A 121,896-nucleotide genomic window follows, 5' to 3' on the forward strand; every position below is an offset into this window, starting at 1 on the left:
ATCTGAGGTCATCTCAGCAGGGATGACTATGGAAATGCAAATTTACACTGCTGCTGAGTCCTTGCAGATTTTACACTGTGTGTCAAAAATTCACTTAAGGATCTTGGAATGGTTTGCTTGCTTTCTTAACGTTTAGCAAGTCAAACATTCTGCTCTCCAAATTAGATAAAATTATTTAAATCATAATGGTCTTTTCAACATCTGCTCTGGGCCTCTTCTCACTTACTGCAGGAGGTTCCAGGTTTCCTCATTTCTCCTTTGTGCATGAGTATGAGTATGCCCATCACTTCATCTAAAATATAGAGGGGACTTTGTGGCAACGGTCTTTCAAAAAATGACAAAATGTTCATTATTCATATAATTTTTTGTTTTACCAAAACAAGAGTCAACACAGGTTACAATATTTCTGTTCACGCAAAATCCTACAGCTATTCTGCCATCTATTGTTTTTACAAAGCTTGCTTCAAAATCACTGCAAGCTATGCCAATGTAATGACTGATGAAGCATTCTCTGAATGGAGGTGTTAGATATTTTGTTAGACTGACTGACAGAGTTGTTAAAAGATAGCCAAGTTTTTGCCTGTACAAGCTGTTTTCACCTTGTCTCACAGGGACTATCACAGCCAGATTGACTCCAATTCTGTAACTATCCCAAACTGGCAAACTACTAATTGCATTAATCTTTGTACTAAAGAAGCAGCAGCAAAAAACTAAGACTGGTTTGCTAAAAGTTGGGGAAAAAAATCTAATCTCCTACTAATATTGTCTTGCTTTCTATTAGAAAAATCCAGTTTTTCTGTAAGCATCAAAGGGAAGGAAACTTACTCTCCTATGAATTTCTTTGGTGATTGACTTCACAGCTTAAGTTGCAAGGTCTTGCTCAAGCCTTACCAACAGTGGGTTGTTCAGAGAAGTTTTGGATATTGCAGACCTTCTGGTATCTAATAAACACTGCACCTTTTTTCCTCATGGGAGGCACTGATAGCCTGACTCTACCCAGCCTTCATGAAACTGCTAGGAGCTTAATGTCTCTGAGACTGCCATCACTCTGCCATGCTTGCTTAAGCATATTATTGCGAACTGGATGGACAGATAGGCGCGGCACTTAACAAGTCACATGAGGGTAGGTACCTTGCTAACAAGGGTAGAAAACAGTGTTGCTTGTAGCTAGGCTAGTCAAACTCACATTTCAGGACATACCTGATTTTCAGGGGATTGTTAACTTTCTTCCAGTTTACTGTAAGACTGATACATGCCTCTCCATCTGCCAAAATTCAACTGCAGAACAAATTTAGGGATATTTTAAAAAAATCACTCATTCTGAAAAGTAAACTGCACTTGGCTGAATTTTCTTAGTATAAAATGGTCTTCCTGTTATCTCTGCTCTTTAACATTCTTTCTGAGGGCAAAGATTTTTGGCAATCACAGTGAAAGGGATAGCACATTTGTGGCAGTGCTGGAGGTGCTTTTAGCTTGAAACTAGTGGTACTCCTTGAAATGAGATACTCGTGGGAAATGTGCTTGGAAGCCTGACCGACTGAAGCATGCTGCTCTGGGCTCCATTAGCTGTGGTTGTGTTTTGTCGTAGGTCAAAGAACAAGAGGAAGTCTAGTACAACGGAATTTCTAGCCATCCCAAGAATAGAATGGGTTGGATGTTCTCCAGTCAAACCAATTTTTTCTGTCAGAGAATCGTGACTCATCACATCTGGAATGATTTGTGGAACTCTGTCAATTTTAGCAAACTGACAGCGAACCGTAAGGAGGTTTTCATCATTTCACGCTTGTTTGCCTGGCAGGAGGTTGTAGACCCCAGCAACAGTCTCTTCTTTAGTACCATGGGACTTCTATGGGTTTTTATAGCTGCTGGGAGCTCTCTCAGGCATTTGGAGGCCAGAAGCCCAAGGAGCCTTTGGTCCACTTGGAGTTTGGCCCACTGTTGTACAGCTGAGAGCTCATGCTGGGGGCCTCTCTCAGGGCTTTCATGTAGACACTGTTGAAATTTTCCAGATATAAACTGCCTTTTTTTCTTTTTTTTCCTGAAAAAAAAAGCTATTTATATCCATACAAGTAATTTACAGATACTTTGAGTGAAAAAGAGATTCAATTCATTTCTTTCTTAAATTGACCTAAATTTAAAGTTAAAAAAAAGAAGGAAAAAAAACACAAATTCTCAAACTCCAACATTTCATTCTGCCCAGAACAGTCTTCCTTCCATATATGGGAGAAAGAAAGAAAGGGTGAGATGTTGTTCTCTGTTTTTTGATGGTGGCTCCTGTGGAAAGCAGGACTTAAATAAGTCAACCAAAAAGCCTGCTCTGTGTAAAAACCCTACTCTGGACACCTTTGCCAGTGAGCTGGAACACTGATTCCCACACTCCCAGTCTGCTGCCTCACCCATGGACTCTCCAGGCTTTGCTGTTTCTGACTCCCTGTTGTTACTCTAGGAGCTGGGCATTAAGCAAGAGTCTGTCGTAGTCTCCGGTTTCAATTTCTTCAACACTCTTGAAAAAACAGTAATTTTAACTATTTGGAAACAAAATGTTTGGAAACTTTTCATTTTCATGGGAAACTCTTGAAATTTCTATTCTGTATTCCAAAGAAGGAAGAAAAGAAGTCTAGAATTTCCTACAGAGAAGAAATGTCAACTTTTAATGCGGTGTTCTCAGGAATATCCTTGCTAGAGGCCACAGCATTGCAGCCTTAGGAACAATGGGAGCTGGATGGAATAGCTGGAGGCAATATGAAGTGTCCATTTTCTGTGATGTCATTTTACTTTTATCTGGGAACAGCAGAGTGCTAATGCCGTGACAGCCAAAATCACAGTAAGCTCTACCTGTAATGAATGTAGGGATGCAGACTTGCCTGCAAATCATAAGAGGTGTGAGTTTTGGATGCAGTCATCTGTACTGCCAAATTTTGCCCACATGTTGTGCTGTTCTCACATTGGGATTTTTCAACTGTTAGGTCTATTAAGAAATAGCATCGCTCTTGGAAATTAGAGAAAAGAATTTTAGGAAAAAGCAGAGCATTTTTGAAATCTCATCTCTGCCACCCCCTCCCCAACAGCCTGTTGTCACCTTTTCTTTCTGTAAATAACTTGTAATAATTAGAGCTTTTTAACAAATCTGAAATTATCTGTTTATCAGTGAGTGACACTATAGCTCTTCAATAGCGTTTGTCAGCAGGGGGATGTTGATTAGCCAATCACCCACAGTTTCTTTCCTTTCTCGATCTTGGGAAATGATCCCGGTGAGATTAATACAGCATCGAATATGCTGTTTTCTAAAGAACAGCCTTTAGGTTCCATGGAAGAAGAGTTGCCTCTTTCACTGTGCTGCCAAAGCTTTTCCTCTACACTTTCCAATTAGTACGAGTCATTTTTGCAGAGAGCTGAGTATTTGTCTGCTAGTGACGCTGGAGGTGTCGGGTGTTATTCCCAAAGGCCTCTTCACATTCTGTGCTTGCTGTTGTGTACGCCCAGCCCTGCTCCTGCCTTTTTGCTTGCTAGATTGAAACATGCATTCAATTCTTGCTAGGCCTTTGTTGCAGGGAAGCATTGATCCTGGTCTTGTTTAGTAACCTCAGACACTAAAGGTGTCTGCATGTTCTCTTTGAAGCAACTATAAGCTTGAAGGGAGAGGGAATAGCTGCATTAGACCAGCTGAAACACTTGGAGAACAGAAACAAGTCTTCACACATGCAAACTTTTCTTCTGGTCTGAGGGAGAAGCAGCAGGCAGGATCACACTAACTAATATTGCTCAGCCATCATGGCTACAAAAACACCGCTACTATTGTATTGTAATGCTTTCTGTAAAAATGCCAGAGAAACAGAAAATAGAAAGCTGGGGGGAAGTGTGTACTTTAAATTTTTAGTATTCTGCACAAGAAACAGTTCCTCAAACTGAAATGATTTTGTCTGGCGCTTTTTCCTAGATTTTTACTTGCACAAGTCTGACTCCAGAGCGAATATGATCGCTTAACAGGGTCACAAAACTATTTATCAGCAGGCATCTTTAAGGTTGCCTTCCTTTCTTTTACCTTGTTTCAATTGCCAGGCCATATTCCCTCAGCCCTGCAGAGCTTCATTTCCCTTCCAGCCTGAAAGCTGGTTCTCTGGTGTCTATTCATATCCATAACAATGCCTTTACATTTACAAAATATTAAGGACCAAGCATGAGACCTTGCAGTTTGTAAATAAAAGCAAAATCTATTAGGCAAGCAAGGAAGCAAGAATTCATCATTTAAATTCCAGATTAGAAACAGTGGGTGTAAAAAGCTGCTTGAAAGTGTTTCCTGCATTAAAAGGAAAATAGAGCCTGTCATTTACTCACTGGAATTTACTTTTTTTCCTCTCATGCAAGAAGTGGGCTTCAATACATGGGTCATATTAATTATATCTTGACTTCAGCCATCTTAAGGCTTGCCCCTTAATCTACATGAATTATCTTAGTTCAGTCTGTAGACAGAGGAACAGAGGCAGACAGCTCCTGAGAGTAATTCAACCCACCGTTCTTAAGAGAGGATGAATAGTCCTATGTGACTGTCTTGGATCACCTTTCTTTAAGATAGCTGAAGCTAGGTGAGATGAGCCCTTTCTCCCAAAGTGAAACCCTAGATTTTTCCCTGTCCCCCCTTCCTATTAATTGATCTGTTTTTCTCAGAAGCACTAAAGGGAAAAAAAGTGGATATAGAATCAGTTGGCATGATCCTTGCAGAATGATGCCTCTCTTCTTATCATACATATATTTAAAAAAAAAAAAATCTGCACTGATATTGTACAATCTGTAAAGAGTTGTCTACATTTGGCGGAAATAAAATGCAAAGCATTTATCCCTATATTGCAAAGGGCCCTAGAGCTGCCATAATCAACAGTTTATACAGCCAAAGCGGGATTCTAGGAGACATGGTGTAAAGCAGAGCCAGACTCAGTGGCTATAGAATCCTGTGTCTGTAGTAACTTTGATAAAGAGGGGAAAGCGGGGATCATTGTTCCACAAGGAGGTTTGGATAGGTTAATCCTGGGAATCCTAGTGGTAAAGGCAATATGGCTGGAGCGATTTATATTTGTTTTAAAGCCTGGAAGAGCATTCTCCATGCTGACAGAACCCAAGGGGCATAGGGAGGCTTGTATTTTGCCGGATCAGTCCCTTATCTATAGTTCTAGTTTATAAAGGAAATGGTATGAGATAAACTTCCTTTTTAAGGCCAGCAAAATATGACCAGAACAGCCCACTTTGAGGGGGGTCTTTAAGTTCCAAAAATATTTACCATGGTGTGGCCTGATCCTAAGGTGAGCTGGGGAGCAGTGGCTCTTCAGACTGTGTGGTGACCCCCTGTGTAGAGTTCCTGTATGGGGTGCTCTCTCCAATGCAGATCTCATTGCCACCTAGCCATGGGACTCTGCAAAAATGTCTCCAGTCAATACACAGTGACAACCTTTGCTGGGGAAGAATGCAGTCTTGCAAATCCCATCAAAAGACCCTTTCCTTCAGCCTTTATCAGAACTGGGGAGTAACTTATTTCAGTATTGAAGTAGAGCCTACTCTGCACCTCACAGGCACCTAACCACTTTCTAGGAGCCTCAAAACCCACAGAAGTAATTTCTGGGTAAGCCTTAATCTGGGTATTTTGAAACAGATAGTTTTCCCCAAAATAAAAGTGCCACTTCTCATTGGTTATTCTGCTCTACCACTCTACCTTTGTATTTCTCTTTTCCTTAGAAAAGTCTGTAACTGCAATAATGAAACCAATGCTTTTAAGAATAAATTTACCTGGAGCCACTACTACAAATACGAAGTCATTAGACTTTGGCCTTTGCTTCAGATTTTGCCAGGAAGCCACTTCTCCTTACAGTCATCTCCATTCAGCCAAAAAGAAAACTGTCATACAGAAGTACTATGCAGCTGGATGGAGTGATTGGACCATTCGTGAGTTTTGGGCCAAATCTCATCTTCAGTGATTACCTCATGGCACTCTGTTCACTCTAATGGATTTGATGTGAAAAGAGATGGAGCTGATAAAAGCTCAACCTATGCTTTCAAGCCAAGACTACAGGCAACAAATCCAAAGCATGCTGATTTAATGTATACTGATAAAGCCAATGTCTTGGCAGAAAAATTCAGTAGTGTGCTTAAGTGAGCAAGACTAGTAGGCTAACGTATGCATGGTTCAGTACAAACAATTGCACCTTATACTGGCAAGGTGTGATTACTAGGAATAAGAAATCCAAATTCTGGTAAATTAACAGTAATGTTTGTTATACCCAGTAGTTGTGCAGCAACAGAAATGGAAGAAAAATGTTATCCCCTGAGATATCCCCTGTTATCCCCTGCTCAAAACTACTCTTGTTAAATTTCAAGCACTCTAATCCCATGCAACATGCAAATAAACCCAGCTGCAAGCATCTGAGTAGTCACATGGAATTATTAGTTCCATTGCTTTTTCTTCAAATGGATAATCAAGTCTAAACTCGCAGGTTCTTTACTGGCTGACACTTTGCACCTGACTACAGTTTTGTGTGCCTCTGTGTGCAGAGGTGGTCAAGGCCTTCTAGAAGGCCATTCACTGAATACAGGTGGTGAATACGCTCCTAATTCTGGGCCCTTGCTGAAATGCCTGGATTTGGATGGAAATATTGCCAACCATAGTCTTTTCAGGAGGATATCAAAAGCTGATTACATGTAGTCAAGGGGCAAATCTCATGGTGCCCAAAAGAAGTGTGGAAAGCACAATGAGTTATCATCAGTGTATGTGACAGGCCCTTGAAATTTCTCATCCAGAAACACGATCTGTTTCTGAAGAGGGGAATAGTGCTGGGAAGCAAGGCTGCAAAACTACATGGCTAAAGGAAGCATTTAAATTGCTGTGTGGCCTGAAAGGCATTTGGGAAAGAATGAAATGGAAAGGCACCACTCAGGGATGGCCTAGTGTTAAGTTTGAAGTTTTACAATTGCAAAAGGAAGGAAAATAGACTCTGTAAATCTCTTCACTATGATGGGAACACATGTAAGAGGAGGTCAGTTTTCTGGAAGCTGGTCATTTGAAAGTCATTCCAATCTGCGTTTTCTCATTTGAACTTTACTTCCCCTTTGCTTCCTGAATGCATGAAGTTAGTTTCCTGAATAGAAGATGGATTAAAAGGTCCAAAAAGCTGATAACTCTTGATGCTTTTCACTGGTAGATCTATTGTTACGTATCATCATAGGAACACAGAAAAAATTAATTGGGAAGGGACCCTTGGAAGTCAACTGATTTAACTACTGCTCAAAGACAGCTACCAAAAAAGTTCAGAATTTCTAACTTCAAAATCTTTGCTGGCAGTGGCATAAACGGTGTTCTTTGATTTCAGTCACTGTGGTTAGTGGAAAGACGGGGGAAAGAGAGAGAGATTTTAAACCACCTCTTTGATTTTCCTGTATTTTTGTGCTCTTAGGTCTGCCTGGCTCCCACTGTAAATTGAGACCTCTCTAAAGTATGTTTTGTTAATGGGCCGTGAGAAAGAAAATACAGTTTTAGCATTCCCTACTCTGCCTGTGTCTTTTGTTCCCGTTTTAGAGGAGTGCCATTACAGTGGGAGCTGAGAGAAGAGCTGGAATAGGGTCATTCCCACAACCTGGGCTGTTGGGGGGGGACTCCTTCTCCTAGTCCTACAGTACCTTTCATGCTGAATGATCAAATGTAAACCTTTCTTACGTCTTTTGCTGTACTCAAAAAGATAGTACAAAGGACCCATACATTTAGGTTTCAAATAACCGTGTTTGGTAGTACACAGGGCTCAGCTTCATACAAACCTCTGCTATCTGGAGAGAGTTGGAATCAATCCACATCTGCTGGATTTCAAATTGGCACTTTATGTATCTCTCAGAAAACCAATAAGAGGCATGTAAAGAAACGAGATACATTTTCCAGTTCAGAATTTCCCTGTAATTAGAAATATTTCAAGTCCTCTTTTTCTATTTCAGTAATCTAAAATGGAAAAACTCATCATAAGCAAAAGGCAAGTGATTTTCAATCTGCATGTGAGACATCATTTATTATTAGGAGCTATGAGAGCATGACCATTAATTTTTTCTCAGGTCTTTCATATCTTGTATTTTTTAACTCACTTTTGTATTACGTTTTTGAATGATAAAGTGTTCAATTCACTGCTTAGGGATTGTTCCCAAATTCTTTAATATAAACCACATCCATACAATATTGAAGGATCTGACTTAAATTAAATCTACAGAAGAAGGGATATTCAAAGTTCTCTATTTTTATGAGTGTATCATTCATCTTCATCTGTCACATTAGTGTCTCTCTGTACTGTAAGACTGTGCACTTGTCCACTGTAAATTGCCTAGATATCCTTGAAAAGCCAGAAAAAAAATCAGAAGCAGTGAGCATTTTGTTATCAACTTCACAGAGCCCAGAATGCAGCTTTTAATGCAAGGAGTGCTACTTATATGGAAGTCTCTGCTCAGTCACTAAAGAAAATTAAGTGTCAGGTGTGAGAGACTATGGAGATAGTGCTCGCCTTAGTTACACAAGTGTTAATCAAAACTAAGCTTCTTGGATTTAAATGGAGGTGTGGCAAGGTCGATCAGCTGCCAGACAAGAACCAGGTTCATTAAGTGCTAAGGGAGTGACTTCCACCAATTTTCCAGACGTTGCATTTTCCCGTATCATTGCAGGGTGAATGGGAAGCTATAAGCAGCAGTAAATAACAGAAGAGGATATGATAAAGGGCGGGGGGGAGCATTAACTGTAACCTTCCCGTGAGTTGTCTTCCTGCCATACATTGCTTTTCCCTGCAGTCGGTTTGCCAGCCCACAGAATGTCAAGCTGTTGCAAGACACACTGTTTTAGCACATCTGTCAATTTTCCAACCAATGTTTACTTGATGCACTGTATACATGCAACCTGGCTTCCACGTGCCATCTAAGACAGCACGTATATATGCATATGAACCTGAAATGTTGTTCACGGAGACTTTCGGCAGTCTGGCACCTTTGGAAACACAGTAAATTATCTGATATCTGTGCACCAAATTGTGTAGGAATTTGTTCCTGAAAATAGTTTTGGTACCAGAGTTTCAGTTCTAAAATTTGTCTGTGATCAGAAGTGGGCTTGTACAGTGTCTGCTTCTTACGAGTAGTTGCGCAGTGTATACGCTCTAGAGAACATTTACATGCTTTTGATGCAGTTTAGAAACAGATTGTCAGAACAAAATATAAGCCAGTGTAACTCATCACTAGCGATGGGGATAATTTTTAGAGCTTAAATACTTCTTGCATTTCTTAAAGTGCAAAGTCTTGACTCACTTCAGAACGCCTTCTCTCGTGGAGAAATGCTGTCATGCAGAGGTTGTACTACCTCAGCTCACAGTTAGGGGAGCATGCATAGATATACATCAACAGTAGGTATCTTTAAAAAATTGGTGTCTCTTATGAGCCCTTTTGAATGACTTTATTGCTATTTATTATAGGGACTGTATTTATTAAGACATTTTATCGAGCGTTTTGGACTTTCTAGTTAAATAAAAAGATAGGATTTTCTTCTTATTTGTGCTGCTGTAACTCCATTGCTTTTAGTGTTCCAGCAGCTGGTGCAATTCAGAGGACAATGTGACTTTTTTTATTTCTGTTCATAATGAAGTTAATATGAAATTTCATTTCCATTTCCCTTATTCCCAGATGAGCTGTCATGGGAAAGTAAGTTCAGGGCAATACCATTTGGTCATGGCATATCTAAGAAATCCAAAAACTTGGATTTCAGAGGAAAAAAAATCAGTAATCAGAGGTGATTTTTGTTTACTGCTACCTACTATGTCACTGTCCTGGAGAGGACATCTGTGTTTTTTTAACATTCTGGTCTGGACACCTGCAGTTCCTCTCTCTGTTAACAGCTTTCAAGACTCCAAACCTCCAGCAAGCAGAAATGTCTGATTGCAGAGCTGTGTCTTTGCTGCCCAGCTGGGGAAAGCTCTGCTTGACTGCCTCCCCCCAGCGCTTCTAAGAACTCCGTGCAGTGGGGTGACTAACGGGTGAAACGCTCTTCTGGGAAGAGTTAGCGCAAAATACAAGGAACCTGAAAAGAATGAACTCACTGTGTGATTGGGAGGGGGAGTGTGCATGAAATTCAAACCAAATGTCTTACAGAATTAAGACTGGTTTGCAGAGAGACCTCCTGTGTTAAGACTGTAAGCTGATCATGTTCTGCAAACAGAAAGAGATGAAAAATGAATGCTGTGGACCCCGCAGATCTGTAGTCACCTGGGAACTTGGGCACATGTGAAGCTTCCGACACATAAGCAGCCGTGCTGAAGTCAGTGCCCGCGATTAAGCCTCTTCTTGAATCGGGACCTGGTTGTGAATTATTGGCTTAGTTCTAATTCTTGCCACATGGGACTGCTTTTAAATCTAAGATCGTTCATTAATGTTTATAAGGCGCACTGAGATCTTCCAACGTGTGTGACTACTGAAATGTAAAGTGTCGTTATAACTCATGCTTGCAAAAGCAGCTGAAGGTGGATTTACTTTACGTGGCAGACGGTAATGGCTTGCTTGGAACAGTTACATATTCTATTGGGTAAATAACAGGAGTGTTATAAATTGTAGCAGTGATATATTTACATAATAGACGGTAACCACTCCAGAAGAGCCATAACAGTCAGCTTAATAATATGCATATTGAAAATGATGTAAATATATGTATATGTGAGGAATCAAAATGGCTGTAGGAGGTAGAGAACTGACAGTTCCTGGTAAATACTGCATGTTTGCAATACTGTATTTTAATGTTTTTATGCAAACATGTCCATCCAGTGCCTTAACATGACAGCAGAGCAGAAAAGAGGTTGTATTCCAGGGGCTGCCACTAATGTATACACCAATGCTATTAGGTGCACTATAGATGGGCTATACAGTGGGCTGCTGAGTTTGCAAGTCAGGCAGCGCTGCTAAAAGCTTTCAGAAATGTTTGTTCCCCAGGACAACTCCCTCCATCTTCTCATCCCCCTTTTGGCTGTGTACCTTCACATAAGCTTCCTCCCACACTTTAAAAAATGCAACCACTTCATTTCTGCCAAGCACATTGCCTGTCCTCCATCTGCACAAGTGCGTCAGGAAAAAACGTCCTCCCAGCTTTGTCCTCTGGCTCTGTAGCATTCACTTGGCTGTTTCTACCTTATCTTGCCTTAATTTTTAATATTCTGGGCAGTGAAGTTCTGGCAAGGAATGCTGCTCTATGAAACAGGATGAAACTACACCTTCCATATACCATAACCACAGTGTTAATGGTTGTACTCACTATGTGTGAGGGGAACTAATGCGGTAGCATTAACTGTAAGAGTGAAACCAAATTCTTGACTGGAGCTATTCTGCAGGTGTTTGTGAAACATTTTTTCAACAAAAGCAAAAATGCCTTTTTGACCAAAGGAATTTTTTTCATGGGAAAAGTATATTTTGATCAAAATCATTCATTTTGGAAAGGAAAAGGCAGGGGGAGCATACAAAAAAGGCATCGCTTTAACTTCAAAAAAAAAAAAATTAGAAGGAAAATCATGATACAACTTTGTTTTCAAAATATCCTGTCAAAAATGGTCATAGCTATCTACTTTATTCCATAACTGTGTTGATACACCTACTGTTACATAGTTCATATAAGAGCTTTCCCCATAATTCTTCCTCCATTTTAAGAAAAAAATACCTGGACTGTTTCACTCTTTGGTTTCCTCGTCTGTTTTTAAAAAAAAAAAAATTACTCAAATAACCTTTTAAGTGTTAAGGATAAGCTAAGAACACTTTAAAACTTATTTTTAGGACTGAAACTATTTTTAGTACCCTAAAATAACAAGCCTAAAGACAGGAAAATTTGTCAACAAGGAGCAATGTTAACCCCTGTGCTGTGGTGGCCGTATGACAGACCAGGAGAACTGTATTCTTACAGCTTTTGTAGAGTAAAAATCATACTGCTCTTTCCATATTTATCTGGTTTCTGTTTCTCTCTAAGTCTGTGTAACCTGGGCCCCCATGACAGAAAAGGTTTTCTGTGGGCAAGTCACATGGGAGTACAGAAATCAAGCTGCATTTTCAAATCTGAGCAACACTGCAGGGACGCAGCCTGGTCCTGTGGCTGCTGAGCCACGCGGGTCCCTTGGTGTGTTCCAACCCTTCAGTGGAGCCCATGCTGTGGGGGCACAGCAGAAAGCTCTGTTGCCTGTGGAGGAGTCCTGTGGTCCTCCTTACCCTGACTGGCACAGAAAATGTGATTCCTCCCCTTGGGTCATCTGGGGTGACACATGAGGAGAAGGAAGTCTGGTGGAACTGGAGAAAGGAGCTTTGGAGGTGTAGTCCATGGACAAACTGGGATCAGTTTGTCAATTATGGCTAGCAGTAAAAAAATTGAAAAATTTTGTTGGGGGGCTGGGACTGGGGGAGCGCTCCACTCCCTCAAAGCTCATGTGCATCCAATTTATTCATTAGGCATCTCCCTTTGCCAGAGGATGAACCTGGACTGCAGCTTTAATCCCCCCTTACAGCTTAGTCCCAGTGCATGCTCCTTGCCCCCTCCCCTCTGCTGTGCAGCTCTCGAGTCTTTTCCTCTACATCTATAGCAGGAAGCCGAGCAAAAGTCAGGAACAGAAAGGTCTGGGCATGAGTCCCGTGTCAAAGCTGAGAGAAAGGAACAGCTTTGCAGATGATACAGCTTTCCATGTTCCTAATAAGGATTGTTTAGAGTTAGAATAAAACTTACTGTAGGGTTTTGATTTGTTTTTTAACTTATGGGCCTTCAATAGTGTCTAGGAGTTAAATAGATTTCTACTATTACCTATTTCAAATGCCTGTTTTAGAATCTGTTATAATACTTTGATCCAGATTTATCCATGGTTTTATAAAGTTTTTGCTTCCTTGAGGATTCTCTTCCCAAACTACAAGTAGTATCTCAGTGTTAGAGTATACAGCAGATCTAGAGGTTTACAGTCAATTAGATGAAGCCTAGGGGAGGCGGGGAGATTGGATTTCATTCTTATCTGTGTGTGCAGCAACTGGGTTAGGATGAGGACAGGCTCAAAAGATTGATTTTCCTTTCCTGTAAATACAATAGAGGGATGAGTCTTTTCAACTACAGAAAAACCACACCCTGCCATAACAGGATCCCCACCCTGTCTCTGCTCAATCCTTTTGATAAAAGACCCATGCTGTGGGCAATACAATTAGTTTTAGATGAAGCAAACTGGAGAGGTAAGGATGGGGATATCTCTGACTTACAATGCTGTCCATTCTAGTTATCTAGGAAGACGTCTAGGGATCACACCTACTCTTACCCCAGCAATTGCTAAGAGCTCTGTGTCTCACCAGTGTTCAGTCCAGCTGTGGGTCTGAGACAGTTTCACTTTTCATATGAAATGGTCTTAGCTCTTCCCAGGCAAGTGATTTTAACCAAAATGTGGTATTTACAGTATATCCTTTTCTCATTTATTTTGCAACATCAACTGTCATTAAAAAAAACTTACAGGAAGTATTACGGGGAAAGACAAAAGTACAAGAGTTTCCACCAGCAAGACACTGGGAAAGTGAGAGACACACAGACCAAAAAGAAAAAAAGAAATTACCAAGCAAACCCAGCTGACATGGGTTGACATCCTTCCCAAAACCAAAATGTCATGGCAGCAGCGAGGAGTGAGATGTATAGCATGATATTTTCACTGGGCTGATTCATGGTAGACTCACAAGAGTTGCAGAGAGACAACCCCAGTGACAATTAAATTTTATTCAAGATGCAGGTCTTTCTCTTTCCCCCTTTGTCCTAAAGACATATCACTAGCCCAAAGAGTGACTTTTGCTTTCTTTTTCTTACTCAAGCAGTAAGAGAAGTTGGATGGGAGAAAAGAGCTAATCCATAAAGTAGGCCAAGTTCGTAAAATTTGGATTTTGGATAACATATTTGGGAGTGTTAATTGGGGGACAAACCGTTAAGATTTTTTTCCTGCAAGTCCTTCAAGGTCCAGCCCAGTAACTCCAGTTAAATTGTTCTAAAGAACAGTTCATCATGACCAGAGTCCCTGTCTCAGTATCCAGCGAGGAGTGGGATTGACTCATGCACATTATATCTAAACACTTCATCTGAATGACAAAAAAACTATTTCTCTCTCCTTTCTTCCTAATACCCATTTTGTGATGATGACTTGATTGTAGCCCATATTTTGTTTGTGGTATTTTTAGTTGGGAGTTTCAAAATGCCTAGGCAAGTCTGATACTTCCTGCCACTGAAATGCAGGGTTAACTGGGAATCGTAACTACTTTTTATTAGGTTCAGAAATCTGGTCTTTTATTTTTCCATCTGTTACTAACTTTTTTAACATATTTCATTTTTTGAGGTGTGAAAAAGACAAACAGATTTTATTGGTTTTTTTCACCTGCAGAACCTTGATTAAAAAACATCTTTCTGCACAGAATACACTGAGCCTTTGACACTGTGGGTGGGGAACTCTTCCAAATCCTCACGTAACAAGAGATAGATTTAACACATAATTCACACTTTAGTATGTAACTTATATTTCTTTCCACGCTGTAGCATTTTATAATAATTTTGTTGACAGCATTTTTCATCAAAAGAAATATATGCAGTACTCATGTACCTATGTATACATATATGTATATGCATGTAATTCTAGTGTGAGAGAGAGGATGGTGCTTTACGGAGGTAATAGACTATATATGCTATCTGAAGGTACTGATGTCTGCAATGTAAAAGCTGGAAAGAAAGTAACTATTGTGACACTGAGGGAGAGTTGGCAGCTGAATAACTAAGTACTTCCTTGCATGCCAACCTGTACAAGAGCAGCAGGGCTGGTGTGCTGCGAGACTGAGTAGGACCCTGTGGTGGTGCTGCTTAGTTCCTAAGGCATCCTCACCTCTCATTCCCTTTCCTTGAGTAAGATAGTTTCAAGTTTAAATATTTTGTCATCTTCCTTTCAGTTTTTAGAGGCATTTAAATAACTCCCTTTTGAAGAAGTTCTTTGGCCTGGCTGCAGGGATTGTTCCTTAGAGGAAGGCAGCCAGCAAAATACCCTAGAAACAAAAGAAGAAAATGAGAAAAACAGCCCCAATGGGAATGATTTACAGGCAATCTCAGTGAGATTAGCAAATGGAATAAAAGCCAAGTCTACAAAAGGAGGCAATGCAGAAACGAGATACTGATCTCTCTGCAAGAGACACAGTCCCAGAATTTGGGATCAGCTCAACTGAGCAGCAATAAACAAACAAACAAAAACCAACAAAGCTTACAATAGTTGGGATCGTAAAAAACTTAAAAACATTCTGAAAGCCAGATTAATACAAAGCCAACAGGAGAAACAACAAAACTTCTGAGTAATCTACAGTATACTGCACCTCATAAGAAAATTTCTCTCCCCTTCCCCCTCCCAATATCTAACATGAATATACATTATGTTACAAGAACTCCTTAGCACTGGCTGACCATATCTTGGTATTTTGCAAAGCACGTTACATGCTGGGCCTTGTTTCTGTTCAGCTATTTCTAATAGTCAATGCCTGTATTTGCTCTCCATCCTCATCCCTTCCTGAGAAACGTGGCTCTCAAATCCACACACTCCAGTCAGCTCTCGGAAGGTGGTTTGGAATCTTCCACTGATTTATTTTTCTTTTTTTTTTTTTTCTTCTTGGTCAAAAAAATACTGAAACTAACATTTTTAAGGATAATGTATCACTTATGACAAAATATTAATTGGAAAATGTTTTTAAGTTCCAGGAATTTGTGGTCTGAGTGTGAGAGTAACAAATTGTTTCAGTCTAGGTTTTAGAATCTCCTATCTGGAAGAGATCACAGTTTTTTCCAGATTTAAGGCATGGTATCTGTTTGGGTTTCCTGATCTGTTAAAAGAACCTGAACATGGATTAGGACTAACAGAAAACTTACTCTAGGCTTCTTGGTGTGAAGTGTGAACATGAATGAATTTATATTAGCAAAACGCAGTCAAGCCATCCAAAGCAATATTTGGTGCAGCACCATGGTGGATATTTCTGAGCTACCTTATGCTGTTCTAGCTCCGGCCCCCCCTGCACTGCATTCTGTTGTACAGCAAAGATATGACAAATTCAGGCTTTGAAGGTTTAGCTGAGTTTCACATCAATTATGTTCCAGATCAGGTTTCTTTTCACATTAATAGTCACTGCCCTCTGGTTACTGCTGGAGCCCATTCTTGTGTAGTTCTAGTGATTTGTCCAGTCCCTATTCATAATCATGTAGCCAACTCCTTAGTTCAGTAAAAATAAAATAAAAACAGATCCACAATTTATGATCAGCACATCCATTTTGTATTTTAAGAACAGATTGTTCAGCCCAGCGAAGTGCTATTAATGATGCACTGAGGCATTTCCCACACTACAAACTGGGATCATTTAACTAGACTCAAGGGATTGTTATTCCCTGGCCTGCTTTTCTAGCTCAAGGACATGGTGGAAAGAAGTTCAGCCCAAGAAGCCCATGTGGCATCTCACATTTGTTGGCAGCTTTGAAAGTCTCACCTTCGAGGCCCAAACCTGCACTGTCCTAGAGTCAGTCCTGACCTCTCAGCTGAGATGTTGTCTGCATGCTAGAGCTGGCTCACAGAGAGTTAGGATGTAAGGCATAAAGGCACTCAAAATCCAGCTTGTTCTGCTTTGCTACTGGACACATAGTGGGGCAGCTAAGAGCAGTCACCTGGGGAGCTAAGATGGAGAAATCACTGCTTCCTAGGCTCATTCCCAACCCACTGCACCCCATGACAGCCTGAGGAACAGCATCAGGAAAACTTGCTGCAGTACAGCCAGAACTCAACGTTTGCTACAGAAAAATGCCTTTGGTCTGTAGTTCTGCCCCAAGCCAGCAAGCATTACATTCACTTCAAAAGTGTTTAAATAATTTTTTTAAGAAAGAGAGTGCTGTGAGTAAGGGGGTGCAGAAAAGCGGCAAAAAAAACCCCAAATGCATGAAAGTTAATTAAAAATTATTTTCTGCATGAAGCAGTTATGTAATATGCACCTAAAATATAACATTGGTAAGAAATCAAAACATGGATTTCTTTTATATTCAGAATTAAACTTTTCACTACAGTATCCAGTAGCTGGAATCACTAAATACCTGTGAATCCATGTTGGAAGTGGTTTTGAGGTTATTTTAACAAAGGGAAAAGAATAAAAATCAACGAAATACAATGGTTTGGAAAGACTTTTCCTGGAAAAGGGATATACCTTTTAGGGTATTTGTGATCCAGTGGGACAAGTAGTCCTTCTACTGCTTTGATAAATGACCTTTTTTGCTTCTTCAGAGGCAAAGGGAGAGCCACTTTCCAGAGTGAATGGAGCTGGGCAAATCACATGGTCTATGGCAAACTCTGGAGTGCTTAGCAAATGAAGTCATCCAGACAGGATTAAACAGAGTTATGTCTCTGTAGCAGAGTCTTGTTTATGGAAAATGAGTTTGGGCGATTGGCTTAGCCTAAGCACATACTGTTCTTTTTTACCTAGGCACATACTGCTTTCTTCAATGAAGTAGTGCTGTCCCAGGCAGCAAATGTTCCTGGTTTTAGTTCATAGAGGTGGAGCTTGGGGGAAGGAGGCTGGCCTATCTGTTCCTCTGATTTCCCATGGCCTTGGCAAGCTCCTCAATATATACAGCAGTCTGTGCTGCTTTTTTTTTCTAATGAAATCCTACACTTTTTGAGGTCCCTGTGTCTTTTCCAAATGAAGCCGCCAAGAAACACATGAAGCATATATCAGCTGCAATTAGAAAATGGTGGTTTAAAATTATGTTGGTATTTTAAAGCATAAATATTCCTATTCATATGCATCAAAAATGCATAAATGCACCAGCTGTGAGGTTTTTCCTTTACTTCAGCTTATGAAAAATTCTGGGAGATCAGGAAATTTAGAGCACAAGAATGGTTTATTTTTATACCTATTTCCCTTGTCATTTCCTTTTCCCATTCCAGTCCCTCTGAGAAGAACCTATTAACTTGAGACATTTTCCACATTCATTAGTATCTTCATTAAAAAAAAAGGCAGAATTGTTTCAAGACTGCTATTTTATGCCCAGTAAACTGTGATAATGTTGCCTGTCGGAGTGCAGGAAGGATGTAAAATCTGTGAATACATAAAACTGTTAAATTTTGCATCTGCACCTGTATCAGAATGGAACAGACGCCATTACAAAACAGCAGGTTGCTAAATAAAATGTACTTTAAGAAAGCAGGTTAGTGGCCATAAATGAAAAGGTGATTGTCGATGCTGTTGGAGCTAGTTGCTGGAAAAGAACCTGATTAGCACTTTTCAATAGAAGAACAAACTGTTGTGACTTCAGCAAAACTCTTTAACACTATCAGGCATGTAAGGAGTCACCAAAATATCACCTGGGCTGCATGCCACAATGCGAGAGACAGGAGTGCCCCGTCTGGATGCCATCCAGGGAATCCTGGACCCACAGGGCATCTGCTGCTGGTACTGCTGCATGCTCTTCTTCTCCCTCTCCCTCTTTCCCTCTCTCCTCCTGCCATTTAGAGATGCCACAGCCACCCTGCCATGAGCATAAGCAGTAGCAGATGGGGAGGAGCATGGTACATGGAGGGGGTGAGAGCTGGTCCCTTCACCTGTATGGTCTTCTCACCTGATTTGGCTGGCTGGGGATATTGCTCTAGTCCCAGAATGCTCCTTAGATGTCTGCTTGGGTTTGGGCTTGATGCTTTGCTGCTTTGCGTCTTGGCCTTAGTAGAAAAACACTAGGTCAGTAATGGTGTAGGAGAGAGTTAATTTTGCTGTCTACATACAGTTCCCTGCTGTTTATCACTGTATTTCTGTGGGCTATATTACATACCATTTTTTCATTATTATTATTATTATTATTATTATTATTATTATTATTATTATTATTCCTAGTGAAAAACACTACCAGGTTCTTTTCCACTGCTGTTTTTCTTTTTTACTACTGAGGGGGCTGGAATTGGCTCAAGCTGTCCAGCCAAAATTGTGTATAATATCCAGAAGTCCTCAGATGGCATAAGACCAAGGTAGCTGGTTCTTACACCTGCTCATCTTAATTCTTTGCTATGGAGATGTGAAGTCCAGTGCAGATTTTTCCTGTCCTTCAAAGATCTGTCAAATGATATAGGGTGAATATTAGACACCAACCAATAGTGTACATTGGAGCAAGTCCAACAAATTTTTGGTTTAGGATTAGAAAAGCCTGTGCATCAGCAATATGTCACACTTCCTCACGATACTCTCTGTATTCTTTCCTTCTTGCCATGCTGAGCAAGTTGTCGTAGAGCTACCAGTTCTCACTAGACTGGCAGCAACCCTGCTCTGACCAATTTACCCCAAAGGGCTCTACAGTCTCTTGCAGTGACATTTGCCCAGCACAGACAGGTCTGACACTATTTTTTGGTGAAGTTCCAGCAACTTGGTCTGTAATTCCTAGCTAAATCTGTTTTTTCCTATTATTAGGGTTTATAAATTGCCGAGCTCAGCCAGCATTTCAGACTTAGGGTTTGTGGCTAAAGTCAGGTACAGTCAATTCTGAAAGCAACTAGGGGCTAGCTGCTCCTTAAACAAAGTCGCTGGATCTTTAGTAGCTCCATCTCAACTATTAAAGGTAGGGAAAGAAAGAAGAGGGAAGGAAAATAAAAGTATTTGTGATGGAGCAAAACTGTCACCCCAGAAATAAAGTGGAGGAACCTTTCGTAGTTCTTAAACTGGTCTCCCCAAACATCTGGTAAGGTTAGAGAGGCTTTTTGGTTAGATGCCTTTAGTTCCCAAGCTCCTCTTTCTTCAAAACCCTGCTCAGAAAATTCAGTGTGCTGTTATGTGAAAGATTAAAGTTTTCCTGACTAAATTATCAAGAAAGATTACAACTACCTTCAATCACTGCTTGCAAAATATTGTTCCTCTGGGGAAAAAAAAAGGCCCCATTTTTAAGGAAACGGCTTTGCATATGACTGCAACACAGTTGTTCAGGTTCAGACACAGAAAAGAGAATTTTAAATGCAAAATTTAATATGAGAAACATAATAGGTTTTTGAGTTCTTGATAGGCACAATATGAATGGTGACTTTCTGATCTTCATTGCAAACACAACTGAAGACAGCCTCCACCTTTCAGTCATATTTGCTGAAGTAATTTAGTATCTGTTATCATGTTGCCTAAAAGGTTTAGATACACATAGAAGACAAATCTGAGCCAAGTATCTCAAGTATCTTTCAGAGTTTGTAAGCACAATACCTTATAACAGAAAGCATTTCAATTGTCAGAGTGCTGCAAAAATCTCATGCCTAAGAATGTTATGTATAGGACAGTTCACCTCAGAAATTATGTTTAGCTTTTCAAAATAACAGTTTTCCGATTTTAATCAGCTTAATTCTTCAATCTTCTATACTTAAAAATACAGGAAACAAGAATTAGACAATGGATAAAAGAGCTCATAATAAATAAAACAAAATTTCCTCCCATGAAGTCAGAGATCTGAACGTTGCAGGAATATCAAAGTACTGCATATATTTTCTGTGCACTAAACTAAATATTTTAAAATACCATAGAGGCTTTTAAAAATAAATACCTTACTGAGAGCACCATTTCTCCTAAAAATATTTATAAGAAACACAATTGTGGTTTTGGTTTCTATATTGTTCAAAAGAAGAAAAGAAAGTCTGATGAAGCAGAAGCCAGAAAACAGAGCAAATGCTGTAGCATTCCTGTAGAAAAGTAGACAAACAAACAAACAAAAAAATCCACTATGGGGGGAGATGTACTGAGCTATCCAGGGCAAGATTGTAATGCAAGTGAAGGGAATCCCATATGCCACATTAGGAAAGGGAAACCACATGTAAAGTTAAGTCAATCCCACTACATAGAATAAAAAAGATAATCCAAGCATACTCATGCATTCTGTTGGCTTTACTTGTCCCTGCCGCACATTTATGGATTTCAGTGGTTGATTAAGGACTTGGGAGGTTTTTACATTTTCATGGGTCTGCTGGTTTCTTGGGGATATAAACTCTCCCCCTGACAAAATACTGCATATGAAAGATGAATGCTTGCAAAAAGAAATGCCAAACATCCTCAAGCCAAGCTTAAAGCTCTGCATTGCAGTGGTGTCCATGGAGCTGGTTCTACAATACTCATCCTGCTCTAATAGTTAGTGATATCTATGCCTGTGCAACAAGGCAGATAGATAGAGTGGTAGATCCATAGCACCTTACGTGAAGAAAAGATGTCTGTTATTAGTGAATGTTTTCTAAATTGTTGAATAACAGCTGACACTCTGTTCTGATGGCGCAGGTGCCTTTGCAGTGGAAAGATCAGCAATAAATGTTACCCAAAACAATATTTGATTAGCACAGAAATACCTGCAGCTAAATTTTGTGAGTCTTTTGTCTCATGAATTATGTCTTCAGGTTTGATCCAGCTCCTACCAAAGTCAACAAGAGTCTTTCCACTGCCATTCAAGAGAAGCTGGATATAGATAGACCTACAAAGCCAGTAGTCTTTGGGCAAAACTCTTTTGGCTTCAGCTGGAGAAAAAGCAGCCCAAAAAGACTGTAAATATTTTGGGATGGAGTTATATACTTGTGCTGACACAGCAGACAGTTTCTTTTTATCTGCACAGAAAGAGCTTTTCAGCCAACTTCTGGATTTTAGCTGATTAGAGAAGAGTTTTAAAATTCACAAAATACCGCATTACAAGTAGCAGATGTATCCCTCACTACTGTGGGCCAATGAAACAGTGGGAAAGTAAAACAGCTTGAGAGAACTTGCTATGTGCCATGTTGATGAGCATTCACTGAATGGCTGCATGTTCTTGAGGGTTAACTGCAACTTTGGATTTGAGCATTTTGGCACATCCATGGGTCAGCAGAACGCTAATGCAGCCTTTCTTGGAGTTATTGCATGACTGGACTTCTGTAGAGTGAATGATTGATTCACAGAGGCTGAGCCTCCTCCCTGTGCCTGAGAGGAACCTTTAGGGAGCCATTTTCCATGTTTGCTCAAGTTTCCTGCAGAGATTAAATTTGTGGAGTGAGGCTATTACTAGAACTAGCAAAAAGTTGGGGGGAGAACCTCACAGATCTTTATACCCAGAAAATTGCTATGGGATTCAAGTTCTCCAGCACAAGGATGTGTTAGGTGTGGGCCAAGAACAAAGGCGTGAACAGATGTATGAAATCCTCAAAGGGACCAGATGGGTTTTAAGTAAATGGACACTGAGCTACCCATGTCTGGAAATAAACACACCCTATGGAGAAATTGAAGTATGTGCATGGTGGGGATGGCAGGAAATTCAGTTTCCCCATTAGAAGATCTGGCATGTGTCGTGCGTTGACTGATGTTAATGAAGCAGACTATTATTTTCATCATTGCCCAGTAACTCTGGCCCTGCCAGTGTATTTGTGCATGCTAAGTCTGTGTGTGTAAAACGGACATTTTTCTTCACCTTCTCTTCCCTTCAGTGGACAAATCTGGCAGGTGGTTGCTGCCTTTACCTCTGCTTCTGCATGACCTCTCCTGAGAACAAACACTGTATGTGAAAGCTTTCTCCTCCAAATTTTTATAGTTCTACTAAAAATATTGCACACACACACTTAAAAAGATGTCTTATCAGCATAAAATAATTTGGAAGCCCTTTTAGAGTAAATTACTGTAGGAAAAAACATATCCTTCCTTTCCTCACACAACATCAACACATACCATTATTACGTATGTGTTCCTGTCTGGAGTCCAACCACGTGCACTGCTACATATTGAAATGTCTGTACATTAGACAGTTACTTACTTTGAGCAGCTTCAAAAATTACAAGGAAATTTTTAAGCACATTCTGTGCTTCATCCTTATGGCCCAGTTCCTGTTATCCATCAAGTCTGTTTCAAAATAGGACGCGTTTTTGGTACTGCAAAGTCAACAGTGCTGGAAAGTTGGCAGGTATGCTTGTTTAAACAACATTCCCAAGTAGTCTCCTGGCAGGTGTTTCCAGAGTACTTTGAGCACAATTCTTTGGATGGGATATCTGCCAAAGTACATAGCAACAGGGAAAAAAGTGTTTTCCTTTTACTGCAGTTGGGACAGTGCAGTGTTTTGGATGCTGCACTGTGCATCCATTTCAGGAGCTTATTTTGGCACAGAGTCAGAGCCTATACAATGGTAAAATACACAGCATCTTCCTGCCTGTTTAATACAAGTGAGTTCAAGAATACCAACTGGTGGGTTATCTTCCTGGCAATGGGCCAGCCTCTGACATGCCTCTTGCACTCATCTAGTCCTTCAGCTACATAGAAACCCTTCACCTTAGGACTCCTTACCATAGACCATCATGCTGCAAGGGTTTCTGCAAGTTCAGAACAAATGTTCATTTCATAGCTGGCAAAAAGAACAAAATGGGAAGGGTGGGTGAGGCGGGAGAGGGATCAGAGAAGCCTTGTCTACCTGGCACTGATTTCTGTTACAGCTGAACCTAGCTTTGCTTAATTGAAACCTGTCCTTCAGATTTGAAAAACACACAACTGGTTTTATAATCCTTCTGGCAGCCCGTCCACCTCTCTGTATGTGTTCTAGACCTAAAATTACCCTCTGTATTATCCATGCAGAAGTATTTTCTTAGATATGTATATTCTTAGATACATACAAACACTCTCTGACCTAAAATAGAAACAGGTATGTGGAACAGTAAACAGACATCAAAGGCTAAAGGAAACATTAACTGAGGGATATACTGTTTTGAAATTTAAACTTTAATGCTATGCTGAAATAAGCCCTGTTCAAAGTCATGGTCACAGCATGTTTGGCTGTTAAACGAGTACTTAGTCTAATACCAGAGCTGCAGCTGCAGGTGACCTGCACGCATGCAGCCTTGGCACAGGTTATGGAGTGTGCTCTATGACACAAAACTGGTTTTGGGGCTTTCATCTCAAATCCGATTCTAACTCTTGGTTATAAAGAAAAAAAACTGGGCCAAACCAAAGCACTTGCATTTTCCTGAGTGTGTAGACAGGCTAGCACAAAAGTTTCAAATGTGACTTACTCCAATCACTTCAGAAGCTTTCACCATTGAAGCAACTGTGTAAGCATCTATGCTGCCGGTTCTTTCACTTGAGCTGTTTCTGTACATGTCACGCATCTCCATACTGCCTTCTTACTCACCCCCTTACTCACCTGCCCCACCAGCTATATACTGAGCTACCAATACCTTCACCTCTCTCATTTGTAACTTCTGCAAGTTGGCATAGGTGCAGAAACCTGTAGCCCTGTGTAAGGTGTGAATGACAATATCATGTGGTAAATACTGCAGGAAGACAAGCAGTGTGGGTGGTTACTTTTCTCTGTTTCATTTTGTGAAAACCTCCATTTCTCTTTTGAAATTGTCTGACACAGAATTTTCAGGTTCCTGGAGCAGGCTGCTGTCAAAACCAGCTGGCCTGGCTACAAAATGTGTGGAGCGGCAAGGACCATCCATTGTCCTTTGTAACCGCCAACCTTCCTGTTTCACTGAGCCTGTCCTGTTTCCCACCCAAAAATCACCTTGGCCTGAGCTAGAGGCAGGCTCTTCCCTAGGGGCTAGGCTTCTCTAGGGAGTTGTGACTCCTCCTGTGTTCAAAACTAACTTCAAAGCTCTCCTGTCGTGAATATTTTATAGGTGACCTTTTCCATTACTCTTCTTTGCCTTTTATGTGTAAGTAGAAGGGGGAGCTTGTTTTTATTATTGTATCTTACATAAATTAGAGAGCCTATGGGGTACGCATATGGACAGGGACACTGTGGGACTAGGCACTGTGCGAACCCAACACAAACACAGGCAGCCTGGCATCAGACACCTCCTTGTCTAGGTATAAGGGGTGGATGAGCAGGAGAGCACGAGGACACAACTAAACACTACAGGATGGCATGGTAGGTCTGAGCAGCCCTGCTCTTACTACACGGTGCCATTATGGGCGTTGCAGCAAAGAAAGTTTTCAGCAGGCTTCAGAAGAAAAACTGACTGTCCAAAACAAAGCACAAGTCATCACTTCAGGGGAGCCCAGCCCAGATAAGATATTTAAATACTATTATTTTGGGGTTGAGTCTACAACAGTACATTTTTTTCCTAAGAAGTCCTTAATAAATTGTTTGATATTACTTTGAGTAATAACTGTTTTAAAGAGCGAGACAAAGAAACATGAAACAAAGAAAATGTGCAATGGATCCAGGGGAATCAGATATTCAATTCCTAGTTTTGGTGTTTGACTTACAAAAATCACTTCTCAGTGGTACACATAGATACTTGAGTATTACTGGGGCATTATAGCCGCAATAGCTAAGCATCATTTTCTCTTGCTTTGTAGACATAACCTAGTTAACAATCATTTAATATTCTCAGAGGGTGACATTCATTCTGATGCTGTCTCTGTCCCCAGGGAAGAAAGTAACCCAAGAAAATAAATAGAAATGCTTTAAGTCTGAGTGAAGCAAAATTTGAGTGAGTATCTCCAGAAATGTTTATAGTATTTGCCAGTCCATGTTGCTCAGATTAACAATAGAGTGAAGAATGCTAGTACTAGCACTGATCATAAAAAAAGCTATATTCTGAGTCGTTATTGGAATCCTAAGCATTTCCAGGTGTTGTGCATGGTTTACAATAGTAAGGATGAAAATTTTCCCAGCCTCCTTTTCCTTTTTGTTTTGACGACTTCTACACTTGTGAAGGATACTAGACTGACTAGCCTAGAGAATACTCATTTGTCTTGCCACAGGTCATATACACTCCGGATGTTTGGGCTTTTCCACTCTGACCTACTATCGTATTTCTTGTTTGACTTGATTTCTTTATGTTGGAGCTGTCTGCCTTCTCCAGATAATGGAGTAAGACCATCACCATTTTCCACAAAAAAACCCTTATTCCATTCAAGTTGCATAAACCCGCCATGTACATCAATGTTAACACAATGACTTTCAGTGATAATAATGCTTTCTAGTCATTACCAAAGTAGGCCAGATAAAGGGTAGTGACCTAAAAACCTCAGAATTACTTTATTAATCCTGTAAATATCTGGATTCCTCAACCAGAACGTCAGGCTGATGGACATTACTGTTAATTTCTGGGGTTTCCTGAAAACTATTACTTCTGAAGAAGCTTCTTTTAGCTAGTTCTGCTCCTTTTGGGGAGAGTGCATTACCTGGTATAGTTTTTCTCAAGGAAAATCTTTAAACATATGTGAACTCACAGATTTGCACCAGTCAGACAGGGCCTTGGAGATAGAGCTTTGGAAACTGCAACAGAAATTTTGGAAGAAGGCATTTCAGAAGTTTTCCAAACCTTAGGTGATACTGATTGCCATTCTTACAGATATTTTTTGAAAGAATGTTCCTGAATATTTTACTACCCTTGCAGTTCTGGATGTAACTTTACCCCAGTGCTGGCTTAGCTTTCTCTGGAGTGGGCAAAGGTCTTGCAACCAATATGGAATTTCTGTGAGTGTGGTTACAACGTGCTTCCTCCAGAGAACCTGACAAGGAAAACAGGGAAGAATGTGCTGAGCAATCAGTGTGAGGGCTTTTTTTCCAAGCATGCTAATGCCTGTCATCCTCTTTGAACAATCACTTTTGAAATTTGTGGGAGTTTATCAGTAGCACTGCCAAATTACCAACAAGGATTCAGTATTAAGTAACTGTTCAGACTGCAAAGAAATCACCACATCTTTGCCTCTGTTGAGTGCAAGGTGCATAATAATAGTTCAGTGGACATTTTCCTGTAGAAAATAGAAAACACTAAAAGCATCAGAACAAAATGTTTTCTAAGCCTAGCTGAATGGTCACCAGGTTGCTGAGTTGGAGCCAGCTTTCAGATCCCTGTCTGTTTGGAGCTGTGTCTAGGCACAGCTTCTAAATCAGCTTACCAGCATGCCTCCATGGAACAGATCCTCTGTCTAGTAGCTCTCATCAGCATGTGCTGCAGTAGCATTCCGCTGCCAGAGAACCAAGTATTAGCTCTGACACATCCCATTTCCTTTACTCATCTCACTAACTGAAATACGTCCAGAGGTCTGCCCTTTGTATTCTGTGACCAATTAATATAGGGGATAGAGAATATCAGCTGGCTGAGTAGTCTGTTCCATTGCAAGGAACACAGACTTGGAAATCCCAGCCCATGGAGGATAGAAATATGGAATAACAAAATTTAAACATAGAAAGGACAAGAAAGAAGTAATACATTAGAACTGCCTATTGGAAGGCAACTCACTTTCTAGCAAGACATGAGGACAAGGATAGGAAGGCAAAAGAGATTCCAGGTTCTTTGGAAGGGTGCTGTGACCAGGACTCTGAGGAAAGGATTCTCAGTGAAGACACTAAGAGAAGACCATGTATGTAGTGTAGACTGTTTTCTTACGGGCTGTTGTCTCCTGAGCTTTGTCAGTATGGCATCTCATTTGAACCGTTGTTACAATTATGTTCTGTTCTGTGACATCACCTAGTTCTAACTATTCCAGCCTTGTTTTAAAAATAACTGCAGGACCCAAGAATTTGTTTCCCAAGTCAAAATCTGAAATTATCTTCAGACTTCTATATGCAAGCAAGAATTGCTAGGCTTGAAATGACTGCTCCCTCGTAACATCTTAAATACCAGAGACAGCCAAATGATTGTCCACATTTTCTTTGAGAAGAAATTTAATGATTATAAGGCAATAATGATTCAACATTTCCCTTTGTTTTGTAAAACTGTTACTAGTTCAGTGTTAATTCTCAGCTTCTAACTTACTAAACAGAAGTAGTGAATGTATTTCCAATATATTATTCTTCTTTACATATTTTTTCAGAAATATTGTAGCAAATAAATTCACTAATAGCTTTCTTAGAAACTATGAATTTTAAGTGCATGTTAGGGTTCATCTGCAGAAGATAAATTTTCGACTCATGAAACCTGATTTTTAGACAAGATAATCTCAAGCAATCATGTTTCAGCATCTTAAATAATTCCATCTCAGCTCAAAATTATTGCCATGCAACTGAGTTATTGTAACAGACCATCGCCGTGCTTTTAAACCAGTGCTGAGCAGAGTCAAATGAGTTACTGCAAATAACCGCTAGATGTTATTCTGCCACAGAACAGGAAAAATACTCTGTGGTCAATGTATCCAAGCCAGACTAACCCACAGTCTTTGAATTTTAAGTATTGAATATCCTTACCCAGCTGTCTGCAAACGATGCAGTAACTCAACTTTGAAAAGCATATGCATTGGAGGAAAATTGGAAGGTGTTCACAGATTTTTTTCAAAAACTTTTATTTCAATGAAGTATATGATTTTTTGCAAATTATTTACCAGTACCACTAATGAGAGAGAGAGAGAAGAAAAGAAAAGTTGTACAACAGCTTCAAAATAGAAAATGGAAGTAGCTTTGAATGTCTTAGCCTACAGTGTAAGGAAGAGATTTGTGCACACAGGTCAGGCTTCAACTGGTGCAGCAAACCATGTAAGATGGAATTCATATCGTATCACTTCAGTCATCTGGAAAGTAGGTGTTTAATTTAGTAGCAGTCTCAGTTCACTCTATAGCCAGTGGCGAGTAGGCACCTCCTGAGAAAAGTCATCCACTTCAGATGGGTTGAATACTCCTCCACACTGATTGCAGAGGAAGCCTCAGTAACGAGCTCAATAGCTCAGACAACTATCTTTCAGTAGGTTAATGTTAGGTGAGACAAATCCTAGTTACAGGAGGGCCTAACTTCAGTCAGAGCCAAAATTACAGGTCAGAGTTTATCATGTGCAGTGAACACATTTACATTATGCAAACAGTCCTTTGTCGCAAGGCCCTCCAGCTGGTGAGGGCCAAACGCATTCGTGACATGGTTGTCCTGTCTCTGGAGCGGCTCTTGCTCTGCAAAGCACGACAGCCCTGGGGCTGGCAGCACTGGGAAAGAGTGGCTCAAGGAACAATGGGCTCGTAGCTGAGCCGCGCACAAATGAGGAAAGGAAGCCATTTATCATCTCTAGGCCATAATGGAAAGCCACTTCCTATTAATTAGAGAAACACAGAAATTGAAAAAAGAAAACAAGAAACTTATGTAATATGATCTCAGAGCTGGCTGATTTGCTAATGTAAAACACAGGGTGGAAAAAAAAAGGCTGATAATGTGGAACAGTAGGGCATGACTGCTGATCTCATAGAAAAAACATGCGGAAAATACTACTCAAAACACTGGCAAAATGACTTCATGCGAAAAGCGGATTTCTTCTCTTCCAGTGGGCAGAATGTTCCAAAGGAACCTGCATGCATCTGCCTTTGTGCTCTTTCCATTAGCAGGCGTGCAAATGGCTTGGGTATTGCAGGGCCAAATGGCAGGGTTTGGGTCACATAATGTGTGTATCTTTGTCCTAGGTTACAAACCTGTTAGATTGCATCTAAGATATTTTTCCCACTTGAGCCCTGGCTGTAAGGCTAGGAGCGTTTTCTGTGGTTTTGAGGGTTTGGGGAGCAAAAGAAAGAGTCTTATCAAATGCAATCACTCACCCCTAGCTCTGTAGAGCCAAATGGTAACAGAAGCAGAATTAGCAGCAGATGTCCAGTCCCTGTTTTTTAAAACTGGAGTCTGGAGCATGGACAAATGACCCAAGGGCACTCCCTAGTACTTCCATTTAGTAACCATGTACACTTTTTATTGTTTTTGTAGGCGTTATGAATGACTAAAGGCATTAGTTCAGGTAGATTTTAAAAAAACTCATGATAGTGTAAAAAAAATGACAATTTACAAGACAAAACACCCCTTCTCTTTCATGTATTACAAAGAAGGTTTAACAGTGATACCTTTAGGAAGAGATAGTGTGTTGCACTAAAAGAGATGTCCAGTATTTTGCATGGAAGGTGATGTTCAAAATCTTTAGTAGCTCCTAAAAGTTTAGGAGGAATTTCTCCATGTGCATATGAATTCTGGCTCCCACTACTACACACACAAGCACTACACTCTTTTGCTATTATTGGCAGGAAAATGAGTTTGACAGGGGCTGATCAGAGGCTTGAGAAACAAAACTGTTGGCCTCTGTTTCTCATGCTGTTTTTCCTGCCCTCACAAAATCTATAATAAGCCTGGGCATTGAATGAGATTCCACACATGCTGAGAAATGAACAGCTAACAGAAAGGGACCCCAGATGTCCCTTTGGAGGTGAACAGGGTCCTCTTCTGAACAGGCATCTCTCCATCACTTGACCGGAGGTAAATGTGCCACATCAGCACTAATCGTGTGACCACAGTCTCTGTCACCTCCTTCCTTCCTAGCAAACCTATGCTTCCTATCCATGTATTTTTGGAAACATCAGAGTGAAGACAAAACTGGAGTTTTAACCCTTGCCCAATACAAAAAAGCTGTGGAGTCCCTTTACCCTGGGTACTTGGTGCTTGTTTGAGCATTGGTGTATTATTTTGTCTTTAGTTGCCAGCTTCTCTGACACCTGGTGTTATGACACAGAGGCACCTTCTAATTCTTTGACAACCCCAGTGGCTAAATGAATTATTTTATTGCTCATAACTGTCACATGCACCATCTTGCCTTGGTAGTGTTATCATCTGGCTTAAACTAGTACGCTTCATGTAAAAGCAAGTAGGAGCGCCCAGTTTCAGGCAACGGTATTTTTGTTAGGTCAGGCACTGAGCTGACTCAGATGCAGCTTACATTGGCTTTTGGTTCTTTTTAAAGAGCTGTGCAGATGCCATGGCAACTGACCCAGGCTAAGAGAGGCAGTCTGGACATTACTAAATGAGGCTTTGAGCTTTTTAGTGCAGTTCACTGGAGAATAACCTGACCTCCATATATGTGGCATTCAATCAGGCTTTTAAAGTTGGGGGTTTTTTTCATTAAGAAAATGTTTTTGTATAATTTCTGGCCTGAGGCAAAACAGCCTCGGCATTTGCAAAGGCTCTAAAGGTTGTTAATATCTGACTAGTCCCTATCACTTCAGCAAACAGAGCATAGGAATAGCATAAGGGATACAGAGTGTATCAGGAGTTTGTCTTTTTCTGATATTCATCTAGGAAACATACAGTGCATAGTAAAACTTTATTCTGAGTCATTGCAATTACCAAGAATAGATCTAAGAGCTGCTGCAATAGTTCACAAGAGAGATCAGCAAGAAAGGCAGGAAAGGCAAAGATGGCACACAGGCATTTTTTCATGCTATGTGGTCTAGAGCTAGGAGCAACATCGTAAAAGAGAGATCTGTAAAAGGCAACACCTCCTGCTTCTGTTTAAATCTAAATTGTCCATAAACAATTGTCTCATAAACAATTGAGATGCCATCAGTAAAACTTTCTCTCTTGGAGGTGCAACATGTCCTGGATTCTGGTTTACTAGGCAGGTTTTAATCTCTATTTTGGGGGAAGAAAATTACATCCTGATGCAACCCTTTCAGATAGGTTGCTGCCTCCTGACATAGAGCACTGGCCAAAATACATATTGCCTAGATAAGGAGGTTTTTGTAGTGTAAATTTTGCCCCATATTTTCATGTAAGAAAGTTTTCCTCACTCTCTCTCTCTTTGATTTTTTAAACAGCTGAAAATATGTCATGTACCTTAATATACAGTTGAAATCTTAATCCCAGTTTTATGAGGTCTATGAAACTGATATGTATTGTGCAATGTGGGAATTAATCCCAGGTGACAGCTAAGCAAGCCTGGTGTCTCTAGTTATCAAGTGCTAGTCTCCTACAAGTACACGTGTGATCTGTGTGTTTTCCAGTGTGTACAGTGTATTCTGTGTTACAGTTTAATGAGATAAAGACAAGTGGAATGTGCACACTTAATCAGTTCAAATGGTAGTATTTCCTAAACCACACCACCAAGAAAAGCTCACAGCTGTTCAGGCTCATTCCAGTGAATAATAGCTTTCAAAGAAAAATGAGCCATAAAAAATAGTAGAAATCAAAATGTAATTAGAGGCAACTGGTAATCTTTCTGTCTTAATTATAGCACTGCAGTTGTCCTTACTTTGGAGAGAAAACTCCTGCGAGAATTTTGCCCACTGGATTGCTCAGGAAAAAAAATGAAAAACCTAGAATTTTTTTGTCCATTTCCCTCTTGTGTGCTTTCTTCCTTTATCCTAAAGACCGTCAGGTTCACGTCCTTTTAATTTCATTGCCTGGGAACATCTTAGCTGTGGTATGGAAATGACAAAGTGAAATTGAGGGTTTCTGAAATCTTATGGAAGAATTAGGAGAAGTTTTAAGAGAGCATTCTCTGCATGGCTGTAGAAATTAGTGATTCATCATTTTCAAGGGAAATTGTTTAGAAAGTACTTGAAACTAGTTTTATGGAGCAGGATGTATTACTTCATCTGTTTTGAACTTGGTGGATTGTACATGTTTCTCCAAATTAGATCTACCCTCTCTCTTTGCTCCTCGCCCTTCATATCCCCTTTCCAGGACATGTTTCTCTAGTGCCTGTTATTGCCCTTTGCTAGATTGTCCATATTCTGAACAAAGTTCTTCATCTCTTTTTTCCCCTCTTCATCTTCTCCACTGTTATCTTGTCTTTCCTTTCCTATAATATGCTGTTTAATCCTGTGGGTTTTCTAGAAGAGACTTGTGAGTATACTCTGGCCATCCTCTGTAAGGCTTGTCCTAGAGTAACTATGAAGCTTGGCACTACTTCAAATAAATAGGGCTTTGAAAATGGTGGCAACAGCCTAATTCTGAGCCCACTAATATCTTGAGAAACCCCAATGAATTCAGTATAATTCATTCACTAATTTGGCTGCTCTTTTTCTTTTTTTTCAGGGTAAATATTTGACCTTAAATGCCAGGTTATGAAACAAATTACAGAAAATATGATATTTTTCTAAGAAATAAATCCAATGTAACCATAGACTGTGCCTTGTCAGTCTGGACTCTCTCACCCTGGGATTTTCTTATATGTGCAACTATTACTGGAAGGAGTCAAAAGAAGTGACCCTTGGGAGGCCTTTCTTATGGGAAACAAAAGCCAGGCAACACCATTTTTCTGAGAGGATCGAACGGTGCTTCTTAAAGACATTCTTAAGTGAGGTGGGAAAGCATCTGTCTGAAAATCAGTCCTTTTGCCAAATTTTATATCTCCGCTTCAATATCTTTGTAAAGGCAGGCTGGGAAATCTGGGGGCAGTTGTTACCAGCAGTAGTTTTGCCTAATTTCCTCTCCAAAAATCCTATCCGTTTTAGCCTAGTTTCCTGCCTTCAGACACAGCCAACATTTTGAGATATAAGTTAAGATAATGAACATTGCTGTTCACTTAGTCAGGTATATAATGTTGTTCTTGTACTTGTGTGTGCAACAGGATTCCCTCTTGATCTCTCCAACCATTAGCTTGTGCCCTGAAGACTTACTATGAAGAGAAGCAACATTTTTAGATCATAGCCTGATCTTGTGGGGCAGTATCACAAGATGGTAGAAAACAAATACTTGGCTGTGGAGACAAGTAGTCAGGCTTCTTTCTAGGTTTCTTTTGTGTGTGTGTGTGTGTGTGTAATTGTGAAGGTTTAATCACTGTTTCATCAAGCATTGTCAAGGCCTATGATACACATCTGTGCCAGAGGGTCTGGGAGCTTGGCTCTTTTAACTTGTGCTAACACAGGGCAAGCATGAGAAAGTAGATCTTTTTTTAACGTAACAGCCTACTGATTACAAAACAAGAAGTGTTAAAAAAAAAAAAAAAGAAGAACTTTGAACAAAAAAAGAGTTAGCAAGAGTTCTGGTGTCCTCTCACAGCAACACGGGGAGCTGAAGTGAGCCTGCCTCTGCCCCCCGCCACGCTGCAGACCATGGGCCTTATTTGGCAGCTCAGCAGCCACTCACCACCACTGAGCATGTCCCCAGTTTAGCAGGTGGCCAGCAGTCAGTCAGCCCTGTCTGAGGAATGGCTGAACTGCATCTCTTTGCAGGGTTTGATAACTGAGACATTTTGCAAAAGAAGCCAGAACCGTCAGGGGAAGCGTTTATAAAGCAACTGTAACCGTTTCTCTGTAGTACTTTCCCAGACTTTTCCTGCTTTGCAGCTCTCCTAGATCGCTTTTACCTCTCCTCCATCTTCATTTTCTCAGATACTTTGGTAGTCACCCTAGAGTCTATTGTTCAAAAAAATTCTTCCTGATTTGCAGGGGTTTTATCCCTGCACATAGTACAGGGCCAGAAATCAGTCTTCACTGAAGGAGAAAGACTCCCCCTTAACTGCCTTTTAACCCTTTCCTTAACTAGGGCTTTAAAGCATAGAGGAGATAGGAAGAACCAGGTTCAAAGCTCTTAGAAGAATAAAGAATGCAACTTTGCTGGGGAAAAGCATCCTAAATACCTCAGTGCCAAATACAATGATTAAGAATCAACAATATTTTTTTATCCACTTTAATGCCAGAGTTAAGCAATAACATTCAGCAGGAACTTCTACGTCATTGATTGTTGAGTCAAAATATTTTCTATGACAGGTCGCAAAATGGTTTTGCAGCATTTCCACACAGCTGGAGAAATAATCATACAAGCCAAAGGGCAGCAGCTGTGAGATTTCAAAGTCTTACCAGGAAAGGAATTCTGGAAATGTAACAGACATTTTAAAGTCCCCATCATCTGTCCAGTCCCCCCATCTCTCTCCCTTTCTTGCCTACATATGTCTTAAACACCAAGTAAAAGAAATTACTGATATGGTATAGTTCTGGTTTCCAATATATATTATCTGATACATGAAAAAAAAAATCAATAAATAAAAGTAAAGCTCCTTATCTTAGGGGTTGGATGTCTCATCTTTAAGTATTAAACTGTTCTTTAAGAACCCATAAAGTATGGGTACCCATTTGAATCCAGTAATTCCAGGCAGTGTTGTGAAACAAAGACAGAAAGTAAATCTCCAAAACTGGAAATGCACAGCAGCCTTTGACTGATTTTCAGCCCACCAAGGCATACTCCTAAGTCTCACACAGAATACTGCTTATGTGCACTGTGGAATGAGCAGTTTCTTGAGCAGCAAACACTGATTATCCTGGGTCTGCAAGTTTGAAGAATATGGATGAACTACAGGAAGACAAAATGAAGTAGTAGGCAAGTGCAATCAGAATAGTGATTTTAGGGGCAAATTTTTCAGGGACTTGCTCTCTGTCTTTGGGAATAGTTTGAGTTTGTGTGGATTTTCTTGAACCATTCCGATCTAGATCATTTTTTCTCACACAAAAGGGACACTCTGTTCAGTTTGCAAATCTTTAGCTAAAGCAAAAGAAGAGTTTATTTATCACTCATGAATGCTATTTTATGTATTTCACATACATCCTCTCAGCAATATTATAATGCAGAGAAATACTGACCAGCATATATTTTGTTGTTTTTAAAACTTGCTTTTCTTCTTTGATTCATTATGAGGCAGCTTTGCACTATTGGTGCTCAACTTACCATCTTCTGTAGGTACAATCTCTGTGGCCACCTGTAACAATAAACTCCTCTTGACCTCAATGGCAGCAAGAATGTGTGTTAGGCAAAGAACAGCAAGCAAGTACTCAGAACGCAGGAACACTGAGCAGATGGCAGTCTCAGATTTACAACCTGACAATCCACTGGTTTCATCAATATCATATAAATAGCTAAATGCATCTAGCGGTGATTTTGTCATACCTAAGTATGGGGCCGCAGCAATGAAGGACGTGTTCTGGAAGGACTTGGTAGCCCCGTGCGGGGACAGATTCTTGGAGCTCAGTTCCTTTGGGCCATTTCAGTCACAGACTGTGCAAGATCCCTATTGCTCTCATGGGTGCCAAAGTGGGTTTTGTTTTATTCAGTTTGGAAATCTGCTTTCTGGTTCCTGCATGGGTGCTGGGGCTTTTGAAAATCTGGTCATTTATTTGAGATCTTCAGCCCTTCTGAAAGGCAAGCTTGTTACTGCAGTGTTTCTGCAAGCATATTCATACAGGGCAGAAGTGTGGGGAAAAATCTCTCTTAGCCAGCACAGCCTGTTAAAACCCTACCAACAACACAGGGTAGGCACAGCTATGCCAAAGAAAAGGGTGTCTTCTGATATATTTTGTGTCATGAGGCGTTATGCAGCAGGTCTCCACTAGGAGGCTCTGCCAATTAATCCCCATTAGCCCAAGTCCTCTGGATCAGTTCTGTCTTGCAGATGAGTTCCTCCCAGGAGACGAGGGTTGGCACCTTTTGCTGAGTGTTCAGAGTACATGGCATGGCTATAGATTTTGCTAGGGTGTTAGTGAAATACGCAGAAGGGAATTCTGGCTTCATATAAGTTACCTTACGGCTACTGCAAAGTGTGTCCTCCCAAGCTTACCTCATCTTGTTTGTCTTCCTGTACACACACTGTCGAGCAATGCAGCCACCATCACTTATACCACATCAATATGCCTACTAGGAACTATCTAGATGAAGAACAGTCAGCTCAGGCTGAATCCAGGCAAGATTGAAGTGTGTCTGGCTGAAAGGGGAAACACTTTGAAGAGCTGGCCAAGACATTGTCACCACCTCTCCTCAAAGATATACAGCCCTTATTGATTGAAGTTATGGCTGACTCCTCACTAGACTTGCAAGATGATCAAATTTGCAGCACGTCCCCGAAATGCTTTCTCTCACCTTCAGCTCACTAGGAAACTCTGTCATTTCCTTGTAGATGGGCATCTCACCCCAGTGATTCATGCAGTTGTCACCTCCAGCCTGAACTCCTGTAACGAAAGTGGAATCTGAAACCTGTGAATGGATCCAGAAGGTGACTGCTGACTTTTTCCATAATGTAAGGTGCTTTTAGCACAGTATGTCTGAACTCCAGTCCCTCAGCAGGCTTCCATTTTCTCTCAGTACCTGTTTACAGCCTTGGCCATAATTTTCAAAGCAACTGAAGAAATGTCAGGGACAGCTGCATACCTCTGATGTGCTTTAGATCAGGAGGTTCAGGAAAAAATGTGTGAGAACTACTCACAATATGAATCTGGTTTTGCTTTGCTATGTCTGCACCTCTTGCCAAGGTAACCCTGCTGTGGAATGCTCTGCTGGATTCTGATCGTCTTCATGAAATATTGCAGTTTTCCCTATGTGATTGGGTGGGGAAGGGGGGGACCTTATTACCATATATGACGCAATTCAACAGCTGTTTATATTCCATAATCCCTTCATCCTTTCTCCCAGCTTTCTCCCACCAAAAAAAACCCCTTACTGAATGTTGATACCACATAGCATATGGAAAATAATCCCATCCAGGCAATGAAGGACCTTACTATTGCTTTTGATGTCTTGTGGAAGGTACTCAGATAGTACCTTGTTCTGTTTAGGATTTAAGTCATAGTAGGTCATGTTTTCACCTTCAGGCTCTTTCCAGCTTTGGTTACTTTTATTTCAAAGGAGGCCATAGAGGTTTTCACGTACTCTGAGTTTTAAAACAATTTGAATTCTGAAGTTCCGTGAGTGAGACCTTCTGAGGGCAGAAGTCAGTTCATGTGGTTTATTCACTTGGCTATCTGTGGAATACGATTTGTTTCAAGATGCTTAAACACTGAGATGTTCTCTTCTGCTTCAAACACGATTTGAGGTTGTTAAGATATTGTGTTTCTGATGTGATAACAAAAATGTTGGAATTAGTCAAGTAAAGGCAACTGTTTCATTTAGAATGAAAACACAGGAGGGTGGAAGGAGGTAGTATTTAGAGCTTGCTTCTAAAACAGTGAAATAGTTTAATATTTAGGGCTATTTTGACAAGTGGCTAAATCCAAGGGAGTACAGGTCAAACCACTATAGAGAGGGTGGTTTTTATATGATAGTAAAGAATGTGAATAAAAGTAAACTAAACTGAAAGGAATACTCCATCAAAATGCATGTTTTTCTTTGGAAGAGCAGGACAGTAAGTGTTGATGCAGAAGGCTTAGATGGAAGTGAGGATACACAGACTGTTACTGCACTGAGGCCAAGACTTCAAAATGCATGCAAGAGTATGTAAATTGCATAGCAAAAGTGCCTTTGGTCTTCAAAGTATAAATCACCCTTGAGTTAGTATTCCCATCACAAGGAAAATTCATGGGCAAACTGGCTTGCCTCCATCCTTTTTCATTTTAGAATGTCTTGTAGATCTATGAGGCCCGTGGCCAAAAGATTTACCTGGCTCTATGGACCAGACTCAGATTTTGGAGATGTGCTTGAGCCTTAGTTGTGAAGCACCAGTTGGGAAACAGGGAGCTGCTTTGAATTAAACCAAGCAATAGACCTGACTGGAATTCATATGACACAAAGCCAGCTGTAAATTTGTGGCTAACACAGATTTCTACAGAGAAGAGGATTAAAAGCTCATTTACACCAATCAGGCGTTGTTGCCTTGGTTGTTCATATAGTAAGAGAGCCGTTGTGTGACTGTAAAGTTCTCCCTCAGTTTCCCTTTCCATCACCATTCTGGCTGCATTAATTTCTGGCTAAGGGACATATATTGGCAAAACAAAGCCTTGCTATGCTTTGGGACAACCTCACAGCCTAAACTGAATATCTGATGAATGTAATTAGTTCACAAAGTAGACAAAGTAGAGGCTGGTAGAAAATGTGTATTTGCATATGACTGTCAATGTTTTGGGAATAGGGCCTGCCTTTTGGTTCTGTGCATTCAGTGAGTTGGGCCAGATGATCCTTCGAGGTCCCTTGCATCCTGGGCTATTCTGTGATTCTATAATTAAATGAATGGTTTGCTCTATCTCATGTATGCCACAACTGCAAGAAAAAGGAAATAATAATTCCAAACTGGCATTGTTGTAGAAAAACTGAGTAGGTAGGGAGGCAGGCACATCCGGCACAGACATTACTTGTGGGAGCCATTCATGGCAAGAGCCATTTTCCCATTCATAGTGATTATTGCTAGGGAGAATGGGCAGCCCAGAGAGTTTAGACAACGCATTTGGTGTGAGGTTAATAAAATTCACACAAATACTTCAGCATAAATTTCTACATCCCTGCCAGACTGAAATTGTTTGTTGCAAGGCAGACCCCATGAAGCTGAAGCCATGGCTCTTCCTTTCTGCCATACATGGAGGAATTTCTGCAAGAAATCCAAATGTATACAAGTAAAGAGAGCCTGGTACAAATGGCAGAGAAGCTCAGAGAGAAGGAAAGATTAGTCCAAAAACAAGAAAGCTAAAGAATGTCACTCTCCTAGTAGCAATGGATTAGAGAAGTGTTCTGCCCTGAGTCCGCAGCCAGTGAGATGAAGCAGCTGGAGCTAGACAGATAGAGCTGCTGCCCATGCTTTTCCTATTATTCTCACACTCTTTCAGAGATTCCTGGAATTTATGGCCAGAAAGGACTATTAATTTAGTCTGACCCACATTTTTTTATTCTTACTCCAGTAACTTGTGTTTAGTTGCAACACATCTTCTCAATCTGAAGACATCAAGGAATGCAGAATCCACCCCTGCCTGCACCAGTTTGTCCAATGACCAGTCATCCTCACAATTTTTAAAAAATACCTATTTCAAAGGCATCTCCTTTAAGCTTCTGGTCACTGGTTATGTATGGGGTTTTTTCTGGTATTTTCTCCAAATAAGGGTAATAAATGAAGATACCTCAGTCTTGTTCTAGGTAGTCCTCTCTTACTTGTGAAGGTGACTTGCCACCTGAATTAATCTATAACAACATAAGCCATGAGTAAAGCTATCTAACAGTGTCTGTGGAGACACAACATTGGTTTAACTCAAATAATTCATTTTAGTTTTGTATTTTGCTTAGCACAGAAGACTCTCCCCCATCACCATCCTTCTGTAGGGACCTTGGGCATTGCTACAATACAGCTAATGTATGACCAGGGACATGTCATTCTGTCCCTCACCATTCATCCAGCCTTGTAAGACTAACTCTTTCAGATGATAGCTGTACTTTCATTGTACTTACATTTATTTTTGTACAATAGCTAGCACCAATGTCCTGATCTCATTTGTATGTCTTTGTAACAGTGAAAACTAATAATTAGTGAGAAAGCTCTGATGAGAATAAGGAAATGCCACTGTTCTTCAGTCTCTGCATGTGGGAGTATACAGCAGTTCCAGTGCTTTATAAGCTCTTCAAATCTAACCACTGGCCATACTTTTCATTTACATATCATCACTTTTATTGCATGTAGAAAACACCAACAAGAAAAATTAAAAAACAAGCTAATGTGGCAAGTTGTTTACAGTTACCTATGTCATTCTTTCCATCTCCAGCTGTTCTGATTAATCTTTTGAACCCTGCCACAAAAGCTGCTGTGTTCTTTATAGCAGGATAGTAGTAACAGTCACCAGCGTTATTGCCAGTGCTTCTAAAACCCCCAAAAGTTAATGAAAAAATAAATTGCACGTTTTCTTTAATGAGAAAGTTACATTATTTTGAAAATTATATTTTTTTTAATTCAAATCTGGAGAAGATTCTTCAGGGCAGTCTGAAATTAAACTTTAGTGTTTTTCTGATTATTCCCCATTTGATCATTTTAAGGGCAAAATGGGGTCTGCAGGGGGAAGAGGAGTGGCAGGAAAAACAGAAAGATAAGCACTTGAGAAAATTCTAAATATTTTTAAAAGATCTTAATAGAAAATGCTTAGGAAATGAAATGCTGTTCCCTTTCAAAGCATACAAAATATTTATTTCTTTAAATTTCCTAAAAAGTCTTCAACAAATCTCAGTCCTTTTTAATGTCATGGATAAGGGGAACTCCTGGGGAATATGGGACTAAGCTGGTTGATCCAACAGATCCTCTTAGGGAAATCATAAAGAGTGTTTCTTCTGCAACTTCCTCAGATCAGGGAAACCTGCTGTATTTGCTGCTTCCCTGTTTTCCTTCCTTTGTGGAACAGCAACACAGAGGAGTCATTTCTCAGGGGTGTCACAACAAATGAATGCATGGATCCAATGGCTATAGCTCGCAGTGAAGGAAGACAGCATTCCTGATCGGCTGAACGATATGAATTGCTTATGCTCCCAGTGTGACAGTTCTTGCTACCCGGTAAGACTTCAGTAGTTCAGGATCGCTGACATTATAAATTATAAAATCACCCAGAGTAAATAACAGTAAAATAGTTACAGTCCCTGGGAAAAGGTTTAGTATTTTGCTTTAGTATTAAAAGCAGCACCTTGCTAGTTGAGCTGTAGGACGGCTAATGCCTTCACCCTTTCCAGAAAGATTCACACTGAATCCTGATTGTCCAATGCAGATTGACATTAGCAAAGATAAATAAATCCACAGATCTCTCTCTTAAGACACTGATTTAATTTATTTGGTTCTGATTACAATTCAAGAACCTCTGAAAAAGGCATGGTTTGTTCAAGGAAGAAGGTTGAACACCTTTGAATTTGACTGCCCATATTTTATTCTTTGCCACAGCTCACAGGGAGACCCAGTCACCTGCAGAATTAACTGTGCTAACCAAATTGCAGAAGTGCTTGAACTTGAACACTAACCTCATTAGTCAGTTTTAAACAATGCATTTGTGCAGCGTGCCATCTGAACAAGTCATATATGTACAGCACTCTTCTCCAAAGGAAGGCCAATGGCACTGTTGCAAAAACTCTTGCTAACTCTGCTTATCTGCGTGTGTAAACTGGTAGTCCTTGAAGAACTGCTTATTGTCACTGGTGAGCCATTTCTTTCTAGTTCTCATCAGTAAAAATTGCTTTCCTGGCTTTAATCTCTCTGTGAAAGCATTGTAGGTAAGTCTGCTGCCACAGCAATCAAACAAAATATTGTACAGTGCCAAGATATTATGCTACGAATGGATTCTCAGCACATAACTCTCCAGGAACATCCTTCCACCCAGTTAAAAAGGGGTGGGACTTTTTCTCTCATTTCCCTTGGCAGTGTCTCTACAACTCTCTCCCTAGTTAAAACAATTCCATTGCAGATTATTTTGCCTGAACTTACTTTACTGAAAGAAATTATACATACTAAGAGTTTTAAAGCACATTTGGAAGGTACTGTACAGGAAAGAAAAGACATGCGATGTCAAAGGCAGGACCAGATGTGGTTTGTGAAAATGAGCTAAATATCAGCTTGTTCCCAAATATCCAGCAGTTCACAGAGCTGTAAAATCTGCTTTTTTCTTTTCTTTCCATTTTAAGGTAGGGAAAGATTTTTTCCGTTAATTGTATGCATGCTGAAGTATTGCGATCAGCTTGAACAGTCTTTTTGCAGTAGATGGAGAGACACTAACTCTCCTAGAAAAGGCAATGTACAGCTGAAGGACAAGCTCCACTGACTGGAGGGGCTCACCTCTCCCTCTGCCCTGTGGTGCTGAGGGTTGTTTTGCAGAGGGCTCCCCAGAGGGCTGTTCTGATGGCTCTGGAAGGCATGCATAGGGCTGCGCTGCTGTTTCTCTTGAGGGAACAATTCACCATCATGGTTTCTCACAGAATTCAATTCTTCCCTTACTTAAGGACTACTTCATCTAGACAGTAAATATACTAGTCACTTGAATGGCAAAGAGAGTTCTCATGCACTGTGATAAATATTTACATCACTTGTGAGTGTACTGTAAAGAAGCTGTTTTCTAGATAAAAGCTCGAAGCATTTCCCTGTGGTGCAGTGCTAGGGAACTTCTGCTTATAGAAAACCTGATATGTGGAAAGAGTTAAAAACATGACTTTGGTAGCAAAGGACTTCACTTTATCGAGGCACTTCTCTGCCCACTTCCCAGTTGCTGGAAGGCATCCCACGTAGTTATGTGAGCCTTACAGTGCTGTTGCATTGTCCCCTTCAAAAATGCTCCCTGCCCCTTTCATAAATGTGAAAGTATTCTAAGTAAGTGTCTTATTTTCCAGCAGCGTGGACACTTAGTAGCTTGTTCCTTGCAGAACCTTTTTTTTGTGTGTTGAAATCCTAAATCTCTTGCCTATACTGACATGGTAAGAGCAGTAACAGAACTGAGACATGACCATAAGTAACCACATGAGTTTATTCCTCTTTCCTTCCTTTCACAGCCCAACCTACATGCATAGTAGCTTGACGTGACAGGTGCTGCTGCAACTGCAGATTTTCCCAGGGCTCTGTTCTGATCTCTAAAGTCTGATAGGCTCTATTTGATCTTGCTGCTTTTCTAAGCACTTGAAAACCAGCTGTCATTATCAGGCCTCTGAAATGAAATTCAGATATATGAAGATTTTCTTCATCCAACACAATGAAGTTTCACACAGACTCTGAACAGAAACCACTGGTGTGTTTCAGAGGCTGACAACAGCCCTGGAGCACCATACAGCATTGTGGAGGAGTGCTAGGTTAGTGATCAGAGGTCCCTGAGACTGCTTAACAGTGACCACAGCCACCCCTGCTACTGATAGTGTTTCTTTCTACATGGCTGGAGAAGCGACTGTTTATACAAATAATCTTTATCACACTTTTACCAGGAAATTGCTTAACATGCATCTGAAGCTGAGCATGTTCAAGTTGAGCTCATTTCATTTCAAGCCTACTGCTGTTTCTGTGCTGCTCAGTGAGCAGCACACTTTTATTTTGTTACAAACAAAGAAAGATAACTAACAACATACACTGTAGAAAGACTCTTTTTCGTAGAGCAAAATGTTTTCCAAAACCCTTTCCAACATAGAGCTAAGAGCAAAAGCTGTTCTAAAAACTCCTGTGAGAGCCTGGGGAGTGCTGTGCTTTGTGTACATTGCTGTCCTCTCCTTCAGACAACCAGTGTTCTGAGCCATTCAGCACACTGTCAGCTCTCACCTGCTTGGGTCGGACCTTGGCTTTACACAATGGCAGAAACATAAAAATCATTGCCTTGGAATGGCTTAGCAATCCACTCTCATGTGTTATCCTATCTCAGTGCTAAATCTGTTAGAGGAAACAACCTACCACCCCAGAAGCAACTATTAAAATGTATGAGGTCAAACCAAACAAGGACTTTTTTTTTTGGACATGTTTGTTGAGTTAATACTAAATATAGAAGGCCATGTGTCTAATGAAATAAAATATGATCACAAAATGGAGATTTCTACAGACCTGAGATGTCTGATTAGCAACAAAATGTTAGGCATGTAGGAAAATTCCTGGAAAGTCCGGTTGGCATTGATCTTACCTATATGACCTAAATCCCTTTTTTAAATCAGTGTCAAGAAAGCAAGACTCTGCTGACTTCAGTGGGACAAAGGTCCCATTTTCTACATATAGAGTTTTCAAAAATATCTAGAAATGGAGCTAAACCAGAACTACAACCCCAGACCCCAAAGCTTTGAGGAAGTTTTGGTTGGAAGACAAGTTTTGCAGCTGGGCTTTGATCTGAATGGAGCAAGCCCAAACCTAGGATGTGATCTCCTGTGAATGCTGAAGAAAATTGTGTTTGGATCCAAATTCAGACTTTACAACTTGGGGCCCATCTCCTGAAATGGTGTAGATGAAGGCAGAAATGGCTGCCTGCTATAAAAGGAGGCAGAAAGCCCCCGCCAGCTGCATACTCTGAGCAGCCTAGCTGCCTGCGTACAATAGTATCAACACGGCAGGGGTAGGCCCACAAGGAAGTCTCTGTGGTAAACGGGTTTGCAAAAGCTGAAAGTGGTGTGCATCCTTTGTAGCACAATAGCAGAAGGTTATTCTGTGGCTGCTGCAAAACAACCTCTAATTCCTGTCTAGGGCTGCAAAGGCAGCCTTTGCAAAATACGCATTAGCCTTTGAAACCAAGGTACAGACTGGTTCCTGCTTATCGCACATTGGCTTACACACTCTATCTGCACCTCCCAGTTCCCACTTGTCACCACTTCTTTCACACCTGGAAGCTCAAGTTGCCGGTCTATGATTGGCACCGAGCTACAAGTATTAAGTGGTGATGTTAGCATGTCCCAGATGAATCACATTTGATACTGCAGATGTCTTCTTAAGAGTCATCAACATGAACGCTGCAAAGACAATGATGTTTGCACCTGAAAGGTCACGTAGAAGAAAACACACTAGAGTTATGAAGTACATATATCATGTATGGTACTTTTCACCTGGGAAGGAAAGTATGCCTTATATACCCTAATATATGTCCCATCCACACTGTGGAAGTAATTATTACTTCCATGTGTGGAAGCACTTGAGAAAACATGTCCACAGAGGTATGTTATCCCTTATCTTGTCCCTTCATGTGCCACGCACAAAAGTCAACAACAGATATAAGAATAGATATACATCCTTGTCTAAAAATCTGCTCAGTGCTGTAAGAAAAGGGACTTTTTTTTTTTAGGTCATAATGATCACTCATGAGGAAAGAAACTTACCTGTGTTTCCCGGGGGGCCTTATTCTCCACCATGCATTCCAGCTGAGGATCTTTGAGCACTTCACAGGGAGTAGCATGTCTCTTAGTCTATGAGAATCATTGGGTTTCCTCTGAAAGCTCATATGGCTCCCTTGAGAGAGGTGCAGGCTGTCAGCATGCATGGTGCAACTGTGATAATTTGTAGCTTGAGTCATTTATTCCAATGAAAAAAAATAGTTTTTTGCAAAAAAATAGCAGGGCAAAAAAAGACTCAGCTCCTTCTAGTGGTTTTCTCCAGCTGTTGTCTCCAGTGGAATATTGTAAGATGACTTACACTTATGGCTACTTCACTGCAGTTCAGTGACATGAAGGTCTACATGTCTATGTAGAACAGGCAAAATGGTACCTAGCTCCCTTCATCACCTCCATGAGCTGCCTGCCTTCTGGTTGCCAGTGAAGCCCCTTCAAAGGCAACGGCTTCCTTTGCCATGAAGTGGGTGGACAGTAAGCAGAAAACAGGAAGGCAAGGGAGCGTGGCTCCATGCTCCAGCTGTATCACGCAATACGACCACAGCTGGCCCCATTTGTCATGGCACGTGGATGGAATTGTGACTTTCAAGGGATGTTCTGCATGACTGAAGACTTCTGGAGCCTGTGTACTAAATGATTGGGCTGACAGCCATGTCTGGTTTGGTATGGGGAAGGAAAAGAACAATACTTGAGCTGTCTCTGTGTATTCATTCTTTGCCAGATTCTTATTGTTCTCACTGACACCCAAGAGGATGAACAACATCAAAACTAATCAATAAGCAGCAGCTAGATATCCAAGTTCTTAAAGAGTCCAAGACAGCACTTACTCAATGTTTTTGGTGTAGAAAGGCAGTGATGAAAAGACTCTTGTCAATGATTAAATGACTGTGGCACCAGCGAACTTTAATCACAGTATTAAAGGCAATTCAGTGCTAAAAATCATGTTTACCTTTTAAATTCTTTTGCCCGCTGCAGCTAAGCAAGGAAAGAAATTCAACAATGGCCTAGTAGGTGGAGTTTTTTTTCTTGATTGTTTTTTTTTCTTGAATCTTTATTGGTTTTAAGAAACTTTACATGAAATACCATGTAAAAGCTTCCACAAGAACCATGGAGGATGGGCAGGGACACATAACCCAGCATCCCTTCAAGGGGCACAGTATCCCAAAGCAAGTATATCAAACCCTGCCAGCCGGGGCTGCTGCCCAGCAAGCTGGGCAGTGGGCTGAGTGGGTCGAGCAGGCAGTAGCAGCTGGCAGAAACTCAGAGAAATAGCAGTGGGGAGACTGAGAAGGGACTCAGGAACTGGAAGGAGCAGGTGAGAGAATGCGCTGATGGCGGTGGGGAAGGCAGGACGGAAAGGAGGTGCTCTAAGGCTGAAACATCCTGCTACAGCTCTGGGTTATGGTAGAAGTCTGCTGGTGTTTTAGCTTCCAGTTTAGTTACATGGAAGATAGATCTTCACTGCAGTCAGCATAGGCTCTAGTAACCTGGATCCAAGTGTGTAAATTAGCCTAATCTACCTTTGTCCCCTCGAGGTCTCCCAGGGAGGGTGTGTCGAGCAAATCCGGCAGCGCGTATGGGTGCAGCATGCATCTGAGCTAATGATCCAGTCCCTGGGAAGGGTGGAAGAGCTCACAGCCAGGGCAAACTGTGGGACAGCACTGGAAGATGTTCAGCACTCTCATGAGTCAATTTGTGTCCTTGCTGCAAATTAAGCACATTTTTGCAGTGAAAATAGGGTCTATACTCCCCAACGTGCCACTAAGCTTCATGAGCAGATCAGAGAGGAGTGGAAACACGTTCTGTATAGGAGGCCAAGCTCATTCTGCAACACCAACCCCAGTTCAGCTACACCCTGCTAGAACCACACACACACATATATGATTGCACTGGTAGAAAAAGTGGACCTCAGTGCAATGGCTTTTTGCCAGGGCTTTACGTATCATCTTATCAGCACGTCTGAGAATAACTAGAAGAAATTGTTGAGGGCGGTAATGGAATGGAGACCAGCCTGGGCTGGGACTCTTCATTGCGGTTAACCGGACAAATAAAAGACCTGTAAAGTATATTATGCCACTCTCATTTCACAATAGCCTTTATACTGGGTTTTGACTAAAAGACACTATATGAGACCCAGAAGTTTTACCACTGATAAACTAACTGAATGTGGTTGTTGCTAGTTGAGAAACTAATAGTCAGGAATTTCTTCTGAATGAAATGTTAATGTGCACACACAAACACACAAGCAGAAACACTTTTGAAGAAGCAGCTTGTTAAGTCTAACAGTACCATAGTTTGAAATAGCAGTAATTGCAAAGATGTTTAAAAAAGGATTTATTTTTAAAATAGCAGTCTGTAATTGCAAAGATGTTAAAAAAAGGATTTCTTTTTAAAATAGCAGTCTGTAATTGACACCCAAAGGAAAAGTCAATGGGGATAGATTAAAACACTCAGAATAAATAAACAGAAAGAAAAGAAGGAAAGAAATATTAGACAATAGGAGAAATAAGGGAAAGGAACCCAAGGAAAGGAGGCAAAAAAAGGCAACAAAATGAAGAAAAGAAAGACATGCCAATTCAGAACAGCATGCCCTTTAAAGGATAAACATTGAAATAATACAAGAGTAACATCATGCAGACAGCTGTAAATTACTTTTCATTTGTGATGCAGATTACTGAAGCTGATTTTTCAATCTTTTCTTATTTTTGAATCACAGTAGAAAATCATCAAAGAAAGGTAGAGATGAAAACCAGGCTAATATTTATGGCAAGCAAATACATGCATCAAATAGCAAGTACTATAAAAGCTCTTCAGAAAATTCAGTCTGACTTCAACAGGGTCTCCTCACTCACTAATGAGCATCACTACACTTTTCTGTACAACATCCCACCCCATTGCCTGGCTATCTTGTTTACCTCACCATAAAGCCTACAAACTTCAATTTCTAAGCACTTTTTATATTAGATGGGCAGCGGTCCCTCAGGACGGGAGGGCTCCAACTGCTGCATGATTCAGAAATCAAACTGTGGTAGCCCTGGACAAGATATGTCCTTACCAATTCTTCAAAGAATGTGAAGAGACAACAGATAGTCACTCACACTCATCCCTCATCAGTCTCAACTGCCCCTCAATTTGTAGTAGGCAGAATTACCAAATCACTTTCTCCGGCCATAGGTCACCAGAGACACAAAAATGTTCTTACAGACAGGGCAAAGTTGAGCCAGAAATGTTATGTACCTTTGTATAGAGGGGAAGACTGACTTTAAACAGGCAATGCTCATTTGTTCCCTCACTGCAGTCAATATCTGGATGTAGAACCTGGGGAACTGACACTCCAGAAATACCAAATTGACAGAAAATGCATGGTGTTGTGTCTCCATAGACAGTGAAGTCAATCATGCATCTTTTATTAACTGCAAAGCATCTAATTCTCAGTTACCTTAAGGATTATTTATTACACTTTAATATTGTAAAAGGGTAATAAAATGGGTGTAAATTGCACTAAAGCTTTCTCTAATAGCCCCTGTATTGTGACAGTGATGCAGAGAGCCTTGAATATCACTGAGGCTGTGGATTAACAAGCTCTTCCTGAGCCTTGCAGAAGTCTTTAATGCCCCCAAGGCTTGTCCCCATCTACCAGCTGGAGTTTGTATCCTTCACACCCATTGAGAGTTTCAGGTGAGCACTATGTAATTTTCACTGCCCAGTATTAGACAGCTCCAGCCAAGAATTGAAACTATTGACGGTAGCCCAGCGAGTCTGGCCTGAGTTGTGAAGGGAAATGCCTGCCCAACATTCAGGGCTGGTAGGATTGCATGGAGAGCATCATCCAACTGGGGAGATGTCATACCAGCTGGAAGATGTGGGAGACTGTGTATGCACAGCCTGAAAATGGGTCTCCCAGGCTACTTTGGTGATGGTCTCAGCCACAGAAAAGGAAAATAGCAAAAGTGAATTATATTAGCTGTGTTTTTTGCAAGCCACAGTTAGCCCATTTGTTCCAGGTCAGCTCTGTTGGAACAATATCCAACTCCCAAGGCATTCTGGATCCTCCCGTACTGCTTGCTTCTGACCTCTAAAGCACAGTAGCCACCTCCTGTGACCACAGATCATAAAGTTGCCTTGCAGATAAAAATTATGGAACCATGCATTTCCTTCCTGAAAGGAACAGCTGTGCTATTGCAAATAAATTTGTTTAAAGATCCTAGTCAAATGAGTCAGTTTAACATCATCAGTGTACTGCATTCCTGAATAACACAGACACGATCTTCTGCTTGGTGGGGTGGGAGGATACTTTCCTTGGTTCTGGGGCTTTGCGGTTGAAGTATTGGGATTCTTTCAGATTAGATTTAGGGATATACTCTATCATAGATTCACAACTCCCTTTTGTTCCAGTGGGAAAAATGAAACAGAAGGGCCTCTGTGTTATGCTACTTAGGTTCTTTGATAGCTTCAGATATTTTCTGAGGCTTGGCATCTAATGTTCAAATTCTTTCTAATGAAGAGCCTAAAATGACAAGCTTTGATGATAATAAATACTACAAATTATGTGGTAATGGAGACAGGTTCCACAGGTAATGATATTTTTAAATTATCTCCCAAGTATATCTGTAATAATTTGTTTCCATGTCTTTTAAAAATGCCATTTCATCTAGACTTAGTTTTACTAGTTGTTTGTACATGTAAAAGAGTTAAGACAAAAGATAGAAGATGCTTATGAAAATGTGCAAGGTTTTTCCCCAGCTCTGATGATACCCATTGTGAGAAGTACAAGAAACTGAAGAAAACAGTATCAAATTCTCCAAATGTCCTTTGCTTTTGGAAAAATAGAATGGGATTCATCATGTAAAAGGTTGTGTGGTGAGATTAATGGTGCTTCCTGATTCTGGCAGGGCCAGAAGCACTCTGGGAACGATACCTCTTCTGACACTAATGTACTTCTGCTTTTACTGTTGGGGGTATTTATACATACACAGTAAACACAGAGCAAGCCAATTCAGTGAAGCTTAAAAGTGGTTGATTTGCATTATAGCTAAAAGTCAGAGATCATGTGAACAGCAGTGCCCTGAGAGTCTAGTGCTAATTTGAATAATATTTCAAAACTTTATTTTGCTAAGTGTCATTCAGGAGATTTGTACAGAAAGCATTACTAAGATAAATCTTGAAGATAACATTATTCTTGTTGCCTCTGATGTATGCAGCAGTTGATAACAAGCTGATTGCCTCCTTCTGACAGATGATTACACACAACAGATGTTTTAATTTGATTATATCTGTGAGATAAGCATAATGCTGCGTTAAGTCCAAACATTTTTTATGAGTCTTTCAAAACATTTTGCAGTGAATGTAACCTTTTGTAAATGTCCTTGCTTGAGGCTGCGTGTGTTCTCATAATGGTGCAAATTATTAGTAACAAGTTGAAACCAGTGATTATGCAAAAGAAGAAAACTGCTTTTAATAGTAGCTGCAATTCTGTGCTCTACGATAACCTAAATTAAGAGAGAAATATGATGCGAGCAGTGATACAAGGCACAATTAGTTTAACACTACTCCAAAGAGGACTATGTGTTCTTCAGCAAATGATGCACAAGACAGACAGAGCTTTTATCAAGAACACTGAAAGGCCAATACTCCATGCCAAGCACCCTCAATTTGAAAATTAGCAGGCAAATGTCAGCTTTGTGAACAGAGCGCTGCAGGGGACAGAAGTTTGCGGTTGTAAATAATACAGGGCTACAAAATTTGACTTTGATTTGAACTGAAATGCCGAAATTTCCCTGAAAATAAACTTCTTACTTCACTGCAGTGAAATGAAAGTGGTCTGTGTTGCTCCCATGTTTTGTTTTTATATGTAACATGGAGAGAGCAAAAACATTTAAAAACTAATCGGCTGCTTCAAAATAAAAAACAATCTGTGTCATGCCAAAAAATCAAAATGGGACCTGTCAACTTTTGAAAGCAGATTTCCTATTTTTCTTTTCAAAGTAGTTATAACAAAACTTATTCAGTCATCAATGTTTTTATTTTGGTCAAACTACTTATTCCAGTTATGTTATTAGTAGTTTCGTCAAGGCAGTATCAGCGTACTATGTACCTGATTGCTTCGTTTCATTCCAGACAAATCACAGACAGTAATTCCAATGATTGCCAGTCAGTAAAGCATCTTGTAGTTTACATTATATGATGTACACAATTCAAAGAACATTTTCTTTAGGATTCATGCCATCTAACATCAGATACCTAAAAAGTAGGTGTCTGGGCTAACTGTGCTCTCTGTCGTCAGCTCATGTGTCTAGAGGTTTTTAAAATATCTAGACTCCTCTCCATCCTTTGATGACTGAGAGAATGTAGGTGACCTAATAGCTTGCTGCCACCGTAATGGCAGTTCTGTTCATCCAGCCTTTGTCCTCCATCCTTTGGTCCTTGAACCTGATCTGGGACTACCCACTACATTCAACTAAATGAGACTGCTCCTTTAGGTGGCAGGAAAGGTGCTAGTGTCTCAGCCATCTCCTGGTACTTCACTCTGAGGCTAACTTTTAGACAACTAAAGTAAGGTAAGGTGCCTTCGCACTAAGCGACACGCCAGCTTTATATAGGCATGAACATTACGTTGTGTTAGTGCAGCTGTATAGGCCTTATTTAATTCTGAGTCAGTGGATCTGGGAAGTAGCTTCTTGTGGGATTCTTAAACAAAGCAACACTGGAGCTAATAAACTAATCAAAATAATGGCTTTACTGGGCCCATCAGCAGTTCTTGGCTGCAGGTAGAATGATTTGGGGTTAAAAGTGAAATGACAGTTTTTAGTAACAATGCAAGTTTTGCGGAAGCTTGAAAGTGTTCTTCATATGAGAATAACATGGCAGTTCACATGGGATTTTGACAGAAATATGATACTGCAAGCTGAAAAATGGTTGGCATACTAAGGAGAAATCATTCATACTCAGTAGTTTTTATGGACTGTTTTAAAAAAATGTATCTAAAACTGCAGCAAGAAGCACTTAGCTTGTCTTCACTAGGAGGCCCTCAGATACAAGAAGTACTAGCTTGTTTGTGTTCTGGTTCTCTCTTTTTACGGCTCAGAAATAAAACACAATACTCAGTACCTCAATATTTTGTCTTTCTGAGTAACAAACTGAAATTAGCTGACTCCTCCTTACCCTGTCAGGCTGGAGTTAATTATTTACAGCTTTAATCTGTGGCTCTTCCAAGTGGGCTCTTTCTTACCTCAGTCAGGCTGAGGTTAAATATTCACAGTTTCAATCTAGAAGTAAGTAATAAACTGCCAACTGCAAATAGGGAACTGGGAACTATGATCAAGGAAATGGAAAGAAATGACCAGCTTAGTCTTGTTTTATATATTTGGTTGTCCAGGAAATCCTGATAAAGCTGCATTTAGACCCTAACGGGGAAGCTTACAGTACTCAAAAAGGCAGGACCTGAGCTTTTGCTAATGAGTCTGTCTGGGATGAATCTGTGAACCTAATTGGGGTTTACTTCAACTTCCATGTTGACTTTTGGTGACAAAGATACTCCTTCACTGAGGATATCCAGGTAAGATATATTCCTTCCAACCAAAAACTTCCTAGTAGCACCTACCACTCTCACGGACTCTCTGAACATCCAAAATGCAGCTGTTAGCACAATCCTCGCTGCATGATGTGTTTGTGGAAATAAAAACAATGCTTATATGGAAATATCAGACTTCTGAAATCCACTTGTAGCAGACTCCTCACTTACTGGGTAACAGGCGATGTTTATCACCTCATGTGAGAGTGGGGGGGCTGTGATGCCAGGCTGCAGTCAGGGATGTGAGACTACTGGGGACCTGAGTACATCCCCGCCCAAGGCCTCCATCTCCTGCAAGCCCCTCTTCTACTGCCAGAGCCTGGATGAGAGAGACTGGTCAGAAGGTGCCCATGTGGGAGAAGAACCATGGCACTCGTGCGAGGAAGAGGGATGCAAGTGAGGCAGAGGCCAGCTTGCCAAGTGACGCCTGCATTGTGGCAGGTTTGAACAGTAACATTAAATCTGTATTTAATGGCTTTTAAGCTTCTTTTCATATTGGAGGTTAGTCACCAAAAACTAACAGGAGTGTTCAGTATACACAGCCAACTTTGTAAGAAAACAGCAACTCTTCGGCACCTGCAGCTTGACAGCTACACGGAGAGAGAAGTGTATACAGCATACAGTATATACTGATGAGGGTTGAGAAATGTTTTCGTTTAAGTGGATTACTGAAAACACAGCCAACTTCTAGCACAGGGCTGGTGCACAGGAACTGATAAGAACACTCCAGTCTGCGCTCAAAAGGGAGTCCAACATTTTTCTTACCTCTGGAAGGCGGCGACTGTGTTTGAGTGAATCTTGACTGTATTTAAAAGGGGTGCAGGGTGGAAAATGCTTTTGGAGAGGTTTATGAGAATTTGCATCATAAACTGGGACTGCACTGTCAAAATATGCGTTTAGGGAGTTTTTAAAACTAAATTTACATAAAATCACAATGAGATTTTTTATGTCTGTTATAGGCCAATTAAATGCATTATGCAAACATTCCCAAATTCATACAGAGTTATCTGGGACATTCAGAGCATGGTTACATATATTGCCCCTGAGGGCTTAGCCCTTTTTCTGAAATACCCAGATCTGTATCTCTAACTAGTGCTGTAACCAAGACAAAAGCAAATCACCAAAATTTGAACAGACACCCTCAGATTAACCCCATGTGCATCAGTTTATCTTTCAATCAATGCCCAGCCATTTAACTCAGAGAGGAAGGAAGACTCTGTGAACCAAAAATGACTCTCATGGCAACTGCTGGCTGTGCAATGGCTGGGTTCATATTGGCAGAAAGCTCAGGCGTTATTCAGGTTGAGAGTCTAACAGTTCTTACGGTCTCTGCCTGGGCCATGCAAAGCTGGCATCACCAGTGCAGTCCTATTCCCTGAATCCAATGTATGATTTCTCCCTTCTGGAGAAGGGAAAATCTCTGGTAAAAGCTAAACTTGCTTCAGAGAGGGATGGAGAAGAACTTCATCTGTGTCACCTATGCAGCATTTGGGACCAAGTGGCGCGCGTCCAGCCCATTTGGGAGCAAAATGCAAGAAAAGAGGCAGGCGACAAATTGTCCGTCAGCTTCAACATCTGCAAGCTGAGCGCCCTGCTCATCAGCGTGAACGTCTCCTGTTATTACCCTGACTTCAACCTCCCCTGCCCTCTGCTCTGGTTCATCTGGGCCTTACGTCCGTCTTCCCGATACCAGTTCTGCAGCGGGGGAAATGGGCTGCGGCAGCATCGGTAAGGTCAGGGATACGGATGCAAGGAGGAGTTCTGGGAAGCCCCCCGTGTCCCAGATGACAGGACTGGGCCCTCGTCAACTCGTGGGGAGAAGGAACCGTTCGAGCTGGCGGTCCCCCGTCGACCTTGAGCCCCCTCGGAAGCCACGCCGCCGCTCCGGGGCCCGGCAGCGCGGGCGGGCGGCCGTCCCCGGTCCCCGCCTCGGGAGGGAGGCAGGCGCCGGGATCCGGGCTGCACGTCGGGGCTGGCCCCGCCGCGCTTGTGGTGGGAGAGCCAGACCTGAGAGGGGCTGGCCTCTGGCAGATGATTGACACCGAACTGGGTGAGGTTTCACGTTAAAAAAAAAAAAAGAAAGAAAGAAAAAGGGCGAGCGCAGGGGAGGGGGTGACTGTGGGAAGGGGGAGAAGGAACTACTGTAAGAGTAAGAAGTCCTGCCCAGCTGTTTGCGAAGTTTAAGATTTCCTGTTTCCCCTGCAGCGCCGAAGTGAAGTTTTCAGTGAGTCACCCGCAGTCCCGAGCAGCGGAGCCGCGCAGCCCGCTCCCCCGCCGCCCTGCCAGCCCCGCCGCCGCCGCCGCCGCCGCCGCCGCCGCGGCCTCCCCCCGCTGCCCGCCCCGGCCCGGCCCGGCCCGGCGGCCCCCCGCGCCCCGCCCGCGGCTCGCCGTCTATGCCGATCGGGCTCCGCGATGACTCCCCGTCTGCCGAGGAGCCTGCGGCGGCTGCTGCTGCGCGTTTGCCTCTGGGTCCTCCTGGGCAGCTGGGTCCCCGCTCTGCTTCGGGGTAAGTGTGCGCCGGCCCGGCGCTCCCGCTTGACAGTTGCTCGGGCCGCGGGCAGGAACGGAGCGGGGCAGGAGGGAGGGAGGGAGGGAGGCAGGCGTCCGCCGCGGGAAGGGGAGGGGGGGGACGCGGTTGCTAAGAAAGTTTTGAGGCTGGGAGCATTTCGGGAGGGGGGAGCGTGCTTGTTTATTGCCCTGCTGCAAACTAAGCGGGGAAGAAAGGACTGGGAATCTCGGGGGGGTGGGGGGGGTCGCGGCAAAAGCCGAGGTCCGTCCGGGGAGGGAAGAGCGGGGAGAGAAGAGGGGACGGGGCAGGAAATGCAGCAGGGGCTGCTCCGGCCGGAGGAGCGCGGAGAGGGCGGCTCGGGAGCTGACCGCTGTCCGCGGGGCGGCGGGGGAGCGGCCGCCCGGCCCTGCAGCCGCCGCCGCAGCTCCCGCACCTGGTGCCGGGCCGCACCGTGTGCCCGGGGGCGGCGGGCCCGGGGGCAACCGGCCGGCCGCGGCCCGCGCCTGCCGCCCCCCTCGGCCCGTGCCGGCGGGTGCGGGATGCAGCCCCCGGCGCCGCTTCTGCGGTGTCCTCCGGGGCGGGGACCAGCTCTGCCCGCGGACCCGCGGGGAGCGGGGCTGGAAGGTGCCCGGGGCGGGCCGTGGCCTGAGGCGGTGCGTGCCGTGCCGGCTCTCGGGGCTGAGGGCCCGTGCGTGGCCACGGAGCTCGCTGCTGCGTGGGTCTGCGGCTGCTTACCGGAGCTGCTGGATACGTGAGTTTCTGCCTGCAGCGGAATTAAGCCGCGATGGCGAGCAGTTGGACTGAGAGTGGCAGTCATTCTTGTGGCGCCTAGTGCTCGCGTTGCTTCTAGGGACGCTTTACATCCCTTATTCTGTTTTTACCAAGACGTCCTTAAATAGGTTTTTGAGGCTGTGTCTGGCAGCAGTCTTCATGGGATAATTTGGAAGGTACTGAGAGCTTTAAGGCGCCGCTGCAAAAACAAGGTCCCTGCCCTGAGGAGCTTTCAGTCTCCATCCTACCGGTACTAACCCACCTACGTGAACCAACATCTGTAACTGCGAGGTTAGGCCCTAAATCGTGTTGCAGCACAGCTGGTGAACCTAAAAAGAGAACATCAGGTTACAGCAAAACTACATCTGAAACAGTTTTGAAGAATTAAGTAGATTTCTGAGAAGTCTTGTGATAGCACGTCTAGTTTTAGCCTTCAGATAAGATGTGCAGACACCTGGGCTTCTACAAACTTTGCTCTGTGCCCTCTGATTCTCCCTTGTGGTCCATTCACGGTCAATAACGATCTCGAAATTGTTGCTAAAACATAATAACATAAACTAGATAGCTCTTGTATAGTTACTGCCAATAGCTATGTATGGTATGAATAACTTCACGCTTCATTAATAATCCTGTCAAAGTCAACAGGTTTTACATACCTGCAAAGTTACTCATGGAAGCTTAGGGCCAACAAAAAAAAAAAACCAGTTTAAGAATAAGACACTATGGCATCCCAGGGCTCAAAATGATATTATTTTAAATTTGAGGTGTGCAGCTTCTTGTTGATTTTGATACATATTTTTATTATTTCTGATTAATATAAATCGTACTTAACTAGTGATGGCTTTTATTTCGACCCCAGCCCCAATTTTTCCCATCACAAAAAGCTTTAAATTAAAAAGGTCCACTTTTGTTAATCTTGTGTTATTTATTATTAAGCTTTTTTTCACTCAGCCAGTACAGACAGTCTCAAACTACAGGCAGATTTTAAAAATGGAGATAGCTTAAGAATTTGTTCTTCTTTCTTGTCATAGGTCCAGTGAGGAAAAAATGTATAGAGTGGTTACAATTCAGCATTTTTCGTACTGATCGTCATCTACACCCTACAAAACTGGGTAGACCTGTTGTCAGATAATCTATCCTATAGCTCCAAAAGTTGTTTTAATATTCACCATAGGATTCTATTGTGTCTATAACAGGGAGAGTTGGTCAGAAGACAACAGTTCTGTGGGGACAGAAAGTGTGAGGTTTGGATATTGGTTGTCATTTGGCATCCAAATGAAAACTAGAGCTGCCAAATGTTTGGGGGAAAACAAAACAGTAAAAAGAGCTACCTACTTCATAATAATCAATAGCTCAGCAGTTCAGTGAGGATGGGGCAGGAGAGATACCAGACTCAGGAAAGCTCAATTCTCAGCTATGCCTACTAACCAGCTGGCTCTTGGTGAAGAGGTTAATACAGCTCCAGCTAAAATTTCGTTTTAACATTCTTCACAGCAAAATATTAGACAGGAATGACACATTCCCATAAAGATTCTGGACAAAACCACAAATTCATGAGCAGGTCCTGTACTACACACAAGTAATTGAATTTTTTTCCATAGAATGAAGGGACAAGGTGTGATTTTTCTGAATGATTGTGAATGCTGTATTGAGCATTTAATCAATAAGTGGCAGTGCAAACCAGCAGTTGCCCACATAAGAAATCGACGCTGCTGTATCCAAGTGAATATGAATCGGTAATTTATCTTTGGGGTATCAAAACCAGAAATTTGTTCCTTGGAATAATCTGTGTAATAATTGTTCATTTCTGAACATCAGGAACTTAATTTCTCCATTCAGCCAAACTCTACTTGCATTATTGTCTCCTTATTTTTTAAAAGCCATATCATAGTCAGTTAATTTTATAGTAACAGAATCAAATTTAGAGCTTCAGATATTTGCAAGAGGGAAGTATGAGAACAAACATGGTGGAACATGTTTGTAACATGATCGAATCTAAAATGCATTTCTGCCCCCATTAAAACTGGAAAATTTCCAGTTATTTCAGAAGGGAAGTAAGAATAGAACATAGATATTATTGCATTTTCTTCTATTTATGGGGTATCCTTGAATTCTAAGACTTTTATACCTAAGACTTTGAAAATCACTTTTATTTAATTGCTACTTTGAGCTCCTTGGCATTAAGATGCTTCTATAATATTCAGGTGGTGAATTCCATATAGGAATGGTTTCTAATAAAAAATGATGAGCCAGATCTTAAGCCGCTGCAAATGAATGTAGTTCCATTAGCATTAGTAGAGTTACATAGAGTTATAGCGTATAAGTTTCCTGAAACAGTTTCAAAAGTAATTTCAAAAAAAGGGTAATGGAATAATTCAGATTTTTTCATATTAATGATATTTTTTCACTTATATTTTATAAACACTTACTATTATATGGCCTACATTTAGCCAAACAGCATTGCTTCAAAATGAAATAGTCCTTTCTGGGATGAATTGTTACAGTTTCAAAGATGCAGTATGCTATAAAGGTGGCTGATAAAAGTTGTCATTGTGACAAGGTTAATTCTGAACTTAGGAGCAAAGATGGTGTCAGGCTCTTACCAGAAGGAAAATTCTTCATGGTTTCATTTTGGGTTTTTTTTTTTCAGGACTAGGCTTTTAGAAAGGAGTTGCTCTTTTGAGGGGAGGAAAAAGAGCGTAGTATCACCGTACTACCAGTTGTTGGAGTTCCCCATGCTTGCTTGTATTTCCTCTGCAGGAAAGTTTTAAGATGATATTTTTGAATTTGTGGCATAGGAACTTTTTTTTTCTCAATAATGTATGTCTGTGCTATATGCACTTTGCTAGCATTCACTTTGTATCACTGTCACTCCTCTGACCTCAGAAGAGCTGTGCCTCACTTACAGTATAGCAAGAATGAGCAAAACCAACTGGTTGGGCCCAATTTGTTACTCTCTTGGATTTTGCATAATAGGCTGCATTAGTATCAGCTAGGTATGAAGTATTATCAGTAGTGCTATGACAGATTTTGGTCTGACAGTGATCCGTGCAGTCTCCACACTGGCTGGCATGGCGACTGTTGAGTGTTGGTGGCGCAGTGAAAGTCAGGGCTTCCAGCCACCTTTGTGGCCCCATGGTCCTGGGACCAGCAGGAGGAAGGTGAGTCGCTACAGTCCTGGTCTGCCCGTGGTCCCCACAGCCCCTCTGGCACCTGGTGAGCCGAGGAACAAAAGGGATGTCCTGAGGCAGCTGGGAGACCAGCGGAGCCACATAGGAGCCTTTTGACTCAGGGGAAATTACCAGGTAGGCACATCCCAGGGACATCAGCTAGTTTGTATTGCCAGAACATTGCAAACTCAGTAAAATGGACTGAGATACCAACTAGTTCTGTGCAGATGTTGGAGAGTACAAGGGATTTCCAGCATGGAGTAGTGGAGAGCCAGTCCTGTTATGAAAAAGAAAGCGGGCTGAGTCCTAGTCAAAGAGATTTAGTGCTGAGATTTTGGTTTACTTAATAGGTCTTTAGCCTTAAATTTTGTTGGGGTTAGAGGTTTTTTTTTTCTTTTTCCCTATAGGATAATGGGAACTGTTTTCTAAACTCTTATAATCAAGAATAAAATAAAAGGTCACAACAAAATACTTGTGCTTTTTTATGAACTCTAATTATGGAAGGTTAAAATAGACCAAAATAAATCAGAAAGACTGTGCCTGGTTTTTGACAGACGAGTTATAAGCCCTTTTGAAGTTTAACGTCAATGGCAGATGGAAGTGGTCAGAGTTGTATTAAGAAACAGTGGAGAAACTTCTTACTGCAGGGGATAGATTGCTTTTACAGCAAGGAGTGGGCATACACCCTGGGGCAGGGCATTGTAGTTAAGGCAAATGCCGCTGATCTGCATGCCACTGTACGCAATAAGTTAATACCAAATACTTGCAAGACTGGGTTCACAGTGACCCAGCTAAGTCTTCAACAGTTATTTTTCATAGTATGTCTTCATTCTGGCATAAAGACAGAGCAGCAGCACTGGCAGTGGTTGAGTATGACCTTTTATATCCTACTGCCTGAATGAACACAGATTTAGTTATTGTACAGATGTTTAGGGTAAGATATGTAGAGAGAGCTAACCACTTCAAACACCATCCAGTGATGAAAAACTTGTCCAAAGTAGGAGTTGGAACTAACAAATCTCACCAGGAGTTTCTTAATTCTGTTTCTGCTGGTGACAGCATACCCTTGTCTGTTTGTGTCCATTAACTTCTAGGGATTTAAGCAGAATTTAAATTGGAGCCTGTATTAAGGGGTCTGCCCCACAGTACATAGGAATTCCTGAGTCAGGGACTAATGTCCATTTGTTTGCATTGCTGCAAAGTTTAGCAACTCTTTCGGATTTTAAGGAACAGTAACATTAGCAGCGGCAGGAGAAATACTAGTTGCCAATTTGTCCATGTTTGTGCTTTTTTTTTTTTAATATGCTGTTTCCTTGCTCTTTCTCTTGCTCTGAAAGCCATTGTGGTTGTTACAGCTGGAACTACCTGTCCTTTTTTTCATATGGTCTTTAAAGCCTTTTCACCTCTGGGAAGATCATCTGGGGAAGGAGTAGTTTTCCTTTGCTCAGACAACTGGTATTTAGCAAGAACTTCCTGCTGGCGTTCATCCCTGCATTAATCTGGTTAGAATTAGAGCTGGTTGAGAGTTTTTGACAGTGTTTTTCATGGGAAAATGCTGATTTGTCAAAACTGAAACAATTTGTGGAAATGTACCAGTTTCCATTAAACTTTCATCAGGAAGACCTTTTTTTTTTTTTTTCTCCCCCTAGTCCACGGTGGAATTTCTGATCTAGAAAGATAGAGAGAGAAAGAGAAATCATCATTAGTCAATAAATAGAATAATCACTGGTTGAGGATGGAAGAAAGGCAGCGCCAATTGCCTGGTCTGACTCATAGAATGCACATTTGAATCTGGAGCTCCCCCTATCCACTCTCCCCAGGATATTGGAGGGCTGTCACTCGTTGTGCATGCATGCACCAACACCCCCACACCCACCACTTCGCATGATTTTAGTTTCACTCTGGTTGTGAATATGAAAATGTATGAAATGTTACAGCACTTTGTGGGGCAGGAAAAACATTTTCCTGACTGTTTTTTAGGTTGACCTGTAGCCATGTGTTCGTTTTCTACTTGTTGTGGGGCAGGAAAAACATTTTCCTGACTGTTTTTTAGGTTGACCTGTAGCCATGTGTTCGTTTTCTACTTGTTGAGTGGGAATGGCAGTGCTCTGAATAACTGGTGTCTTCTAGTCTTTGTTTCGTATCATAATAACAAGCTGTATTCAGAAATTTCTGTCATGCAAAGGAACCACAATTTTTATTACTAACAGTCCTGACAGTCTGATTCCAGGATTCCAGTTCTCCACTCACCCAGCGTAGTATTTTGGCAAAAATTTGACTGAAATTAATAGACTTCAGGAACAGATAGAGGAGTCTGCTTCCTCACACTTAAAGCATCCTTCAGTTTACAACCCAGCAGATGCATCACCACAATGACACCTAGGGTTAACATTGTGCCTTTGAAGTGGTAATCTGGAATCAGAAGTATTAGAAAGCTGTCTTCTATTTTCTACATACCTTCTGTTTGTACAAAAGGACTTTGGCCCACACCCTCAAAAGGACTGTTGCCCTGCTTTGTAAGTAGGCACCTGAGGTTTTAAGGTAAAAAAGAAAAACTTATCAAGCAGCCAAAGCCGTAAACTCAGCCAGTGATTTGAAAGTCACACCAGATTCTTTCTGGCTTGGTTATAGTCACCAGTAATACAAGTTTTGAAAGGTAGCCTCTGCCCCCTGTGCAGTTGATCGGTTCCTCCAAAACATTGCATTGGTATACCTGTGGGCTTCATTTAATTCAGCATTTACACTCAGTTTAAAAAACTGGTCTATGCAGAAGACATTAGAAAATCCATCTTGTGTTCCCGAGGTCATGGTGGCTCTGTCAGGGCTTAGAGACTTCCTTCTGTTAGAAAAGCGAGTTAATTTGAACAGTACATACTCAGAGAGCAGCAGGAAGGTTTCACAGTCTTACTCTTCAGAGCAACATTTTCCAAGTAAATACCCAAGTGTGGTTCTTATGTGCCTGGGGCACTTTAATGGGCCTCTTTCTTTAAAAACTAGCATTGTGCAAGTGGAACACATGCAGGGCCAGATTGTCAGCTGGCATAAATCAGCTTTACTCTGTTGCAGGCAAGGAACCTGCCCTGATTTATACCAGCTGAGAATCTGGCCACGGAATAAATAATAGGCAACTGTATGTTATGAAGCTGTAATTCCCTTGAGGGGGCTTTTGTGATATCAGTCTTACAGGAGCCAGAGTGATCTGTTTCTCTTTCTTGGAGCAAAATAGTAATTTGACTGCAGTATTTTGAAGTCCTCAGAACATTAGGAAAGAGAGATTTCAGGCCATCAAGGGAAAGAAGATGCTTCCAAACTTCTTGTAATGTATCATTAAGGATTTTTGCACAGGAAGAATCACAGGAGGAGAATTTTGGAGGATGGAGATTAATTGGTTTGGGATAGGTAGTCGCAAAAAAGAGAAATGTGTAAGAGGGATGATTTCTCATTGAGACCAGGCCTTTCCTTCGAAAGCAGTCATGTATGTTTCCCAAGCTGTATGAAAACTGAAGCTTCCTCATCACTGATAAGCTGCTAGTGCTGGTGTAATTAATGAGGAAGCAAAGTGAAGAATGGGAAATGAGGACTAAGGGGCAAACTCCTCCTCAGAATGTGGATTGGTTTTTAATTTTGTTTAACGTTTCACCTAGAAGGGTCATAAGTGAGCTAGTACTCATTTTATTGACTTAGAAAGAAAAGGGGGTTCCGTTAGATTTTCCAAGAGTTAACGTGTAGTTCTCCTGGGTCTAAATATTTTAGATGTGAGATGCTGGTGAGCCACCTCCCTCTGGTTTTAATCCTGCTGGGGATTCTGCATCCCAGAATGGGAGTAAGCGCATCATGCGCATACGTCACCTGTTGGCATGGTTAGGTGATGCCTTGGGTTTTTGGATGATAATGTGGTAATTTTGTAGATTTCATCTCACTAACGAATAGAAGCACATTTTTAATGTTGCTGTACAAGAGGTGAACTTTGAAACAGACCACAGATGATTACTAATGGGTAATCGTCTGATATTGACTAATATCACTTCTTATTTTCAGGGAAGGAAGCAGAAGCAGCTGTCCAAGATTCTTATGTGTCTTGAGATGCTGATCCAGTCTGATCCTTGAGGTCTAATTAGTAGCTCAGATACTATTGACCGCTTGCTATATAAAGCTGCAGAACAGCAGTGATTTTGATAGCATGGCTTAGGCAACAGTTTAAGGAAAGTTTTAGTGCTCAAAGGGAGCTGAAATCTCTTACCATTTTGACTGCTCCCCTTGTTTTTAGTGTTACCTGGCTGTTCTGACCAACTTCCATATGCTTTGGGAGCTCTGTGGCTGGAGCAAATCTGAAGTCATAGTTACATCAGGACTTAGCATACCTTGTGCACTTAAGAATGTCCCAGGAGAGTAGTGTGTGTGAATATCTTCTGTCCCTTAAAGTACATGCTTGGGGAAATATGGTAGATGTAACTACACTTTTTCCCTTTCCAGTTTTTTTCTCCAGCTGCCTAGTCTCTTAAAATATTCCTTCATTAGACAATTAGTATCTATTGTTTGATTTCAGGCCACTGCTAAAGGGAGGTCTGTAGCTACATGTTAGTTTATTCAATTCACTGTAAAGCTATTAATTAACATGGGGTAGCACTTCTCTGTTATCCTGAGCAAGACTTTACATAGGCTGCTTTTTTTTTTTTTTTACCTTTTACCCTAAAATGGACTGCACTGTAAAAATACACACAATTAAGGATGTCTTTTTTTCATTATGTTATCAATAGTGTTAAGATTGAAAGACAATAAAATCACATGCGGGAGTTCAGCATCTGACCAGCACTGAGTTGCTTATGGAGTTCACATGACAGTTGGTTGCCTCCCGCTCTCAGGATGCTCCCCCCTGACCTCCATAGCTATCTTAAGCTTTCCTGTAACATGACTGTGTAGTGACTCCAGGGTGCCCCGTTCTTCTTGAGAAACTCATAGAAAGAGTGCAGGAATTAAGAAGTATATCTTTGTGTTTTTCACTAATGGGAAGAATTTAATGAGGTTTTCAACAGCACAAATTTGTCAGTCTGTGATCACGAACCCATGAAGATTTCAAGAGAAGAGCTGTCATATGCAGGTGGTGGTTGATCCTTTATTTCCTTTGGCTGGTTCTGCCCACAAGCATGCAAGCAATTACCCTTCTCATTTGTCTCCTGCATACAAGATCTATGATTCTGCAGTGACTGTGCTGTGGCAGTTGGCCAGCTGCCCTGCTGTGTACCTTCTACCTCCCCACAGTTACCATTACCGATTTTCATGGTTGCATTGTCTCCTTTTCCTACAGTGGTTAGAGCCTTTGCCCAGAAAGTGGGAGGCCCACGGTCATGTCACTCCTTTAGCCTGAGTATCTAAACTCCATCAGTGATGGGCTCTGAGAGGAAGGATCCTTGCTGGCTGAGACTGGGCAGGGCTTTAGAGGCGGCAGTCTGCAGAGAAAGGGTTGACGTGTGTGCGGGTGGTCCCCCGAAGCATGTCAGAGGAGAAGAAAGCCTGTTCCCTGATGGATTCATTCATTATTCCAGCCCCTGCAGGGTGACTGATATTCTCTCCAGGGAGTTCACAGCACAACAAAGAGGGACTTTACATACAGGATCTTTTTTCCTTTTTAAACTGAAAACAACCGTTTCTCATCCTCATGAAAAGATCAGAGAGGACCATGTAATAGTCATGACTTTGTAAGCCTCTTTAGTGAAGCTTTCACAAAGTAACTAGGTCAGTGATACGTGCTTCTGGGCTATTGAATTTCCCTTCTTCCACTCAGTCTGTTCTTCCATTTCCTCACCCAACTTTACCACAAGGGAATGCCTTAAGGCAAAAATCTGGGAAGCTGATCCTTTTATTGCATTTGTTGTGTTCTCATCTAGTATGTACAGTGCCAGGCCATCAGGCTTGCAAAGCTGGCATAGCCCAAGTTTGCATGTAAACAGCAATACCACATTATCTGGTTGTAACTAAAGCCATATCTGCTTTCTATTTGCCTCTGGATAATAGAAATAGGAAGACATTCAGCAGGAAGAGATTGGTGAGTTATTCTGGAGAAGGGAATACAACTGAAAAGTGTTTCTTCATCTTTGTTTTTCTTTCTCCATCAACTCCTTTCTTACACACTCCTTACTTCTCACATTTTATACTTTTGCCTTGAAGTTTCTGCCTGGCTGGGGGCTTTGCTGTTCCCACTCTTCCCTGAGGCCACACTGGTACCATGAATATTAGCGCAACAAGAAGCAGCCTAGAGCTTCTCATATGTACATGTCCCCTGCTTTTAATGTGTATAAAGGAAGATAAAAATGTGATTCAAATTAAATCAGCAAAATCCAGGAACATGGGATTCAGAGTGAGGACTCAGGCATATCCCATGTAGATTTTGAGTTGTTTAAAAAATAGGCACTTGACCCTAAAAGGAAGATTTTAATGTGTCTGTATTAGGCATGAAAGCTCCTCCTATACATGTTGGAGGGGTTTAGAGGCTCATTCTTTGACGTGGGAGGAGGAGGAGGCAAGACACGTTGGTGACTTAGAACTGAGAACAGCTTTTGTATCTTGACCGATGGTTAAAGCAGTGAGCTAGGAAGTGAGACGCCTGGGTTCAGTCTCTTAGTCTCTGGAGACCCAAACCCAGATCTCCAGCTTCCCACGATTTCATCCATTTTATTTTTGATGCCACCGTGAAACTTCAGTACAGTTATTTGTATTAGAATTTCCACAGTTTCAACTAGTTCTGCTTAACATGTGGCAAAAAATTAATGCACTGATGTGTTAATTACAGTTTCTATAGACAATTATAGAACTTGTGGGAAATGAACAGAGATTGTTTCAACACTGGTCTATTGTGATTGGGAAATTGAGGTTCAAAGAGAGTCATAACCACTGTTATTTCTCAACAGAAATTCTGGATTAAAGCCCTAGGAGCATCCAGAAATTTTCATCAGCCTCAAATACCCTGCCAAGTTCAATAAGATACAATTAGCACTTTTTTCTCCCCTATTTTTCTCAGGTTAGAGGGTGTGTGCTTGGAGCTGCCAGGTACTGGTGAGGCACAGGGAAGCTTTGGTAGCTTGCTTCAGTTTGACCAGTTAAGGTCTAACTCTTCCCTCAGTTGTCTACATATATATTTTTCATGGTTCAGCCAACTTGCACTTGCCCTGACTTGGCTTTTTTGTTCTGGTGACTTGTAGTATGATTTTCAGGCACATACCTACTGGTGGTTTGAAGTCAGAAACATATTGGCCTTCTTATGGGTGAAGGTGGGTAGCAAATGCTAGAAGCAAACCGCTAATTATTTGAAGTATCTTACCCCTGAAAGTTAATGACAAGGCACATTTACCACTATCATAACCACATACCTAGAGATACAAAACACTGACACCTACCTTTCCAAGCTGTTGCTTAGCATGAGTAGTTAGACTACCCATACAATCATCACTCTTCCATTTAAAAGGTGGATTTTGTTTTAAGTTCCCATTTTGTGCTTTTGAAATGGAGGTGTAGATAGCTTTGACCAGAGCAGTAATTTCCACTCGATTATCCTTAGACCTGCAGTGGGTTAGGAAGGAGGTAGTGCTGTTTGGTTAGGGAACCATACTGCTTTTTTAGCATTTTCAGATAAGGGTTTAATGTTAATGGTTGCCTGCCTTTTGAAAATGACTGACTGTTGTGGTTTTGAACATATGAAGAACAAACGAATTAGGAATAGTACCTACAGCTGCTATTCCCTGGCTGGATACAGACTTGGTCAGATATGCAGGTAGTTTGCCATGCCTTTATAAGATACCACACATCACATAAACACCAGTAACTGGGAGCATTTGCCTCAAGGCAAATGTAAAGTAGTGCAACCTAGCTACATCTGCTCTGCCCAAATGCTAAACTGTGGGTAGGAGAGCTCACGTGGAAGTTCACCACAGTTAGTTGATGGAGAATAAGGTGTTAAGCTGTGCTAACCTGGTGTTTTAGACTCTGTGGGGGATGACATTATGAAAGGTGAACAAGCATCTATTCCAACAAATGAAAGCTGTAGGTGAACTACATCACTCCTGAAACAAGGTGTGCGTTTTTAATGAACAGGATAATTTCATTGTTAGAGCCCTGCCAAAGGATGTGATGGACTTCCCAATGCGAACCTCTAAATCAAGACGGGGTTTTGCTTTTTAAACATATACCCAGGGAAGTTAGGGCTTTGCGAAACTAGCTGAGTAGAATGATTATACTTGCAGAAGGCCAAACTGGGAATATCATCCCAGCTCTTCCTGGCATAGAGGTGCTGTAACCTATGAATCTGTGATGCAGCAGGTTACCAACACCAGGCTGGTATCACTCAAGTCCCTCTCAGAATTAGGACTAGCATCTCCAGAAGTAACAAACAGTTAAGCTACTCTGCTAACTAGCCCTGTGCAAGAATATTTCAAATATGCATGAGTTATAAAATCTTGCACCCAAGGAATTAAAAAAATGTCTCTATTCCTATGGGGCACTTTCCTCTAGTATAACGTAAGCTATTACTGCATTTGGAAAGCTAGAAATTGTTGTGTTTTGTGAGAACACTTTTTAAAACATACTGTGTTCTACATGAGTGCAGTATTTGTGAAAAATGCCAAAGTGACAGCTTTAGAGAATGAGCTGCCCATGTCACTGAACAGTTACACCAGAAACCATAACAAAGCATGCAACTGGCTCGTGATGTTTAAAGGGATGCTGAGTGGTTCAGCTACTATGGCCATGTTATGCACAGCCTCCTCAACGACAGTTGTTGAAATAGTATTTTCATGACATAATTATGAATCCACTTGCCATCTGATTAAAATGATCAAGGCATTTCATAGAAGCCCTTAGACATCCTGCAGACTATTACTGATTTCTACAGTTGAGCAAGTGCCCTCCAGATGAAGGATGATGATGTGCTATGACCAATATCCAGAAACATTCAGTGACTCTAAGCTGTTAAACATCAGCTAGTATAATTTGACATAGCAGCACTCAGAAATCACAGATTAGCATCTGCTGAAGATCTTATCCTATTAAATTTAACTAATACATGTGACAGTAAACATCTTCTGTCCTGTGGTAGCGGGATGAGGAATGTTACGCTGTTGCCAGAAATGAACTGCACCGTTTAAACGTTTATGAAGTGTCATCATATTTGCCTTTCATAGTTGTCAGCTGTTAGAAAAAAATCATTGAAGTAATTGGATGAAATTTGAGATATTCAGATGAAAATTAAGAGGCATTGGAAGGTTTGCTTCTGAACTACTGCTTGATATGCTTGATCTTGTGTTTCTGTCTTATGTCTTCCCAGCTTTCTCCCTGAAACAATTCCTTCAATAGAAGTAATTGTTTTGTAGACACTTAAATTAGTTTCTTCTTTGCAATGTTTCTTTTAAACTAGCTTGTAAGTGTATATGCTGTCTTGAAGTGCTGGTGAAAGATTATGGTCTTGAGAATGACTTAAGATATAGCTTGAGAACTGAAATAGCGGGTTTACAGAAACAATGACCATATCTAGAGCAACTGGGAGGGGAAAACCCTAGAAATCCAACTCCATGTGTATATTTCACATTTACAATTTTATTCTGCCTCATCATAAATGAAGTGTAAGAGCCTGCAGTCTCTCACACATCTTCAGGCAGGTAGACTAAACATTTTAGACTGGCAAGTTCCTTCCCACTGAGCTGCGCCTAGTGTAGGAATGTCCTCACCTTACGCTGTAATGCCAACCCTGCTGGGGGATGGCTGCTGCAAGCAGTGAGTCATGTATTGTTTTATGGAGTACGAATTGTTGTATTCCTACATGCAGATTTTTTAGTGTCCAGGGCTGATTTTTTTAATGTGGGGGCTTACCTGCTGGACCATGTAAGCATGCGGAAGACACTGTCCTTAAAATGCTCAATTTTATAGTATAGTGAATTAATTCTTCGCACGTGATTTAGAAATAATGGCAAAGGTAAGGACCTTCCAGTGAACTTTCAAGGGATGTACTTAGGGGTGAAACACCTATTTATTTCAGAATGGGCAGGTTCCACCCATGGCTTTTATTTTCCTTTAAGCCCAGTAGAATTTCAGCCTCAAATAGAAATGAAGAAGCTGATTACTTTTTCCCTTATTTCAGCAGGATGGTATTGCCAGCAAATGATTCATAGTCTCAAAGGTAACTGGAGGGAGTCATTTGCAAATGCATTAAAAGAAACAGCTAATACCTGGAGGATATGTTAGCAAATATACCTTTGGCAGATAAAGGAGATGTTACTTTGTTGGTAGAGATATTTCTTTAGCAAAAAATCTGATAACTCTCTAATAGCATGCCACAGCAGTAGGATTACTGCAACAGAAATCAGCAAAAGAAAGTTTTCCTAAGGTTGAATATCATTAGAAGTGTGTATTTTTATGCATGTGCCCTTTTCTCAATACTCAGTATATAATTCCCATTAACGGTTGTGAAAGTTAGATGCATCTATCAAGAGAACATATCCCCAGGGTATTAAATTCTGTTATTCTGCTTCTTTGCATGTAACTTGACAAAGACAAATATAAGCATCCAAGCTACTGAATTTGAGAAGGATGTGTATTTTCCCCCAAATCCATTCAAAGTGATTCTACTCCCAAGGGATTACATTTGAGTCTAACTTTCCTCTGATTTACTATTTTAGCTGAGCTGATGGATTATGAAGGAGAGTAATTTCTTTTTCATACTGTTTTCCTGAACCTGCCATTCAAAACTTCTTGTGTGGGGACAGAATGGTTCATAAACATTATTTTCCTGGAGGAAAATGGCTTCTCACAGTAAAAAGGAACTCTGAACAGAGCTTATCCGTAAACATGTTTGCCCATCAGTGACTGACAGAGAAGCCACTGTGTGTTTTAAGGATGTGGACTTGTTAAATGAGACTTCTTATTTGGAAAGTTTTTCAAACAGACTCGGAAGGATGGGTTATATTCAGGTCTAGAGAAAGAAATTACATAGAATTCTGTTTTACCGGAATCTGTAGATTATATGGTAAACTAGTACCATAGTAGGAGCATCCTTTGGTCAGGGTGCATGCCTTAACTTAAATTCCAGATCTCTCAAATATTCCTCAAGTTCAGAGGTCTTCAAAAAGCTAAGCAAAATGAGGTCTTTTATGTTCCTTGCATTCTTAAGTTGTCTTTTTTTATTAAACTTAAACCCAAATCCCAAAGTCTTAATTGTGACTACAAATTTTGCACCCTAAACACATCCTTGTTTTTGTTTTGTTCCCTTGTTTGTTTGTTTATGGCTGGGAGGGAGGGACAGTGGCAGTGAATGCACTTAAAAAAAAATCCTGCTAATATCCTCCTTTTATCCAGAAAACCAAATATTTATAAATCCCTCTGAACCATGTAACTGTGTAACGATTGCAAGTTTGAAAGCACAGTTGTCTGGTTAATCCATTTAAATGCTTATTTTGAATGGGCAGCTGTGAGTCTTTGTGCACACACAGCTTCTCCCCATACTTACTGGTGTGTTATAAAATACCATGGAAATTCTGGTTTGGTTCAGTAGCAACCAGCGTACATGCATATAGTTTTCTATTGTACAAGATAGAGACTCTCCCCGCGCAGAGCACACCCTTGCTTAAGGTGGACTTCAGAGCTGTGGCTGAAGCCAGTTTGCCTGGTCACTTCCAGTCTTGGCTGTATAGATTGCTGAGATCATGCTTAAAGAATGTGGGAGTCCTGGTCAGAGGCACAAAGCACCCCCTAACTCATGACTTGAACATGCTCCAGCAGTTGACACAAGAAGTGCACTTCCGAAGGGCCAGTACAGAGGCACAATACAGAGCTGTGGATGGAAAAAGATCGAGGAACTTTAGTTTTAATTCCTCTACCTAGGTAAAAATAAAGCACTGAACAGCAGGGCTGCAATTTATGTACGTACTCCACACCATGCCATTGTGCCTAAAATCTCTTGACGTCTTTCTTACGCTATTTGTTCCCTTTGTGCTTCATAATTATGAAGTATTTCCTACTTGTGAATGTGACAATTAAACTGATATTTGAACAGATGCAGCCCATTCCAATTACTGTGTTCCATTTTGAGGCTGCTTTTGATTTATTATTTTTTTTAATCCCAAATCCATTATTTAGGTATGGCTTCATTTGACTAAAATTCTGTTCCTTGGTCCGCTGGATCATGCTTCCAGTTTACAGAAAAGGAAGTGTAGTCAGAATCAGGCCCTTTGAAATCAGAGATGGGAATTACAGTTCAGCAAAAGTTTCAGAGCAAAAGGTGAAATTCGGCCAATACTTTTGTCTGGGTTTACAGAGCATTTTCCCAGCTTAATGATATTTTCAGGTAAATGGTCATCAGACTTTTCCTCTGAAACAAAGCAGAATTGGGGTGACTGGCTGAATTTTATTTTTGTGCTGACATTACGGATCTGCAGCAAGATCAGATGTTTCACTTCAGACAGAGGATATCTGTTCTTCACAGTACTATCAGTCCCTTTTATGTAGTCCTTTCTCTTGAAAAAAGTGTATTCTAAAAACAAGACTGCTCTGACTCTTTCAGCATCCTGTGAAGAGGAGACATCTGCTAGGACTGTGTACTGCTGAGGAAACAGTCACGGAGAGTAATACTGGTCTTCTCAGATGTCTCCCATAAATGTTCTAAACTGACTTGAGACACCAGAAGTTCTTTTTCTACACTTCAAAGTCAAAATAACCTCCCATCTACTTTCATAGTGGATTTAAACAGCTATGGGGCCCATCCTGAGGTGCCTCTGCAAATATTTCTGGGGAGAAACGTCAATCCTTGGAGTGCTCCCCAAAGTGTCATAACCCATGCAGATGAGTCCTAGGCAAGTCCCATCTGCCCTTGCAGTGACGATGCCTGGCAGAAACAAATAACTGCAGAGCCCTTGTTTACTCTCCTGGAAGGGCTGTGACATTTTTCTGTTTCAGGGCGAGTGGCATTTGAAAGCAGACTGCGCTCCGGTTGGAGACAGCAGCAGAGAGCATGTCCCCCATGTCCCCGGCACAGTGGGCAGCCTGACCTTGCCCCAGAGGTAACTGCAGGCATAGATCCACAGAGACTTTCCTCTGCCCTCAGTAGTGCTGCTGCTGGTGAAATATGCGGTTTTGCATTACCCTAGCTGTGGATTCCCACTCCTCATACCACATTCTTTATTGTGTTTGTGTAGTCAAATAGTTGTCTAGACTGGAGAACTGTTCTGGGTCAAACTGGCCTTTTGGAGGGGGAGGGAGGTGTGGTAAAGGTGCAGTCTGATTCCTCTGTGAGGGAGGAGAAAGTGCAATGAGGGATGTGAACAAATAACCAGAGCAGGGGAGCAGGACTGCTGTTATTTGCAAACTGAAACTGTGCAGGTATTTTCTGTATGGCCTCACTAGGGAGAAAAGGAAAAGGAAAGATCTTTTGTGTTCACAATACTTAAGAAACAAATCAGTGCTTTTTCTTAAAATGGTCTGAGGACTTCTTCATGAGGCAGACAATTGTTGTTCTCAAAATATGTGTTTCATTGCATCAAAAAGGAACAACATTAAAAATAAGATGTCAGAAAAGGTGTGTGAGTATGAAGGAAGGTCTCCAGTGGCATCCCCAAAGGAGGGGTCTGCTGAGGGCTCTGGAAAGCTGTATGTGGCAGGAGCCTTTCAAAAGGGAAGATGGATATGGCCTTATGACTTCCAAAACCTGTCAGGAAAGCGTGTCAGTAGCTTTAAGGGGATATTACTAAAGCAAATAAAATGAAAAATAAAAGCATGAAATGGCAAATACAGGAGGGATACTTCTTCTGATTCACCACGCAACCTAGCTGTATCAAAGGGAACCTGGGGGAGTCAGACATAACTTTGAATTTCCTGTTTTGTGTGATTTGTCACAGTCTTAATGTCAGCACTTCATTTTCACTGCTTTAAAAAGCAAGCAAAAATCAACCCCCAAACTAACATCATTCATGACCTTTCCTGGAGGTTCTTCTCCAAGACCTGAGAGGGTTTGCAAGTGCCTGCCAGCCTCCTTAGTGAACAAACAGTATTAATAAACATCTGCTCACCTGTATTAACTCTTCATGAGGGACAGCAGCTGCTTTTAGGTGTTATTTCCTACAGTTTCCCCTACATTTTAGTTGTCTTAGTCTGCTCTTTTGAATACACTAAAGTCCAGTGGATGTACATTTAGCAGGAGTTTAACTGTAGCAAGGGTTAACTGTAGCAAGAGTTAACTATAGTTTGAGAAGGATTTGGCTTTTTGCCACCTGAATTGCTGCATGCTGCCAGCGTAGAGATCAGTCTTTAAATCATTACCATTCTGCATTTGGAAGAGATGATTTTCTGCCATCTATCTAGCCTTCCTTATTCCCGTTGAAAATGCTGCAGGTAGACAGTCAAGTATCACGAAAGCTTTTTCCACATGCAGAGTTCACACCTCTTGAGCTTATAGTTGATTTAAAAGTAATTGAGTAAACCACAACAGCTTTGTGTGCGGTAATTCTCAATTCTGACACTGGCTAGACTTGTTCCTAATATAACCTATGCTGAGGTAAATCAGCTTTAAATGGATTTGAGGATCCATATGCAAAACTGTAAAACTTCCATCCCTTTAATTTAATCAGTTAAACTCATGTGGTGGTGTGTGTACACCAGGCCAGCACTTTGTTACTTGAAGCCATTTGGAAAGTTAAGCATGACAAGGCCATATACTAAATAATGAGTAAAGCCCTGTAGGAGTGTCATTTGTGAGTGTTTGGCCAAGCAAATATGTTACTATTTTTGATTTCTGTGTGGCTTTGTGCAGTGGTCTGTGGGAGCTGAGGGCAGGGCTCCATCTGCACAGCGTGCTGTGTGGCAGCCCGCTCTGGTGTCACGGTGATGAGCCAGCACGACAGTTGTCTGTGTAAGGGAGAAGTAGGAACTGTACCCCTGTGCCCACCTACTCTGTCCATCACAGGTAGCACAACTGCAATTCCCCATGGGAAGGATGGCAGGGTTAAGCAATATAGTATAGCAGGAAGCTCATAACACTTTTGAAGTTAGCCTCGTTGCCCCAACCATAGATCCTAATGTGTTCTGCTGCCCAGAAATTTAGCAGAAGAGGCAGTCACTTGCCCTGTGACATAGACTTCAAAACTTTTCTGCCTTCCTCCCACCCATAGCTTGTCCAGTGGGGATGCTCCTAAAAAAGCAGACAAGATTCGTCTTTGCGTTAAGCAAATATCACATGACAGATACTTAGGACTGCTAGTAAGCAATAGAGGGATGCCTTTAGATAAGCAGCGCTAATACCTTAAGAATATGATTCATTTTTTGATGATCTTATGGATTTTTTAGTTTGTATGTGGCACTGAGCACATTCAGTAGCCTTGCAGATAAACTGAAGAGCCAGGATGTGTCTCCATGGAATACTTCATGGCTAACAGAAATAGCTTGGCCATAACATTACTAGAAAATGTCCTAAAGTACTGTTCCACCTGTACTGGGTGGACTCTTGAATTTCCCTGTTGGAAACTGGGAGTTTAATAAATAGGCCCTTGAAAATAGGGTTGAATGACTCTTAAAGGTGGACATTCCTCATTTCTGTTGTAGTAAGAGAGATAAAGGAAAGAAGTATAAACTAAGCTTTTGGAGGCAGTATGTGCCTCTTTCAGGAGAAATGATTCACCTTCCCCAACACCTTTATGAAGAAAGAAGAGCCCTATGATATTTTGAAGCAGGTTGTTGGTGGTAGTGTGACGGTTGAGGGGTCAGGAGTGGAGAGAAGCATGTTTCTATAAACAGGCTTTCTTAACTAGCTGAAGGGAAAGGTACAGTGGGTTCAGAAACTCCATTCAACCTACTTATAACATTCAATTGCATGGTTTTGTTCTGGTGAGGCTCCGTAGCTGAGAGTGGAGGAGCATTTGTATTTTTCTGAGTCAGAATTGTTCCTAATTGTGTATGGTTTAGATGTTGGGAGTTTTGCCACAGAGACTCTTCTGTCATGAAAAAATCTTTGCTTCCTTGTATATCACAGAAATAACTGTGTAATGCTTGAATGACTGCTGTCTATTTTCAGAGCATATAAGTTGGAAAAATAATATTTGTACAAAGCTGAAGTGTTTATACTCTTTCAGCTCTGCTTCAAGTGAGGTAATGGCAGCTTTCACTGGGCAGGCAAGGATACAAAAGGAGGCGAAGTTACAGGATATGCTTTTTAATGGACAGGTCAGAATTAGCTATGCAAATGTCAGTTCTGAACCATGAATCATGCTCATTCCGACAAGGCAGGAAAGCTGTTTTCCCTGATCTTGTGAACCAGATGAGCATTGCTGTACTTGATACTCACTGTATATCTGAAGTCACAGAAGGAGTTAACCACCAAAGACAGCTTCCAGTAAATTCCAAATTTAATGCATTATGCAGAAAAAAACTTAGACCCTGTAGTCACAGTTGAATAAATTGATCTTCCTGTTATATCACACACGGTTCTCCAGTGCTGTGTGCTGTTTACTGGCTGTGTTAGGGAGGCTGCGGGTTAAAGTCAAGAGAAGATGAAACATCCCTCTGAGTGCCCTATGGGAAGCCATCATTTAGATTTTTTTTCAGCCTTTTTGCCTGGAGACAGTATTCTTTTGTTCCGCCTACCATGGAGTGCTAAACAGTGGCCAGAAAATGTGGAAGAGAGCAGCAAATTAAAAATCTGCAGGTAAAAATCCATCTCATTATTTGAAGCATCACAATAATGTTATTTTTATTCCCTGTTTTCAGAGTGTGTTCACACTTCTATTGTAAGTGCTGAGCTGGAGTCTTCTCACACCCGCACTAATGTGAGTCAGGAGTCATGGCAGCGAGCTCCATTCTTGGGCGTGTTTGAGGCAGTTCACTGTCATGCCCTGTACCAGCGGGAAGAGCCCAGCCCATGATTAAAACTGCCAATGCTAGCTTATTTTGGAAGTAGTGGATAAAAATAGTGTTATTTTAATGCTTTAAATACAAGAATGATTTTTATCTTCAAGATCTCCAGCTTAGTATGCTGTTCCCTCCCTTATTTTCTCTGGTTGTGTCCCTCCCCCCAGCTCCTGCCAGATTTGATTCTGTTTCTGTGTCAGTGCCTGCAGCAATCCCTAAAGCAAAGTTTTGCCAGTTCCACTTGCTGTTAAAAGCCAGGCACTTCCACTGCAGAGACAAGTTAAACAAAGTTTTCTAACTCCTGCTTCTTTTCCTTTTGTCTTCTCCCTCTGCACATGCCTTCCCCTGCTCTTTGCCTGCTGGTAGGTGGGATATAGTGGTTTCCCACATTTCAGTGTGGTTCATCGGTGGCCTTCCTGCTGTGAACTGGTTCTTCTGCTTTGGCCTTCCTTCAGCTGGGGGTGGCCAAACTACTTCTGGCAAGGTCTAGCTTGTCAGAATGGCCTACCTAGTCTGCCCTCTTCTTTCGTAGCAAACTTCCCAGTCATGGCTGAAGAGCAGGTTGTAGCCCACACAAACCGTTCAAAGGCCAGTGGGCCCCATCGGACCATTCCCCCCCCATCTCATAGCAGCTGCTTTGTGGTAGGATGGGTTGCAGGGCTCTGTGTGTCTCATTTGCATTAACAGTTGTATTGTTGCCACCTGATAGGTGTGACTTGCATTTTTTTCATATGACGGGAAAGAATGTGATAGGCAGAAGCCATGACATGCATTTTCTCCAAGTCCTTCACAAAGAAATGGATTCATAAAAAGGAAGTTATTTTGGTCTTTATCCTTTGCAGAGCCCCGATGAGGTTTGATCGGGCACAAAAGCAACACAAAGGTCCCAACCACTTTGCAAACAAAAGTGCAATCAGTACACCTAAAGGCATGTCTTTAAGTATTGACTAGAGGCAGCTGTTGTGGTAGGCCGGAAGGCTAAAGATCAAAAGGAAACCCGAGAGGTGAAACAGCTTCTGAGGGGAAAAAGGGAGTAAGTTGCTAGGGGCAGACCAGGGTGGAGTCAGTGATCTGTGACTATACATGATACAGATCGAGGCAGAGAGATTCTGCAAAAGAATCTGTAAGAATGTGGTTTTCTGGAGTCCTGCCACAGGCATAGTTAAATATCTGGTGAGCTAAACTTTTATGGAACCTGTTTTCCTCTGACACATTTTAGTTGTATGTAAAAGATAGCTCATATTTGGCTTTACAGAGGCTGATTCGGCTCTCTTGATAATCATTGTTGTTAATCTTAATAGAAATAGTCACAGAAGTCCAGTGTCTGTGGTAATCCTATTGGGGTAAATCATAGTTGAGATAAAGGACTGTAGCCCAAAGCAGCGTCCAAAACAGTGTGAACTATTGAGTTCATATTCACTATGTGAGTATGGGAGTATGTATCACAGAGTGACACTCCATTTCAACTCAATGATGACATTAAGCTCAGAATTGGCAGCTGTAACTGAAAAATTGAAAATACATATTTCATAGGGTTACTCCTGAAGATATTGTCATGGGAGTTACTAGGTGATCTGCAGTGTTGCCAGCTCCTGTGATTTTATGATGAGTCATATGATAGTTGAATTTTTTCTTGAAGATCAAGCTCCTGGATTCCAGTGATTTATTTTCTTTTTGTCTTTTCATTTTGTAAGTTAGACAGTAATTCCAACCCTCCTGCTTATGGCTAAAGTTTCAAAACATGACTGAAATGCACTCTAAGAGTCCAGGCAGCAATGGCAAATAAAGGAGAACCCAGCAGTTGTTTTGTTGGGGTTTTTTTTCCTTTCCTTTATTTCCATGATCTCTCTGGCTAGTCGTGTGATTTTGTAACTCATGACTTTTGAATCTTTGGGGCTGATTATGGTTCTATCTTTTCTTCCTTGTATTACTGCACTAAACATAATCAGCATAATTAAGATTAACCATCAGGATATATCCAGGTCTTAAAAGCAAAGCTCGGATCATGCATTTGCTTTGGCTCCTTCCCTCCTGCAATTAATTCATCAATATTTGTAAGGCAAAGAATGTCCTTTTCCACTTTCATGATGCTGGCAGTGTCCCCATCACTATCAAAGTTCTGCTGAGATTACAGATTATGTACGGGGGGTGATAGGCAAAATAGAAAAAATGCTGTCTGTAGTACTGTTCCTGGCAAAACCTGATGTCTTTCTGTTGGATGAGGAGGTAATGCAGCTTGGACGTTCTTCATAGCTGCTACTGTGCTTTCCAGCCACTGAGATATGGTGTCGTGGAGCTGTGCTCTTTGGGAGAACAAGGACAGTCTTCTCCTAGGCTTTCTGATAAAGGCATCCTCTTCCTTGCAGATTTCCATGATGTAGTGGAGCGAAGTCTTAAATTAAAGTCTTTCCCATCAGGTGGAATTATTTCACAGCAGCTGAGCAGTTGAGTTCCCATCCCAACATCTCCCTCAGCAATTTTTTTTTCAAGGCATGGAATCTATCTGCTCAGCAATGCTATTTTATATGTATACATGTGCCAGAGGCACTGGATGAGAGAACAGAAATGCAGTAGCAGTATTTTACAAGACAAGAGTAAGAGAAATTGGCTGCTGTTTCTGAAATGCATCCTAAGACAATAAAGTTTTCCAGTGTAGATATTCCCAAAAAGACAGCATGTTGGTTTGGGCTTTATTTAAATGTTGTTGGCTTTTGAGAGTTCTGTAACAATACTAAAAAATAAGAGGAATGTAAACTATAGCCTGCTGATACCTCAATGAAAGTTACGCATCTACAAACAACAGACACAAAGCAAACAACTTCAAGACAGTCAGTAGACTTTGGGTGAGGAGTACTGTTTATAAGGTCCTGAGAAATCTTAAAAAAGACATAAGCATAGACTAAAAGTGTTGTCCTGCAAGCCTGCCTCCGCCAGAATTCATGGAGTTGATATTTCTTACATGGCTGCTCTAGTGTCTCTTCCATAATATCCAGCCCACATGTTGGCTTGCATGTTCCATGCATTTTAACCACGGTGACTGATCTATGCTGAACTGGTTGGTTGAAAGCTTCATAGCCAAGAAACCACAGCCTTTTATTTGGAGCCCTCTACATGGACAAGGAAGCAAAGAAAGCTGGAATTAGGCTTCCTGTAGAAGTCAAAATAAGAAAACTAACATTAGAGAGTGAATGGCAAAACTCAAATTTTAGGAGACAAGCACACATTTTAGGATGGCTTCCTTCAGATATGCAAATCTGTGTTTTCTCCATTGACTTTCCCATTATATCCACTCTTTTTTTTCATGCAAAATGAAAGGTTGCTTCTGTCCACAGTCTTCGAGTGACTTAGGTTGTCTGAACAGGAGAAAACCTTGAGGAGTTGGCTTTTAGGGTGTGAAGTGCGCAGCAGGATAGTCAAGCATTTTTAGAGATGGACATTCAAGTGACTACAAGAAGAGGAGCAATCTTGCTGGTTATGAACTACTCATTGCTTGTGGGCCCCTCAGGGAATGAGTGAATGCACTTCCCTAGGGAAGAACCCTACCAACTTGTCATTCTCCAGGCAGGATTTTGCTGATTAGAGATAGGTTTGAGTTCATGTGACTTGGAAGGAGACCAATCTTTCCTGGATTTCTAAGTCCTCAGAGTCTAATAGCAGGTTGTGATCAGAAGAGAGTGATTTTGAGATTCACATCTGACTCCAGATTTCAGGCCCTTTGCAGAGGTTGATTTCAGTATCAATCTGATAGGAGAATTTCAGCATCAGCCTGATAGGGGAAGGGCAAACTTGGCTTTAGTTTGGAACTAGATGGGTTATCACAGTGGGCAAGGCCGAGCTGTATTCATGAACAACACACCAACACATGCTAGAGCAGTGTGACAGTATTAGGGAAAGTAAACTGCAGTCTAACTTTAAATCAGATGCTGAAGCATGAAAGAAAGTTTGTCCACCTGCGCAGTTTATCCAGTACCTTGAACTGCCAGAGGCATGAATAGAGAGGCACTGCACTGTCAGCCTGTATTACAAGAATTTTGGGGAGAAAATTCAAGTGTAGTCAGTTCTGGAAGTCCTCAAATCCTGTTAGGTTTGCCATTAATTTAACCTGTTCAGAAATTAGCTGGCCCTAACTACTCAGCCTTTTGCTAGTAATTGAATTAAGGCCTACCACTCTAACTTAGAAACTTAAGGTTTGTGACCTTGCAGTGGATTGCTGCTTTCCAGATAGCTTTTTTTAAAAAAATCAAGTTGCTTGGTTTGGAGTTCCCTCGTTGGAAGAAGTCCAAATATATTTTCATATGTTTGTTCCAGTGGGTGAGTCTTGGCAGAAGCTGGCATGGCCGGGGATGGCACAGGAACGAGCCCTGCCTCTCAGCAAACATAATGTGTTTGAACCCGTTTACCTAAGGACCCACCTTCATGTGGCTTTTGGCTCCAGTGCTGTGGGCACTAGCGAGGACAGAGGCATCCATCGCAACATGGCTGCCCAGTGAAACATGGAGCCGTGTGAGCTCAGAGCTGAAAGCAGTGTAGATGCCGCTATAGTCTTTGCAGTCTGAACAGCAGATGTCTTTCCCCTGAGCAGCTTGGCACCCTGCCACAGGTTTCCTGTGTGAACTTGGGTGAGTCACTTCATCTCTCCCTTGATATTTGTCTTTATTGTTCATCCAGGCTTTTAGGAGCATAGATTGTCTCTTACTGGGTAGAGGGACAGTCCCTCATTATCAGGTTGTTTTGATCGTTACTGGAACCTAGATAAATCGATACAGCTATTAGTTTCTCTTCAACATGTGGTAAATAAGAGGTACTATCCAGAAAAGAGGAGCAATTTGCCATAATGATTATTATATTAACGCGTATTTTATAGAACACTAGATTCAAGACCTTTTGAGTTCCTACCACACCTACTTCAGTGAGGCTTTGTTCTTCTGCATGGCTTCTGGGAGTTGTTGCAACACAAATAATTAACAACAAGAAATGTTTACCTGGGGCTTAAAATTCAGCCAGCCCATAATGTACTGCCAGCATTCTCCACCTGAGTAAGTGCTCCCAGTGAGCTCATCATAGCCCTCCCCTCTGTGTAGGAGCTTCTTCTATACCACTGAAATCACTGGGAGTTTTGCCACTGATTACAATGATGGTAAGATCAGAGACCTTAGGTCAGTACTGGAATGTGCTAGTGATGAGAAGGATGTGTGATTTGGCTGAAGAGGGAAGACTTTTCTCTCAGTCCCTCATAATGGCTCAGAAATCCATTGAAAATCTTAGCAAGAGGCTTTTTTATTTCCTTCTGGAAAAAGCATGTATATTTAATTCCTGTAATAAAATATTCTAATGGTAGTAAATAGTGACGTTCTAGAAGGAAAAAATTGATTTCTCAGCTAATGGAGGAGAGAGAGGGAAATTACGAATCCCTGGTTGCCTGTGACTAGCCAAATGACTAGCAACATTTGGCCACAGAGAGCAATATGAACATAGTTTTAACACACAGGTGGCTACAAGAGAAGGGCTGTGCTATATGAAGCCCAGTATCTCCTTAAAGTGGTTCAACCTACTTTTCTAAATATATTATGAAGTGAGTCAGACTGAAACTGTTGTAGATAGTCTGCTCCACTTCAGATAGTTGCATATTCATTTTAGCTTTAGAAAAAAGTTTATGTTGGCATTTTCTGTTCCTTGTAGTCACGCTGGCTTTTCAAAATAGTTTTTGAACTAAACATATGTTTCCTGAAATTCATACACTGGGTCAAAAAATATCCCTTCCCTTACTGCTACCACACACTGAAGCAGATCATGAGTACTAATGCTCTGAACCGGTAAGCAAGTAATTCTTCAATGCCTGGGTGCAGAAATGTAGGTGTTGGGTCAAAGTAAACTTCTACAAGGCAGACTATCATTGCAAGTTCATTTGAGTTCAAGTCCCCTTGAGTTGGCCCAGGAGGACTCCAGTAGCAGATTACATGGGCTGCATAGATGCCCTATTGCATTTCCAGCTTGAGTTTCACCCACAACCTCTGGCAGACCATCCACCTTAAGTTGAAAGTCAGTTCCAGCTCTGTGTTTTATTATGTGAACAGTAATCAGATTAAGGATGACACCTAGGTTATGCCTCAGGGTAGTAAAGACAAACTTGCAAAACTCATCATGATCCATGTTATAATGATGTCACCCACCTAACGTGCATTCCCACGATGATATCCATAGTTACTTTGGCACACAGACCACGATGCAATATATTGTACAGCGGGGACAGATATGTTGCCTGTGAATAATGCAAATGGGTGGCTGCAGAGTAGTTATTTCAGTGCAAACTGAACTCAGAATAAGCTTGATTCTGCAAATTACAAAGCAACTTTTGGTCCCTCAAGTCAATAGAATTTGATTTCATTTTTCAAATTCACTTTGGTTAACCTGGTCTTGACACTGTGGCACTTGTCCTGTTGTAAAGAAAATTGGTAGCTGTGAAAGATCAAAGATTTTCTCATTTAAGGTGGGAGGGAATATTTGCTGCTGATGAAAACCTTATCTTCATAATGAGCAATAACACAATCTGATAATCTACCATTATCAAGTTTTCTTCTCTTTTTTTTCCTTAAGCTGAAATTATGTCACCTGTAGACAGAAATAAGGAAAATGGATTGCAAATGCCAAACCTATGCAAATTTTGTGACATTAAAGTAACAACCTGCTCAAACCAACATCAGTGCAAGAGCAACTGCAACATCACTGCTATCTGTGAGAAGAATAGTGAAGTCTGTGTCGCTATATGGTAAGTTATTTCTTCATACAGGTGGGGAGGGGAGCATACCCTCATTCATCATTACTTAGTACTTTTCTTGATTGCTCTGATATTCAGAATGTCCCTGCTATTTCACCAGGCTTTGCTCTCTTGCTTCCAACTCATATCTGTGCTCAGCATACTGAGAGTTGCTTGAGGTTAACAACAATTCTGATATGAAATGTTCTGGGGATTTTTTTTTTCTAAAGCAGTTCTGTTCCAGCTTATGCTGTTATTGGAAAAGAGGCATGTTTTTGCTCAAACCATTAAGCTGCATCCACCCACAGCACTCAGAGTAGAAACAGATTTGAGACTCAGAGAGGATTGTGGTGGCATTTGCTGAAGAAAGACAATTCTCTCTCAGGTTTCAAAGTGAACTACAGTATGTAGATCTATCACAGGAGGGTTATTTACTGTGTTATAGGTAGAAATACTTTCTCTTAATGGTAAAAAAAATCTTCCATGTATATAGTGACTCTGATGTAGGCATAGTGCTTTTTATATAGTGTCTGTCTAGGTTCAAAGAAATCAAGAGTGTATGAAAATGAGTTGGATTTTTCGTAGGATTTGTTGACCCTAAACTTGCATTCCAGTCTAAAAACTGGGGGTTTGCCCTTCCATAAATGGTAAGCCAATCCTACCAAAGAAAACCAGAAACACTCTTAATGAGTTCATAAGTGGACAAAAGGAACAGAACTGAGTATTTGCAACATTGCTGCTGATTCAGGAACATAATTAGAACCACTTACAGAAAGGCATAATTAATTAATTTATTGAGGGATTAGTTGTGTCCATTGACTTGAAGAGATGTTCAGCATAATTGGAAGTAGACACTTGAAATGCAGGATCAGTCCAGTGTGCTGTTCCATATTTGTCCTGTGCTCCTTTAGTAAGTGGTCAGTGCCTACTATTGCCGTACAAAGTGGCTGTAGTACAATTTAAGATATATTCTGGATTTTTAATGCCAATTTATCCAAAAGGCAAAGGAGTTGAGAACTTTATTTAAAGTGCTCTTTGCCTCTGAGTCATGTGTCAATGAATTGAAATCTGTGGACCAGGATAAAACATGGGAATATGGTCCGGATTATCAGCTGTAAATATTTCCCTGACAGCAAGGCAACACTAGCTTGCACCATTTCTATTGTTGGTCTTGTTTTTTGTTTTTTTGGCGGGTTTTTTTAAATTATAAGGATAACTCCTTCAGTGCAGAAATTGTGCTGATTGTAGGCTTCAAAAGCAAAACAAAAAGGCCAACTCACTAGAAATTCCTCAGATTTTGAGGAAATAATTCAGTTTTAAACATAATTTCCCACAGATTTTTACTGTCTGCACAGTGACCACAAAAACCAAAAGTATGTTCTGAAGTTCACAGCAGTTCATTGAGCATTAGCCTGAATAATTCTGGGTGAGATTTTCAAAGGCACTTATTGGAGCTTAGTGGTAATATGATACAGGAATAGCCATACCATTGTACAAATGCCCCAGTGTGAGGAGCCCAGACACAGCCAAATTTACCCCATTCAGGAAAGCTGAAGAAGAACATATGATACTCTTTAAATCCCATTTGAGTTCTCAAAAGAGGCAAATTTCAGGCAGGCACAGTCCTGTCTGCTCCCTGTGTAAAATATTGCTTCTTTGATTTCAATTTTCTCCCTTTCATTTTTAGGAGACAGAATGATGAAAATGTGACATTAGAAACAATATGCCATGATCCTCAGAAAACACTATATGGTCACATGTTGGATGACTCCAGCTCAGAGCAGTGTTTGATGAGAGAAAAGAAGGAAGATGGGGGACTGATGTTCATGTGTTCCTGTACAGGTGAAGAATGCAATGATATGCTCATGTTTCCATCAGGTAGGTTTAATAATTTACCCTGCATTCCTAAGCTATACCTTGCAAGTACTATTAACTGTGTCATACCAATGGACTTCGGGATGTCATTTTGTGGAGGAAACCTTCTAGTGGCAAGAGCTATTTTGGTGTCTTCTGATCTCTTCTGAGTCTTGCAAAATCTCAACCTTTCTTTTCTATGTTCAGAGGTTATTTCTTCCTGCCAGGCTGTCTTCGTTTTGAAGTAAGTATGATACTCAGCTCAAGATATTGCACTTAAAAGTTGATGAAAAGAAAGATGAAAGCAAGATGTTTAGAGCTGTTCTGTTGACACACCAAAATGCAACATATGCTAAGTACATTATAAAACATAAACAGGGGGCAAATGCCATATTTAAGGTTTTGCCTCTTCTAAAAGGCTGTATTGCCATAGTGTGACATCTGTATATACAGATACTACTGAGTAACTTGATAGGATGTGAATTTAAAGTCAGCTTCTCTGATGTAACTGACCATCTGCACTTCTGTGGTGGGCATGAAGTAGCTAGAAGGTTCTTTCACTAGTGGATACGCTACCTCATGCTTACTATGGCACAAGGACATGTACGTGAGTTCAGTTAAACTATTGAAATCTGAGTATAGGCCAAATCACAACTGCATAACCTGTCCCCACTGTACTTCATGAATGCCTATATACACCACTGCAAATACAGTAAAGGTAGTACAGGTGTGTGCAGTGCTGGTGGACCTCATCTTGCACACACAGATATGCATGTGTACGTGCATGCACCTCACTTTATTTTCTCCTGCCTGCTGGATCCCACAATGATTCTTTTATTGAGACTAAGTCAGGTCTCTCGCAAGCGAGTGTGAGGCCTACTGTGAAGAACTTTGTGTGCACACACATCTAAATGAGTATGGCACACAGAACCCGTCCTTATCACCTCCCAAGTTCCTCAGAAAAGGATCTAAACAGATCCTTGTTATCTGAGATAATGAAGGGCTGGGACACTCTTTCCACTCCTGTGAAACATGGTGTGTGACTGCACTGAGGTGGACAACTATGTGAGTGGCTTCTAGCTCTTGCTTCTCAGCCCTCCAAGAAGGCTAACTAGTTCAGGTTGCAAAACCACACCAAAGTAGCCAAGAGCAAGCTAGAAAGTCTTTGCCTCTCTTGGCCCAGGCTATCCATATCTGGTGCCACCTCCTCCCCTCTTCCTCATGCCCTCCCCATGCTTGATTTGAAACCAGACTGCTGATCCATGGTTGTATGACCTGCCCTTGCTTGGGTGGGCTTTAAAGGAGTTGGAGTAAATATGGTATTGATGTGAGCACAGGTGGTAGACCCAGGACCTGATTCTAACAGATTGCCTTGATTTTATTGAAGAGAATGTGTTCCCAGTGAAAAGGTCTTACTCTGTGTCAGCTGTCTGGAGTTTTTATACAAAGCAAACCACACCCTTGTGGATTTTGGCTAATTTGTTATAAATTAGTCACGTTATAGCTGTTTCTTCTGGAGCTATGTAGCTGAATACAATCGCTCTGACAAATGTGTGTCTTCTATGTGTATGTTTATGAAAACTGTTCTATAAATTCAACACCAAGTGCCTTCATTCATGTCAACTCTGCAGCCCCCCTCACCCTTCTAGAGCAGCCTAAAAGCAGCTGTAGTATAAATTAAAACCCAGTCTTTTTACCCTGATTTCTTTTACTCTGGAGCGGAGCATTTCCTTCTAGGTCATGTGCTGTAAGCACTCTAGGTGACTCCTGAAAACTGTGCCCTGCATTCACATGTAGTAAGTGAATAACTACAGATAAAAATCAATGTAAAACTTCAGTTTGTAACATTTCCAGTTCATTCACAAGCACAAGCATTAACTCCAGATAGGAGGGGGGAGAGCTGAGGCTTTGTCATTCCTTTTTTATTGTTGTGGATTAGTGTTTCTTTTAAATGAAAACAGCCCCTTTGGGTTGCTTGCCTGGTTAGCCATGGCAGGAAGACAAACGATTTTTACAGTATCAGACATGCGGTTTCCTGTCTGTGTTTAACTTTGAGCAGAACATCACAGCCAGCTGGTCCACGGCTCCTCCAGACAACTAGATAATAGCCTGTAATAATTTTGCCTTTGGAATGACTGTCATTCACATCTATTCTGTACATCTCTTGCCTTTTTTTCTCTCTCCATTTCTTATACACCAGAGCAAGAATTTTTGCAGTGTTTTTGCACATCCTGTAGTTTTAGAGAGTGGACAAAAGCTAGTCTAAAAAAGCCTGATCAAAAAGTGATTGATTGTACTCATTTATTAGCAGAAACTGAGATGATAAAAAAGATTGTAATTTTTCACCTGATAATCACAGCCTTTCCTTTCAAGCTATTGGTATAAATGATCAGTGTTCTAGCTCCTCTTCTTCCTGGGTGCACACTTAATAGAGACCAGATTTAGTTTGTTGCTGGTGTTTTTAAGGTAAGAAAGAAAATTGTCGGTAAGGCAACAAGTTCTAATTTCCACCAGAGGTTAGTCACTATGTTCCAGTGACTCACAGTACAGAAGAATTGGTTTATAGCACTGTTGGCTTGTATCACTTTTGACTGTGAAGAGTAAAACTCCTGACTCCATTTTTAGACACAAACATCTAAAGGTTTTGGGTAGTGGTGTTACCAATTAATGTGTATAATATGATTGAAATAACCAGGGAGTTGGTAAAGTCCATGTACAGCTCCCATCAGTTAATATTTAAAACAGGGAAACAATAACTAGACATGATTTAGGGTTTAGGAATAAACTATTAGACAATGGGGCTTTGTAGATAGGTAGAATGCTTATGTCAGAAAAGGGGATAGATTGTGGCCTGATCAACAAACCTTGAAGAACCGCTTGGAACTCCCAAGACAGAGTAAGAAGTAAGTAAAAGGTAATTCCTACAGGGGGAGATCGCAACCACCGACTCATTGACCACCTACTCAAATGATACCACCTACTCAAAAGAAGACAATGAAGGAAGAAGATAGAGTCTGCACACTAATTTACATGAGAGGTGAAGAAGAAAGAACCAATCATTTAGGGAAATAATAATGAATATGTATTACTTACTTAAGTATATAAATGTGGGAATTTTTGAGACAAGGGTGCTCTGTCTTTAGACAGGCACCCATTCGTGCGCATCAATGAAATTAGTGTGAAAATACCTCGTCTCTGTGTGTTATTGGCTTGCACACTGGGTAAACAAACCCCGTTTGTGGGACAACAGTTTTCTGGTGACCCAGATGGGACCTTGCTGACAGCCTTGCCCGGATCATCTTGCTGCATCCAACAGAGAAGAACAGGGGAGAAAAGAACTGAGTGGACTCCAGCATGCACTGTCCTGTTGAGCGGGGATTCCATCAGCTCCTCTCCTGCTGTTGGGCAGTAAGCGACACAATGGTGCAAAGCTATTTAAAAGAGGTATTTTATTTTTTTTTTTAGAAAAAGAAGGGAGAGGAAAACTACTTAGAATCAGTGAGCATTTGGATCCTGCATAAGACGTATCAAGGAGGATACGCAGCAGAAGACGAAGGGAGGTGTCCCTTGTAAACTGTTTTCGGTACCAAAATGGATGCTACTGCTTCTCAGGAAGTGCCCCCCTACTCTCCCTTAGGATGCATCCTAAAGAATTGGAATAAATTTGGTGGGGATCCCCTGACAAAAGATAAATTAAAACGTTATTGTAATCAGTGGTGGCCACAATACCAATTAGAGGACGGTGAGAAGTGGCCAGAAAATGGATCTTTGAAATATAATATGCATAGGACTGAAAAATGGGATGAGGTACCTTATGTTGATTTATTATTTACTTTGAGGAGTCATTGGAATGTTCAAAAAAATGTGGCTTAGTAGATTCTAAACATCAAATTGATATATATGCATTAAAAAAAAAAGAAAAAGAAAAAGGAAAAAGGAACTAAATCTTGTTGTACAGGATGTAGGGGTGAGGAAACTGAGACTGGAGAAAATGAAGAGGATGTACAATTACTAGTATACCCCTCTAATAATTCAGAGGCAAATAGTTTGAGTGATGAAGAAAGTGATAATATGAGTCCAGTCTCAGGAAGGAGACAACAGAAACCTATAGTGCAGGCTCCCCTTAGACAAGCGGTGGGACCAGAAGGAACACCAGTACGTGTACATGTACCATTTACCACCTCTGATTTGTTAAATTGGAAACAGGTGATTGGATCATATTGAAGCAATCCTGAAAGGATGCATAGTACTATCAAAACTGTGACGATGACTCATAACCCTGATTGAAGAGATATGCAGGCCCTTTTAGAATATTTGTTCACTACTGAAGAAAGAAGAACAGTTTTAGAAAAAGCTGGGAAAGGAATGACCCAACAGCATGGCAGGGTGCCTAATATGGACATTTACCTCCCAAAAGAAGACCTTCATTGGGACCCTAATATGAGGGGAGAAATGAAAAGGCTAAAAGAGTACCAAAAATTTATTTTATATGGTATTCAACACAGTGTACAGAAACCTAAAAATTTATCCAAATTATATGAAATAAGACAAAGGGATAAAGAGACCCCTTCTGCTTTCTATGAGAGATTGTGCAAAGTGACACGAAACTGGACTGATTTAGATCCAGAAGATCCCAGCAATTTGAATTGTTTAACATGTTGTTTATTGGTCAAGCTGCAACAGATATTAGAAGAAAATTGCAAAAAGTAGAAGGGGCAGATAGAATGACAATTTCACGGTTATTATCCATTACATATAAAGTATATAATAATCGAGATGAGGAGGCTGAGAAGGAAAAACGAGGATGGGCCAAAATTCAGGCATCCCTAGTAGCTTCCCCAAATGATGGGAGAAGTAGATGGTAAGGAAGAGGACGTGGAAGAGGTGGATTTCAAGGAAGAGGAAGAGGACAGGAAAGTTATGATAGAGAAAATTACAATGTCCCTTTAGGAACAAATCAATGTGCATATTGTAGACAGGAAGGACATTGGAAAAAGGAATGCCCTAATCTCTCTAATGTAAGGGAAAGAGGAAAGAGGAGGCTATTGAAGTAATGACAGAAATCAGGTTAGACTGAAGGGGACCGGAAGAATGTATTAAAATCTCCCCAGCCAATCCTCTGGTTCCAGTTAAGCTGGGGAATGAGATAATAGATTTTTTAGTTGATAGTGGAGCCACACATTCTGTAGTAACTAGTTGTAATGGACCCTTAAGTAAAATTAAAATAAATATTTTTGGTGCGACAGGGCAAAAGACCTTAAGACTGTTTTTAAAACCTAGGAAGTATTCAATTGGTAATACTAAATTAACTCATGAATTTCTCTATATGCCAGAATGCCCCTTACTACTGCTTGGACAAGACATACTTTATAAGTTAAATGCACAACTAACCTTTTCTGAAGACTCTGTTCAGTTGCATATGCCTGCAGAGACAGCTTGGAAAGCCCAGATGTGTTTAATAACTGAAGAAAATCCTGATGAAGAAATTAATATTCCAGAAGTACTAAAAGCAGTTACACCTTTGGTACGGGCATTGAAGATACTTGGACGAGCAAAGAATGTGATTCCAGTAAGTATTGAACTTAAACCGGGACCCCAGCCAGTAAGAAAAAGACAATATCCTATTAAACCAGAAGCCAAAAGGGCTTAGAACCTATGATAAGCTCCTTTTTGGAATATGGACTGTTCAAAATATAACACTACAATTTTACCTGTAAAGAAACCTCATTCTTCAGAATATAAACTGGTACAGGATTTACAAGAAATTAATACGACAGTAATACTTATTTTACAGTGTTGGGCCTAAAAGATGCTTTCTTTTGTATTCCTGTGGATAAGCAAAGCCAGATCATCTTTGCCTTCAAATGGGAAAATCCAACTACAGGGCAAAAGACGCAACTATGTTGGACTGTTCTTCCCCAAAGATTCAAGAATAGCCCCACCTTGTTCAGTAACATACCGGCTAAAGATCTGGAACAATGGCAAAGTGGTAATGATGCTGCGGCATTGTTGCAATATTGGTTCTGATAGTTATGAGGCATGCTTGGAAGCCACCATTAGTTTGCTTAACTTCCTGGGCCTGGTGGGATATCGATTTTCTAAGAAAAAGACACAGATTGGAAAAGAAGAGGTCCAATACATGGGGTTTGAAATTATGAAAGGACAAAGAGAATTAAATAATGAAAGGAAAGAAGTGATTTGTAGGATCACTGTGCCTACATCAAAAAGACAATTAAGAGGATTTCTGGAAATGGCTGGGTAGTGTTGTTTATGGATCCCTGATTTTGGACTAGTTGCCAAACCATTGTATGCTGCCATAAAGATCCTTGAATGGACACCAGAATATAGAAAAAGTTTTGATGAAATTAAGAGAAAGCTTATGGAAGCCCCTGCCTTAGGACTTCCAAATTTAAGAAAGCCCTTTTATTTGTATGTACATGAAAGACAGCGTGTGGCACTAGTTTTGACACAAAAACTGGGAAGCTGGAAAAGACCAGTAGGATACTTTTCCAAGCAATTAGATAAAGTCAGCAAAGGATGGCCAGCCTGCCTGAGGGCAGTAGCCGCTACCGTAACATTGATTGAAGAATTTTGGAAATTAACATTAGGCCAACCAATTACTGTGTTTGTATCACATGCCATGTCATTTCTCCTCAAAAACAAAGGACGTCATTGGATATCACCAAGCAGGTTAGCTAAATATCAAGCTGTGTTACTGGAACAAGATGATGTAGCAATTTCAGTGACTTCTGCTCTGAATTCTGCTACTTTACTCCCGATTTCTGAATCCACTGAATTGCATCATGACTCTTTGACTACTATTGAACAGGTGTATTCTGGTAGACCTGACCTGCGGGATGAACCCTTGCCTGATGCGGAGTTGGAGCTGTTCATTGGTGGAAGCAATTTTGTTTTGAAAGGAAAGCAAGAAGCTGGATATGCTGTGGTAACATCTACTCAAACTTCAGAAGCTAAATCTCTGCCTAATAATACTTCTGCCCAAAAGGCAGAATTGGTAGAATTAACACAAACCTTGGAACTTGGCCAAGGAAAAAGTCAATATCTATACTGATTCTAAATAAACTTTCGGAGTGGTCTGTGCACATGGAGAGATTTGAAAAGAAGGAGAACTTCTAAGCTCGCAAAGAACCCCAATTAAACAAGGAGAAGAAATAATGAAACTTTTACAGGCGGTTCTTCAACCCAAGGAAGTTGCAATACTACATTGTAAAGCCCATCAAAGAGGGAATAGTGAAAGAGAGAAACTGAAAAGCAGATCAGGTGGCAAAAGAAGCAACTCTAAGTCAAAATTTAAAGGAGCCTTAATTCCAGCACCTCATTTAGAATTATCACTTCCACAATATACTGAGAGAGAAGATCAATCAGCAGAACAATTAGATTGTTCTAAAAATGATCAGAGATGGTGGGTGACACCTTTAAGATTCTTGCTAGTTTCTATAAAGATGATGGAAATTCTGCTTAAAAGATTGCATCAGGAAACACATTAAGGGGGAGATGCATTAATATTGACTGCCAAAAAAGATATGTTGTAGGACCAAAAATGCAAAATCTAACAGATATAATAGTTAAAATATGTGCTATTTCTTGTGCTAATAATCCAAAAATTACCAAGAGTGTTATAGGCGGAGTTGTGAAACAAGGAATAACTCCTGGGGAATACTGGCAAATAGATTTTACAGAACTACCAAGATGTAATTTATACAAATACTTACTGGTGATACTAAATACCTTTCTGGTTGGCCAGAGGCATTTCCATGTCGTACCAAGGCTACAGAAGTAATTAAGGCCTTATTAAAAGAAATTATCGCTAGGTTTGGTACTCCAGAAAGAATTTCTTCTAATAAAGGACCCCCTTTTATTGTAGAAATAGTACAGGGAGTTTCTAGATTTTGGGGTATTTAATGAAATTTACATACCCCTTGGAATCCAGAGTCCAATGGCAAAGTAATCACGTAGAAATATGAGAAAGGCAACGGAGACAGGGTAGTTAAACAAAATCCTGCATGGGTTTGGATTCTCCCAGACTGGATGATTACAAAGCTTACTACAGAATCTAATCATTTGGGGTATTATAGTGATTTTTCTTTGTATTTTGTTTGGATGTCTTAAGAGTATCATCATGAGACAGGTATCTCAGTCGTATGTATTAATGATAAGAGATAGAAAATGAGACATGTTGAAGTATGTTAAAACTTCCCGAGTCTTAAAGGGGGGGAAATTGTTATTAATGTGTATGATATGATTGATATAACCAGGGAGCTGGTAAAGTCCATGTACAGCTCCCATCAGTTAATATTTAAAACAGGGAAACAATAACTAGACATGATTTAGGGTTTAGGAATAAACTATTAGACAATGGGGCTTTGTAGATAGGTAGAATGCTTATGTCAGAAAAGAGGATAGATTGTGGCCTGATCAACAAACCTTGAAGAACCGCTTGGAACTCCCAAGACAGAGTAAGAAGTAAGTAAAAGGTAATTCCTACAGGGGGAGATCGCAACCACCGACTCATTGACCACCTACTCAAATGATACCACCTACTCAAAAGAAGACAATGAAGGAAGAAGATAGAGTCTGCACACTAATTTACATGAGAGGTGAAGAAGAAAGAACCAATCATTTAGGGAAATAATAATGAATATGTATTACTTACTTAAGTATATAAATGTGGGAATTTTTGAGACAAGGGTGCGCTGTCTTTAGACAGGCACCCATTCGTGCGCATCAATGAAATTAGTGTGAAAATACCTCGTCTCTGTGTGTTATTGGCTTGCACACCGGGTAAACAAACCCCGTTTGTGGGACAACAGTGGGAGGTGTTGTGATTCACCCAGGGGTGGCTTTGGAAATGTTTGAAGTAGTCACATCCAAATCAAATGCCTCTTTCTTGTGTGGACTCTCATTTAAATTGGCAATCTGCAAGATAAGCAAGACACAGTCAGACATGTGCCTAAACATGCCTGTAAGTTCTGCTGTGTCAGGGGGGCTTCTGACCCTGATTCAGATCCCTGGCATTTCAGGCCATGGGCAGCTGGTGGAAAACACTGTGTACAGAATCACTCCAAACAATGTTCTGTAGTTCTTGGAGAAATAATATGCAGGAGACAGGTGGCCATTGCGAATCTGACTACTCCGTGTTTATTTTTTATTCCCTCTTTTTTGCCAAACAAAATTGTGGGTGACTGGCAAGCAGCTTACACCCCTGTGGTGGAAAAATGCTTCTCACAGCAAAACTCAATGCCAGTTTGTTTTAATTATTATTTATTCAAATGTCTAATGTCAGTGTTACCAAAAGGCAAAGCCAGGGAGCAAAACCACTGGAAAAGATTAAACAAAATTGGGGGAAAAAAGGCTCTGGCTGGTTAGAAGTTGGCTAGGTGGCAGACAGAGGCCTGGTCCGGCTGTCATGGAAAAGATGGGTGCAGGACTGGACTATCAGGGGTTTTTCCTCCCTGATGTCTAGATGTGTCTGGTGGATCTTCTGCACCTTGCTTTGCCTTCTTATGTTTTGATCTGTTGTGATGAACCAGGTCTGTCTGTAGCTGTTTGTACAGTTCCAGGCCTCCCTTGGTCTTTGGGCAGCTTTGTTCCTCAGCCTTCCATTTGCCACACCATCTCCCAGCCTCTATTCATCAGCCAGTGCGAGGATGACAAATGCCTAACAAAGTTCTTCTTTATTAAGAATCCTAAGCTATTTGGCTAAGGTCATGGCTTGTTTACCCAAAGGGACCAAGTAGGACTGTGCTCTTTGCAGCCTCACGTCTGACCCATTCTCCGTGCGCAGAGATGACCACGCACTCATTGTAGCTGAGGAAAAGGGATACCTGCATGTCACGCGGTGCACGACCTACCTGCTATGCAGTGCAACTTCTTCCTGTTGTGCAGGCTCATTCAGACACATTGATTCAGCAGTGTGCAAAAGGGTGACCCCAGCACCAGAGACTGCAGACAGGAAAGCAAATCCTTTAAGTACTGTTGTTGTTATATATGCAGTTGTTATCGTGGGCATCAAGTTCAAATCCAAGCAGAAATGCAGAGATCTCAGCATTTGGAAGTAGGATTTGCAGACCTGTAGCACAGCTCTGTTGTGTGGTTTAGAGTTGTTTCATTCTGATAACTTGGATGGTGATCATCTTTCATCCTCACCTGTCTTGCCATGCTATGCAGATCTCCATGCAGCTTGCAACCAAGGTGTCTGTGGGATTGTTCAGGTTGACTGTGTTTATTACTCCTGTACTGCAAGATGAGGTCATTACTTTGGGCATTCCCACCACACCCGGTCATAATATGGGAGAAACCTTTAGCAGCAACGATGTATACAAATTTTAATAATTATCTGAATCATTCAGTGACAGAGATGACTGACAGGTCAACAAGGGTTCATGAGAGTAATGAAGCTAATTGGGGAAGTGTGTCAGAGGAGGGGAGGGTGTTGTGCTGCTAATAATCTTCTCATTGATCATGATTTTACTGAGTTCGCTAACAGAGAGCGTAAGAGATGTAAGTATTTGATTAATCGATTGTGGCTGAGTCATTTGCCTGAATGAATTACAGCCTATGGATTGCAATGTGTCAAGTGTTGTGATTGCTCACTGTGTACAGTTGTTACCTGGGAGACCTGGTATTGTTTTGCTGCCTGAACCACCAAAAGCATGCCTGTGTGATGCCTTGTCCTGTGCCCAGATCGCAGGAGATATGGATAATGTTTTAGAGTTTCCTTAACTTGGTATCTCTCACTTGTCTCTAACATGTTGCCCCTGTCTTTTCCTTTCTTTCTCTCCTCTTCCTCTCCTTACTAGAGTCAAAGCGTTAGTGATTTTACTTGCCTACATAGGAGGATCTCAGACTTAAGAGCAGACTTAAGATCTATGCACAAACAGCCGCCAGGCCATAAATACTCATGTGATGAGTTGTCCAGTGCTCAAGGAACAGCAGAAGGGAGATGATTACAGCTGGACTGCTTCCAAGTGGATTTTAACAAAGGCTTTCATTAATCTGTTTTTCTGTTATCCAACTAACATGTTCAGAAGGTAACTGTCTTCCAGCTGCCCCGTAAAAGAGGTCAGTAGCATTACATAACGTTGCACAGAGCCTCTCACTGCTTGTATATTGGCATTGTTCTCATGGTTTCCTCTTAGGTATTTGCAGCCACAGAGTCCCACCCAATGCCTGCAGCTGTATGTAACCAAAGGAGAGGCTGTCTAATACTGAACGTCTGATTCACTCAGTGGGATAGAAAGGAAATAGAATGGAAAGAGGCAAAAGAAGCCAAAATTTTGTTTTGCTCTGTATTATTTATATTGTTTGCTTCCTAGGAAAATAACCGTGCAGAGCTCAGTTACAGATTTGTGTAAAAACAAACTAGGCAGAGCTCTTCCAGTCTGGTTGGCATATTTGTTACAATTTGCATCACTTGAGAGCTTAATAAGTGTGGGAACGTGGCCAACCTTTTATCAGGTTGTCATGGAAGAGACTTTAATAATTACAGACAGAAACAAACTGTAACTAACACTGGCAACATAATATTTTGGGAAAGGTTGGAGGGGTGAAACTCAGGCTGAGAATAAAAATAGTGGTTAATGTGTGGCATCTGTTGGAACATACTGAAACTGGAGAGATTGATTTGTTCCAGAAAACCACCAGCAAACAGCAGCAGACGCTGAGTTGTATAACTGAGGCATGTATCACAGAAACACAGCCACATCATGTAAAGTTAGAATATGTTGGCTTTCATATCGCTGAGTAGGAAAGTTCAGCTATAAAAGTAAAAAATGTGTGAAATATGCCATGTACGCACAGTGAAGTGACCTGTTAGAATGGGAGAGATAAGAAGGGAATGCATTCAGGGGTGGGAGATTTTAAACAAATGGGTGCTGTGCCAGCAAACCAAGGAATTACACTTTCTAGCCAGCAGTGAGGGAATAAAACAGCAACAAACTATTTGTTCTGTCTTTGAGCTTAAGAGTTTCTTAAACCTCCTGGGTGCCGAATAGCATACTTGGCAATCAGTTGAAAAATGAAATTCTGCTTACAATAGGTAAAATATCCATTACATCATTGCTGCCCAGCCTTTTCACTGAAGTAAGCCACCCAGAGGCTATCAAATTGCCTGCTTCTTGCTCCCGTGACTAAGAGGCAGCCATTCCCATTGGGTCATGGATGCATATGCATGACTCTTCCAACATGTAACACATATAACTGAGTCATGTAACTGGGGATTTCCCCCGGGCATAACAGAGATGTCTTGAGTCCTGATCACTAGACTGTGGGTTGTCATGTGCCAAGAGCAAAACTGCTGGCCCCCAGGGGAGAGCAGCAGTGAGTATGCCACAGGTCTCCAAACCTGCTCATATTTTTGCCTTTACTACCTGTCAGGAGAAGCGGTAAGTGGTGGCACTGGGCAATGGTCTGCATTAAGTGCTCTGAGGGCTGGGTCTGGTTTGCCAGCCGTATGTTGACTGCAGAGCAACATTCAGGCTGGCAAATAACCAAAAGGTCAAGTGGCTGAGTTCCCACACCTTTGAGCAAACATCCTTAGGGTCCAAATTCTGAGCCATGTGGATGGCAGTGCTTTAGAAAGACAGCTTTAGAAACAGGGTCTAGAGATGGCTTTACCTTGTTACTTCTACTATTTGAGCCCCTGTAGCAGGCCAGGCAGACCTGCCAACTACCAGAGCTAGTGCCTCTTCAGGAGGCTGCTTCAGCACATACGATGTATTGGATACCCTGGCAATATCCTCTTTAGACTGAAAGATGAAGACATACAACTCAAACACAAGTTACTGGCCTTGACAGACTCAGTCTACCTAGTCCAAAAAAACTCTTGTCAAATTCAGGAACTGGCTGCAGGAATTTAACTTTCAGGAAAGTCTACAAGAAATGTCAGGGTTCATTTTCCACTGGATAGCAAGATAGAGTCCACTCTGGTTTTAAAATCTAGTAATCTCTGTCTTCTGCCATCAGATGGTTCAGCACAGAGCTGAGGGAGGGGTGGAACTGATTTCCTGCCCCACAAAACTATTAAGGTGAAAAAAAATTCTTCATCTCCAGCAAGGATGGAAAATTAAAATGTTTCCAAGAAATTGTCAAGATAAAAAAATGAAGGTTAGTTTGAGGTGCAGCATTTGAGTTTCATTATTTCCAAGTATTTTGTGCCAGGATCAACCATTGTCATAAGGAAAAAGCCCCCTCCCCCCAATAAAAAAAATCCCCCCACCCCCATCCACAAAGCCCAATAAAAACAAAAAACAATGCCTGTAAAATTAACAAAAGTTTTTAAACACAAAAGTTGGACCAACTTTCAGACCACTTTTGTCCTAAAGATAGGGGTTTTAGGGAGAAGTACAGGAATGTCAGAAGCAGAGTTTCTGTTTTGAAAATAAGCATTTCCCATCTAAAAATGTTCTGCTGAAGATTTCCAAGCCATTTTAATTCTAAAAAGACCAAAATCAGGAAGGTACATGAGACACTGATCTACCGAATTTCATTGTCACTTGAAGATTCTTCAACAGAGATAAACTAAATTACCCCAAACAGCTGCTCAGAGTGAAATTTCATTCCACTGAAAATGAAGCATTTTATGGAATTAGTTTTCATCCAGAAAGTAGCGCTAAAGAGATGAGCAGACTTTATTTTATTGCCTAGTGTCTTGCCCAGAAATCGGTACAAATGTAAGGCTCAAACTCACATTTTGCTTGATTCAGAATAATCGGAGATGAAAAGCTCTTCCCTGAATCAGAGCAGAACTTGAACTTGGAGCTCCCATAACCCAGACTAGTCCCCTCACTGGTCGGGATTCAGCACTCACATGTCTTGGCAAATTGAAACATTTGAACAGAATTCTGTTTATGCAAAAACATTCAAAAAGTGTTAGTTTTCATTCCAGTGTGGAATTAAAACCAAACTTTGAAACCTCAGAACTGCTGCAAAATGGAGTTGTCCTCCAGTCAGCTCAAAGGGCTGCTTTGTATCTCAAGAGCTTGCAAAATAACTGGATCACTGTCCCAGGTCTGGGCCCATATTTAGTCACTGTGTGTTTCTGGGAGTTTTTAAGACACTAGACAAGCTTGCAGTACATCTGCGTCAATATGTTTAACCTGAGTTCTGCCAATATCGAATATATTCTTGCCCTGCTGTGTGGCTTTGATTAGCGGTTGAATAGGCAGTAACTTTGGAACTTGCACAAGCAGCAAACAGCACCAAAGAAGTTCTGCTGGTACTGGCTGGGCATTTCTGCTACCCTGGGCATTAAAGTGCAGGTCCTAATTTTATTGCCATTGTTTTATTTCTTGTTTCCAAAGTTCAGCACTGAAGTTCAATCAAAGGCACCCGATCCAACCTACAGGATTTGCACGCAAAGCAATGTTGTGCTTTGAAGCTTCCTGACTGAACAGAGGCTGTACAGCGTTTCCATTTTCCTTGGCACCTGAGCCCTATTCCCTAAGGGCTTAGGTAGTGTTAAGGGTTGTGCAGATGGCTTGTGCTTAGTTCAAACCACATACAGGAAGGTTTCTTTTAGCTCAACTTCTCTATTGTTATGCTATATTAATAGGCTCTTTTGAAGCTTAAGAAAGGACTAATCTGCCTAAATAATAGTTCTGGGTGGGGAAAGTTATTTAGAAGCACGTTTGCAAAACCTGAAAGGCTGTTTCATTTAACCATTTCCTTGCCTGCCTGTGCTGCCGGGTTTTGCTCATTGCAGTGCTCAGAAAGAGGAAGCAGCACTCCCATTTTTGCAATTGTGGGGTTTGAGTCACAGTTATTTATTTATAAGCAAATGAACATATTTATTCTTAGATTCCTGTAGTCAAGCCAGAAGATGTTGGCTAGCCACTATGCAAACATACAGATATGCTCTGAATTTTGATCCTGCCCTGACTTTGTACACAAAATCAACAGAGAGTTACCCCAACCTCAGCTTGTGCTGGAAGGGCTGATTTTGTTCTGCTCATATCAGCAGTCAAAATCAAAGGCAGTTCCAGAATTGCCTTGCTTGGACCAGCCCTCAGGGCCACCAGCTCTTTGCTGCTGCTGTCCCCTTTAATTCTGCTGGCAGGCAGCTCAGTGCCCTCCTAAGCTCAGGGTTCAGCCTTGTTAGTCCTGACACTCAGTTCTCCCTGTTGGGCGCTGATTCTTGCACTTCACAAGCGTTGAGTGGGACTTGTCTAGTGTCTTAAAAACTGAAAATGAGCATAGCCTTCATCCGTGCTGCTTTAGGGGGGGGGCTGTGCAGCTGTATATTGTTCACCCCTTGCCTCTCTACTTCCTCCAAGGGACTGTGCCAAAGCGGATGTGTCACTTTGCAGCAGGGAGGCAGGACTATACAGCCCTCAGGGGAAGTGGCCAAATTGCTCAGCTTCTGCTTTGATTAAAATTTTTTTCATTCTTTTTCAAGTGACATTTGGAGCATCAACAGCTTCTCCCTTCCACCCAGAAATCCCCCTGCACCACAAGCAGAGCTTTCTCTTGTGCAAAAAGAGGAAGAGCCAAAGGGGCTGTGAAGTCTGCTGGAGGCAGTAGCCCAAAATAATACAGCCTGCTCTAGGGCACTATAGGAATGATCAGAGACCCTCACACAGGTAGCCATAACAGTCAAGGAGTGGCGGCTTTGCGTGAGATTTTTCTCAGAGCTGAACATGCACCCAGCTACCTCCAAGTGCTTGGACTGATGGGGAGAAATTTCACAGAGAACTAATACATCTTGGGATTTTTGTTCCTCATTTAGAAAGACATTTGTATTTCAAATATCTGGGCTACATATTAAAACCCCGTGGTAAAGAAAAAGGGCTCTAAAGAGGCACATTCATCTTTGTTAAAAAGTATACCATATGATATAGATGACATACTACTCAGTTCCAAGAGCGGAGTCCAAACTTCAAGCATGCTTTTCTGTGGTCAAGAAAAAAAACAACAAACACAAAACAAAACAGAAGCCCAAACATTCATCAAAACTATTTTATCTGATTGTTACAGATCATAGTTGCATTCATGCAGTTGTGGCCTGCTCGCAGCCAAAACTCCGAAACAGCCATCCCACAATGTAGTCAGTTCTCCTCCACCAGCGTGTTTCCCAAGTTTCTTTATAAAGCAGATTTTCTGAGATCGAAGAATGCACATGAGCATAAGCAATGCAAATCTTCTATTTACTGACAGTAACATTGGACTTTCTAAATATATTCCTCCAGTAAGGGTCATTTAAAAAACGGAAGTTTTTTCCCCTCTTCAACATCTTAAGAAGCAGAAGGGGTACCTGTAATCTGTGATAAACTTTTAAGTATGTTTTTTATTTAAAATTTAGAAAGGTTAACTTTTACTAACATTTTGTCACCAAGGGAAATCACTTGAGAATAAGGATTTGTGGTTTGCATAGGTGTGGAAGAAGGGATTGGCTTAAAACGTTCTCTTGCATAAATGAAGGAATTACGTTCTTTGTAGGTGCTGCTAGTGAATGCCACTGACTGTGTGCTAGCCGGGAGTGTCAGTGCTGGAAAGGTACTTCCTCTTCCTTGAAACTCTATGAGAGAGGCTAGGATTGAATTACTTGCTCTACATCTGGTTGGTGAACCTTTCAAACAGAGGAAGCACATCCTGGTTCAGGATTCAGGCCTTCTTCCAAATAAAGAAAAATATACTCTTCAGATGTCCTGTCACCTGCCTTTGAATAGCTGATGGCTCCTTCTGCTTGCCAGCTAACTGTGTTTCCAACAAAAAGTGACTACAAGTGAAATTGGGGGGTCAGAGATACCACTTGTTCTAACTGTAAACTATTTTCCGCCACCCCTTTCAGCATTGCTCCCCTTCATCTTGAGAGGCACAGAGTAGGGGAAACAGAGGCTTGTGTCTCATGTAGTTAGTGGCAACTTCCCTTCAGAGCTTATTAAACTTTCCATATTGACTTATTTGGCCTGATACACAGAACCTGAGTCAGTGACATTTTTGTAACCATCCACCAGAGCATTGTGCTGCCAACGCAAGCCACTTGCTTAACTGTGGTTGCAGCTTCAGTTGTTTTAGTCCATTCAGGTTAGACTCCCAGGGCGTCTTCCAACCAATCCCTTCCCTCATGGAAAGATAATATCTTTCCATGTGTCTGATCAAATCAGGTTCAGATAAACTCTGACCCTCCTTCATTAATCTATTTTCAGAATAAAACTGTTCCCTTTTAAACTGTTTATCTTCCCTAAGAAATACTGAACTAGAAGGCCACTTCTAGAGGTGACAGGGCAACTCTCGCCTCTAGAATAATGATCTGTATCCTTCCCAGAACATCTATTCTAGAGTATGTCCCTGTTGTTCTTCTGTTCCCTATACATTCCACCTAAGAATGTCTTAGTGTGTGGACTGCACCAGCTACGGAGTTTGGAGTGAACCATCCACTGCATTACAACAGGACAGCCAGTGTACAGCCAGTATGTGACAAATAGAGGAAGTTTTCAGATACATAAATGCATGCAAAAAGTACATGGGGGTGGGGGGGACAATTCTGATGTGTCATACATGCCTGATTGTGCCTGCAGGATTCAAACACCTGTGTACGTGCAGGTGTTTGAATTTGTTCTAGCAACACTTTCACATACATCAAAGTATGAGAGCGAGCTTTGTTTTTCAGATGTGTATGCAGGCATACATATTCTGCGTGAATATTAACATGCAGTAGTTGTGTGTGGACAGACTTCCTGAAGATGTCTTTACATGGATCCCACTGAAATATACTGGATCTGGAGTGATAACTGGGCAAGTGGGAGTTCACATGCTGCATTGTCTATTTATTTATTTTAGAAAAATTAATGTGTTCTAGTAATTTCTGGTTAAAGGGGCAGATCTGTCAAGAATACATCGACAAAGTAAGTGCAGGAGACTTTGGCTATTGTATTCAGGAAAATGAAGCTTTCATCCATAATGTATTAAGAGCCTGAGAGAAGAACAAAGCTATTAAATTACATTAGGTTCTTGATTATTCAGTTCTGGCTTTTTATAAAATAAGCAGCCAGGGAAGTCCTGGTAAGTGGAGGCCTATATGCCAAACAACATCTTGAAGTAAGAAAGCAGTGGCAATTTTTGTTATTTACTGTTAGTGGAAGAGATCATGTATTGCAGTCTGGATAAAAATTATAATTATTGACAGCCTCCTGTATACATAAAGCTATGATATCATTTAATGTATGCCTTCCTTCTGTTCTTCTCTACAGATGACCCTCATAAGCCAGAGGAGAAAGATGAAATTTACAAAGTCACAATCATAAGTCTTGTCCCATTACTGGTGATTTCTGTTGCTGTGATTGTTATCTTTTATGCCTACCGTACTCATAAGAAGAGGAAGCTCAACAAGGCATGGGAGAAGAATGTTAAGCCCAGGAAACATAAAGACTGCAGTGATGTTTGTGCCATTATGTTAGATGATGACCGCTCAGACATCAGCTCTACCTGTGCCAACAATATCAACCACAACACAGAATTGCTGCCCATTGAGTTGGACATTGTTGTTGGCAAAGGAAGGTTTGCTGAAGTGTATAAAGCCAAATTGAAGCAAAACACATCAGAGCAGTATGAAACTGTGGCAGTCAAGATTTTCCCCTATGAAGAATATGCATCCTGGAAAACAGAGAAAGACATTTTTTCAGATGTAAACCTCAAGCATGAGAACATCCTCCAATTCTTGACAGCAGAGGAGCGTAAGACAGATCTTGGTAAACAGTATTGGTTGATTACTGCCTTCCACGCTAGAGGAAACTTGCAGGAATATCTCACACGGCACATTATCAGCTGGGAGGACCTCTGGAAACTGGGTGGGTCCTTGGCCCGAGGGATTGCCCATCTGCACAGTGATCACACACCCTGTGGTCGCCCCAAAACACCTATCGTGCACAGAGACCTAAAGAGTTCCAACATCCTGGTGAAAAATGATTTAACCTGCTGTCTCTGTGACTTTGGGCTATCCCTGAGGCTGGACCCTTCTCTGTCTGTGGATGACTTGGCTAACAGTGGGCAGGTAAGTGAAAAGTTTGAAAGGGGGGGTGGTATTGTACTAGTTGGTGTGTCAGTTCCAGGGGTGGAAAGAGGAAAAAAAACCTTATGCTGCTATTTACTTAAAATCATTAAAAGTTAATATGAAAGTGTTAATAAACAAAGAGGCTCTAAACTTCATGTTAAAGCAACAGTGAGAGAAGTGCAATGTAAGTTTTGTTATGATTGGAGAGCTGCATATCTATATGATGCAACTATCCTCTCTATACACTTATACTAAGCATGTACCAGGTTGTTAGCAACCTTTTGTGGTGCTGCTGCAATGCAGACACACACATATGATAAGGAGATGCTTCACATTGTGAGGTTGTGCCACAGTTTTCATGCCTGATGGCATTACAGTTTTGTGTGAGTAGACCCACTCCTGGTGTACCCAAGCATATGTGAAGTCCATCTTCTGTCCTCAAGAGGTGTAAGCAAATAACTAGAGTGATAGATAATAATAACTTTAAAAGGCCAAAAATAAACTTGTTTAAGATTATGGTACATTCTGCACATGCAAGCAAATAAAAGAATGTCAAATAAAAATAATTGCCCTGTTGTGCTTTTTCAACTAAGTAGCATGGATAATACTCATCTACTTCACAGGGGTGCCAGGAGGATGTTTCTGAATGCTTTGAAGATGAAATTTTTCAAGTACATTTCTAAATATTGGCTCTTCTAATTAAAACTCCGTTAGTATAAATTCAGACCATTTGTTAAGTTAATTAATTCCTAATTACTTAGTTATACATATATTTACATGTATATTTTTAAATTTACATTTTTATACATAGGTCCCATCAAAGCCTGTCCATTTACACTGACCTTTACTTCACATGGAACTAATCTTTTGGTTTAGAACGTTTTCAGGGACAGCTCTTCAGTCAGTAGTATTATGTTGAGTTCACGGGAGATTTTCTGTTGTTTATCTAATGAAGATCTGTGAGAGGCAACTGTCCTGATCTCATTTTGAGAGGGTTTATTAACCAGAGCTGGGAGTGAATGATAACCAGTGGAGCCATATTTAAAATAATACAAACACCACTCACAGTTACATATCATTTCTCTCCAGCATGCCAGACCTTTTTGGACTTTGGTGAAATCGTACCATATTGTCAAGTCATAAGACTGGTCCCATTTGGAATACAGTCAAAACAGAGTATTTGGCAGTGTAAGGCAGGGGTTCTGAAACTGAACCCCACAGACACTTTGATTGCTTACAGCCGACCCTTATTTCAAGCTGATTTCTCTGGCATTGCTCACAGACACTTGGAAGTAGAAGGATAGCGTTTATACTGCCACTTCCACAGTCCTCACCGACACTGATGACAAAGTACAGTGCTACCCAGAGCAGGTTACTGCTTTGGAGTCAGTGTCCTTGGGCACTGGTGTTGAAACCCACTGTTTTATTTTGTTTAGCTCCAGTGAATCTGTTTGAGGGTGACCCAGCTAGTGTCATTCTTCTCTGTGACAAGGAGTATGATGGTGTGAAGTGACTGCACTTCAGCCTCCACCTTGATTCTTCTAGAGACACAAGCACCACCCACTTAAATTCCCCAACATGCCAACTTTAGTGCTGTAGCTTTTGCTAAAAGGGTCTTGCACCAGGATTTGCCTTATGCATAATTCTAAGATTTACCCTTTGGCTCAAAACCTTCTAACCAGGAGATCCAATTTTTTAAAGTATATGATGGAGCTGACCCAAATTTTAATTCAAGAAAAGCTCTAGCTTCCTGTGAAATAAATAAAAGAGTGTTAAGTATTTCACGATTTTTTCTGGTCAGCCTTAGACAGTAATATTCAAGCAAGTTGTTGGGGTTACAAAGCCATCTTCTTTCCCATCTACCCAACTATCTTCCATATGCAAATGTAGCCATTTTTGATCATAAAGTACCAGTGCCCTTAGTGACTGGCTGGAAACCATCTTTTTCCCCATTAGAATCTTTGCAGTCTTTTCAGTTTGGCCACCCACAGTGGTTGATATTTGCAGACATTACTTAATGTGAGTACATAAATCTGGACCTTTGTCCCATTGTGTTCAAAGGAGTAGTAGGTGCCAGCAAGGCCAGCAGTTCCTCACCTCAGCAGCATCAGCAACCTTGTAATAGATGGTCTCGCTAATCAGATAAAGAGGGATAGCTACTGCCCCTCTGAATGACACACCTCAGGGCACAAAACATCCCCCAAGAGCTTGAAAGAAATGTAAGGTCTCCAGTAAAAAAAAAATCCAAAAGTCACAAAAATTATAATGTACCACAGAAAGAGAGATGGTCCCTCACTAGAAGCTTTGGAGAAGCAAGAACTGAAAGCGACTGGTTTTGGCAAAGAGAAAGCATGTCCAGACTCCAGAGGGACAGCCAACTCTGAAATGCTGGAGTTTAGATACCTAAACCACCTTTGAGACTCAGGATGCAGGTTTCTGTGAGATACAGGAAAAGTATCTTTGACCCAAAGACCTAATAATCTAAATGCAGATAAAAGGACACAAGCAGTGTGGAACACATGATAAATCCTAAGCAGGATGGAAATGGGATTGATTTGATACTATTCTTCAAATTATCTTGAATTTTCTCTGCATTTCCCACTGTACTTTTTAGTTATAGGGTTTGATCCTCCATTCTTGAGCAAAGCTGCAGCATAATTTTCACCGCTGCAAAGAGGGTATGAAATGCCAGACCAGAACAGCACTTTGTGACAATGTTAAGAATCTGTATTTAGGCACCACTGTGCCTTGTTAAAATCAGCAGGATTTGGGAGTGTGGGCCTGTGGGCCATAGTTTTCAGGTAACCCTTCTTAAGCTTTGGATGGGATCTGCTTGGGGAAGAAGTTGTGTGTAGGGGAAGGGATGGGAGGTAGGAACAGCCTCTGCTGCGGAGTTACCATACGTTCATGTTCTGTAGGGGAGGGAGATGCTGGTCAACTCAGTGGTGCTGAGACATGATTACCCCACATACCTGTTCAGTATATGGCTGTCATGCTTGGCCTTAAATTCATCATACAGTCCACGTAATAGGGAGTTTAACTTTGGGACTGATAGCACAGGGTTTTTTCTGTCCTCTATTTATAAAGGCTTTGATCCTACAACCATTTGGATATTTTTGACACAGAAATCCTCTGCTGTTACAGGGTCCTATGACAAAGCTATGTCCTTGATCTTTCCTGCTGTCTTCTTACAGTGCATTACACTTTTTGTGGAACTTCTTCCCATTTGCCCTGAGCCCAGGGTGATAAGACATGTTTACAGAAGCTTGTAAAAGGAATGTCATAGGGCTCTCTCAGGGACTGTACATTTACTATGTGGCTGCCTGCAGTTGCAGACCCAGTAACTGAAATGATCTTTTGCAGTCCTGCTTGCCGCTGGGCTCTCGAGTGATTGCTGTAGTGGAGTCTACAAATCGCTCATTTGAATCACAGATCCTACTGCATCACCCACTTGTGCTCATTCACTCTGTGATTAACCAGTCTCCAATTTGAAACTGTCTTTGTCTGATCAAAGACTTATTATGTTTGCAGCTTTTCAAGGGGGATAATTTTTTTATACCTACCCTGTGAAGAGTTTGTCATTTGAAAGCAACTGTTGAGTGATCCAAAAATTCTTCCTTAAATCCTTTCTTGTGATAAAAACAGACGTTTAAACTTTGCCTTCTGTAATGCAAGGTCATAATCTAGATCTCAGCAAAACTGCTAAAATCATTGCTGAAAATTGCTCAGCATGAATAAAGTTTATGAGAACGGCTTTTCAAACAAAGGGGCCAATTTTTGGTTTCAATTCAAATGTGTGCTTCTGCATTCAGTATTTGTGTATTTGCTTTCTTCTGCCAGGTCTGCATTTACCACTTTCCTTTTAAGCCTACCATGAAAAGAAACAGCTAACACTGTAATATGCAGAGCAAAAGAATACAATGTGTTTCTTGCTAGTGGCAATTGCTTCAGGCCCAAAGGGCAGAGTTTATCTGTGAACAGCCAAAGAGTGAGAAAGCTTGTTAGTGTCAAAATTATTTGCTTAAGGAACAAAAAAGGGTTTCTTTTTTTTTCTTTACCAAGGGAGGTGCAAGTAAGTTGGTAGTCAGGACAGTGCCAGATTCCCCTGGCGGCAGAAAATACAACCAGTGCCAAGTATGGCCTGAATTTTTGGATGCATGTCAAATGGCACCATTTCTGTGACAGCTGAAGTTAAATCACAGCAGAATCCAAAACATGAATTACAACTGCAGCTCCTGAGGTCTCCCCGATCTTCTCTCCTGTAGGTTGGCACAGCAAGGTACATGGCCCCTGAGGTTCTGGAGTCCAGGATGAACCTGGAGAATGTGGAGTCCTTCAAACAAACAGATGTGTACTCCATGGCTTTGGTCCTCTGGGAAATGACATCTCGCTGTAATGGTGTTGGAGGTAGGTGCCGTCAGTTTTCTTCTCTCTATGCTCTTGTGGTTGTCTGGGGAGGGGATGATTCTTTTTAACTTTCACCAATTGTTCTAGTGTACCTGGATGCTGTAAATTAACCGGCCTTCAGTAGTATGAGATGCACATGTGCATGAGCAGGCTTCAAGGGCAAGCACCTGAGAGCACAAGAAAATTGGTTCTCGATTGGTATAAGGATAAATCTGCTGTTAGGTAGACCACTTTTAAAGATAATTAATGTCTTTTTTTTCCTGTAACATCTTGAGCAGCCATGGATTGACTCAGTCTGGTTGACCTCACCCAAAAATGATTGGAAACATAAGACAATTTGAAATATTAAGACCAAGAAGTGATAACTGCCTCCCATTTACTTTCATGGAATGTTAATTCTGAAACCTAATGAGGGCTAGTTAAGTGTCACAATTACTAATTGATCATTTCAGTAAGAGCCATCATAGTGATACAGAAACCTTCCTGCTTTCCCAAAATCCCCAGCTGTGGCTCATCATTTTTTGTGATGTTGCAAGAGATCATCCATATGCGAAATCAAGGGGTGTTTGTTGTATGAAGTGCAGTAACAAAAAAAAAATGATTGGAACTGACTGTCAGAACAGCTCCAGGAAGAGCTGCTATGCTTGTTCATATTCAGAGTTTGTTCACTGAAACAAAATCTCCATTTCTGCTTTGCCTAAAGCTGCCCCAGAATTCCCAGTGTGCAGCACTGGTATATGCTAAAAATCAGAAAAGTTGCTGCTGAGATATCTCCATTACATATTGCCATGTTTGAAGATTCTCACCTTACTTCAGGGACTAAAATGAGACTAAGTTATGTATAAAATTCTTCAGTCTGCTGGTATTGTCTAACATTCATTCTAATAAAAACTGCTGCAGAATCCAGGGCTCTCACAGGCAGTCTAAGGAGTGGGGCTGTAAAAGATATCACTAATGTGGATATTATAGTAGATATGCGAATATGATTTGATCTGTTACCCTTCTTCCAAAACCAAGAGGCTTCCTTTTCATCAGACTTTGCATGGTTCCATCTCAAAGGGCTGCCACAGAGACAGGACAATCTTGCAGGCTAGAGCACTACAGTATGGGGAACATAGTGTCCAGGAGGGAAACCAATGTCCCATGGGAAGATGTGCATAGCTGCTCCTTGTTTCTCTACTAACATCAGTGGGATACCACAAGGGTGTCCATGGAGGCCTTTGAAGCCGCCCTACACAGTGGCTGTATGGCCGCATCACGGTGTCCATGTGCAGGCAGGAGGAATGCCTCCACCTCAGTCTCATCCTATGTCTGACCAGCATTTAGTCTGGCTGGGTGGGCTGGACTGTGGGCAACAGATTTGCCCCTGTTTGCACCCTGCCAGGAAAGCTACAAAGCAAGTATGTGTGCAAACAGCTAGTGCTAGCATAAAATCATGAAAAAAAATTCTTTTCTAGTCAAGCATTTCAGGGAAAAAACATTTGGTGCTTCAGGAACTAAACCTCAGTCTGGCATATTCCAAGGCAAACCTATCCACATTTAACTGTCGTGGTCATGTTTGTTTCTAAATGCATTGGCACAACCTCAGCCTTTCATTAGCACTTTGTAAATGTGGCTGAGGAGATTTAAAACCCAAGAAAAAGGATCTTTGCCCCGTCTCTTGAGCTCTCTCTGTTTCTTGCATTTAGGAACTCACCTTATTAATATAAATATGAGCTGTTCACTGTGGAGTCTTTCATCTTTGCTGATGCCTGAGTCCCTTCCTGTTCATATTTGCTGAGTACAGTGAAATGGAGATTGTGGCAAGAGCAAACCTTATTGCTGCTGTTCTCAGAAGGCAACTCCCTAAAAGAGGATATAAAGAGTTTCATAAGGAAGGAAAATCACCAGCATGTTTAACTAGAAGAGACTGACCCATTATAACCTTGAGAAGAAGAGCTGAAGTCATTTTAGGAAAAGGAAAGATTTCTCTGGCCCAGCATCACCTTTGCCTTCAAGGTGGAGCTTAATCCCACCCACACCCTAATTTTCCCTATTAATTTCATCCCTCAGACATCCTCATCTCCAGAAACTCTTTCCTTGAATTTTGTCTCCCTATTTCAGTCATCTTTCCAGGGCCTGAAATCCCCAGCAAAATCACAGGAGTACTTGGGCAGATTTGTGGGGGTTGGAGCTTGGGCTTAGTGTCTTCACCCAGAGCAGTTAAATAAAACTTCCAGGATGTAGCTCCCTTAACTTGTTACTGGTACTGAGCTGCAGCAGCATTGCACGGTTGCTCTCATTTCCTTCTTAGATGTTCCCCTGGTTTGTGCAGTCTGGCTATCTTTGCAACCAGCTGGTGAAATACCCTTACAGTAATTCACGACTACAGCTCCCCCTCTGCTTTCTCTTTCCATCTGTCACTCGTGAGACTCCCTCCTCTCCTTGCAGCCTTCCCGAGGAGCTGCCTCCACTCACGCAAATCCCTCTTTTCTTCGTAAACTGTTAGGCACCAAGAGAAATGACCTCCTGCATAAGCTGGAGTAGGCTGACCTGATTGCAGCCAGCCTTTCCAAAGGAGCCTAAAAGACGTAGGCAATGTCTTTGCAGGTCAGGCTTGACTGTGGTGTCAGCTCCCTGTCGCTAGAGAAACCTGTGCCAGTTTAGAGGGCAGGAGTGGTAGTCTAAGCTGAGGCATCACATTAGCAACTTTAATTAGGGAGGGAAGCATGGGGGGGGGCTAATTGCCATTCAGCTGTGTAAAGGTACAGTGACTTATTTCTTTTACAAAGGGAGCTCTCAGGATTCATTTGTGAGCGTGCAGGTGTTCAGTGAGCGTGGGAGGCGATGGAGGCAGGTCCTTTCACTACAGCAGCTTTGTCAAACACAGTCTCCATGCTATGCCAGGCCTTTTCAGTCAGCAGACATTTAAACAAAAATACCCAGCAGCATAATCCATACTGTGAAGCTGCCATAGTAAATAAGCAGGTGGGGATCTGCTTTCGAGAAAGGCCATGCTGTTCATTCTTACTTTGTTGTGCTAAATATGGAGAAGCAGAAATGGGGCACGAGGGAAAGGGAGACAGAGGCAGAGATCGAGTTTGACTGATTTTTCACCGGAGTATAATTTAAGAGGCATATTTAGAAACTCAGCAATATTACTTTGGGGAGAACTTCAACTGCTCCACGCTGCCGTTAACTTGGTATTTCATTCAGTGCAACAGCTGTGCACCAGATGCTGCACGTTGCAAGAAATATAATTTTCATCTCAACCACTTGCTTTCAGAGTGACACAGCTTTGTCGACTGAAGCAAGTGTAATATCTCTGACAGCCTCCTAGAAAGAAAAGAAAACCATCTGTCTTGTATCAGGGCTGCTACGGGTGGGGGACTGTTGGGGGGAGCAGGGGAGAAGGAGAGGAAAGGGAGCTTCTGGATACATGGGGCTGGTGAAGAGGGAGAAGAGAAACCCCTTAGAAAATGGCGACGTTGCTTGTGCAGTATTGTACTGCCTGGCGTGGTGGCTGGCTTCGGTATAGCAGCAGAGCTTTGTTTGAAATGGCAGCCTTGCTTTACCAGAGCTGTGTTTAATGTGAATAAAATCACTAATTAATCTTATGCTTACTTGGAAAGAGTCAGCCAAGAGCCACAGTTTGGTAACTAAACATTTGTGCATCTTGTACCTCCCTTGTGAAATGCTCAGCTTTCACCATACTGTCATGGAGAGGTGACAGTTTCTGGCGGCAGGGAGCATTTTGATAGCCTGTATGGTGGGGTTGTGCCTGTGCATTGGGCCCTGAGGTGGCTGCAGCTGGGGCCTGATTTAAGCTTATCCCTCTGTGGAGCAGAGCCCAGTTAGGACACATCTGCACTGCACTGGCTTGTGGTGGCATATAACGCTGAGCTGGTACATCCACATGGTGCAGCGTCACCCTGTGACAGTAACTCATGTCTAGAAATTCTCTATGCGTCACCACATTACTACATGTAAGGTAGCAAGTGCTTTCCTTCAACAAGCCCAGGTAGCAGTAGATAAGATCGCTGCACTACACTCCATGCTGGGTGCTGATGTACTCATGTGCTCTGTGTTCCTCTATTTTCCCACCTCAAGATCACGAGAGAGGGTCGACAGGGTTTGTGCGTATGCTTTTCTGACCCAAAGGAAGAGAATCTCACTGCAAAGAGCTTAGAGTAGAAAAAGATCACATGAGCAAGGCATATTTTTCTTGAGGAACCCACGGCCAAATTTTCCAAATCATTCATTAGGAACAACAAATAGATTTTCAGTAATGTCTCTGGGGCTAAAACTCTAGTCCCAGCCTTTCTGAGAATTCTGGTGAGGCCAGTGTCAAAGGAAACCAGAGGTACAGCAATTATTAGTGCAAGGTAGCTCACAACCATGAAGATTAAATGCTGGAGGTTAAAGTTGAAGGAACCCTGCCATTACTGAACGCTAAAGGTGCTGTAGTTCATGGTACCTTAGGTATTTATGGTACTTCAGTCAGTTGTCATTTTTAGTGCCTGACTGGTCTAAAAACAACCAAAAAAAACATATAAGGCATGAAAAAGATTCAGCATCTGTATACAGCCATGCACAAGCAGCCAGGCACAAACATCTTAACCTGCCTCAAATTGACATCTGTTACATCTCCTGTAGCACGTCAACATGATCCATGAATAACCTCACTGCAAAATGTGCCTGACACCTGAGATTCCACAGTATAAGGATGATTTACTGCAAGAGGATTCGGTGGGCTTTTCTTTCTAAGGGAAAGAGAAGCAAGATAATAAATAACAAGATGTTGCATGCTTTTCAAACTGAGGGAAGGCACTACTGTATACTATGAAGTTAGTACAGCGAATTGGCATCTGACTTCAATTTCTTTTTCTTTCCCATTAAAAAAAAAATAAAAATTAACCCCTCACCCCCACCAAAACCGCAAACCTGAAAAACCTATTCAGTCTTTATATTTGGAAGAGTGCTCATAGCATAGAAAGACCTATCAATTCCCCAGGAAGGCTTTCCCTTCCCCGACTCGGACCATCTCATGAACCTGAATGGCCTTCAGAATGGCTCAGTGAGAGACAACAGGTCAGTGCCACAGCACCAGCTTCCCTCTGTTGGACATTCAGGCTCCGCTGACTCCTCATACTGCAAGAAGGTCTCAGAGCCTTGGTTGGTGTCCATGACCACTACCATAATCAAACCATGACTGATGGAGATGGTGTAGGAAATGGCCGTCTAGGTCATGCTATTGAAATTTTCCCGGCAAACTTCAATATTTTGGTTTGCTTTGGAAGTAGAGGTATCTGCTTTGTAATCATTGTGCATCCGCTGCACAGGAATCCAGGTCTGACCAGCAAGATGGCAACTTCCCAACTAACTCCTAGGACTGAAGTCTTGTAAATTTACTTTGGCTGAGTAATCTCTAACTCAGATTAATGCAGGTGAAACTGGTATGACTTCTTGTAGAGGAAAGAAAGCAAAGCAGGCTTTGGCCCTTGAGTCTTAAAGAAAGTTATTTATGTATGAGAAGATAGGAGTTGTGTTTTGAGACTATAGCCACTCTCCAGAGCATTGTGTGGACAGTGGCCAGCGGCCAGCACCAGCTGGTTCAGGAGAAGGAGAGTGAGCTCTGCAGGAGGCATCTGTAAGGTGATGTGCTGCATTGCACACACAGTTGTTTGCAGCTGGATCTCTAAATGCTGAACTTTGAAGCACAAGGTTTAACATCCCTTCCAAAATGTTTGTTATTGTATCTATCTTGGCTATTCTTTTTAACCATTAGAAATTCCCTCTCTTTTTCTGTAGCCTATAGTCTTCATCTGCTGGCCATCACATAGAAATGAGATCTACGGCCTGATTTAAGGTTTTGGATAAAAGTCCACCTTTTAGTTATGTTCAATACTACCTTGTTTTTATCATGAGATATGACAATCACAAGGATCTGACCTGTTATCTTGATCATTAGTTATTTTTGGTATTTTACCATATGAACTCTTACCTTTCTCTCCAAAGGAAACAAAGCCAAGCTTTAGAGGTTCTTCCCATTTTTTCTGGGCCTTTAATTGTTGTTATCACCCTTCTTGGAGCTTCTTTTTACCCCTTGAGAGGAGTAGCACTGGACACTGCGTTTGAACTTAGGTTGTAATATTACACTATAGTACTGTGTCTCCTGTCTCGTTCATCTCTCTTCACACATCTTCTGGGCACTCACATGCATTCTTCAGACTGCCTTGTGGATTACACTTCAGTTTTTCTTGCCCTCAATTAATTCCTAGAAAGAAATAAGAGGCAGCAGAACAGGCCAACTTCATAAATCTTTATCTAATACTAGCAAGTCATTAGGCCTGTGAGTAAAGTCTCCATCTGTTCCCAAAGAAACCACAGCATTTTCTACACTGTGTCAGCATCTACTATAATATTTCCGCTCTCAGAGATTTCTTGAGTTTTCTCCAAAGGTTCCATATGTCTGCCTCTTCATTTCTCGCTCCAAAGAAAAGCAAAGAAAAATATGCAACATGCAAACAAAAACTGGAATGGCAGCAGCCCCTTCAGGAAGCTGTGCTCCGTGCATCATGGGCCAAAACTGACCCATTGTGGGAAAGAGGCCTAAAATAAGAGCAGACTACTACTTTCCTCAAAGGAATGTGGCTCAGTAATAAATAAGGACAGCATGGCAGCTTCCAGCACTGCTCCTTACTGTATCTTTGTCCTTTTCAAGCAACTGTTTCCTCCTAGCAATCTGGCATATTAACATCTGTTGTGACCTAGATGATAGATTTCGGGTTATATTTCACCTGGTAAGTGTGTGAGGACTCGAGGGGACTTAAAGGTGACCAGTTCTTGCAAGCCTGGCTCAAGCAAAACTCACGTTGAATCTCCTCTGTGTTTTGCCTCAGCACAGATTGAAAGGCTTACAAACCATAATAGGTTACTCTGCTGCTCTGACTGTTGCTAATATGATTATGTACTAAAGGGTTTAAATGAGAATTGTTTGTTTGGCTAGGAAAGAGAAGGGGACGGAGGGGGCGTGTGGGAGAAACACATTTGAAACATTTTTGAAAATGCCAACTGGCTTTGCTTTGTTTGGAACTGGTCAAGCAGAAGAGTGGCACTGAGCAGCTAATCAGTGGCTCCTACTCCTCCAGAGAACAGTAAGCTCCCTTCACACTTGGCACCAGCGCAGCCCAGCTGAATACCCTTGTGTTTGCTTATTCTCTTGGCAGAAGTGAAAGAGTACGAGCCCCCATTCGGCTCTAAAGTGCGAGAACACCCCTGCGTGGAAAGCATGAAGGACAATGTCCTAAGAGACAGAGGGAGACCCGAGATCCCCAGCTCCTGGCTTAACCATCAGGTAAGAGCACCACATGTGAGCAGCAGGCAGCTGCACCATACATTTAGCTGCTGCCTGGAGCCTGAGCCTTAATGCAGTGTCCTGTCCAACAGGCTGGACCTCTCTTTTGCACGGATTAGAGCTCTGTCACATGGTGACACCGGTGCTGCCGTGGTTCAGACACCACAGTGCTCTGTACCATGCCTACCCCAAAGCCCTGGGATTTCTGCTGCCTACGAGTATAATCTAGAAGTCATCAAAACAAAAATATTGGAAACCTGAGATCCGACAATCATTCAGACAGCCACAGAATAATAAGGGCCTTAAAGCGCACTGAGTGCAGGCTCCGAAAGGTCAAAGAGAACAACTTCGCACATGGGCCCCTTCAGCAGAGAAAACAAATCTCAGTACTTTATCATGGAGACCAGTCATAGTTGTATCCCAGCTGTTGACAGGTTTAAGAAAATAGGAAATGAGTCTTCAGCAAGCCAGTCTGGTTTTATTCAGGTTGCGCATTAGCAGTCAGTTTCCCTTGCATGTCGTGAAGCACTCTGTCAGCTTTCCCCATTCACAGACACCATGGTTGCCCTTCCTAGGCGATAGTAGATTTCTCAGTAGATGAAACTGAATGGAAACAAGCCAAAGGCATGCATTTCTTCACCTTTGTTCTGAGTAGTTTTATCAGTAGAGATAAAATGAGAATCGTATCAGAGACGAAGTGAGGCTTGGTCATTCCACTTGTCAATGAAATATGTTGAGTGGTCTTTACAGACAAAAGGAAAGCATCGTAAACATTTATAAAAGCCCAGGCAACCAAGATCAGCTAGTGTTTCCATCAGGAGCAATGTAACACTCCCTTTTTCATTTCAGTAGAGATGTTAAAATCACAGTCCAACATCTACTTAGGAAAGGCCAAGTGAGTGGCGAAAATCAATCATCTTTCCAACCAAGAGCAACGCATCTGCTGCCTGATGACTATGGCAGAGTGTAGCACCTTCCTGGACCACAGGGACTTGCTCCTTATGTAGTCATCTGTGATGAGTAGGGTTATTGAAGAGGGGTGCTTTAACTTGGGAGGCAAGCTGTATTTTGAGGGACGCCTAGATAGCTGATGTAACGAGTACTAAAAAGCCCTTGACATTTCTAGGAGCCATAGGCACAATCATCTTCTAAATGACAAGTTGAGCTGGGATGGAGGGATTATACTAATGCTCATCTTTCTAGAAAAGAACTGGTTGCAGAAATTTTATAAAAATTGTGGATGACCTGGGAAAAGGAATCATGAGTTGACTGCAGTTGTTTGTTTTCCATGAAGCCAAAATGAAGCCTAAACTGGTAACACATATGTGGTACTTTAGAAGAGCCCAATTAACAATGTAGAAAAGAATCCTGAGCCAGATCATTTGGGAGGTAAAAATTAAAGAGTAGAAAATGCTTAAAATTAGGAACAGTGTGAGAACATTTCTTGGGATATTCAAAAGACATGATCTCATGTGTGAAAAAAATGAAAGTAAAGAAGGGTAGAGAACTGATTAAGGAAACAGAACAACAGGAAGATCTGTGGTCAGCAAGCTTGAGGATAATCACAGTTTTCTCAAGAGCAAAAGGAAATCTAACTTAGTACCAATCTGTTGCTCATTATGAAAGAAAGATACTGCTTATGCTAATGCAAAAGCAGACATGGTCAGCAAATATTTCTGTTCTGCATTTGGGAAGAGTCAGATGATGTACATGTAATAGAAGGTGATGAAAGCTCCTATAAAGCAAGAGTCACTGGCACTTAAAGCAGGCCTGGGGCAGTGTTAGGTGGCCCTGAGACTTGTCTGCCTTCAGAACAGGGTTAGTCCTGCAGGCACTGCAGCAAAACACTGCACTACGTGGCAGTAGAAATGGGCAGTACCGCCGGTTATGCCTTGGAGAGAGGTGTCCAGGAGCTTGTTTCATGCACAGCCAGGCATAGCGGCAAGCGTAGGTGTGCCAGCATGCCCGGGGTGCCTGGGCGAGGAAGCACCGGGCTCAGGATCCCCGCGGTGCTCAGGCATGGGGCAGGCCCATAGCTGCTCTCATGGCAGCAAGCCTGAGTGTGTGGAGGGCTGCAGCTCGAGGTACTGGCGTAGGGCTGTAAGATACACTGAATTTTGTCACCTGGGTTTACGTCGCAGGTAGAATGATTGCAGATTTGGACCTAGGTGTCCTGCATTTGACTTCAGTTTTATTCCCTATGTAAAACCCAGACCTCAGTCTGCCCCCAGTACGGGTCACCCCACCGACTGGGAGGACCATGCATCTGCGCTCGCGTGTCACCTGGACGGGCACAGCTGGCTCCAGCAGGGTTCTGCTAAGAGTCTAAGGCAGGAAATGGATGCCTGATGACACACTCACAGGACATTTAATGAAGGTGGATTTAATTCCCCTCATCTGAATCCCTTCAGCATTTCACATTCTGCTATCTAAAATGCAGTGATGCATCAGCTTCCATGGGGCTGTGACAGTTTGCAGCAGCTGAGGATCTGCTTTGAACTCCATAGTAGTTGCTCTTACTGTAACGGCTCTTCCATATTCATTTCCTTCCTCTGCAGTTGTGTTTTTGTAATGAACTCATTATTCATCGTGATAAAATTCTGGAATGGATTTACATATTACAATTCCCCCCCCCCCAATGAGATTTGTTGCACTATTGATTTTAAGTTAATGTTTAATATTTAATTTAATTTACTGCTTGTAATTTCAATGCCAGCAGAAAAGTAGTGTTATTTGTACACAGACAATGAGATTCTGCTATTAACATTGACATCAGTCAACATCACCAATTAGGTAAATTATGCAATTAATGCAGTGTTGTGAAATGTTATTTTTTTAAATAAGAAGTTTAAGATAAATCCTACTTAATGGGCATTTAGTGTCATAAAGCAAAGCACACAATTTCCTGGCAAATACCTCATGTTTATAAAATGCATTACAGAGATGCAACTGGTTTTTTGTCCTGTAAACATGTGCATCAGCATTGAAATGAAGATTAACTAGTTACATCTGTGAGTGACATGTGTTTAAGTGTTTGTGGGTCTGTGGCCGATATTTGCACATAGGTTTGGTTAGTCTGCAAGGAATCCATAAAGGGCTGATGTAGGGCCTGATATTGCTGGCAATCAGAGTTTTGTTCGAAAAAACCCAAACAGAATTCAGGCATGCAAAGGCATGGGTTGAGCAGGAAGCCATGTTATCCAGGAATTCCAATCATATTTCTTAAAAAAAAACCCTACTTGATTCTATAGTCCAAAGCATCATTTTTCTTGTTATAAGGTATCAGAACACATGCTCAGAAATGACAGTACCAATTAGAGTGCTGAAAATATTGTAGTAGGGTTTCTTTTAAAAAACAAAAAGACAAGAAAAGCATGCCCCCCGACAGTAGCAGCAGAGCCCATGAAGCACCTCCAGGACACACGTGAATAACCCCCTGAACTTCAGAGGGCACTAAAGCAGCTCTGACACATGGGCTTTGGCGGTGACTGGCCCCATCACGGCTGCTCTCTCTGTGCTCTCCACAGGGCATCCAGATGGTGTGCGAAACCCTTATTGAGTGCTGGGACCACGACCCCGAGGCCCGGCTCACGGCACAGTGCGTTGCGGAGCGTTTTAGCGAGCTCAAGCACCACGACAAGCTCTCGGGAAGAAGCTGTTCGGAGGAGAAGATCCCCGAAGACGGCTCCGTGACCACCGCCAAGTAGCGTGCACCCAAGAGCTCCGAAATGGAGGAAAGTCTCTCGTAGACGCATTCACTTTGGCAAGGGAAGAAGTCTCGATCAGTGCCTTGACTTGCTTCCTGGAGGACTGAGGCTGTCACTACTCCCTTTAGGCTCTGGCTCTGGACAGGGAGATGTATTCATGGGAATTAAAAGCCAGGGAGTAGGTGTCATACCCTAGCATTGGCTGCCAGCATCATGTCATAGGAGGAGCTATGTATGTTAGCACTTCCTCAGGAAATGAGATTTGAAAATAGCCAATAACATTATGCACTTTATTAATGCCTGTATATGACTATGAAATTGCTATTTTTATATATATATATATGCATATATATATATATATAATGTGTGTGTATGTGTATATGTATCTATCTATGTATCTATAAACAGCCATGCTCTGAAAAAGAGTTTAAAAAAAAAAAAATGCTTCCAGAAAATTACCAGTGCATGAGAGATCCCTCCCCTTTAGGGAAGGAGCCTGGGGAGACTGGCATAGCACGACACCAGCAATTGTGCACTAAGCACTCTGCCAAAAAGATAGGAATAATATGCAATAAGAAGATGGCTTTCAAAGCATGTGCTGTAACCACCCAGCTGTGGCTTGGCAGTTCACAGTTGCAGGAGCAGTCTCACAGCAGACAGGCCAATTCGGCTTTGCAGTTGTACCTATGCGGTCTTGTCTGCAGCACATTTTGGAAGGTTCAGGGATGCCTTTGCCCTCTCATCTTTAACCTCAACATCCTCACAGTGCCCCAGAACAGGAGTGCGAGGAGATTTGGTCCCTACCACACGTGTGTTTCAATACAGAGGTCATTAATGTTATATGTTTATTGCTTTGAATTCATGCTGCTTGCAAGCAGGTTGTGAAGTATCAGCAGGATGAGTTTTCCCCTCCTCCCATCCCCACCCCCAAACCATACAAAATAAGACAGGGCCACCAGTAGTCCAAGCAGATGTTTTATATTTGCTCTGCATTCTGGGTGCAGGCAGTACTATTTTTCTGTCTTCCTTTTACCTTGATTGTGTTACTGTAACAAACATTTTTTTCCCTGTATAGCATGTCTAATTGCTTGACACACCACAGTTTGACTCTGTTCCACACTTTCTAGAGAAAAGTAAGAAACAACAGCTGGTGCCTTTACTTTTGCAAAAGGACCTTGGAGGTGAGGGAAAGCTCCGTAGCATTAGGTTAATGGCATATCCTGCCCTCATCACTGCTTGCATATAGGGCTGCCCTCAGCAAGTCAGCAATTATTAACCAAAAAAAAACCCAAAACCAAGAAAGATGATTTATGCCAAAAGGATCCCTCAGACATGTTTTCAGTTCTCCAAAATGTTTAAGACAGTTGACATCACATTCGGCCTATATAAATGACAGCAGTGTGTTTAACAAGTGCTAACAATTTTGTCTTCAGGAGTTTTGCAGTGAATTTTTCCATTATTTTTTCTTCCCCACGGCACAGGAGCGGGCCTTGGAAATTAGAAATTCAGCAAGCATAAACCAGTCCTGTACAGATGTATCTGGTGCAATTTATTAAACACCTTTGACAGATAAACATTGATATTTCTCTAGAAGGCGTTGCCATGTGCGTCAATAGGAGTCATGCTTATTCAAATAGGAGTTAAGATTTATGATGACAAATATTTTATTTGAAATGGTTTTCTATCTGCTTTTATGTTTTTGGTTTTTTTTTTTCATTTTAACCAAACTGCTCAGAAATATTTAAACAGAGCGGGGCAAAATCTCAACAACTATAGTGGAATTCAGAGGCTACTATGCCAAATTTTACAGGGGGGGGATTTGTTTTCTGTAAAAAAAAAGGAAAGTGGGCAGTGGGAGTGGGAGCTGAGGAGCTGCGGGTGGTGGGAGTGGGAGTGGCGGGAGCAGGAGCAGGAGCGGGGGGAGCAGGAGCTGAAGGATAAGGAATGGCATCCGGTAGTTCCTGACAATACTGACATTTTTATGGTTGGGGGGGGTTGTTGTGTGGTTTTTTTTTTTTACTACTACATGTAAAGGAAAATTTTTATTCTTCTAAGGAATATTTCACCTGTACATCATGTATGAAATAGGAATGTGAACAATATATACTCTTGTATATCAAAAGTTTCAAGCACTTAACTTGCTTTGTAAACAGTTTTGGGTTTTTTTGGTTTGTTTTGTATAAAACAAATGTTTATTGGAGCAAATAAAATAACACCCATTCAAGTTTGTCTTTCATGTCTGGAGCATCCAGAATAAGGAGAGGGCTCTTCCTCAAGTGAACCCTATCTTAAAATGACTCGGGCCCATTCCTTCCCACTGGAGGCCTGAATGTCATGCTCGGTGTGGCCAATGGCCTTTGCATGTGTCCTGCTTTGCTAATGACTCCTTCCCCAGCCTCCATCCTGCCCTTCAGCAGAACAGCACTAGCAGATACCCAAACTTGCTGGGCCATTAGCCCCTGCAGTGTGAAACCTTCTCTCATCTCAGGGGAGGGAAGGGAGAAGAGGGTTCACAGCTGAAGCTCTCATACTTTTAGGTGACACAGTTTTCAGTGTAGATGTGGCACTTAGGGACATGGTTAAGTAGTGGACTTGGCGGTGTTATGTTAATGGCTGGACCCAATGATCTTAAAGGTCTTTTCCAACCTAAATGATTCTGTGATTCTAAGATAAGGCTTTAGTTAAACCTCAGTCATTTTGGTGCAGGTATTAAAGTGAGCCAGAAGACAGC

At 41.5% G+C, this 121,896-nt stretch overlaps 1 protein-coding gene across 2 annotated transcripts; it reads left to right on the forward strand.

The window, feature by feature from the left end:
- Positions 1–54,850: 54,850 nt before the first annotated feature.
- TGFBR2 (transforming growth factor beta receptor 2) lies at positions 54,851–121,389 on the forward strand. Of its 2 annotated transcripts, none has more exons than XM_075053000.1 (7): positions 54,851–55,282; positions 82,693–82,864; positions 84,540–84,730; positions 102,916–103,715; positions 107,981–108,122; positions 115,331–115,458; positions 118,986–121,389. In XM_075053000.1, exons 1-7 carry the CDS (start codon positions 55,189–55,191, stop codon positions 119,163–119,165), a joined length of 1,707 nt encoding a protein of 568 aa, XP_074909101.1. In that variant the 5' UTR covers positions 54,851–55,188; the 3' UTR covers positions 119,166–121,389. The 2 variants fall into 2 exon arrangements, with proteins under 2 accessions (XP_074909101.1, XP_074909111.1); XM_075053010.1 differs by lacking the exon at positions 54,851–55,282 and adding an exon at positions 80,464–80,717.
- Positions 121,390–121,896: the final 507 nt, after the last annotated feature.

Source organism: Buteo buteo, chromosome 2 (assembly GCF_964188355.1).
Source record: "Buteo buteo chromosome 2, bButBut1.hap1.1, whole genome shotgun sequence".
Lineage (NCBI taxonomy): Eukaryota > Metazoa > Chordata > Aves > Accipitriformes > Accipitridae > Buteo > Buteo buteo.

What these genes read in the sequence shown, in the direction of transcription:
- TGFBR2 (XM_075053000.1), top strand. Translation starts at nt 55,189, where the DNA reads ATGACTCCCCGTCTGCCGAGGAGCCTGCGGCGGCTGCTGCTGCGCGTT. An exon ending in GAAGTCTGTGTCGCTATATG is followed by an intron (nt 82,865 to 84,539) that starts GTAAGTTATTTC and finishes TTTCATTTTTAG; the next exon opens with GAGACAGAATGATGAAAATG. An exon ending in TATGCTCATGTTTCCATCAG is followed by an intron (nt 84,731 to 102,915) that starts GTAGGTTTAATA and finishes TCTTCTCTACAG; the next exon opens with ATGACCCTCATAAGCCAGAG.